This window comes from Apium graveolens, chromosome 5 (genome assembly GCF_009905375.1).
Source record: "Apium graveolens cultivar Ventura chromosome 5, ASM990537v1, whole genome shotgun sequence".
NCBI lineage: Eukaryota > Viridiplantae > Streptophyta > Magnoliopsida > Apiales > Apiaceae > Apium > Apium graveolens.
This window is the reverse complement of record NC_133651.1, coordinates 315,297,954-315,435,797: the sequence shown is the minus strand read 5'-3', so window position 1 is coordinate 315,435,797 and position 137,844 is coordinate 315,297,954. Positions and strand designations below refer to the sequence as shown.

The following is a 137,844-nucleotide window of genomic DNA, read 5'->3' as shown; positions in this document are numbered from 1 at the left end:
AGATTGATTTAGTTTAGTCGATATAATGGTCCCGCCCCCGGGTTAAAACAAAATTATACGATTACAACATGATAAAATAAAATTAAAAAAATTTAAAAAAAATTGAAATTAAAAAATTAGAACTTTAAAATTTGAAATTAAAAAATTAAAATTAAAATATAATAATTGTAAAACATGAATATAAAAATAAAAGAAACTTTTTAAAAATATCTAATAATACTATAAATGAATGTTACAATAAGGTAAACATACAAAATTGACGTGGATAGTAGAATGAAAATGGGAGTGAACCATCTTCCCAACTTTCACATTTTCAACAATTTTCAACTTATATGATGGTTTATTTTAGATTGCCAAACAGTAAGATGAAATTTCAATTTAGCTTTAAGCCGACTTAGACAAAAACTTGGAGCTCCTAAACATGCACTATATCAGATTATGTCACAAAATGAGTTTGTTTTAACTTCTAAGTTTTAAAATGAGTTTGCTTCGATAAAGGTAAAATTCGAATCAGACCTAAAATATATTCGGTTTGAAGATAAAATTTAAACCCAAAATTTGTAATCAAAAATTTCGGGTTTTGTTAAACCTGTTTTGATTATGTGTTATCAAATCGGTACAAAATGTCATCCTTACTCCCTTTGCGTTGTCCAATATGTAATATATGTCCCATCAACAAGATGTAATATATGTCCCATCAATATCATTTTATGTGTTCTATTTCGACCATTGTATGATTAAATTTTGAAGTTAATAAGTAAAGTTAATTGAAATATATATTTTGAAGTGGTTAGAAAAATCTAAAAAAAAAAATTTAGAAATATAAATTTGTAATATTTTAGAATTTAACAATATTTTATCTAGTTTTTTTTTTTAAAGTTATGTGCAGAATGCTACCTAATGTAGCGTTTTGGAGTCGAAACGCGACATGATGTAGTATTTTGGTGCCAAAACCCTACATTATGTAGCGTTATGTACATTGAAAAAAAAGGAAAGAGGGTTACACGCTACACGATATAACGTTTTAGTGTTTTTAACCTAAATGCTACACGATGTATAGTTTTAAAGTGACATTTTCGACCATTATTTTCAGAAGTGATATTTTGAACTATTTTTATCCCAAATTGACAGTTAGGCCACCATCCTAATATTGTTTAGTTGTACGACATGAACAGATAGTTTAATCTAATATATAATCATTAAGTAACCCTCCATTGAATTAGCTACAATAATAGAAAGTCCACGACAGTATGCCCGCAATGATTGGCTCAGTTGGTTAAACAGAGGCTAATTATCCTCTTGGTCACAGGTTTGAATCCCACGGGAGGAAAATTTATGATTATGCCTCCTGAACCAGACCATGCCGCTTAAGTGCGGTTTATCTTGGTTCACGTGGTTTGCGGGCTATTGCGTGAGTATGTGGGGTTTACGCGCACCCGAAGGGCGAAGAGTAGTTGTTGCGAGTTCCCTACGATAAAAAAACAATAAAATAACATAAAATCATCAAAACTTAAAGTTTATCAAAGAAGAACAAAAGTTATCCTCCCTCCTCTCTTCGCCCATGATTTGTCCATTTTCAAGTAAATCGAGGGGCTTTTACTGATTTTTTCAGGTGAAAAGTCCCAACCCCTTCGTTCTCTTTTGTTCTCATCAATTTCCTTTTAATAAAACCCAATTTTTTGGGTGTTTGTGTGTCTCTTCTCTTGAAGTGTGTGTTTTGTCTCTTCTTTTGGAGTGTTTTGTTATATTTTTGTTTAGTCATGGTTGGGTTTATTTAGTGTTAGATCTGTTGAGAACGAGTTTATTGATATTTTTGGTGAGCTGCAAAGCCTACATCGAATTTGGGGCTGTTATTCCTAGTGAACTAACAATGAGATTTACAGAAGGGGGGTTGAATGTAAATCTCAAAACTTTTTCAAGTTTTGAGCAGTTTCAAAGGCTGTGTGCTTAAGATAAACAAGTGTGTGAATTGCTTTAAGCTAATACAGACAGATATATATTCAAGCACAAAAGTACAGAACACAACAGACCTTAAAAACTTTTCTGGTGGATTTGTTGTTCCACCAGAGATGGTATTTCAGAAAAACTGTGATTCAAGAAGTTGATCACAGCTGCATCCTAGTACAAACTAGATAATTTTTCTCAAGATTTTTCTAAACAGCTCTGGAAAAATTTTCTTCTAATTACTAGCTGCTACTTGGTTTATATAACACCAAGTTTACAAGTGAAGACAAAGATAAAAAATACAATAATAAAATAAGTTCTCCACTTGTTTCTTCTCCATTTTACTCCAGTGTATTGTTGACTATTGCCTCTTTATACTAGAGTAGAACGGCTGCTTTTTCTGATGTTCCTGAAATAGGCTACCACATCTCAGTTGTCTCTGTCAACCCATGTGCCTCTGTTTGTAGGTACAACTACCACTTGTCAACTGCTATTTAACAGAACATCCGTTGAAGCCTTCATCCGTTGATGGCTTTATCCGTTGATGTGTTAGCAGTTGAAGCTCTATCCGTTGATGCACTCATTCGTTGAAGGATGTTATCCGTTGAAGCTTTAGAGACATCCGTTGAAGCTTTGTTTCTCATCCGTTGAAGGTCTTTAAGTTATCCGTTGACACCATTTCATTTATACAAAATTACAAGGCATGAAATATTTACAATTGGCCTTCCTATCTGCATATCCTTTAGTAGTCAACATGACTTATAATTTCCCTCAACATTTAAGAATTATATCTCAAATTCAGATACTGAAATGTGCTACAACACTAGACTTATTTCTAAGTAAAGCTACATCATCAACGGATAGCCAAAGTGGTCTTATCCGTTGAGGCTACAAACACTAGATTTCTACTTAAGTGTTTTGTTAAACATATCATCAAACTAATGCACATATATTCCTAACAATCTCCCCCTATTTATGTCTATAAGAATTGTAGACATAAATTCAAGGTTAACTTGATGATAACAAAACACTTAACAAATATATGAACTGAAACTAAGTAGAAATTTAAAAGTGCTGCAAAAGTGTATGTACTAGAAGGTAATTGAAGATTTACAGTGTTTCCAAGGGTGCTCCACTAGCCTGAGCAAATCATCTTTTTCTTCTTTGATCCCTGGTTTTCTTTCCTAGCCCTTTGTCATTTTCCTCAATTTGGAGTTGGAGTTGTCTGAAGAATTCAGCTTCATCTTCATCACTGATATCCAACTTAGATTGCATTTCTTTGAGAGTTTCATTGCTGGCAATCTTGAGTTGGTCTTCAAGTCTGAAAAATCTTCTGACTCCTTTATCATCTCTGAATTTCATCAACCAATGAGGTGATTTGTGAATTGTAGTTCCCCTTTCTTGAATGAGTAAGGTTCTGGGCAAAGCATTGGGCTCCCTCCAAGTTTTCCTTATGTTGGCAATCTTGTTGAGAATTTCAGTCTTGGCAGTCCTGGTAAAGCCAGAATCCTTTTGTATGGCTGAAAAGACTCTGATCAAGGTAGAGTAGCCTTCATTCAGAATCCTGTAGAGAGGCCATGTTCTTTCCCCAGCTCCTTTGTATCTGAACACCAATCTCTCTGGTAGCTGTCTGTAAGCAGCAATTCCCCTTACATCCTCCAGCTCATTCAGATAGAGTTCAATGTCTGAAATTTCTTTTATGTCACAGATGTGAACATAATCATCTTTAGAAATGGGTGGCTTAGGGTTAGGTTTATGTTTTTGAGTGAATTTCTTAGAGTTTAGGGGAGGTGTAGATTTGGATTTTCTTTTCTGTTTCTTTGGTAGTGGAAGAGTGGTTAAAAAGGTAGGCAAATTGATGGTGTCCCAATCAATAGGTTCCTCTTTTGGGATGATTGGTTCACCATGGATGTTTATAGTGGGATCAGCAACAAAGGGTTCAGGTATGGAAGGTAGAGATTTAGTTTCTTCAGTGTTGCCTTCACTCCTTCTATTTGCCTTGGCCTTTCTTCTGTTTCCCTTCTGCCATTCCTCTTTTTCCTCCATGCTTTCACCAAATATACTCCCAAAAACCTCATCTAAGTTTGCAATCTTGTCTTCACCCCTGAATTCAATTCCTTTCTCATTTTCAACTAGACTTGACTTTAGCTTTTGTTCAAGCTTTGCTTGTGCTCTTTTGTCAGCCTTGAGTTTTTCAGCTTCTTTCTTTAACCTTTTGGTTTCTTCCCTCTTGGCTATTGAGAATTTGGGATGTCCTTGCATCACACATATGCTATTTCCCTCTCTAAAGATAATAGCCATGTTTCTCCTTACTGCCTCATCCATGGTCTCCTTGTGTTTTATGATGCTAGTACCCAAAACTTTGTCTTCATCAGGCTTTGGAAGAGGAAAGTCCACTTCTTTCATCTGAGCAAAGTCTAGAGGGTTCTTTGTGGAGTCCTTGCTGGATCTGGTGTTGGGCTTGAGAACCATAGGTTTTAGATTCTTGAAAGAAGTCTCTCCAACCTTATTTCTCCTTTCTGGCTTGTGCTCCATATTGATTGGTTCAACCTTTGTGCTATGTTTCACAGATATTGATTTATCTTGTGTTGAGCCAAACAGTTGTTGCATCCTTTCATCAATTCTCCTCCTTTGCTCTTTCACTTGAATTTCAGCTGCTGCTAGCTGGATTAAATCAATTCCATCAGGCTTTCCTTTGATTTGAATGATTGGAGAAGTAGTGATGGCAGGAACTAGCACTTTAGATATTTGGATTTTTGTAGATGGCTCTCCTTCCCCTTCCCTTTTACTCTCCCCCTTTTTGTTATCATCAAGGAGAGGGGTCAAGCCCTGTGCTTTTGCCAGCTGCATAAGTAGATTTGTTTGAGATTGTTGGTTGTGAAGAATGGTGGCCACAGAATCTTCAATAACTTGAACTCTGTCTTCCAATTTGGCCAGCCTCTTTTCAGTATGTGATTCCTTTTTCAATCTCAACAAAATGTCCTGTATTGTACCAAAGGGCATGACTGAATCCAATTTTTCAGAATTGTAGGATTTCAAGTCAGCAATATCCTTTCTGAGTTCATCCACACTCAGATTCTGTCTTACTTGCTGCAACTTCATGAGATGCAGTGAGTCCAAGTGAGCTGTAAGGATAGCCTTTGTACCAGAATGAGAAGTTTTCTGAATGGCCTGTTTGATAGTACTGATTTGTTTGACTAAGGAGACATTGAATTGCCCTGTTGTAGACTCCTTTGTGAAGGCCCATTCAGGTAGATTTGGAATAGAACTAGGGCCTTCATCTCCCCCTAAGTTCATGCTTCCATCAGAAGAAACAAAGTCATCATCATCAGAATTTACTCCAAATTCTTCAAATGACTCACCAGCTGTTGAAGGCATCTTGTTAATAGCAGATTTGTCCCTTTGAAGAGATGCTGTTGTATGTACTAGATGTAGTGTCTTTTCTGCCTCCACATTGCCCTGTGCAGCCAATACTTGATAGGCTGAAACAGGATGAGTAAAAGTGTCAGCATCCAAGGAAATGTTATCAATTACAGCTTTGTGTCAGCCATTGCTAATGAGTCAATGATTGTGAATGATGCTGAGCATGACTGAATCCAATTTTTCAGAATTGTAGGATTTCAAGTCAGCAATATCCTTTCTGAGTTCATCCACACTCAGATTCTGTCTTACTTGCTGCAACTTCATGAGATGCAGTGAGTCCAAGTGAGCTGTAAGGATAGCCTTTGTACCAGAATGAGAAGTTTTCTGAATGGCCTGTTTGATAGTACTGATTTGTTTGACTAAGGAGACATTGAATTGCCCTGTTGTAGACTCCTTTGTGAAGGCCCATTCAGGTAGATTTGGAATAGAACTAGGGCCTTCATCTCCCCCTAAGTTCATGCTTCCATCAGAAGAAACAAAGTCATCATCATCAGAATTTACTCCAAATTCTTCAAATGACTCACCAGCTGTTGAAGGCATCTTGTTAATAGCAGATTTGTCCCTTTGAAGAGATGCTGTTGTATGTACTAGATGTAGTGTCTTTTCTGCCTCCACATTGCCCTGTGCAGCCAATACTTGATAGGCTGAAACAGGATGAGTAAAAGTGTCAGCATCCAAGGAAATGTTATCAATTACAGCTTTGTAATGTTGCTGAAATTGTCTTTCCTTTTCAGCATCATTCACAATCATTGACTCATTAGCAATGGCTGGATCCATCCTTATATCTGCTGTACCTGCCTTTCTCTCATTTTCTCTATGTTCTTGCATCAGGGGCTCCCCCTGGCTCACACAACTCACTCCCTCACCTTCACCTACTAAGGTGGTACTCCTCTCACTTACTTTTGTCATGCTGGAAGAAATAGCATGCATATTTGAGCTCTCAATCTCTCCTTTTGCCTGGGAGCAACCCAGCCTCTCACTCAAATTGTTACTCCCTTCCCTCAGTCCTAGAAGTGATTGTACAGTAATCAAGTCTTCTACACTTGGAATTGTTTCAGTTGTGTGTGTAGAGACTATCAACGGATGAGGAATAGCCGTTGAAGGTGAAACTGATGGTATCAACGGATAACTGCTGTTAAGCTTATCCGTTGAAGAACAACCACTTGTCAACGGATGAGTGATATCCGTTGAAGAAGGAAAAGAATTAGAAATTGAAAGTGATATAACTGTTGAATCTGTGTAGATTGATATGAGTTTTGGTGACACAGATCCTTCAATTACATCTGAAAGAATTTGCGGGTGATCCAACAAATCATCTAAAAGATGATGATCACCTGTATTTGAGTGGGGCTCCTCCCTGAGTTGTAAAGAGGGAGAATCAGGAATTGATGGGAATAACATATCCACATCTAGAGATGGTGAGGAAGTGTGTGGTGATTGATGTGTGTTAATTGTGAGAGAATGGGGTTGTGACTCCACATTTGTTGGAGCCACATCAAACTGAGTTTGAGAAGGCATAGATACAGATGGATGTATCTGTGCAGTGTGTGCACCCTGTGTAGAAGATTGGGTTCTAGCTCTCTTTATTCTAATAAAGGCTTTTGTTGGTGAGTGTTTGGCTTTAGTGTCCCTCCCTCGTTTGTGTGTTCCTGGTTGGGAACTATTTTCAATAGTTACATCCTTTTGGGAGGATGCAGCTTGGGATATGCTAGTAACCTTTTCAACCACCACAGCTTTTTGAGAAACTGTGGCTTGGCTAGCTTGGGAAGCACTTTTCTCTCCTTCCTTATCCTGGGGGTTTCTTTGATGTTCACCCCTCCCCTCACCACTCACACCCTGTTCACTCCCCTCAGGGTTAATGGTAGGTGTTACAACTGTTGTCTTTTGAGAAACAACATAGGTGGTTTTCTTTGTCTTTGATTTTGAAAGTTTAGTTTTGGTGACCTTGGTAGGAATCTGTTGGGGCATTGTCACAGATTCCATGGCCACATTAGAAGATAAAGAAATAGAGGGGTTGGAAGAAGTAGGAGTTGTAGAAGCAATTACCTCACCTACCTGTGGTGCATTCATGATTGGTAAATATACCAATGGCACACTGCTGTTGAGATCCATTCTCAATAAATCTGCAAGAACTCTTTTCTCTTGTGCCCAGCACTTGAGTTTATTATTCTCATTCGTAATGACCAAACCTTCAGCAACATGGTTAGCCAATAACATAAAGAATCTAGCATAATAGATGTTATTAGGTCTATTAGCTTTGTTACCTAATCTAGTACCCAATTCTAGCATAATATAGTTGCTAAAATTAAAATACCTATCAGAAACAAGCATATAGAGCATATTAACAAGAGATGAAGTTATGGCATCAAAATTGCTAATTTTCCCAGAGAAAACCTTGATAAAGGCATCCCCAAGAAAACTCCATTCTTTCCTAAGGCCTTTTCTTCTAATACTCCCTAAACTAGCAGAGTTAAGAGAATAACCTATGGAATCTAACATGCTGGATACATCATTATCAGTGTGTGGTGTCATGGCATTGTTCTCAGGTAATTTAAAACATGCTAGTAAGTCATCACAGTTAACACAGTGATTTTTACCTTTGAGAGTGAAGGAGATAGTCATATCTATGGAGTTGAACTCAGCAGATGTCCAAATCTCCTCAACTACTTCACAGTAAATCGTTGGGGCTTCCAGCATTGCATAGCTAAGTTTACAGTTTTTGATGAAGTCCATCATTTTGTGATAATCTGAGTGGGCTTCATTCTTTTCTACCAAAGCTATGAAATTGTTCTTCTCATAGATGAACCCAGATTGAGACATAATCTTTACTACTGGTGCCATTTTTTTGAGTAGAAATTGCAGAGAATAACTTGAAGGTTTTGCAGAGAGAAAATGGTAAAAGCTTTAAAATTTCAAGAAAGCGTAAAGTAAAAATGAAAAATCAGAAGGGCTTATATACTTTTTCAAATAAAAAAAACATAAATAAGAGATTAAACAATAAATATGTGTAAGTGAATTTCAGCCGTTTAAGAATAAACTGTAAGTATTCTGAAAACTACCTTTAAAACAAATACATACAGCTGTATGTATGAGTATCAACGGTTAAGACAATAGAATCAACGGCTGTGAAACACTTGAATCGACTGATGTGATATTTCAACGGATAAGGTAAACTGTCATCCGTTGAAGAGCACTTCAGTTTTATCCGTTGACGGATAAAAATTCCAGAAATGTATATGACTTTCAACGGATAATGAACATCCGTTGACAGAACAATTTTGACTTTCAATGGATATGGAATATCCGTTGATGGAATAATCTATGTTAAAAATCAAATTTGTTCTTGCAGCTAATACATTTCAGGCTTCAATTCAAATTACAATGAGGACATGAATTTTAAGAGTAATTAAGCATACCTAGCTCACTTACCAATCTTGTGAATGTTGATTCATCAAGTGGCTTGGTAAATATGTCTGCAATTTGTTGTTCACTTGGAACAAAATGAAGTTCCACTGTACCTTTCATCACATGTTCCCTAATGAAGTGGTACTTGATATCAATGTGCTTGGTCCTTGAGTGCTGCACAGGATTCTCTGTTATGGCTATGGCACTTGTGTTGTCACAAAAAATAGGAATTCTATCAACATGTAGTCCATAATCAAGGAGTTGATTCCTCATCCATAACACTTGAGAGAAGCAACTTCCAGCAGCAATGTATTCAGCCTCAGCTGTAGAAGTAGAGACTGAATTTTGCTTTTTGCTAAACCATGATACAAGCTTGTTTCCCAGGAATTGGCAGGAGCCTGTTGTACTTTTCCTGTCTATTTTGCAACCTGCATAGTCTGCATCTGAGTAGCCAATTAGATCAAAACCAGACTCTCTAGGGTACCAAATTCCTAGATTTGGAGTCCCCTTGAGATATTTGAAAATTCTTTTAATAGCTACTAAGTGAGATTCTTTAGGGTCAACTTGAAATCTAGCACAGAGACATGTAGAAAACATTATATCTGGTCTACTGGCAGTTAAATATAAAAGTGAACCAACCATGCCTCTATAACTTGTAATGTCCACAGACCTTTCAGTCTTATTTAATTTAAGTTTGGTGGCAGTGGCCATGGGAGTTTTTGCAGATGAACATTCTATTAAGTCAAACTTCTTTAAAAGATCATAAATATATTTAGTTTGACTAATGAAAATTCCATCACTAACTTGTTTAACTTGTAAACCAAGAAAATAGGTTAGTTCTCCCATCAGGCTCATTTCATAATTACTTTGCATTAGCTTAGCAAACTTTTTACAAAGCTTATCATCTGTAGATCCAAATATTATGTCATCTACATAAATTTGAACAAGTATACTAGAGCCATTAACATTCCTAAAGAAGAGAGTTTTATCAACAGTACCTCTAGTGAAATGATTCTCTAAAAGGAATTTTGATAAGGTTTCATACCAGGCTCTAGGTGCTTGCTTCAGTCCATAGAGTGCTTTCAACAAATAATACACATAGTCTGGAAAATTTGGATCTTCAAACCCTGGAGGTTGACTTACATAAACTTCTTCCTCCAATTTCCCATTTAGAAATGCACTCTTGACATCCATTTGATAGACTTTGAAATTGGCATGGGCTGCATAGGCTAGAAAAATTCTGATGGCTTCAAGTCTTGCAACAGGAGCATATGTCTCATCAAAATCTATTCCCTCTTGTTGAGAATAGCCTTTAGCAACCAATCTGGCTTTATTCCTTATGACAATGCCATTTTCATCCATCTTGTTTCTGAATACCCATTTTGTGTCAATAGGACTCTTGTTCTTTGGTTTGGGTACCAGCTTCCAAACTTTGTTTCTCTCAAATTGGTTCAGCTCTTCCTGCATAGCTAATATCCAATCTGGATCCAATAAAGCTTCTTCCACTTTCTTAGGTTCCTCCTGAGATAGAAAACTACTATACAGACATTCATCTTGAGTAGCTTTTCTTGTTTGCACTTTAGATGATGCATCACCAATGATCAGTTCAAAGGGATGATTCTTGGTCCATTTCCTTTGAGGTGGAAGATATACTCTAGATGAGGTGGCCTCAGTATTGTCATGATGTGAGACAGAGTGTTGATTAGTTGAAACTCCCCCTGAGTTGTTGGTCCTTTACAGGGAACTTGGAGTTCTATCAACTGATGATGTAAATCGATTATCCGTTGATGAACTATAATCAACGGATGCTTCATTTTGTACTTCAACGGATGATGCATTATGTCTTTCAACGGATACTGCATTGCCTCTATCAACGGATGCAGAATTTTGTGCATTATCCAAGGGCATGTTTTGAATCCCTTTTGAAGTGTCATCTCCATCAGTCTCCTCTTCACTATCATCACAATATATCTCAATGTTGTCAAATTTGAGTCTCTCATGGTTTCCCTCATCTGTTAGTCCATCAATCTTTTTATCATCAAACACAACATGCACAGATTCCATAACAATGTTGGTTCTTAGATTGTAGACCCTATAAGATTTTCCAGCTGAGTAACCAACAAATATCCCTTCATCAGCCTTTGCATCAAACTTCCCTTTATGGTCAGATTGATTTCTCAGTATAAAACATTTACATCCAAAGACATGAAGAAAGTTTAGAGTTGGTTTTCTTCTCTTGAACAACTGATAAGGAGTCATGCCTTTAGCTTGATTGATCAAAGAAATATTCTGAGTGTAGCAGGCACAATTAACAGCTTCAGCCCAGAAATATGTTGGTAACTTTGATTCTTCAAGCATTGTTCTAGCAGCCTCAATTAAAGATCTGTTCTTTCTTTCAACTACCCCATTTTGCTGAGGTGTTCTTGGAGCTGAGAACTCATGCATGATTCCATTTTCTTCACAGAACAGCCTCATTGTCAAATTCTTGAACTCAGTTCCATTGTCACTCCTGATATTCCTAACCTTCAAGTCAGGATGATTATTGACTTGCCTGATGTGATTGATAATGATTTCACTTGCTTCATCCTTTGATCCAAGAAAATAGACCCATGAAAACTTTGAGAAATCATCTACAATCACTAAGCAATATCTTTTTCTTGCAATTGACAATACATTGACTGGTCCAAATAAATCCATATGTAGCAGCTGTAATGGTTCATCAATTGTTGTTTCAAGCTTCTTTTTGAATGATGCTTTCCTTTGTTTACCTTTCTGACAAGCATCACACAAACCATCCCTTGAGAATTCAACAAGAGGAATTCCTCTAACTAAGTCCTTTTTGACTAGATCATTCATTGTCTTGAAATTCAAATGAGATAGCTTCTTGTGCCATAGCCAACTTTCAACTGGTCTTGCTTTGCTGAAGAGACAAGTAATAGATTCTGCATCAGTAGAGTTGAAGTCATCTATGTACACATTTCCTTTTCTAACTCCAGTTAGAACCACTTTGTTGTCTTTCTTACTGGTGACAACACAGGCTTCAGAATTGAAGGAAATTGTATTCCCTCTATCACATAGTTGACTGATGCTCAGTAAGTTGTGCTTGAGACCATCAACTAATGCAACTTCATCAATGATGACATTCCTTGTTGAAATCAAGCCATATCCCATAGTAAACCCTTTGTTGTCATCTCCAAAGGTTATGCTAGGGCCAGCTCTCTCCTTAAACTCTGTGAGCGGGGAGAAATCTCTTGTCATGTGTCTTGAACAGCCACTGTCCAAGTACCATAGATTTCTTCTGTTTCCCTGCACACCATAAAATCAATCAAGTTGATTTTGGTACCCAAGTTTCCTTGGGTCCATTCATGTTAGCCTTTCTCCTAGACTTCATTCCTCCTGCATCTTTAGACTTAGGTAACTTTGAGTCAACCTTGGTCTTAGATGTAGTTGGTTGAGGTGTAGGGTTAGTCACAGAATCATTTAGCACATTTGGAATTTGATAAGGCATGGATTGTGCAAACATGTTATTCCACATAGGCATATTGTATGGCATTTGAGGCATACTAAATGCAGCAAGATAAGGATTGTTAAAATATGGCATGTTTGCAAAATGTGCATAAGGATTCTGTTGTGACATAACAGGCATAGCATGCAGAGGTGATGCAGACATATTAGGCATAGAAGAGGGTACAGGTATGGGAGTTTTCTTAATAGATTTGCAATTAGCAGATAGATGATTAACACTATTACAATGCACACAGCTTTTTCTAGGAGCATACTTATCAGGTGTGTAATTGTTATGTTTGTTAACCCCTACCTTCCCATTTCTATTAGATTTCCTTTTAGTTTCTTTTTTATCCTCAACCACTTTGAGCCTATTCTTTAACTGTTCTAAGGTCATGTGTCCTATATTCACCTTACTGAAATCTTTGGATGTGCTTGCTTCTTCTTTGACAAAGTTCTTGGAAGTTGAACCAAACTTTTTGTTGAGTTTCTTTAGATTTTCACTTTTAGAAACATCTGCCTGTTTTAATTGAGGAACCTTCAACGGATGCTCCTTTTCTTCCTTCAATGGATAATTTTCATCATCCGTTGATTCCACATCCGTTGACAGCCCATCAATTAATTCCATTTTCTTTTTGTTTTTATCCCAGGCAGTTTCACAAAATGATTCAATTCCTTGGACCTTGACAATTTGAGCACTAACATCCCTAGATGTCTTCCAGGCTTTAATCACCTCTTGCTCTCTTTATAATTGATTAGAAAGTATTTCTACTTTCTTAACAGATTCAGCTAGTTCATTTTCAACAGATATACAATGTAGCTTAGTTTTCTCTAGGTCAATCAACTTATCTTCTAACACAGCATTTCTATTACTTAAAAACATATTGTTCTCTTTAATCCTACTATTTTCTTTAGCAAGAGATTTAAGAGACACACGCAAGTGATACAATTCAGTAGACATGTCATTAAAAGCATCATTGCACTCTTCTTTAGTAAGCTGTGTTAAATCAGTAGTGATTACCTGGTTGCTTGATGAACTAACTTCATTTTCCTCAGAATCAGCCATGAGAGCCAAGTTGACATATTCCACATCTTCATCCTCTTCTTCTCCATCAGCTGCCCAGTCTTTTTCTTGAGTAATGAAAGCCTTCTCCTTTTGCTTGAGCAGATCAAAATATTTCTTTTTGTAATCTACTTGGTCAAATTTCTTCTTTTCAGAAGTTGGCTTTCTGCACTCACTTGCAAAGTGTCCACTTATACCACAATTGAAACACTTGAACTTGGATTTGTCCACCATGTTCTTATGAGGTTTAGTGGCTCTAGTGTTTTTCTTAAATTTCATCTTTGCAAATCTTCTGGACAGAAATACAAGATGCTCATCAATACCATCAGAGTCATCTTGGTTGGAGTTGTCTTCATTCTCAGCAACTTACGCCTTACCCTTGCTTGATTCTGATTTTCTTGTGCCATCTTTGGAGTTTAATGTTGATCTCACAGTTTCTTGTCTGCATTCTTTCTCATTTTCAGCTACCAAGGCAACTGAACCTCCTTTCTTTCTTCCCTTCTCCAATACCTCATCCTGTTCCAGCTCTAGTTCATAAGTCTTCAAGATTCCATATAATCTTTCAAGAGTGAAGTCCTTATAATCTTGAGAGTTTCTCAAGGAGACAGTCATGGGTTTCCATTCCTTTGGCAAGGATCTTAAAAATTTAAGATTTGAATCCTTCACCTGGTACACTCTACCATACAGCTTCAGTCCATTCAACAACTTTTGGAATCTATTGAATGTGTCATTTAAAGATTCATTTTCTTCAAAATGAAAATACTCATACTGTTGAATGAGAAGCTGCATTTTGTTTTCTTTTACTTGTTCTGTACCTTCACACAGTAGCTGAACTGTGTCCCAAACCTCTTTGGCAGTTGTGCAATTTATCACATTATCAAACATATCCTTGTCAAGACCATTAAACAAAATGTTCATAGCCTTCTTATCCTTGTGGACTTCTTCTGTGTCTTCCATTGTCCATTCTGCTCTAGGTTTTGGAATGGATTGACCAACAACAATTGTGGCTGTAGCAACTGTGGCTACTTTGTGGGGAATGTGAGGACCATTCTCAATGCAGTTTACATAACCTTCATCTTGGGAGAGTAGATGAAGGTGCATTTTCACCTTCCAATGGTGATAACTGTCTTTGTCAAGAACTGAGATTTTTACTCCAATATCCTTCTTACCCATCTTTGTTAGTTTCCAAGAACTTTAAACTCTTTGTGTGTCAAGAGCCTGCTCTGATACCAATTGTTATTCCTAGTGAACTAACAATGAGATTTACAGAAGGGGGGTTGAATGTAAATCTCAAAACTTTTTCAAGTTTTGAGCAGTTTCAAAGGCTGTGTGTTTAAGATAAACAAGTGTGTGAATTGCTTTAAGCTAATACAGACAGATATATATTCAAGCACAAAAGTACAGAACACAACAGACCTTAAAAACTTTTCTGGTGGATTTGTTGTTCCACCAGAGATGGTATTTCAGAAAATCTGTGATTCAAGAAGTTGATCACAGCTGCATCCGAGTACAAACTAGATAATTTTTCTCAAGATTTTTCTAAACAGCTCTGGAAAAATTTTCTTCTAATTACTAGCTGCTACTTGGTTTATATAACACCAAGTTTACAAGTGAAGACAAAGATAAAAAATACAATAATAAAATAAGTTCTCCACTTGTTTCTTCTCCATTTTACTCCAGTGTATTGTTGACTATTGCCTCTTTATACTAGAGTAGAACGGATGCTTTTTCTGATGTTCCTGAAATAGGCTACCACATCTCAGTTGTCTCTGTCAACCCATGTGCCTCTGTTTGTAGGTACAACTACCACTTGTCAACTGCTATTTAACAGAACATCCGTTGAAGCCTTCATCCGTTGATGGCTTTATCCGTTGATGTGTTAGCAGTTGAAGCTCTATCCGTTGATGCACTCATCCGTTGAAGGATGTTATCCGTTGAAGCTTTAGAGACATCCGTTGAAGCTTTGTTTCTCATCCGTTGAAGGTCTTTAAGTTATCCGTTGACACCATTTCATTTATACAAAATTACAAGGCATGAAATATTTACAATTGGCCTTCCTATCTGCATATCCTTTAGTAGTCAACATGACTTATAATTTCCCTCAACATTTAAGAATTATATCTCAAATTCAGAGACTGAAATGTGCTACAACACTAGACTTATTTCTAAGTAAAGCTACACCATCAACGGATAGCCAAAGTGGTCTTATCCGTTGAGGCTACAAACACTAGATTTCTACTTAAGTGTTTTGTTAAACATATCATCAAACTAATGCACATATATTCCTAACAGGGGCGATGGTGATTATTGCAAGAGCTCATCTTTCACAACCAAAGATTGTTCATCCTTCACGGGTTTACACTTTCGGCATGTTTATAGTTGGTATCCGGCATGTAGATAGCTAGGTGCCTTCAGCATGTCTATAGCTGGTGTCCAGCATGTAGATAGTCGTGGTGCCGCTTCTCCAATCTCAGTTTATGCTATTGGTGTTTCTGACCATTGCGCTAACAATGGTTTTTATGTGATATGGTCAATTGCGATGTTGCTATTTTCAGAGATGTTGTTGCAATTTGGATCGCTTGGGATAACTTTGATTTTGTTTTTAGCTTCAAGAATTTTTAAATTTTATGTGTTTGACGATCAGGAAACAATCATCTAATTGCGTTTAGTATGTTATTTATTTTATCATTTAGTATGGGGGTTTGTCCCGGCTGTACTATATTCAAATTAATGAAAACTTTTTCCATTTGTTGTTATACGTCAAAATTGCAGACATGACAGGAGAGGTTCACGACAAGAACAAGACGACGCGTCAAGACAGGAATACGAGGAAGTTGTCCTGGGTAACGTTAGAAAAAGAAGCATACGCTTGAGAGTAGGACTCAGTCCAACTAACTCCGAATAACAGGGAGAAAGAATGGGTAAGCCTATCTCCATCATCAACAATCACGATTTGAATGGGAGAAAAGGAAGGAGAAGTTGGAGAAAAAGAAGGAAGACTAAGGAGATAAGAGGAGGCAAGGCAAAGAGCACAGCAAGGACTCGACAATCAAAAACACCTCAGTTCAAATTCTTCCAGGAAGAAATAGAAAACAAACACTCGAACCCAACGTTCAACCCTTGAAACACCAACAAAAACAACCGAAATGTTAACCTAAATTGTCCATGTAAATCATGTTCATGCATATTAAATTTTATCCCTTGTAACTTGTACTTTACATTCTAGTGGATCATATTTTGGTTGGGTATAAAAACCCACCCGTGGTTTTTTCCCGTTCTCGGGTTTTCCCGGCAACAATTCTTCGTGTTGTTTACATTTATTTCCTTAAGAGCACATTAACATTTTAGTAAAATACATTAATCAAACTTAGAATTTAACCCACTTAATTTGGTAAAAACAATTGGCGCCGTCTGTGGGAAACTTGCTATTAACGCATTACGACGGAAAACGGCAGAGAACAAGTCACGAACCAGGAAGGTGAAGCTGAGAATAGCAGAGAGATGGCTGCGACATTGAAACAGCTGCAAGATGAAATGGAGAAGATGCGTTCGGAAAACGAAGCATTGAAGAAGGAACTCACTATGGCTAAATCGAGAACCAAAACAACGACAAAGAAAACCATCCCAAGCGTTATCAGTCGTTTGGACATGGATGAAGCAGAAGATCACAACCAATACGGAGGGCCAACGAATGGAACAGACGATGTTATTGACGTAGAAGACATGGAGGATGTACCAAATAACGAAGATGACATGGAAATGAGACGTGATGAGCAACGATATGATGATCGTAATAATCGACAAGGAGAGACTGACAGGAGAAGATCGTGTCACAAGAGTACAAGATCCAAGAATCAAGTCGCAGAAGAATTTAGAAAAGAACTACAAGAAATGAGGGATTTGATCGAAAGGATACCTGGCGTCCCAAAACCGTTAGAAAAGGCAACCCCAACAAGCTACGCTGACTCCCCTTTTCATGACAACATCGCCTTGGTAGAAATACCAAAACGTTTCATGGTACCACAAATGAGACCGTATGATGGAACTAGTGATCCCTTGAAACATACTGCACAATATAAACAATGAATGTTCACAATACCAATTACACGTGATTTGAAAGAAGCCTGTATGTGTAAGGGTTTTGGTTCTACACTATCAGGACCAGCTTTGCAGTGGTTCGTGAACCTTCCACAAGGAAGCATCAGGACGTTCGTTGATCTGATAGATGCGTTCAACTTGCAATTTGCGAGCAATCGGGTGTTCGAAAAGACAACCAGCAATTTATATAAAATTGTCCAACGAAGTAGGGAGCCTTTACGTGATTACTTGACGAGATTCAACAGAGAGAAGGTGACCATCACCAATTGTGACGTCCCTTCGGCTATCGAAGCATTCAAGTGGGGATTAGAATGAGAATCTCCACTCTATGAAGAATTGACAAAGTACCCATGTCGAATAATGGATGATGTGCAAGCCAAAGTCATGGCGCAAGTAAGATTGGAAGAAGACAGAATGGAGGAGGACGAGAAGTACTACAAGCCGTCAAGAAAAATTACGACACCAAGGTCCAGAGATTACAAGCCCTATACTAGACCTAACAGAGATGAAGTACATGTTAACTTGATACGAGAGTCTAATGAATGGAAGAGAGAGGAACGCAGTGACTGGAGGAAAGATCTCAATCTACCACCAACTTATGACAACAGTGGTTTTATAATAAGGCCTTCAGCCATGATGAAGGAGTTTACCAAGTTGGGAGGTGTAGTAAAGTGGCCAGTGAAGAGCAATAAACCAAAAGCGAACTCGAATTCTAAACTATGGTGCGACTATCATGGAGATTACGGACACAAGGCTTATGACTGTGTGGCCTTGTGAAAAGAACTACAATTTCTGACCAGAAAAGGATATCTTACGGAATTCATGGCGTCAAAGAAGACATCTTATGTTGGGAAGGACGTGTCTCCGAAAAGAAACAATGTGACACCATTAAGACAGCCACCGCCTCCACCACATCACAAGGTGATCAATTTCATCTCAGGAGGGTCAGCGATATGTGGATCAAGGTATTCACAGGCTAAGAGAGCATCCAGAGAAACAGACATGCGAGTCACACTAGTGGCGGTTGGCAATGACAATCTGCCATCCTTAATGTTTGACGAATCAGACAAAAAGAACATACGAGAACCACAACAAGATGGACTAGTCATCTCACTACCCGTGGGAAATTGCATAATTAAAATATATTGGTGGACAATGAGAGTGCTGCCAACATCATGATGCTTAGCACGTTGACACAAATGGGATTGGCAGAAAGTGACATGATCAAGAAATCGACAACATTAGTGGGGTTTAGTGGTGAGACAAAACACACATTGAGAGAGATCATGTTGCCAACATATGCCCAAGGGGTCAATCTCCTGGAAAAATTCTGCATAATTGATGTGAATTCGAGTTACAACATAATCATGGGAAGACCATGGATACACAACTTAAAGGCGGTACCATTAATATATCATCAAGTATTAAAATTCCTAACACCATGGGGAGCTCAGGAAATAAGGGGGGAACAAAATATGGCTCGGGATTGTTACATGACATGTCTGAAACCAACCGTCCAACATCATAGAAATGAGACGCCTGTAGCTACAATAACAGGATCGGAACGATTAGCTGAAGTAGATTTGAAGATAGGAGACAAGAAGGTATTAATAGGTAAAGACCTCTCTCCAACAATTGAAGCCAATTTGGTAATTTTCTTAACCACAAGGATGAACGCTTTTGCATGGGAACATGTTGATATAACGAGAATCGATCCAAATTTCATTACATAAGTTAAACGTGGATCCTAGCTACACACCCGTCCAACAAAAACAAAGGAAGTTTGCAACCGAGAGAAACAAGATAATAAATGACGAGGTGGAAAGGCTCATCAAGGCTGACATGATTAAAGAAGTTGATTACCCCGAGTGGTTAGCAAATGTCGTCATCGTACAGAAAAAGAATGGGAAATGGAGAGTTTGTGTTGATTACACAAATTTGAACAAGACTTGTCCTAAATACCCCTATCCATCGCCTCACATAGAGACCATGGTGGACTCGACGGCTGGTCACGAGCTACTCACATTCCTGGACGTGTCTAGTGGCTTCAATCAAATCCAAATGGAGCCGTCTGACTGCGAAAAGACCGCGTTTATAACGGACAGGGGGATATATTGTTATTTGGCCATGTCATTCGGATTAAGAAATGTTGGGGCTACATTTCAAAGACTTGTCAACAAAATATTTAAAGATCAAATAGGACAGACGATGGAAGTGTACATTGATGACATGGTCGTCAAGTCTGTTAGCGTAGAAAATCATGTACGTGATCTTCAAGAAGTATTCGACATACTAAGGTCATACAACATGAAGCTGAACCCATCCAAATGTAACATTGCTGTGTCGTTAGAAAAGTTCCTTGGACATATGGTGATAAGAAGAGGAATTGAAGCAAGAATAAATTAAGGCGATCTTCGAATTGAAAAGTCCATTGAACGTCAAAGACGTACAGAAATTGACAAGACGAGTTGCAGCCTCGAACAGGTTCATTTCACGTTCGTCAGATAGGTGCAAGCTTTTTTATGACGTGTTGAGAAAGCATAAAGGATTCTTGTGGTCTAAAAAACAATAGATTGTTTTAAGTGACTTGAAGAGGTATCTGACTACACCACCCCAAACCCACTCAAGGAGAGGACTTGTACGTGTATTTGTCTGTAACTGATCATGCAGTAAGTGGCGTTCTTGTTAAAGAAAATGAAGGTGTCCAGTCGCCTGTGTATTACGTCAGCAAGAGCGTAGCAAACGCAGAAACAAGGTACACATCTCTTGAAAAATTAGTACTTGCATTAGCCATGACTTTCATTAAATTGAGACATTATTTTGAGTCACATAAGATACATGTCATGACGAACTTCCCTTTGAGGAACGTATTAAGTAAACCTGATTTGACGGGAAGAATGGTGAAATGGGCAATACGACTAAGTACTTACGACGTCACGTATGACACGAGAACTGTAATAAAATCACAAGTTTTAGCTGATTTTGTGGCTGATTTTAGTCCAAGCCAAATGACAGATGTTGAGCAGGAGTTTCAACAAGTTCTTTCAAGAGTAGACATGAAGCGTTGGACACTGTATACAGATGGGGCATCCAATGTCAATGGAACGGGATTGGGGCTTGTCCTCAAATCGCCACAGGGGGATATGATAGCCCAATCGATGTGATGTGACTTTAAAGCCACGAACAATGAAGCTGAATATGAGGTGTTAATCATGGGACTCACAACTGCTAAAGACATGAAGATCAAAAATATTGATGTCAACTGTGATTCATTACTTGTTGTCAATCATGTCAAGGGCTCTTATGAATCTAAAGATCCTAAAATGGTTGCCTACCTCAACATTACAAAAGGATTAACCAACCATTTCGACAACTTCAACATACAACATGTCCCAAGGGAGAATAATGTGCAAGCTGATGCATTGGATGAAATGAGAGCTGTGTTTAAAAACTTAGACCTAAGCAACATCCCAGTAGTCCACATCGTGAAGCCTGCTATGGAGAGACTGGTTCTTGGGACAGAAACAATGACTCTTGATCAACGGGATGACGACATCAGTGAAGATGTAGACAACTGGATAAAAATATTCAAGGATTACTTACAATTTAGAATAGTGCCAGCCAACAATAATGAATCAAAAGTTCTCAGGATGAAGGCATCAAGGTTCACGATTATATATGGGGAATTATTCAAAAAATCTTCCACAAGGCTGTTACAGAGATGTTTGAAAAGGCATGAAGCAGACATGGTGCTAAGGGATGCACACGAAGGTGAATGCGGGAATCATACTAATGAAAGAAATCTGTCTTTAAAAATTCTACGCTTGGGATACTATTGGACGACACTAAGACAAGATGCCCTAGACTATGCAAAAAAATGTGACGCCTGTCAACGACATGCACCTGTCATACATCAACCATTTGAGCAGCTTCATATATCCATTCCATCTTGGCCTTTCATGAAATGGGGAATGGACATTGTGGGAAAAATGCCACTAGCACCAGGACATAAGGTGTTTATGTTGGCCATGACTGATTATTTCTCAAAATGGATTGAGGCGGAGGCATTCAAGCAAGTGACGTCAAAGGAAGTAATTTCATTCATTAAAAGAAACATTCTTTGCAAGTTTGGTGTACCATCCGAAATCATTTGTGACAATGGATCGCAGTTCGTCAGCGATAAAACTGAAGCGTTTTGCAAATATTGGAACATCAACTTGGTTAAATCAACACCAAGATACCTTCAAGCTAATGGACAAGCCGAGTCAATAAACAAGATCATAATCAACAACTTAAAGAAACGGTTGACGACATGCAAAGGAAAGTGGGCTGAAGAATTGCCTTGGGTGACAACTCCAAAAACGTCTACAGGGCAGACACCATACAGTTTAGTCTATGGCACCGAAGCTGTGTTACCAACAGAAGTCATGATACCGATAGCAAGATATGGACTCCTGACAAGTGATGTGAATAACGCAGAGTTATCACACGACAAGGACACAGTGGATGAGCGGAGGGAAATGGCAAAAATTAGGGTAGCTTTTTATCAACAAAGAGTGGCCAATGTCTATAATAAACATGTTCACATAAGGATTTTCCGTGTTGGTGACATGGTATTGAGAAAAACATTCCATAACATGATGGACATGATGGCAGGGAAGTTTGCTGACACTTGGAAAGGCCCTTACTTCATAGATATTGTCGTAGGACGTGGAGCTTACCGACTGTCCAGTATGGATGGGACACTAATACTAAGAGCCTGGAACGCTTCGCACCTAAAACTTTATCATGTATAAAGTTTTATATCTCATCTTTTCAAATATCTGTTCTTAGAAGTCGTTGATCAATAAGTCGATTAGGACATAGTTAGTTTTTGTTAGTCGTTTGTGTATGGTATGATATTGTGTGCTACTAGTTATCGTTTGCTCTTGGTAAATCATTTATGAAAGATCAATTTTGTGATTCAATTCACTATGAGTTACTTTACTATACAATGTGATTAAGCTTTCGAGTTGCGAATTACTTGGATAAAATATATAAGATTATGCTTATAGACCCTATTTGCGTTTGCACTCTAATTCTATAAAATTTTACAACATCACTCCACACTTGTATAAATAAAAATTCTCGAAGGGTTGATCACCCAGCTATAATTTTTCTTAATTTGCAAGTGTCGTACGCACTTGACGATTTCAGTTGACAATAAAAGCGCTATGACATCTATTACGAAAACTACAATATTTACGTACCTATATGACATTCTACAAATTTGTGTAAAATGACTTGGTGTGTTTCAAGAGGGAATAAGGCCTTTCAACCACCCTACGAGTGCATGCACCAATGTATGTTGACGGAATAATGTGTCTTGACGACGGGTTGACAAATTTTAATAACAAAATTACACATTTTTACAATAGAAAATGACAACGTATGCTAACGAATACAAATACACTTGAGTTAAAATTCTACGCATAACAATGAGTTAAAAATTTTACTCGATAACAGTTTAAAGCAACTCTTCGTTCTGAGGAATTGTCTAAGCAAATCTAACAAATTAACGATCATATGTACAAATACCTATGAAGCATTAACAAGTATATATGTACGACGTCAATAACAACTACGATTAACATCAAGCAACATGATTGAAATGAAAAGACAGGAATAAGTACGATTCAAAGATGTTAAGATGCGACAAATATCCAACAAATTAAGATCCTCCGTCTTAAAGACGAAACAAGGATTCATTGTAGCAAAACAAAAACCAGGGTATAAAACAAGAAGTTCTTAATTGAAATAAAGCAATGATATTAAAACTACTTCTCATCAGGACTGTCGTCTTTTGGAGACTTCATCTCTACGTTTTCATCGGGGGTTTCGAATTCGTCTAATGGGAAGGCATCATCGGGGAAGTATTTGTTGTAAATCTTGACAGTCTCAAGCACATCCCAAGTCTTCCATTCTCCCCTGTGAAACTCCAACATAGTGTCAACTCTAGTTCTCATAATTTGCTGGTGCACAATCTTCTCAGTTTCAGAACGCATGTCACGCTCAAGAGATTGAACCTTGTTGGAAAATTCATCAAACTCCTTCTGAAGGTCATTCATACTAGTCAGCCTCTCTTTGGCAAGATTCTCTACAGCTTCTAACTTTTTAACACAAGAATTGTGCTCCTTCTCAAGTTTTTGGTCGTCTGCATCTTGTGATTATAGACCTCACGAGCAACCAGCACACTTTGAAGAGTCTACATAAAACAGAAAGAAACATAAGTCTATGGACAAGGAAAAGTTAAACACACATCTAGGAGGGAAAATTAAACTTACATGAAAGGACTAACCAGCCGCATTGTCGAGGATATCTTCAAGCTCTTTAGCAGAAAGATCCTCCATTGATTAAGGGAGCACCATGTCATCAAGTAAATGTGCAAAAGTGTGAGGGTCGCCATGAACTGAATATCTTTGAGTCAGGAGCGGCATGAAAATGTCAGAGCTGATGGTGGTCACAAACGGGTTGACGCGGACCTTCTTAGTCAAAGCGCTAATAGGAGGACTGAATAAGGGGCTAGACAACATAGGGGCTTTGGATGATTCAATTTCAGTTAACCTCTCCTCACGGGACCTTTTGTTAAATAAATCCTTACAAGAAATAAAAAAAGGCTTAATAGTTGGAGGCTTAAATTCTACAAATTAAAAAACAGGGTTCAATCAAGGCTAACAGAAGAATCTATACAGATAAAGTCAATGAGACATATGTCAGAAAAATAAGGAGACGATATGTACCTCTGGCGAATTTCCGTCTTGTGCTCATTCCAACATCCTGATCACTTTTGGGACTTTCTAGAGTCTCAGAAGACAAACTTTGAACCGACATAGACGGTTTGGCAGCAGCAGAGACTACTAGTTTACCCCTAATTTTGTGAGCGATGTTCTTGGACCCAGTTTTCTTCAAAATACTACTTTCACCTTTCTGCGACTTCATCAAATTAGCAACAAACTCCTCAACATTAACTTTATCAGCGTTACATATGGGGCGTCCGAGACAATTAGGCCATAACCTTTTAGAAACCGGCAAAGACCGAATTTTGTCGACAGTGGCCTTAGTAAGAACATCACTATCATCACACTTGAAATCACAATCTACGTGAATAAAGAATGGATAAGTACAAAGAGCACTATAACATATCGAATTTATGAGAAGTACATCTAATTACAAGAAGGTACGAATCGAATAAAGACAACAAGAACTAAATATACGTGAAAGATAAATGACATGAGGAGCATACACAAACATTACGACACGAAGATGCGATGAAAGAATTATATACAACAAGCTTGAAAAGTCTTACCCTCATTATTCCAGTGTTCCAGAAGATAAACAGCATCTTCATCCAGAGTTTTCTTTTCAGCAAATACATAGTCTTTTTTCCAATTCCTATCATTGACAGTTTCATTATTGAGAATCAAGGGGTCCTCGGTGTCCTTATTCATGAAACCAATTTTACAATTACTAAACTTCTTGAGACCATAGGAATGCTTCACGACACCAACATCAATATTCAGTCTATGTTTCTCCTCAATAACATCCAGACATGTCAAAACCCTCCATGCACATGGCATCAGTTGCCCAGGAGATATATTCAATGCAGTTAATACACCAGAAACAAACTTGGAGAAAGGGAAAACAAGCCCAATGTCAAATAAAAAGTAATAAAAATATACCCATCCCTTCTTGAATGAATCAGCACGAACAAACGAGTTTGGAACAATGATGTTGGCGTCAGTGTGGAAAAGTAACTTCATCTCCTCAAACCGTTCTGATTTGATCAAGCTGGGATGACTGTCACGGGCATCCAGGAGATTAGTCATAATCCAGTTAGGGTTTTCGGGTGAAGTCTTGGGGGATTCGTTATGACTCTCAGAGCTACGAGCAGATTTTTTGGCCATTGTTGTAGAAAGAAAAATAGATTGGTTTTGTGACAAAGGAAGCAATAGACTTGAACAGATGTGGTGAATAAAGATACAGGACAAGAAGTTATGAGTGTATATAGGGAAGAGGAAGAGCAAAGATAAACACGGGATAGGGTTTTTTGGAAAATGGAGAGTCAGTGCATGTGTATCCACGCGGCTAACGTGGCGATTACCAAGGGGTAAAGAGACATATGCCCACATGTATCTAATTATGACAATAGATTTTTGGTTTCCAAAGCTGATTTAAAGATTTTATAAATTTAGTTTCCTTATTTATAAAATCTGGGGCTATTGTTATACGTCAAAATTGCAGACATGACAGGAGAGGTTCACGGCAAGAACAAGACGACGCGTCAAGACGGGAACACAAGGAAGTTGTCCTAGGTAACGTTAGCAAAAGAAGCAGACGCTTGAGAGTAGGACTCAGTCCAGCTAACTCCGAATAACAGGGAGAAAGAATAGGTAAGCCTATCTCCATCATCAACAACCACGATTTGAATGGGAGAAAAGGAAGGAGAAGTTGGAGAAAAAGAAGGAAGACTAAGGAGATAAAAGGAGGCAAGGCAAAGAGCACAGCAAAGACTCGACTATCAAAAACACCCCAGTTCAAATTCTTCCGGGAAGAAATAGAAAACAAACACTCGAACCCAACGTTCAACCCTTGAAATACCAACAAGAACAGCCGAAATGTTAACCTAAATTGTCCATGTAAATCATGTTCATGCATATTAAATTCTATCCCTTGTAACTTGTACTTTACATTCTAGTGGATCATATTTTGAATGGGAGAAAAGGAAGGAGAAGTTGGAGAAAAAGAAGGAAGACTAAGTAAATAAGAGGAGGCAAGGCAAAGAGCACAATAAAGACTCGACTATCAAAACACCTCAGTTCAAATTCTTCCGGGAAGAAATAGAAAACAAACACTCGAACCCAACGTTCAACCCTTGAAATACCAACAAGAACAACCGAAATGTTAACCTAAATTGTTCATGTAAATCATGTTCATGCATATTAAGTTCTATCCCTTGTAACTTGTACTTTACATTCCAGTGGATCATATTTTGGTTGGGTACAAAAACCCACCCACGATTTTTTCCCGTTCCCGGATTTTCCGTGTCAACAATTTTTGGTGTTGTTTACATTTATTTCCTTAAGAGCACATTAACATTTTAGTAAAATACATTAATCAAACTTAGCATTTAACCCACTTAATTTGGTAAAAACATTTGTCAAGAAAAAAAATAACATAAAATTTTACAACAATACCTACAAAGTCGGTGCAACAATATATTTGACAAAATGTTAACTACAACTGGCAACATAAAATAGTATTCAGGTCAGAGATCATAAGAACAGTGTATCAAGAAATCACACAATGCTGCTACCAGAGATGTTCAATAATGGTTCAAAATGCATATTGAGGTGTGCCAATCAAAGTTCTAACAAGTAAAAGCAACATCTTCAAATACATTGATTAGCAAGCTTTGATTTGCTTTATTTATGAAGTTCCCAGATTGCTCTTAAAAGTCCTGCATTGCCACAGACAAAAAGAGAATACAATGTCATGTAAATTGAATTTCAGTCTCAGTGGCTCCTAAATTATTTTCCACATTCTGTTCAGCTGCAAGACTAGAAAAACATCAGTTCATGTGATAAGATTCCCTTTACAATTTTTCGAGATTCTTGTTGTAAGGCCCGGAGAATCTGAGAATCAGTGTTTCGTGCTTAGTAAAAACTTCAACAAGATATAATGTAGGAAGAAATGAAGGGAGTAGTCTGCAGACCTCGGTGATCAGGAGGCTTTCAGCAGATTTTGTACATCTTCCTGCGATCAGGGAACAATACGATAAAAAACCATCACCAGTGAGGAACGTTATTAGGAAATGTATACTACAGCTATCAAAAATAATGTATTACCTCAATTTTGAGAGGAGATGTTGAAGGGGCGTATCGCGCTATAACCTTTCCTTCTTTGTTTACCAAGAACTTTGTGAAGTTCCATTTTATGGCATCTACAAGCAAGCCCCCCTTCTCGGCCTTTAAGAACTTGTATAGAGGCGCTGCATTCTTTCCATTTACTTCAACCTACATCATTTTCCAAAAATGAGAAATTTGCAATCTGATGCATTTTATCGCATGTAATGTAAACAAATTGTGGCATACATACCAAAGAACTAATGTAAACATTTTGCATTTGCAATAATTTGCTCTTTTATATATAGAGCTCTTGTGTCGTCGTTTAAACACACCAAGAATCCAACAGTACATAAGTAGTTGAATTTTTTTCAATTATCCTCTACAGCTTTAGGTTCTCTTCTATTTCTAGGCTTTGCCCAGCTTTTAAAGATCCACAACTCTAATATATAAAACTGAGCTAATACGATATGTGCTAACCCAATATTCAAAGACTCATACTACAGTTAATTGATTGAAGGCTGAAATTTCCATATCGTTTAATTGAAATAAGAATGACTGCATAATCGCTCTCTCTACACATAAACGAATCATTCTCGATGAAATCTTACTGTTCACTATGTTGGCATCAAAACAAATTGTAATTAGCTCTAAGTAATGCTACTCCAATTTGTAAGTCTAATTTACACAACGGTCGCTCTTATGTACTGTTCATCCACAAGGTTTGCAGGTTTGGAATTTGCAAAAGAATTTTCAGTATTATTAAAATTTTGTCAGTCTTTAAGAACTTACCTTGTCAAATATCGGGAACTCAGCTTTGAAATTGGTGCAAACAGTGTCTTGAATCTCCTCATTAGTTCCAGGCTCTTGCCAGCCAAATTGGTTGCAAGGAAATGCCAAAATTTCTAAACCTGCCAATGCTTATACAGAAATCGATAAAAAAATTGCAGAAGATTGTGTAATGAAACTTCTTCGGTAGTAATATGAAAGCACGGCCATATAGACCAGATTACTGACCTTGATCTTTATACTTCTCATACAATATGTTTAACTCTTTGTAGTTAGATTGAGTAAAACCACTGTCGATGAGAAACATGTAGTAAAATATTAGTTGTTGAAACATCTAACAGCAACACTAATCGGCACTTAAACAAGTTACATAAGCATTGTCATTTCACAAATTAGTTAAGATTTCATGGTTAGGGTATTGGATTTAAACTTGCAACTCAACTCTCACGGTTAGAGTGAAGGCTTAAGACATATAGCAGTGGTTCAGTACTAATTACACGTTTCTGATGTTCGCTTGTTCCACAATGTGTATTAACGGTGAACACAATTTATGTAATCTTATCGGATAAACATTGTTAGTAACTCTGCACTCCACCTTGCGAGCCTACCTAAACTAAAAACTAAAAAGAACTGAAATGGAGACAAAAAACCGAAAAGCTATCATTATTTTGTTACACATAGAATGTGTGTACAAATGAAAAGATATCACTATTCTATTACACATGAAAAGATAATGAAGGTGAGCCCTAGGCCCTAGCACACCAGTACAGTAATGGCAGTACTGACATTTGAATATCTTCATAAAGAATACTAACATGTTAATATACAGAGAAACTGGAAGAGAGACTATAGTTCAGTCACCGGTAAAATAACACGATACGGGTATAAACTAATCAAGTCAGTTAATTACCATTTGGAAGCAACATTTACAACTAGAAGAACTTTCCCTTTGTAATTGCTAAGAGGTACATCATTTCCTTGTATATCCTGCAGCTCATTTCAGTTTATTCAGATGAAAAGAGCGAAAAAAACAGGGAATTTCCAGAAAAGTCAAATCGTGCTATACGAATCCCAACAGATATGAGGGTGTTGCTAATTTTATACAAAGACAGTAAGACTGACAGAAGACAACAACACATCTAGGGTTTATATAGTAATAAAATGCCTATTCACTTATTGAGTTTTACGATACATTAACGAAACAGTAACTGCTAAGTGTTTAAGATATGTAACAAAGGTCATAATATTTGAAGCTGTATAGATTATTAGAGTTTTTCTTTGCACCTACAACAATTGGATTCCTAGAATAACAGCCACTTATATGAATATGTGTGTTTAGATATCGTATTTAAAGCAAAAGTCAGGTAGACAGGAGTCACATCGTTTATGGGAGGGGCAGAATGCTCGTAAATAAGCAGTCAGATAACTCTATTAGTATAGGCCTTTTTGGGATATGTCCAAACTCGTGCGGACTCGATCCAAAACGGACAATATCATACTAACGTGTAGTTAAGTCTGCTCACGTAATTAGAAAAACAGCTTGCATCTAATTAACTGATAACTGAGTCTACACAGAAACTCAAAACACCAAACAGAAAGCAACACAAATGATCGACTAATAACATAAAAGAACAAATCAAGAAAGCTGTTGATCAAGTAAAAGCCAGAAATGGAACAAACAATTGCAAATATAGGACTAACATAAGTAACATATGATCGCGTTGGAACTTTTCCGTATCAGTTTAAGATTTTAGATGAGCTGGTTACGGAATACGGAAACATTCAAAATAGCTGAGCAAAAAAGCAAAAATGTGTAAAAAAGGACATTACCTTGACAGTGAAATTGTAGAATGATTTAGATGACTCCTCCTCATCCATGTTTTTAGCAGAAAAGGAGAAAGATGGAAATGTGGATGGTAGAATGTAGAAAAACAACAAAGCAAGAACAAGAACAAACAGAGATGACCAGTGACTCATATTTTTCAACAAATGCATACTGTTATTATTATAGTCCTTCACATAGCAAGCCATAGAAGACCCAACTCATTTCATGTTCAGTTTATTTTGCAGTTTTTTATGCTGTGATTAAACAAATCAATAGATAGTCAAAAAAAATCCTTAAATGACGATCAGCATTCAGCAACCACCCAAAAACGTTAAATCATAAAACAATTTTTTTGTTAAACCTTTTTTTTGCCATGAGCTCAATTTGGACATTTTTAAGAAATTGAGGGTGTTTCGATTCAAATCATGTTAAATTAATAATTTGCATAAAACGATTAAGTGTGAGTTGATTTTTTTTTTTTTTTGAAAAATATGATTTATAATCTTAAAAATTAGTTTTTTTCTAGAAAAAAATTCGAAATGAATAAGGATATAACCTTGAACATAGAACGACAGAGGATAATCTCATGATCTTGATTGAATCATACATCCTTAATTGACATCATTCAATGAAAATCTATTTAAATAAGCTTCTAAGATGATATGTTTGTCTTCACGATCACATTACAAAAATATGAAAAATGTTAGGCATCCCAAATTAATTTCTAATATTTTTTTTCAAATAACAAGTATCTTGTTTTAATTGGTTGAAAAAAAATAAATATAATGAATCATGTACTTACATCTATGACTTTAATTTGAATCTTAAGTTTTATATGAGAAATGGACTAAAATGTCATTTTGGATGTAAAATGAATCAAAACATCACTTGTGAAAATAATTGTCTAAATTGTCATTTCACCACTTTACATCGTGTAGCGTTTGGAAAAACACTCAAAACGCTACACGATGTAGCGTTTGATTATTTTATTTTTTTAGCGGGTAACATTGCTTCATGTAACATTTTATGTCTATTATTTTTTTTTCTCTTATTTTAAATTCCTTTTGGTGTATTGCTTAGGGTCCCAAAAATATCACTTAATGTTATATTTTCAATATTTCTTTCATTTAATATTTTTAAAAATTTAAGATTATATCATAATTTAGCAATTTTTAACATTTAAGGTTCTCCAAATCCTTTTACGATCTTAGAAATATTAAAAATTAATAATTATTATACTAATTCAGGGTTAAGGGTTTAAAGCTTAAACCCTAATTTTAGCTAGGAGTTAGGGCCTAAAGGCCCTTAACCCTGGAACAAAAAATGTGAATAAATAAAACCATTGTCAAATTTAAGGTTGTAGTCTAATTTAATAATTTTTAACATTTTATAATTCACCAATTCCCTTTTGGATTTTAAAAATAATTTAAATAATTTTTTAGTATTTTAGGAATTAACAATTTTTTATTTGAGGTTAAAAAAAAAAATATGTGTGAAACCCTAGATGAAATAGTGTTTTTACACAATGTAGAGTTTTGTGCCAAAACTCTACTTAGTGTAGTGTTTTATACATTAAAGAAAAAGAATAATACTACACTATATAGCAGGGGTGTGCATAGTTCGGTTCAGTTCGGTTTTTAGCGAAAACCCTTACCGAACCGTACATGTCGGTTCAGTTCGATTTTTATCTATTAACCGTAACCCAACCGTGTAGAAAGGTTTTTTCGGTTCGGTTAACCGTTACTCGGTTTCGTTTTTTTTTTGTTTTTTTACCTAATTAAAAGTATTGTACAAATTTAATATAATAAGTTTAGAAATATTAAAATATAAAAAATAATTTTAGAATTTACAACAACACGGATTTTACTATTATATATTTAAAATTAAAGATTACTACAATACTACTGCTGTTACTAGTAATTAATGTGCCAGAGAGCATGAATGGGAGCCTATATCTAGGGGTGAGCAACGGGTCAGAACCGAACTGAACCGGAACCGATAAAACCTAGAACCGAAATAGGAATATTTTAAGAATCAAACCGGACCCGTTTATATGTAAGAACCGAACCGGAACCGAACCGGAAATTTCGGTTCGGTTCGGTTCTTAACCGAAAGAACCGAATTTATATTCTATTTCATATATATATACTTTTCATATTATTTTATATTCTAATTTTTTAAATTTTGACTAGTTTTTATTATTTATTGAGGGTAACTTAGTAAAATAAGATTCTTATTAGTGGTGAATCATTTTGAATTTGATTACTTTCGAATATTTATGAAGAAAAATATTTATAAAAATATTCAAAACTCCATAACTATTTAAAGAAACGAGTAATACAATAAAAATCATAATTCTCTTAAAATTTATTAAAGTATTATAAATAAGAAAACATAATACGTAATATATATACATATGTTTATATATATTTTTGTATTTATTCATTTATATACGGTTCGGTTCGGTTCTTATGGTTCTAGTATGTTAAGAACCGAACCGAACCAAGAACTGAAATTTCTAGAAAAACAGGAACCGAACCGGACCCGTATTAGTTAAGAACCGAACCGGAACTGTAATTTTTGATCGGTTCGATTATCGGTTCCGAACCGGAAAATACTCACTCCTACTTATATCAATTCTGAGAGGACTTGGCCACATCTTCTCTTTAGTAATACTTACTGCAATTAAACTACACCAACTCTTTTTATAATGAAATGCACTAGCTTCCCGTATATTAAATAATTTGATAGATAATTAAATATATTATTATAATTATATATATAAATAAATAATATTATATGGACGGTTCGGTTTCTCGGTTCGGTTATAAGGATAAAATCGTAACCGTTATCAAACCGTTCCGTCGATTCGGTTCGGTTACGGTTTTTTTCGGTTTATTCGATTTCAGTTTTTTTCGGTGCGGTTTTTCGGTTTTTTGGTCCGGTTTTGGTTTTTCGGTTTTTGTTTGCTCAACCCTACTATATAGCGTTTTGGGCTTTTTACCTACACGCTACACGTTATAGTGTCTTGATGTGATATTTTGAATCATTTTTTTCAAAAATGACATTTAGACCATTTTTCAGCCCTGAGTGATATTTAGGACCAACACTCTTTTATTCTGTCAAAAAAATATTCCCTTTTCTACGTCACATAATTTAGAAAAAACTTAATTTGAATACTGAATGTATTATTTTTACTTGTGAAAATAAAGAGTTCAAGGCTAATAGGGCTATTAGTCTATTACCCGTTCTATATTGACAATGTTTAGCTGTAAATCGGTTAAATCATTGACGTTTGTTAGACCAGTCAATTGTGTACTCAAATGTTAAATAAAAAACGACACATTTAGAATTCGTATGTTTTCGTGTTCGTGAATCTCGTTTGGTGTCGTTCTCGTGTAAAATTAAATATCTATATTAATATAAATAAATAAATGTAAATATTAATTTTTGAAGAAAAATATATACAAAAGAGTATGAAATATTTACATTTAAATCATTTATACTTACAACATTATAAAACTTTGCATTATTTTTAAAGTATTCATTATATCTATACATATTTATATTTACATTTATTTAATTTAGATATTAATATTTATAATAAATATTAATATTTAATTAAAAATATATTTATTTCGTGTACTTCATGTCGTGTCGTGTTCCCAAAGGTTAAACATAAAAACCGACATAATATCTCAATCGTATATCTCATGTTGTGTACTCAAAATATAAACAAAAATACTAAATTTTCGTATCGTGTTAAGAATTGTTGAGTCCACCTGTCATACTATGTCAATCTGTAAAGCGGTTAGTAGCTGTATGAAAGTAGCTAACATTAATTTGACAAGAGAGGTTTTGTTTTGAAAGTATGAAACTACAGTAAAACCTCTGTAAATTAATACTCAATTAATTAATAATCTCTCTAAATTAATAATTTTGTTCGGTCCCGACTTGGGCCAGTTCAAAAAATGATCAATTTCGATAAGATAATAAGATAATAATTTTTTTGAAAACCCTGTATAAAAATATGGTCCCAATAAAACTATAAATTAATAATTCCCTTATATTCATAAAAATATAGCTATTACATCTTTGTAAAATATGATTCAATTGTAGTTTGTTTTTTCATATAATTTAAATCAACATGAACCTCATCCCTAATCTTCCTTATTGCATCCAAAAGCTCGGGTGTGGTGCTTTCATGTTGCATCAAAAAGTTATTAAGCATTTTTGATGCCTTGAGTGCTTCTTTACGTTTAACTGGCTCCAACGGTGTTGTATCGTCTTCAAGATCATCTTCAACACTATTTTCAAGGATAGTGTTTCCAATCTCTTCTATACTCACATAATGCTTTTCTTGCTTCATCCGTCATTGTTGATTTTGTGACACCTTTTAGATGAGAAGCCATTGTTTTGTTTGTATAATTTTTCCCCCAATCTAGTATATACAGTATATATAATATATTTTATGACTACACATACATTGAATACTTTCTATATAAAATACAATGAATTAAATTAATTCATGTACTTTGAATTTTCCTAATATACATTGAATATTTTCTATGTAAAATACAATGAATTTAACTTATACACTACATGGACTTTGAATCTAATATATTGTACATTACATTGACTTTCTAAATTCATATACATTGAATTAATTGAATTAAGTATAAAATATAAATTGTACAATTCATTTTATTTAAATTTATGTGAATAAAAATTTAATCAAAAGTTAATTTTGTTTGCTACCGAAAATTCTCTATAAATTAATAATTATTAATTTATCGATTAATTAATACCTCTCTAAATTAATAGAATTCTCCGATCCCAACTATATTAATTTATAGAGGTTTTACTATAGCTAGCATTAATTTGAAAACTATAATTTCTAGCAATTCAGGCATTAAATTTGATTTTGAAGCAAAGTAGTACATTAAGCAAAACGTCAGTAGGAGAAACGTGAGAAGAAATCAAGAAAGCAATGTACTCTACGCAAGCCATGTCCTTGTGCTCGTAAATCTTAACAACTTGTTGTCTATGCACCTAAAACAATTTAGGGGTCGTTTGGTTCGTTGAGTGGTATCGGGTTGAAATCAGGAATTGGGTTAAACTGGTATGGATTTGGAACTTGATACTTGATATCACCTGTTTGGTTCAAAATAGGATAAGAATATATCTCTTTGATAAATTAATTGAAATCAACAATCAAAAGACATTTAATTATTATTTTTTGTTAATTCATTATTTTATTATTAAAATCTAAAATTATACACGATCACTTGACAATCATAATTAGTAAGGCTAAAAATAATTTTTTTTTGAAAAATACCTAAGGCTAAAGATATTTTTACAAATATACTATAATTTTTTTAAAAAATTGCAAAAATACTTTTTTATTTTAAAAAAATGCTATTTTCCAAATTTTTTACGAAAATACTGTTTAATGCAACTTGATTCAATTAGATGCAATTTTCGACGAATTTATGTCACTCCATGTAACCTCAAATGCAACAAAAAAAACTTGATTCAACTAATTGTATGTCTGCTTGATTTTGGTTGATTCTATATTTTTGTCAAAAAAATTAGAGGATAGTAAAATTACAAAAAGAAATAAATAAAAAAAGCTAGTATTTTTGATAATTTTTCTTATTAAAATATGAGTTTATAAATATTTTTACATAGTATTTAAGAAAATTAAATATACATTCACATTTTTTATTCATCAATATTAAAACTAGAGCTAAAAAAAGAATTATACTTTAGTTAAAAAGAAAGACTAGAGAAAATAATAAAAATGATACCCAAAAGTTTGATTTAGCTCATACCCAACTATTCACATGGGTTTCTAAACCCAATATCTCATGGGTTTCAGGAATGGGTTTTAAAACAAAATTTTTTTAACCAAACACGTGGTATGAGTTTTCTCCATTCCAACCCCATACCTCATACCCAGATTTATTGAACCAAACACCCTCTTAGAGTTCTTGGGTTTAATATCTTAAATGTTGAACAAACTAAATATCATGTATCAGTTTAATAATCAATTTTAACGAAATATTATTTGAATTACTAAATTTATAATAAATATCAAACTGCTATTTTAAAATATCTTAAGTAAAGAAAGTTATGGGTATTTGTACTAGACTGCTGGGAAACACTTCACATGCATAAACGGAATTAAGAGGGGCTAATTTAAACTGAAGCTCGGCTGAAGGGGACTTACCATCCATGAAAGTAATGGATCGAGTTTGATTGGATCGGTCTAAATCTATATTTATATTTATTTATTTTTTTCGGATTCAAATTCGGATCAGATCGGCTCCGGATTTTTATATGTCGATTCATATCCGGATCCGTTCGGATCACGAATTTTGGATCGGATATCCGCTCTATTTATGTATATTTATTTTTTAACTTAACTTATTACAAAATCTATTTTAAATTGACAATTTCAAAAAATATTAAAATACAAGTAGAATACAATGAAGTTTTAAGATAAATTACAAACTAAAATTCGTTTTTTGAAAATAAACAAGTTGTATTTGGGTTGTACAATATTTTAATTATAACAATGATAAAATTGATGTTGCGAAATAGAATTGTTATATGAATCGAGACTTAGACTATGGTGTTCTAAAAGGCAAAAGAACTGAGATTATAAAAATGGATTGGACAACCGAACTAATTATAGATAATGAGACTTGACTAGAGGATAATACGTTTAAAATTAAAATTATTAACTTTTTTTTACAATATATATATAAATATATATAAACCTTATCAGGTTATTAACGGATCAGATCGATCTAAATTCATATTTACTCCATTTATAATCGGTTTTTTCTTACCAGATCAAATTTTTAATAGGTCGATACGTATTCACTAAAATGATCTCGGATCGGATTTTCGCTCTATTAACAGGCATACATGAGATGATAAAGTAGGAAATGTGTGAGAAATATGTGGTAGAATATATATAAATAACACAAGAGAAAAAAGAGATGAATGACGGATAATTTCAACAAATATACTCATATCTATACTATATTATAATAATCGGAATGAGGTATAATTTGATATGCCTTTTTTTTTGTTGATATGTCTTTTTTTGGTTAGTTTGGTTATCCTCATTTATGACCGTCAGATCTTTTATATTAAGTGATCAGGACCGTTAGATTCAAATATTAAAAGAGTATACACTACTCAAACTCCCAGGTTCGAACCCCGCCAACAACAAATATTTATATTATTATTTATACACTACTAAAATTTCCAGGTTGAAACCTCACCAAATCAAATATTTATATTATTATTTATATACTACCCAAGATTAAGGTTTGAATCCTGCCAACAACAAACATTTATATTATTATTTATAAATATTCTTATAATGTAATGATCCAAAAAGAAATTTATTATAAATATAAAGAAATTTATTATAAATTTAAATAATATAAAAATATAATGAACACCTGTGAATCGCACGGGTTGTAAAGTTAGTTATATATTAAGGAACTGATCCATATATATCGATTATGGGTAAATCATCTATCCATTGAAAACATTCATGAATAGAAAGAATTTTAAAACAAGAAATTTAATCGCGTATAAAATGATGTGACCCTTTTTACCTCAATTTCCTGTATTAATCATTTCCGCTGAAATTATCCGCAAACAAATTGTTACAGACATTATCGATGATCAGGGACTAGGACTCCCGTCATTTAGTTCTTGAAATAAGAACTCTACCATGTTAACTTGTGTACTTACTTTTCTTGCAACACCAAATAATTTGTCTACCTTTTATTTTATAAATAAAATAAAATTCATGAAGATATGAAACGCAAGTGGAAGTAGGTGTAAAGATATCAAGAAAGCAACGAAAAATGCATGGACCCGTTTGTAATGTGAAAATGTTACTCTACTCAAGACTAGATTGGTGCATTGTGTGCACACACACACCACAGCCAACCGCCATTTCCCTACTTGCTATTTGAGGTAGAGTCCTAGGAAACATTCGTCACCCACGCACCGACAAACGGGCTAATCTAGACTGAAACCCCGAATGATGATGATCAATTTTTTTAGCACAAATGGAGTTGAGGAAATGTTATAGAAAAGAAAGAGTTTGTCTAGTGTGTGTCCATCGACAAATGTTAAGTAATAAAATTAATAAAGGTTGGACTAAAACTTATAAAGGTTGAAGTATTTTGATTAGTGTTTTTGTTGTAAATGCAGGGGTCCATCATTATTAAGAAGTGTTAGATCAATCAAAATAAGCTAAAATTATAAAAGTTCGTGCTTAGTGTGTGTACATGGCACACCGCAGAAAAATTGAAAAAGGAAATGTTATAATATTAAGTATCCGGTTTATCTAAAATTTTAGGGTGGTTCTTGACAAAAAAAATAAAAAAATTTAGGTTGGTGGAATAAGATCCCAACATAATTTTATACTTTTTAAAACTTACCTCAGTTGTATGACACGTATCCTTCCTAAATCGATCGTTGATATCATACTCCCTCTGTTTTTTTAATATATGATGTTTGACTTTCTGGCACACATGTTTAGGAGGTTTAACTTCTTAAAAATAATAATCCTATCTATGTGGTCAACCCTCCTAAATATGTATGACAAAAAGTCAAATATCATATACTCCCTCCGTTTTAATATAACTGTCCACTTTTAAAAAAATTACGCATATTAATAAATTTTAACATTATTAAAAATGTTACAATAGTTATCATATTTATTGCATTGACACCATTATTTATGGTAGATGGTTAGCTTGGAAATAGAAATTAGTGATGTAATAATTGTGTGTGGTGTAGAATTCATCTTCAAAATATAAACTAAATTTTATAATTTGAATAGTGACATTGAAAGTGGACAACTATTTTGATACAATTTTTTCTTCAAAAGTGGACATTTATTTTGAAACGGAGGGAGTATTACAAAACAAAGGGAGTATTAAGTAACCGCCTTATCTAAATCTTAAAATAGTGAAGTATTACAAAACATGATCTTATATTTTTTAACATCACCGAAACCCGGGCCTGATAGGAAATTAACCATCCATGTGTTTTAGGAAAAATGGAGAATAGGAAATGTGTGGTAAAATATACGAAGATAAACAACACGAGGGGAAAAAAGTAATTCAGCATATGCATAACTTATTATTGTAGTCCTTCACAGCAAGCCATAAAAGACCCATTCTCCTTCATGTTCAGTTCATTTTGCAATTTTTTATTCTTTAATTTAAAAAAAAAACAGTAGATCGTCAACAACTTTCCTTAAATGAAGATCGTCAACAACCCAAAACATTAAAAAAATTGTTGATTATATAGATCTAGATGTATTTCATGAGTTAATTATTCATGTTTGAGTTTCATGATTGATCAAATTTTGACAAATATTTACCTATTATTTATAATTTTAAAAATGTGAAAAATATATTTCAAAGTAGATTAAATGTATTTCTTAAGTATGCAAATTTTATATTACAATTAAAATTTTGACTAATTTAATCACAAAAAGTCAAACAAGACAAAAAAATTATACCATAGGTGCAAAACTATTTGGAATGAATTTAGTGGATTGAGCCCCAAATTAGGGATTGAGCCAATTAGAAGTTTTAATAGGTATTTTTTTTTAATATTGGTGTTTGTTAGTATCAGATTGAAATAGTAGTTTGAACCCAATCCACTTACAAAAAATTGAGGCAAATCTAGCTCTCCGACGCGTTAGGACACGAGTCGAAACGATCAATGAGAAGTAATTTTTCAATCAGAAGATCGTGTTAAAATTCGAAACAACTAAATATATAAAGTTAGTCAAAATAAACTTAGGCTCCGTTTGAGAGTGCAATTTTAGTGCTGTTAAAAATTGCTGTGCGGTGAGAAAATGCTGTCAAAAAATAATATTTTTGAGAATATTTGATAGTGAAACTGATAGTTACTTTCTGTAAAAATTGAAAACATCTTTTTCCAGACAACAGGTTTTAAAATTTATCAAATACATTTCTGACAGCTTTTCAGCAAAAAACTATCGTAACTGTCTGTAACAACAATACCAAACGGGGTCTTAATCATTAATCAAAACAACTAACTGATCAGCTATGACTAACAGCTAAAAGATTTAAAAGATTTCGAAGTCCAAAGTGCAAAGATACTGAAGAAAGCAACAAAAAATGAATGGTCCCATTTGTAATGTGAAAATGTCACTCTACCAGAGATTAGATTTATGCATATTTCTGACCACACACACAGCAACATTGGTGTCCTGACACCAATGTTGGGGATATCTTATAAAAGGAAATTCATATGTTTTTTTAATTTATAAGCTACTTATAAGATCTCTCGAACCAGCTCATAGTATCTTCGACTTATAAGCTACTTATAAGCTAAGGCTTATGTTCAGAGACGTAAAACTTCAAGTGGCCAAGCACACAGAACTTGTCTCTGCACTTAATATGATTTTAAGGAGAGAAAGCTTAGTACTTTATGTACTAGTGCTAGGAAACATTTTTCAGACACACATACTGGCAATGGAGGAGGTATCTACAGATACCCCAATGGTTTCTGTCTGGAGTCCAAGCACAATGGAGAAGACTTCCAGGCCTTTGGAAATACGAGCTTTCGAGCCTGCGAAACACTGGACTGATGCTCTTCCTATTGGCAATGGCAGATTAGGTGGTATGATTTGGGGTGGTGTTGCTTCTGAAACTATCAACCTCAATGGTACTACACTTGTGCTTGTGTCGATAATTTTGTCAGTTTCTGATTCTTGTCAGAAATTAAGGTGTGCATCAGTTTCAGTATATTAAGGTGTCATCTATGTAGTTGCTTAGTGCCCTGCATTTGTAATGTACATTTCTCTCTGCATAACCTTATACTTTTTGTTTAGTGCGACATGTTACTTAACATGGTATCAGAGCTCGGTTTAGGGAGGAACTCGGGTTCGAGTCCTCCCAACCCCATTACTGGTACGAGTATTGGTAATCCTGCGGGGGCCTTCCTCTACCACCTTAAGGTTTAGTTCGACTGGTTACTTAACACTTTTATAATCATTTCATGATTCAGAGTACCTAGAATAGCTAAGAAATACATTGTGCAGTTATTAATCTTCTGTTTTTTAGTTGATTTTTCGGTTAATCTTTTGTGTAGACGACACACTTTGGACCGGGGATCCTGGGAACTACACGAATCCAGATGCTCCGAAGGTATTATCTGAGGTCAGAAAACTGGTTAGTGATGGAAAGTTTGCTGAGGCTACTAAGGCAGCAGTTAATTTGTCTGGAAATCCTTCTCAGGTATGCCACATTCTAGAAGCTAAAATTTACTAGTGTATCTAGCTAGTAGAGCATGTAATCAGACATAAGAAGAACATATATAAGGCAGCCAAGAAAAACATATATTGAATTATACTCTAATAATTTGTTGTATAATTGAAGGTTTACCAGCTTCTGGGTGATATTAAGCTAGACTTTGATGAGTCTCATGCTGCGTATGATAAAGAAAGCTACGAGAGAGAGCTGGACTTGAATACTGCCATGGTGAAAGTAAAGTATACTGCAGGTGGAATTAATTATACTAGGGAACATTTTTCCTCGAGTCCAGATCAAGTATTAGTGACTAAGATCTCCAGCAGCAAACCTGGATCTTTATCGTTTATGGTATATCCTGACAGCAAGTTACGTTATGAATCACGTGTAAGTGGACACAATCAGATTATAATGGAAGGAGGCATTCCAATGGGCATCAAGTTCTCTGCAATTCTTGATTTGAAAATTAGTGATGGTACTGGCAAGATGCTTGTTGTAGATAAAAATAAGATTAAGGTTGAGGGTGCTGACTGGGCTGTTATTCACCTGGCTGCATCTTCCTCATTTGAAGGGCCATTCACTAAGGCCTCAGAATCGAAAAAGAACCCTACTTCAGAATCTCTGAAAGATTTGAATTTAATAAAGAAGTTCTCATACGCTGATCTTTCTGCACGCCACTTGAATGATTACCAGAAGCTATTTCACCGTGTCTCCCTGCACCTGTCGAGAAGCTCAAAAAGTGTTGCAGAAGATGTGTCCTCTGCAACTGGTAAGCAACTGAAAGCTACTGAAGATGAGAAAGTTTCAACTGCTCAGAGGGTGAAATCCTTTAAAACCAATGAAGATCCTTCCTTTATAGAGCTTCTGTTCCAATTTGGTCGATATCTGCTTATATCTTGTTCAAGGCCTGGAACTCAGGCATCAAACTTGCAGGGAATCTGGAACAAGGATGTTACGCCACCATGGGAGTATGTCCATTCATCATTGCTATATTCCTTCCTTTCTCTATCCAATACATCATTTCGGTGTTTTTCATCTGTCACTTTATCACTAGTGTTACCTCAATACTTTGGCAATATACTGCAATCTATGCATAAGTTTAACTTGAAAATATAGGTCTCACATTCAGTTACATTTTAAAAAGCTTTACTACTACATCTAGACATTCTACAGGAAAATAGGGGAGACACATTTATAACTAAACTAGACTGATATAATTTTTTTTTCCTACGTCTAGAGGTTATAATTTGGAAGTGTATAAGTCTAACAAGTGTCTTCCCTTCTTCACGAATGTTACATCCCTCGTTTAATGCTTCACGGTCAGATAGATATGACCATACTTTCGTATCAAAATGAGCTAGTATGTTATGTCAATGCTCAGGCCTCAGAACGCAAAATTTTGATTGTCCTTTCGTGCCTGTCCTTGTACGGTGCTCCTATCAGCTTCACATTTCTTCCTGTCTTCCTTCTTCAGTGGTGCTCCACACACAAATATCAATCTCCAAATGAACTACTGGCCGTCACTCCCCTGCAACCTTAAAGAGTGCCAAGAGCCCTTATTCGACTACATCTCATCCCTGGCAATTAGTGGCAGTAAAACTGCTAAAGTAAGACAATCTTTCACACTGTTAGACATTACTTATTGTTGCACACTTCCAGAGAGATTTGTGACCCAAGACTCACTATGTTATTACTGTGTTCTTCGGAACAATGTACTTAATTTTACATTCTCCACTCCTTTGATATGAGGTATGTTGCAGGTCAACTATGAAGCAAGCGGTTGGGTTGTCCATCAGGTATCTGATATTTGGGCAAAAACATCTCCTGATCGAGGCGAAGCTGTTTGGGCCTTATGGCCAATGGGTGGAGCTTGGCTTTGTACCCATCTGTGGGAGCATTATACATACACAATGGACAAAGTAAGCCCCCCTGTTGTTTCAGCTTATCTTTTCCTCTTTTGCTTCATTGCTGTAGTAGAGAATGTTTTCGATGGTTTCTTGCAGGGGAAAAGTTAAGCAAACATGCTCGTATTATAATCGTAGTATAGCCAACAGTCATTCTAATACTAACAGGAATGCACATTATAGGAATTTCTGAAAAACAAAGCATATCCCTTAATGGAAGGAAGTGCTTCATTTCTTCTGGACTGGTTGATTGAAGGCCGCGGAGGATATCTAGAAACAAATCCATCAACTTCTCCAGAACACATGTTTGTTGCTCCTGATGGTCAGCCTGCTAGTGTGAGCAACTCATCAACCATGGACATGTCGATAATTAGAGAAGTGTTTTCTGCTTTAATATCTGCTTCTGAGGTAAATCTATGACTATAGATCTTCTAATTTCCATCTCTTTCTCCTCCCATCTTAATCTTTTTGGTAAATAACTATATTTCTAGAGCAGGTCTTGGGAAAAAGTGGGGATGATCTGGTGAAGAAAGTTGTCAAAGCTCAATCGCGTCTTTATCCTACAAAAATCGATAAGGATGGGTCAATCATGGAATGGGTATGTTAAATTCTATGTTTATACCCTTTGATTGTGCTTCTTAAGAAGTAGGATAGTTTATCAACCCACATATGCTTACTACTGTGACAGGCACGAGATTTTGAGGATCCAGAGGTGCATCATAGACATGTGTCACACCTATTTGGTCTCTTTCCAGGGCATACAATAACCCTGGAGAAAACTCCTGATCTTTGTAAAGCTGCTGATAACACTCTCATTAAACGAGGTCTGCACGTGAGCATTACTACGATAAGCTTTCTCATTTTCTACTAACAAATGTTAAGAATCAAGTGGGACAGAGGGAGTATGTGATAACTTCTAATCGCATATCATTATATATACTGTTTTGTAACACACTGGTTCTTCAACAGGGGAGGAGGGTCCAGGATGGTCGACTACATGGAAAGCTGCTCTATGGGCGCGTCTTCACAACAGTGAGCACGCGTATAGAATGGTTAAGCATTTGGTCGACTTGGTAGATCCTGAACGCGAAGCTGATTTTGAGGGAGGACTTTACAGTAACCTGTTCACTGCACACCCTCCTTTTCAGATTGATGGCAATTTTGGGTAAGAAGCAACATGTTTGCACTGTTATTTTAACACCATTTATGCTTGATTAGCTATCTTAGTACTTCTCATATAGCAAAATGATTCCATGTTATTCTTACATTGTTAATACATTGTTACCTGACTTTGCAACTCTGCCAGTTTTACAGCAGCAATAGCTGAAATGCTTGTCCAGAGCACTATGGAAGACTTGTACCTACTTCCTGCCCTCCCTCGAGACAAGTGGCAAAATGGTTGCGTTAAAGGCTTGAAGGCGCGAGGTGGTCTGACAGTCGGTATCACCTGGACTAAAGGAGATCTTCATGAAGTTGGTTTGTGGTCTGACAATTCTGGCTCAGTTTCTACCATAAGATTGCACTATAGAGAAAATGTAGTCACCACAGAAGTAACATCTGGAACGGTATACACATTCGACAAGACATTGAAGTGCATAAATGCGTACTCTTTATAAGACTTGACGCCCTTAGATGTCAAGTCGGCTCTAGTACTCGTAAATTTATGCACAAAAATGACTAACACTTCCTCAAAGTGTTTAAGTAATTCACTACGATGACTTTACTGTGAATACTGAAGAGATATCTTGGACTCTTTTTTAAATATTTACTTTTAATGCGTCTTTGGCGGGAAAAGACCGAAGGTGAAGCCCGTGATGCATCTTGTGAATGCTTGAAGAGGTTTCAAGTTTTTATACTTATTATTGTGTTACTTTAAATTCCAGAATGTTCTTTTATGATATAATTGGATTTGCTATTGTGCGACTTTAAATCCTAGAAATATAATTGGATTAGTTATTCTGTGACTTTAAATTCAGGACAGGTATTTAAAAATAAAAGTAATTGCATTTAAAGCACACAAAGCCACATGAGTTGTATTGATGATTTGGGAATATATTGAATCACATTACATCCAATATCTACCGTTAATGTTATGGACGATGCCCTTGATGTCTCTACCATTTTGCCATTTGAGTTGTATTGATGATTTGGAATATATTGAATCACATTACATCCGATATCTACCATTAATGTAGTCTGAACATGAACTCCAAGAGAATTTTATTGTCGATTCTATAAACAAAAAAATGGCTACTTGCAACACCTCTTTCAGGCTTCATGTAAATTTTAATAATCTATTTATAAACTTTTAAGTTATCAAAGAGATTCAACTAATTAACACCATAATTAAATTGTGAAATTTTTAACTAAGACTAACAATCCACTATTGTTTTTCCCTTGCTTCAAGTCTTTGGGAAAGTCGGTCAAAGTGATGCGGCAAGAGTTGAAACTTTTTCATAGGCAAAAGAATCTATAGACACAAGCAGCAAAATGTAACAGCTTTGCCAAGGCATTTTACCTGCAGCTGCTATTGGATGAGCCGGAACTTATTCCTTCATTCCAGCACTCTCCCATTCCACCATCCACTCCTCTAGGATTGCAAGAAGTATATCTGAAACTATCACGTCGTTTGGTAGTTCTTAGGCTTGGCAACTTCTCCAAACTTAATATTGCACAAGCGGCTGCAATGGAAGGAACTGTAAAAGAAGCACAACAGTATATTATGCATTCCAAAAAGGATGCAGAAAAAATTATTTACTTATACATTCCTATGTTTATTTATCCTTCCTTTAAACTTCCAGTAAAACAAATATGATGAGTACTAATGGTGTATATAAATCGAGATCAACAAGAACATCACAACCTTCAATAGAAACTACTAGCAGGTACACATTCAATTTATTAGCCATAATTTAGTACAGCACGATGTGTTGCTTTCGGCTAACAGCACAATGTATTGCTTTCGGCTAACACCCCCCCCCCCCAAAAAAAAAAAAATCATAATGTGAGAACTGAGAACACAACATGCTTGAAGTCTTAAAACAACAAACATGGCACATCAATATAACAATTCTCTTCCATGCAGAACACAGGTTCTCCTAGTTGTGCAATATTAGAAACCATCACATCAAATTAACAACATATTAATCATTTTCATCACACAAGAACTCAAATATCCTTTCTTTAAATCTTTCTTCAGAAAAACAGAGCATGAAATTTGAGCACCCAACAGCAGAAAGTCAAATACACTAGCTATCATCATTGATAAAAACCAGGCTGTGACTTAAATCATAAGGTTGAGAACTTTACATGGCTTCAGCTTATTGGGAAGATCAAGGAGAAATTGTGAAGGGGTAGGTAAGGTGGAGAGGAAAGTGGAAACAGGCCCTTCTAAAAAGAGCGTGATGCACTAACAGCAACTGAGCTCATCTTATATTTGATAGACCCAGAAATACCATATAAAGCTGCTCACAAACAACAATTCCTCGGAATTAATTACTTGGACAGATACTAAACCTTCCTCATATATAATTACTTGGACATATAGGAAACCCATTTTACAGCTATTGGAAAAAGATAGCTCAATGCACAACACAGAGAAAAGAACACCTAATTATACACCAAACAAAAATTACCAGAAGACCGAAAAATTTCATACCACAGTTACATAAGGAACAAGACCACTTAAGCAGAGACCATTAGCTCCGTGCCAGATTAAATAGTTCTCTTCCCTTGATCTGCAGCAACATTAAACCAATGCACTCTCCACATAAAACCTTCTCTATATTTTTGAATTCACGGAAACGTACTACGTAACCAGTTTTGAATTCTTGGAAGAATCCGACATTACTACTTAATCAACACCACACATAAAATAACTGATCCCAGGCAGACCTGTCTCCAGATAGACCATGTGCCCTATTTTTGATTTTCCTCAGAATGAGCTTAAGGATCCACCTTATAGATACAAGGTACTAATAAACTTACCGGCTCAGTCTCCCCGGGAATCCACCAAGAGACCTTTATTTCCAAATGTGTCCTACTGGATATTAGAACCACGGCGATGAACACCAGTAAGAAAAAAAGAGCTAACATCATTCAGATATTATTAAGCAAGCTATTATTCTTTCCTCTGCTTTGGCCTATGGTACAGAACACGTATTTAAGAATAATAGAATATAATGGGTCATCTCTACAAGCATAGGAAAGTGGAGTATATAAACTACTCCAATCAATGGAATGTAAGAGGTCCAGGAGATATAAAAGGTCTCCAGCTATATAAATCAGAAGACCAAGTCCATATGAATTTGTCTAGAATATCATCCTTCCAAAAATTGTCTAAAATTAACCCGGGGAAAAGGCACTTATGATAGACTAGATTCAAGATATTTCCAACTACATATTACTGAAGATTTATAGCATTCCAATCATCCTAGTGTATAATGGGATATTGGCTAGATCTCAGACGTTTGATAGTTGATAACATTTCATTGGTCTTTGTTTCTGCTCCTGTATCATATATTTAGGTTACTAAAAACTCCTCTTCTGTTATTATATCATCAGTTTGTACATAACTATTCTTCTTCATCTTTGCATGAATGTCCCCTAGTAACTTATAGATTAGCTTTGTGTCAGAGTGAGATTTATCACCCACAACAAAAACATGGAACCTGCTTCCGATTTCGATCCAACTGCAACCTGGCTGCTTCTTCAAGCCTTTGTCCTTCATTTTCATTCTTATCTTTGCAGCTTCTTTATAATTTCCACTGGAAGAATATATATTAGCCTGAAGGATATAAGTACCTGCATTCTCTGCCTCAGTTGCCAACATTTGCTTTGATACTAATTTTCCTAAACTAGCATTCCCATAAACATTACAGCCTGCAAGCAAAGCCCCCCATACACTTGATGAAGGCTTGACAGGGAGTTTTTTAATCAAATCAAAAGCCCCCTTCAGACTACCAGCTCGCCCGCAAAGATCGATAAGGCATGTATAGTGATCTTCGTTCACTTGTATGGACCCGTCCCTCGTAAGCTTATCAAAATAATGTAAACCCTCCTCTACTAAACCAGCATGGCTGCAGGCAGCAAGCAATGCTACATAGGTCACATCATTTGGTTTGAACCCGAAACTCTGCATTTCCTCAAATAAGTTTATCGCATCATTGCCCCGACCATGGTGGGCATATGCTGCGATCATTCCATTCCAAGAGACCAAATCTCTTTGACTTCTCAACCCATCATCAAAGATTTTCTTAGCAGTTGTCAGTTCCCCACATTTTGCATACATGTTTAGAAGTGCAGAGATAACAAGTTTATCATCGTGATATAATGTTTTGCTTATAATCTGGTGAATTTGCTTTCCCTCACTAAGACCTGCTAAGCTACTACAGGCACCCAAAAGACTTACAAAAGTTCCTTCATTTGGCTTAACCGAGCCTTCTGCCAGCATATTCATGAAAATTTTCAATGCTTCTTCACTCTGATCATCTAACACATAGCCATTGATCAAAGTACTCCAAGATACAACATTTTTTACCGGCATCTCATCAAATAACTTCCTACCCCTACTTAACTCACCATTCTGAATAAAACCCGTAATCATAGTATTCCAAGAAGGCACATCCTTCTCCGGCATCCTCTCAAACAAACAAAACGCTTCATCCAACTTTTTATTCTGCGTATACCCCGTAATCATCGCATTCCAAGAAACCACATTCCTCTCCGGCATCCTATCAAACAACCTCCTCGCCTCCTCAACTCTCCCAAACCTCGCCAACCCCCCAACCATCGCAGTCCACGAAATCACATCCTTCTCCGGCATCTCCCCAAAAAGCCTCTCCGCCTCCTCAATCCTCCCGCACTTAACCAACGCATTCACAACCGTATTCCACGTAACCACATTCCTCTCCTCCATCCTCTCAAACAACCCCACCGCCAACTCCACCCTCCCATTCCTCACATACCCATCAATCATCGTATTCCACGACACCACATTCCTCTCCGGCATCCTCCAAAACAACTCCTCAGCCTCCAAAACACACTTACTCCTCAAATACCCACCCACCATTGCAGTCCAAGTAACCACATTCTTCTTCGCATCGTTCCGATCAAACAACCTCCTAGCCTCCTTAATTCTCCCACACCTAACATACCCAGCAATTATAGCAGTCCAAGTGATAACATCTGGGTCAGACATTTCATCAAACAGTTTGCGTGCTTCATTTATTTTACCCTCTTTGCAAAACTTAGTAATAACATAATTTGATTGCATTACATTGTGATTAAGTGAGTGATCTAATCTGGGTAATTGTTGTGATTGAATGCTGAGGTGGCGTTTTATGAACGATGATGATTTTATGATAACTGATAGTCTAATATACAGTGTTCTCATTCCAATTGTTTTGGAATAAAAAGTTGAGGAGAAACTTTGTTATGCCCGCTTTCGGCCATGACCCTAAACAGGTCCACGTGGGTGTACTAAATAGCTAGACTCTCGTGTGTGGACTAGAACCATGGATTTATATGACTTGGGCCAGCACATACGGGCTGGGCTCGTAACATGCGAGCTGGGTTCACATGCGAGCTGGGCTCATGACATGAGAGCTGGGCTCAAACATGCGAGTTGGGCTCAAGTGAGGACATGCGAGCTGGGCTCACACATGTAAGGTGAGCTCACATTTGTCATTTGGGCTCTCATGTGCGAGCTGAGCTCGGTTGTGCCCACGCGAGGTGGGCTCAGGTGCCTTCATGCGAGGTGGGCTTAGCTGCCCACACGCGGGCTGAGCTCATGAGCCCACATCTTATAGAAACAGAGGTAACATTATATTTATTGTTTGAAGGCGGTGCGGGCCGAGGTGACCAGGCCGGGACGCATCGAAAGACTTTGTGTGCAACATGGAAAGTGACTCATAGATGACTGAGTTGCTCGTAGATTTCGGGGTCGACACGGGTTGTTCCTACAATCACGGGAAGGATTGCGGAGATGCCGCGAGATTGTAGGAAGCGTGTGGAGCCGATCGAGATTTACGTGACTAATTGGCTGAAGGCCTGACTTTATCGTGGGTTTGGGCTGCACGGGCTGAAGAGTCCTAACCCTAGCCTACGTGACTTGTTCCCCAAGAACTACGTGAGGCTTGATCCCTATAAATAGGGTACGTAGGCACTTGTATGAGACATGAGTCGACACTTGACAGAGAATAACAAACCCTATTCTTTCTTAAGGAGTCCACATACAAGCTCAGCCACCACCAAACAACCTTCCTCCGCCCTCAAACACCGTCCTTGATCTTTGTTCCGCCCAGTAACCTCCACAACATTGTTATACGAAATTCTCCCTATAACATTTGGCGCTAGAAGGAGGGGTAGTTCATCTTAGGGAGAAAGATGACCAAAGAAAGCAAGCAAGCGACGACACCAGGGAGCGGAGGCAAGAAGGACCCTACTTTCGAACACACGCCCCCAGAGAATCAGGCGCCACCTCCACCAATTGCAACCGTGGACGGGCAGGCTGTGATGACGTACCTCGAAGGGCTGGCCGATCAGATGAATCAGATCAACGCCCGAATGTCAAAGGTAGAAAGAAGCTCGGTCCGGAACGCCAAGCGTAAGGCGCGCCGCCTCAAGGTCTCACAGCGTAGCTGGAAGGGCAAAAGCCCTCAGAAGAAGCTGATCCACGACTTTGATGACGTGGCAACCGAGACCAAATAAAAGAAAGAAACATCACGCGAAAAGGAAGATATACCCCGAGGCCATGATGAGCGGGGCAGCCAGATCTCTACGAGATCGGGGCCGAAGCCAGCTTCATCTGAGGCAAGGTCAACTAGCGTGCTAGACCGAGTGGGTAGAAAACTAAGCGAGCATGACCTCAGGCTCAAATTGGAGAATTGTAAGAAGGAGAGAGAAGAGAAAGAGCCCGTGGATAAAAGAGGCTCGAAAAGGGAGCGGGCAACTACCCCTCCGGAAAGACGTCAACACACCTCACCCAGGAGGGAGGAGCGACATAGACGCAGAGACAATCGTGAAGAGGAGTCGCAGGACCAAGCTGGAAGAGGGGGACGCTGCGAACGACCTCAGGGCTCACACCATTCGAGTAATGCGGGTGGTGACAGAGAAGGAGAAGTTGTTAGAGTAAGGGACCCGAGAAGGATCTTAGATGAGATGGAGCAAGAGAAGAGAGGGCCCCCTGCCTCGGCTGCCCCCTCTCCGTTTACGGCTGCTATCCGATCATCCCCCCTACCTCGGGTGTTTAGGCCCAACCCCGACCTTCTATTCAACGGCGAAGCCGACCCGGCGGAGTACCTTATTCAATTTAACACTGAGATGGAAGTCTATCAGGTGCCGGAGATGACCCGTTGCAGACTCTTTGCGACATCACTCAGAGGTAGTGCCCAACAATGGTTCTCCAAGTTGGGACCGGCTAGCATAAGAACGTGGAGGCAATTGGAGGACTTGTTCGTCAGACAATTTCAGTCGACCCTCCACTATTCGCCTCCTGTGGCCACGTTAGCCAACATCAAGCAAAGGGAGGGGGAGCCCTTGGCAGAATACTTTCGTCGGTTCAACGCCGAGGTCCCCAAGGTGAGAGGAGCCAGTGAGGAGACCATCAAAAATTTCTTGATAGCAGGGCTGAAAGAAGGATCAAAATTTTGGAAAAGCCTCCAAGCGAGTGAGCCGAGGACCTTGGCCGAGTTCTATGAGCAAGCCGAACCCTTCAAGAGGGTAGAGAAATCGATGAGAGAGCTGAAAATCAGCGAAAGCTATCGAGACAGGAGGGACCAATCCTCAAGCCCTGACGAAAGGAGGAAGACGTATCGGCGTAGTTTGAGCCCGAAAAAGTCTGCCTGTGGCAAAGAGACCACTAAAGATTCGGGAAGGCCTTATACAAGCAAATGGCAGACACACACCCCTCTGGTAGCCTCTATCGACCACATATATGCTACATATGTGGGGAAGGGGGTATTCAGGAAAGCAACTCCTCTCACAGACTACAATAAAAGAGACACTTCGAAGTATTGTGCATACCATGAGGCCACCGGACACGATACAGCTGATTGTAGACAACTAAAGGATGAGATCGAGACTTAGATTAGACAAGGGAAGCTTACGGAGTGGGTTGTCAAGGAGGTTCGAAGACATAGGACGGATTATCATACCGTCCCTCCTCCACCCCCAGAAGATAAATAAAGGGTCCCTCGGGCTGGTAGTATTCATATTATTCTAGGCGGGTCTCACATTGGTGGAGACAGCCGGAAGACGATGGACAGATATGCCCGGGAAGCAAAGGACAAGCCGCTCACCAACGTCAATCATCTAAGCCAAAGGCCCCCGGAGCTCTTTGAAAGGGAGGTCGATGATATCGTGTTTAAAGAGAACGATGCAAAATGGGTGCATTACCCTCATACCGATGCCCTGGTCATAAAAATGAAGATTGGGACGGTGAATGTTCACCGAGCAATGGTGGACACCAGGAGCTCGGCTGATGTTTTGACTTATGATGCCTACAAAAAACTGGGATTATTGGATAGAGAATTAACCTCAACAGGTGGGCACCTGTACGGGTTCACGGGAGACTCGATCGAGAGTGAAAGGGACAATTCGGCTCCCGGTGACCATAGGAGAGGAGCCTCATGTGGCCACCCAGATTGCTATATTTACAGTTGTAGACCAGCCTTGTGCCTACAATGTTATAGTGGGCAGACCCCTTATGAGGGCGATGAGGATGGTGACCTCGATCCATCATATGACGATAAAATTCCCAACCCCCACGGGGGTAGGCATCTTGAAGAGCTGTCAATATGAATCCAGGGTCTGCTACAACCAGGCACTCAAAGTGGCCGAGTCAAGAAATACCTCAAGGGAGATAGCTGAAGCAGGTGAGGGCGACGTCCCCATGGAAGAGGCAGAGGGCAGGAAAAGAATACGTCCTGAGGGCCACGAGACTTGTAATTTGATTTCAATTGAGGAGTTGCCCGAGAACTACTTCGAGCACATGGGAATTCATGTGGAACCACGCCCAGGGGCCTTACTAATGGAAGCATCTCAGCCCATCATGTTGATACAAGAGGGGATTGTAGAGGAAGCAAGTGATGAAGAAAAGAGCCCAGAACAAATCACTACAAGACTTAGGAGAGGGAAGTGGGCACACAAAGAAACAACAATCACTATGGACCCACCCTACGGAATCACTCGAACTGTAACTGCAACCTCTGAACGCTTGATAAACCTGACCCAAGCTCACCAGACCGAGCTCAAGGAGGCGGAAGGTTTGGCAATCACGGAAATGGAAAAAACTAGCAAGGCTCGAGCAGATTTAGACCCGAGAATGCCCCCAATGGTCGAGAGGGCCGGGGCCGCAGAGGACACAATCCCGATCTTGGTAGACCCAAATGATCCCTCCAAGGTACTCAGAATAGGCTCTAACCTAAGTCCTGACTTGAGAGAGGATCTAGCCCGCTTCCTAAAGGAGAATTTGGATGTCTTTGCATGGTCACACTCCGATATGATAGGGATTGACCCAAATGTCATGTGCCACCGGCTCAACTTGGACCCGAAAAAGAAGGGGGTTAGGCAAAAGAGACGGCCGATTAGTGGAGAGAGGGCAGAGGCCCTCAGAGAAGAAGTGGATAGATTAATGGAGGCAGGACTTGTGAGAGAAGCCTTCTACCCCGTGTGGCTGGCCAACCCCGTGCTTGTCAAGAAGCCCAATGGCAAGTGGAGGACATGTGTAGACTTCACCGACCTGAACAAAGCTTGTCCGAAAGACAACTTTCCTCTACCCCGCATCGACCAGCTGGTTGATTCCACGGCTGGACACGCGCTGCTTAGTTTTATGGATGCTTATTCGGGATATAACCAAATCCCCATGTATGGGCCAGATCAGGAGCACACCTCCTTTATTACTGATCGGGGCCTTTACTGTTACATCGGGATGCCCTTCGGGCTCCTTAATGCGGGGGCAACCTATCAGAGGCTGGTGAATAAGATGTTCAAACATCAATTGGGGAAGACTATGGAGGCCTATGTAGACGACATGCTGGTGAAATCGAGAGAAGCGAGGGATCATGTCCGCCACCTGGCAGAAATGTTCCAGATCCTAAGGGAGTACAGAATGAAACTCAACCCCCAGAAATGCGTGTTTGGGGTTGAATCGGGGAAGTTTTTGGGATTTATTGTCAACCATAGAGGCATTGAGGCCAACCCAGCCAAGATACAAGCCCTACTCGAGATGAGATCCCCTCGACGGGTGAAGGATGTTCAAAGCTTAACGGGACGAGTGGCTGCCTTAAACCGCTTCGTCTCAAAATCCTCCGATAAATGCCAAGAGTTCTTCAAAGCAATCAAAGGAGTGGGGAGGAACTTTAAGTGGACCGAAGAATGTGAGGAAGCCTTTCAGAACATAAAGAAGCATCTCAGTAGCCCTCCCATGTTGTCCAACCCAAAAGCAGGAGAAACTTTGAACCTATACTTGGCCGTCTCCGACTTTGCAATAAGTGCAGTATTAGTCCGAGAGGAGGATGGTGTCCAGCTCCCGGTATATTATGTGAGTAAAAGGCTAGCCGATGCCGAGACTCGATACACAAGCCTCGAAAAGCTAGCGTATGCTCTGATTCTGGCCTCCCGAAAACTCAGGCCCTATTTTCAGGCACATAAGATAGAAGTGCGAACCTCCTACCCCCTCAGACAAGTGATGCATAGACCAGAATCTTCTGGTCGAATGTTGAAGTGGACGGTTGAGCTCGGCCAATTCGAGGTGGATTATAAGCCAAGGACTGCGATCAAAGGCCAAGCCCTGGCCGATTTTGTGCTAGAATTTCCCCCACATCAAGAAGTGGAGCTGGGAGCCCTTGTTGTTATACCTAGCACAGAAGAAGTTGGACTGGAGAGACAAAATAGTGCCCCATGGTGGAACCTATATGTGGATGGTGCCTCTAACGGTGATGGAGCAGGAGCTGGAATCGAGCTAATCAGCCCAGAGGCTCACAAAATCAGATATGCGACCCATCTGGCCTTTCATGCAACCAACAATGATGCTGAGTATGAGGCCCTGATCAACGGTCTCAAGCTAGCTTTGGAAATGAAGGTCGAGAATTTGAATGTGTTTAGTGACTCCATGATTGTGGTCTATCAGATAAATGGGGGGTATCAAGCTAAGGGGCCGAGAACAGAGCTTTACCTGAAGTGCGCACAGAGGATAATCGCAAGATTCAACGAGGTGAGGCTGGAACTAATCCCGCGTGGGCAGAATGAAGGCGCGGACGAGCTAGCTAAGCTCGGCTCACGCCGCGAGAGCACTTTGCTAGGGACCGTGCCCCTTGATATACAGAGGCAACCTAGTGTGCCCGAGCACGAGGTGGGCAGCCTCAATAATGAGCTCGGCCCCACGTGGATGACATCTATTCTAGCATACATAAGAGAAGGTTCACTTCCGGACGAAAAGAACGAGGCAAGGAGAATAAAATACAAAGCAGCCCGCTATGTGATATACGACGAGATTCTATACAGAAGAGGGTTCAGTGTTCCTCTTCTCAAATGCATACATGGGGATGAATGCAACTACATCCTAAGGGAAGTACACGAGGGTATTTGTGGCAATCACTCGGGGGGTAGCTCTCTAGCTCAGAAGATCCTCCGTCAAGGCTACTACTGGCCAACGCTGAAAAAAGACGCCTTTGAATTCTCCCGAGCTTGTGATAAGTGTCAGCGATATGCCAATTATTACAACAACCCCGTGGCCTCTCTCACATCCCTCATGAGCCCCTGGCCCTTCTCCATGTGGGGAATTGATCTGATTGGGGAACTCCCGAAGGCCAGGGGAGGCGTCAAGTATGCGGTAGTTGCGGTAGACTATTTCACTAAGTGGGCAGAGGCCGAGCCCCTAGCCACTATCACAGCGAGAAAGCTCAGGGAATTTGTATACAGGGCTATTGTATGTCGCTATGGCATCCCTTACAAGCTGATATCTGACAATGGGAAACAATTTGATAGCAAGGAGATGCGAGAGTTTTGTGAGCAGCTGGGGATTCAGAAGAGCTTTAGCGCAGTCTGCCACCCCCAGAGTAACGGGCAGACAGAGGCTGTTAATAAAATCATTAAGCATACCTTAAAGGCAAAGCTTGAAGAGAAGAAAGGAGTATGGCCAGAAGAACTCGCCCAGGTCCTATGGTCTTACAACACTACACCCCGAACCACAACTGGAGAGACCCCTTTCTCTCTGGTATATGGGTGTGAAGCTATGGTGCCCGTTGAAGTGGGAGCAGGATCTTTTCGAAGGGACAACTATGACTCAGAGGCAAACGAGGTCAATCATCGGCTCTATTTGGATATGATCGAAGAAACTCGAGAAGAGGCTCAGATCAGGATTGCGGCATATCAGCAGAGGACAGCTAGGCATTACAACAGTAAGGTTCGAGCCCGAACTTTCAAGGTGGGAGATTTAGTTCTGCGCCGGGTCATGCCAAATACCAAGGTGGTGAGTCACGGAGTCTTGGGAGCAAATTGGGAAGGCCCTTACAAGATAAAATCGGTGCTCTGGGAGGGAACCTACCACCTCAATGATATGCAAGACAAGTTGATCCCAAGAGCCTGGAACGCGGAACACCTTCGCAAGTATTATCAGTAATATTATTCTTTTCAGACTTAGTATTATCTTCAAATATTCCTAAGTCTCGGGGGGTAGTGCCATATAGGTGCCTCCCTGAGACCACAAGCATGTATTCCTTTCACTTCCCATTATCTATGAATAAACGATTGATCTCTATTTGTGCACTTGATATTTTAACTTCTGTTAATAGATTAAATACCCAGCAGGGGACCCCATCCTGGGGAACCCATACAAGGACAGAACAGTTGTTTTATTAACATGTTAAATCAAGCTGGGCCCCGACCCGCTTGATGCCAAGAACATGAAACGAGCCGGGCCACGGCCCGCTTAGACAAATACGAACACATAGTAGATAAAAGATGTGGATAGAGATATAGGCCCGTGATGCAAGCTCATACCCTGACCCTCAAAACCATAAATGTGACCCAGGGGGCCCAGCCCTCCATCAGTCATACTCAAAGTCGCATGATGCGAGGAGAAGACACATGCGAGCTCCCAGTGCGAGCACACCTACAACACCTGCGAGTCGATGCGGGCTTGTTCCACTTGGCATTCTCTTTCAATGGTTGTTTAATTGAACAAATGACACGAGCTGAATAAATTGGGCTCGCAGTGAAGGGGTAACGCTCGCCATAAGCGGCCAGAGTTATGATTACTTTTTGGTCAGTAGAAGCATGGTAAAAAAAAAAAATAGCTAGCACCGTAAAGACATACGCGGGCACAAAAAACTTAGACATTTTATACAAACAAAAGTTAAATAAGTTATGCCCCGAGGCAGAATATTTCAAATACAAACGCGAGGTGAGAGGGGTGCCCGCTTACCCAGTCAAAAGTCTAGTTCTAATCAAAATTACATTAAGGGTTATCAGCCTCTGCTCCCTCACGATTTTCACCAGCGACCTGGGCCTTCTCGGCCGCGAGCCGAGCCTCCTCAGCAATTTGGGCATCCCTCTCCATCTCCAGCTTCAACTTGTCAGCATGCCTCGCTGTGCTCGCACCCAGAGCCGCCCGATCGAAGTCAGGAACCTTCTTCATAAAGACTTTCATGAAATTCCTGGCCCCCAGGTTCCTAGCATCAGCGAGGGCGGCCTCACGGCCCTCGGTCAGGGCAGAGACTGATCCCTCCAGCTCGAGCACCCTCTCCTCGAGGGCATCCTTCTCCTTCTTACATGCCTCAGCAGCCAGGTCATGAGCCTCCTTCTGCTCCCTTAGGGCCTTGTCGTGAACAGCGTTCAGGTTAACTATCTTCTGATTATAGTTGTTCACCAGCGTAACTTTCTCTTGCCCGTGCTCAGCGACCTTACTCTGAAGGGACTTGACTTTAGCCTCGAGCTTTGTGTTGGTCTGGCTGAGGGCTCGCATCTCTCGAGCCTTAGATAACTGACGATAGTATACTTCGGTCGCGGCTCGGGAGAGTGCATCCTGGTTAACCTCGAGAGCAGAAGAAGACCAATCCTTTAAATCCTGCTCGCTGATGTGACCTTGGGCGAGCCGGCCGAATGTGGTCGCAACCATATTGGCAGAAGAAGAAGAGGGAAGAGGAGCATCAGAGGGAGCAGCTTTCTTTGGCTCAGGCTCGCCAGTTTTTCCTTCTTTACCTCTATGCCTCTTTAGTCGAGGAGAGGGCCCTGAATCCTTGAGATGCTCGGAGAGAGTAGTCATGCGGGCCGGAAGATTGGCCTGAGAGCGAGCCCTTGTGCTCGCAGCTGCGGGCTGAACTGGGCCCGAGGCCGCAGCCTGCTCAGCCTCTTCCATGAAGGGGATAGGGGAGATGGCCATTTCTGAAAAAGAAAACAACAAAGCAATAGATTAGTCACAGCAAGATGCAAAGGAAAGAAGTAATGCGAGCAGGTGAAAAATACGGAGAATTAAAGTGCGATGTGAAACGAGATGCATGTAGGAAAAGTGAGCACGCGAGCACACGAGCTCGCGCATACGAGCAGCCAGACCCGGACGTGCGGGCCTGATATTCTTACCCTTTCTGGATCTCTTCCTAGATTTCTTCTGAGGAGTCAGCCTCACTCCTTCCTTCAAAAACCCACATGCGACCAGATTGGAGGTCGTTATGAGTTTTCGGATGTCCCAGTCCGCCTTAGGAAGGTTTAAAAGACTGTCCGCGTTTATCTTTTCCTGTCCCACAAGGACAGTGCGAGGCGGGGTGGCTGGAGATAAAAGAAATTCTTGTTAAAAGGAAAGAGCTATGGTATAAGAGACGAGAGCGGGCAGGAGAAAACTTACATGGATTATAATAAAAATGAGTCTGGACTCGAGGCACCTCGTGGATATAGAAGTAAGGGTTCTTCCACTTCCCTGAGTTGCTCGGCCCGTTGTGGATGAGGTTCTTCTTGTTGAAGCACGGCCAGACAGAGAAGTAGAAATACCCAAAGTCGTTAGGAGAATGCTTCAAATGGAGGAAGTAACCCAGCTGCCTCGCGGTTAGAGAAGGGTACCCGCATTTGTGGTACATGATGTACAATGCGAGGGCGGCCCGGTATCCGTTTGGATTGATCTGAAGGGGTGCGAGCTGGAAGTACTCGCAAACATCTTTGATGAAGGGATGAAGAGGAGAGGAGATTCCCAGCCTTAATAGGAAGGTGGACAAGACCATGCGAGGCACCCTGCCTTCATTCTCCGAGTGATTGAATCTATAGCATCTCATATGAGGTAGGGGCAAGACAATATGGCCCTCGAGCTGAAACTGCTCAATGTGCTCGGCCAGATGTTTCTGAGTCAGCGAGGTAGGCAGGTCGCGGCAAGCGAGCACCTTAACCTCCTCGTTTGCAGTTGAGCTCTCCTCCCCATCAGGAATGATCTGCCTTCTGAAAACAATCTCACCCTCGAGCTCAGGCTGGGCAGGAGGCACATAAGGCTCAGGAGAGGCTGCGGGGGCATAATTATAGTTACAAATCTTGTACTGACTTGTAATATCTGCCGCCTCCTCGCTCTGAGGAGAGTTATAGGACCAATGCGAGTCGTCCTCTTCACCCTCGAGTCCCAGGATGGGATATTCAGCAGCTACAGGCTCTTTTCCTTTCTTCCTGGTGTCATAGTATGCACTCCCCAGGTCGCTGTCAGTTGATTCTGAGTCAAGGTGAATGGGGTCGAGGTGGTTAGCTGCTGCTTGCCTCAGACGGGCTGCCCTCTCTTCAGCCATTTCTCTTAAAATCTCCTCGGCTCGGTCTTTATCCAAGGGAGCAGGCTCGCGGTTTAGCAGCTCTTCTACCCCAAGGGAGGCTGGAATATGAGAGAGGTCCACGGGCCTATTTCTCCATTTATATATATTCTTCTCCCTGGTAAAATCCTCAGGGTTCGGGTCGAGGTGAATATCAAGCGAGCCGGATCCAGCTGCTCGCATCGAGTTCTCAACTCTGGCAATGTTCAGAGCCCCTTGAGGGGTGATAGCTGAGCCGGGAGAGATAGGTTGGCTAAGACGACCAGAAAGAGAGGTCAGCTCGCGTTGGAAGTCCTTGGAGCCTCGCTGCTCAGGAGGGTATTGGTTTAATGGAGATGGAGTAGCTGAAGAGCAAGCCGGGCTAGCAGAAGTGCGAGCCGGGCTCGAGGAAGAGCGAGATGATCCATAGGAGCGGGCTGAAGACGCACTCGACATCTGTAAAAGATGGTGAAAATTAGTGTGTGGCTCTAAAAAGAAAACAAAAAAAAAACAAACAAGTATGGGATCGCACCTAAGTGTCCTCACATCTCACACGGGATCGCACCTAAGTATCTAAACGAGCGAAAGAGCTCGCATCGCGCGTTGTGGTTGTGTGTGAACTCGCATCGAACAGGTGGTGTGTGCTCGCATGGTGTGCGTAAATAAAGCATGAATAAAAAACGGGCTCGAATCGAAGAGTACCTGTGGGAGAGGTGTATGAAGATCCTGATGAATCTGGTCCCGGAGAATATCGCCGCCGGTAGACGGTTCTTGTTGAAATGATAATCTTCGCTGTGGTAGATCCTTGAGCAAATTGAGCAGCAATTCCGGAAGTGTTTTTGGAAATGTGAGAAATGAATTGAAATCTCACATATTTATAGGAGATAGGAGAGAGAAAGGAGGAGGCGACACGTGTCGTCATCTCATAAGATGACACGAATCCCCACGCCAGCTGTCCAACGGCTGTCAAAATGAATGCAAAGATGAAAGGCATGCGAGCCGAGACACGCGAGGCGGCTTGGTGCGGCCTGGTGGGCTCACACTTGCGAGGCCATAAAAAGATTAGAAAATACCTAGCCTCAAGATGCGACCAGGAATTTTGGGGGGTAGTTGTTATGCCCGCTTTCAGCCATGGGCCCTAAACAGGTCCCTGTGGGTGTACTAAATAGCTAGACTCTCGTGTGTGGGCTAGAACCATGGATTTATATGACTTGGGCCAGCACATACGGGCTGGGCTCGTAACATGCGAGCTGGGTTCACATGCGGGCTGGGCTCGTAACATGCGAGCTGAGTTCACATGCGAGCTGGGCTCATGACATGAGAGCTGGGCTCAAACATGCGAGCTGGGCTCAAGTGAGGACATGCGAGCTGGGCTCACACATGTAAGGTGAGCTCACATTTGTCATTTGGGCTCTCATGTGCGAGCTGAGCTCGGTTGTGCCCACGCGAGGTGGGCTCAGGTGCCTTCATGCGAGGTGGGCTTAGCTGCCCACACGCGGGCTGAGCTCATGAGCCCACATCTTATAGAAACAGAGGTAACATTATATTTATTGTTTGAAGGCGGTGCGGGCCGAGGTGACCAGGCCGGGCCGCATCGAAAGACTTTGTGTGCAACATGGAAAGTGACTCATAGATGACTGAGTTGCTCGTAGATTTCGGGGTCGACACGGGTTGTTCCTACAATCACGGGAAGGATTGCGGAGATGCCGCGAGATTGTAGGAAGCGTGTGGAGCCGATCGAGATTTACGTGACTAATTGGCTGAAGGCCTGACTTTATCGTGGGCTTGGGCTGCACGGGCTGAAGAGTCCTAACCCTAGCCTACGTGACTTGTTCCCCAAGAACTACGTGAGGCTTGATCCCTATAAATAGGGTACGTAGGCACTTGTATGAGACATGAGTCGACACTTGACAGAGAATAACAAACCCTATTCTTTCTTAAGGAGTCCACATACAAGCTCAGCCACCACCAAACAACCTTCCTCCGCCCTCAAACACCGTCCTTGATCTTTGTTCCGCCCAGTAACCTCCACAACATTGTTATACGAAATTCTCCCTATAACATTTGGCGCTAGAAGGACCAAGAGGATAGTTATCCCCTATTTAACCAACTGAGCCAACCCTTGCGGTCAAATATTAACTATTTTTTGAATTTCAAATGAGATTCTGATTTCCGGTTAATAGTAGGTTAAATATTAATTATTATTTTGAATTTTATTTATTTTAAATAAATAAATAAATCCCACCTATTGACCGAACCGACCGATTTTTGACCCGAACTTACTGTTTTTGACCTAAACTGGCCGATTTTTGAAATAATAGGTTGATTTTTGATCGATTTTTTTTTTAAAAAACGCACCTTGACCCGATTTCTGATTAATCAAGGGATCCTTCCGAACTTCGATTAATCGATTAATCGGCCGACTTTTAGAACACTAATAAAAATATATAATAAATATTTTAATTCATAAAAAAATTAAAAATTGTATATATAATTACGTAGGTAAAGTATACTCGGCAAAGTATATTGAGACGTGTGCAAAAGTCAATGCGTCATATAAAAAAAACATTGAGAATATACTTGGTCCATATTTCACGTGGCTCAAAAATCCGGTCGATCTAATTAAATATTGACAAAAAATTAAAATATGATCGGGTCCGACTTTATTGAATATATAAATATATATTAATATTGACTATTCACATAAAAATATATTTAAACATAAAATAATAAAGACTCAATTTATTACGCGATTAAATATATATAAATATTTATATAAAAACATTTTTAAAATATATAAAAATTTAAAATCTAATGAGGCGATTGTACTTGAACCGATTAACTTGAAAGTCGATTTTGGCTTGATTGGAAATTTGGATAACTCAATTTCAACTCAATTATTATCGATCCTTACAAGTCAAATAAGTTGTGGCTTAATTTGAAAATTCGATAACTCGAGTTTAGCGCAATAATTACTCCCTCCGTCCCGACTATTTGTTTACATTTGGTTTGGGCACGGTGGTTAAGAAATATGTATAAAGTAGTGAAAAAGAGAAAGAAAAGTGAGTGAAGTAATTTGACCCATTAATTTTTAATATATAAAAAGGAGATAGTGGAGTAAAAGTAGTGTGAAAAAGAAAAAAAGTGAGAAAGTGATAGGATCCATTTACTATATTTGGTAAATTTTGAAATATAAAGAATTGGATAAAACATCCTAAAAAGAAAAGTGTAAAGAAATGCTTGTAACGCTTGTAACGGAGGTCAATCTTTACAAATGTGTAAAGAGTTGTACTAATATTCACTTCTTCTGTTGCATCTTGTTTCCTCCTAAAATCAAACAACAACAACAAGATCAATCACTTCATCATGTATTATCACTTCATTTTACTACTCCTTCTCTTTTGTTCAAAAGCTCACTCGGTACTGATGAAATTGTTTTATATCTTGTTTAATGCTAGAAATAAAGTTGTGTATTATTTTCTTGTTTAATACTAATAAGTTGTGTATATGCAGGTTTGTGATGTGGGGATTAATGGGTATGCAGCTGATTCTAGCTGTGGTTACTCTAACAAGATTTTGATCAAGGGTGGCACTGTAGTCAATGCTTATTCTCAAGAACTTGCTGATGTTTATGTTGAGGATGGCTTGATTCTTGCTGTCAAGCCTAATATTATGGTACTAAAATAGTACTGCTATTTTCGATATCATGTTACATGTACCCTCCATTAATTCGTTACTTGAAATTCTGTATTTTTTAATTCGTAATTGTGTTCATGTTTGTTTTATATAGGTTTGATGAAATTTTATAAAAATGAGTAGAACCAACTAAGCAATTAAATGTACGTAGTATATCCCGTTTATAGAAGGGTATAGGGAGGATATGATGTACGCAGATCTGACGTTTATTTAAAATGAAGTCACTCAGAAGGAACCATGGTTTTGACAAAGTATATTATAAAAATGACTCTGTATGAATATGTAACTTTAAAATTGAAGGAATAGATTTTAAATTCTAAGATATGGGATTTCTTGCTTAATGCTTATACTGTAGTTGACAGGGTATGTAGTCATTCGCCTATTTCCTGTTTCAGATCATGGAGTCTTTTTCCTTCGTCACTCGAATTCTGTGTTTATATTCATAATTGTGCTCATGTAATTTTTAAATAGCTCTAAAGTATTTTGATAAAAATGACCACGGATGAATAAATAACTTTAAAAGAATTAAATAATAAATTTCAATAACAAAGATTCTGCTGGAAATGTGAGTATCAGACCAGCGGCTTAAGAAAATGATCGCTTGCCTCTTTTTGTGTAGGCCATTTGAAATTTGATGAATTATTTTTTCAGTTGGATTCAGGGGGGGGGGGTTGCTAAGAATTGTATAAATCAGGAAAGTTTTTGGTGATACATTTCTTTGTTTTATGCGATTTAGTCTTTTGCCCAGAGCAAGCTTAGCTTAGTTGTTCACTGATTTGTTTTACCATCCCATTTTTTACACTTGTGACATAAGGCAGTTTTTTTTTTCTTTTTAAATGTTGCTATCTTCTTGTGTTATCCTGTTATGTGCAGATTTTCACCACTTGAAAATTGAAATATTTGGTGCCTATTCTTTTCCTTTCTCGAACCTATTGTATTAACCTGCTTTACTTTTTTTTTGCTAAGTTTACTTTTACTTCTTGTTCTTTGTTACTTCCATTTGAGTCTCCTGAGTGCCAATCTGCAGGTCGGTGATGATGTTACTGTTCTTGATGCCACTGGAAAGTTTGTTATGCCAGGTCTGCTTCTTGAGAGCATATTGCATTTATAACTATGATGTTTGATCTCTGCAATACTGGAATTTTGTTATTTTTCTTAGGCACTTAAAGTAAAATAATTATTCTACAACACAATTTATGATTAGTTGTATGTCCTTTACATATTTATGTTTAAAATTTTAATCATATATGTAACCAGTTGACAATCATAAAAAAACCAATCAAAAATGAAATTTTAATATATGGGGTACTCAATTTCACATCAACTATAGCTCAGTAGCATAAATGCTTAATTTTAAAAACATATGTAGTCCTTAATTTTTCATATGAATGCTGTGAGGGCAATACTATATATTAATGATCAGGACGGTTGATTGCCTAACAATCTGGAACTTTCCATCAGTGCTTCATCAAATGTATAAAATCCATCTATGTTATAATTACGATATTTTTATATTTTGTTAGGCTTACCAACCAATAAAGAAATGTTCACAGGGGTCGAGAAATTATGTTAACCACATGATATGATATTAATTGGGTCCATTCCGTCACATTCAGTTGCCTGTGTCCTTTATTCATCCTTGAATTCAATGCAATTTCTTATACTCAACACATTCTTAAATTTCAAACTATAAATAAGAAAGACCAACATTGTCCTTCTTTGAGTCGCAAAAAGAAATGTATGAAGGCACAAAACTTTGTACACTTATTATTGCCAATAGCATGAAGACAGCTTGTTTTTTTTAAAGATCCAATTTAAACTGGATGCAGGTGTTGACATCCCATCATATGTTCTTCCTGGTTTTGCATGAATCTCAATTTTGCTGATTCAGATGTTGGTTAAAAATATGGATTTATCTCACAGGATAAGCTTGGTACAAGAAAGGGGACACATTAGGTTCTCCCGAGTCCTGACCAATTTTCAGTTGTTTGCTATATGTTCCTCGTGTCTGAGATGTAGCTAGACTGTCAGACTATGTTTACAATGCCACTCGCCCTTTTATAAGCTCTTACAATAAATTTCTGTCCTTAAATCGGCATGATAATTATACAATGGCTCCCCCTTATATTCCATTTTATAATGTTGGGCTTCTCACTTCAACGAGTTGAACAATTTTCTTTCTTTCTGGGGAGACTGCACCTTTGTATGCCTTTTGACTCTTATAAAATAGGTTTTTACATTTCCAAGTTGTTGGAGTCTTTAGCTGCTATATCTTTTCTCCATTTTTTGAGTTTTAGCTAGTTGCGCAGATTCTAAATATGCAAGTCTTTAAATTTTCATGCTACTATTTTTTATTTAAACCATGTAATTTTTATGTATTTATCCTTACAAAAACCAGTTTAATTATGACAGGAGGAATTGATCCTCACACACACTTGGCTATGGAATTCATGGGTACTGAGACTATTGACGACTACTTTAGTGGTCAGGCTGCTGCATTAGCAGGTGGAACAACAATGCATATTGATTTTGTGATTCCTGTAAATGGGAGTTTGGCGGAAGGCTTTGAAGCCTATGTCAAGAAATCAAAGAGCTCTTGCATGGATTATGGATTCCATATGGCAATCACAAAATGGGATGATGTTGTTTCAAAGGATATGGAAATCATGGTAAAGGAGAAAGGTTCGAATATTCTGAATTGTATAACATGAATTTGAGTCATTTCTTTTTCTACATGAACCATCAGTGATGAATTTATAACTATCGAATGCCTCATGTCATTGCTAAACTTTCTTAGAATTTGTTTATTGACTGAAGGTATCAACTCGTTCAAGTTTTTCATGGCATACAAGGGTTCTCTTATGATCAATGATGAGCTTTTATTGGAGGGATTCAAAAAGTGCAAATCTCTTGGCGCTTTGGCCATGGTTCATGCTGAAAATGGAGACGCTGTTTTTGAAGGCCAAAAAAGAATGGTTGAACTTGGTATTATGGGTCCAGAAGGACATGCTCTTTCAAGGCCTCCAGTGGTAACACTCAACCGTGTTATAAGGCTTGCAAAATCACAATTATTTTTTATCATGCCATCTAACCTTTCTTAAAACAAATTTGAAACGAAACTGAATAATGTCTAGAAACATTACTCTATGATAGGGGCTTAGTTCCACGATTATTTTCTTAAAAAAATTCTTGAAATTATCACAGGAATTTGTCATTTGTGGTATGACTTATCCGGAATATAAGTATTTTTCTGAATGATTAATCATTTGAGAATATGTTATTATGATGCATGTATTATATTTATTAATTTATTTTTCGTTCTCTAACATAAAGCTAATGTTAAGGTTATTATGGCTTTCTTTTTTAATGCAAGTATCCAATTGCAAATAGTTCTTTTTTAATTCCTATGCAGTTAGAAGGCGAGGCAACTGCTCGCGCAATTCATTTGGCTCGTTTTGTTAACACTCCCTTGTATGTTGTTCATGTCATGAGCCGTGATGCGATGGAAGAAATAGCAAGAGCTCGAAAATCAGGTATTCATATTGTAGATATGTCATGTGAAACCTTTTATGTCATTACACATATACTTTCTTAACTCTAGTAGTTTAATCCAAAATGGGCGCTATACTTCGTTCTATTTGTCTTTGCACTTTATAAATTAATATTTAATTATGTCCTGTATTAACTACCTCTAATTAGTTTTGAAAAAACATTCTCGTAGCTGTGATTAGTCTATGTTATACTCTTTAAAGGTATTTTAAAAGAAAGTGTTTCAACATGTTCTCTTGGTGGGATCAAAATTTGTAGTTTCCATTTTTACTTTCATTTCTGATGGCAGGGCAACGAGTTATTGGGGAGCCAGTTGTTTCAGGTTTAATCCTTGATGATTCTAGCCTTTGGGATCCTGATTTCATCTCGGCTGCTAAGTAAGCCTGTCTATCGTTTTTCTGAACTCTTATAATTTATCTGTTTACAATATATAATGATTTTTCTTGTTCTAGGTTTGTCATGAGCCCCCCTATCCGTGAATCAGGACATGGCGAAGCGCTTCAACAAGCATTGTCAACAGGGGTTTTGCAGGTTATTTTACTTCTAATGTAATTCCAAGTTTGCATTAGTTTTTTACTATGCATCAATAAGGCAGTTAGTAGTAAAAAAATGTTACCGAATGCTATGTAGTCATTAAATTATCCTAGTGAATTATCATTAATCTGCAATGGACTTGGGAATTTGGATCTTATCTTATTTATATTTGATTTGATGTGGTTTGAGTATTCCCCTTTAGATTTCTTTGTGGGTGAGAGTGCTAAGTTTGAACTCTACAAATCATAAAGCAATTTCACATAATTTTAGTGCCTTAAATAAATGGAAGTCAAAGGATAAAGGTTATGTGCTATCAAGAGTTGTACGATCCAGTTACCATTATGTATAACAATATGTTAACCCTTTAATTAGATGCCGCATTAACACTTACAATTATGTCACTTTTGCAGCTAGTAGGAACTGATCACTGTACTTTTAATTCCACACAAAAAGCTCTTGGAATTGATGATTTTAGGAAGATACCAAATGGGGTCAATGGTACTTTCAGGCTGTAATATTTATCTGTATACTAATTCCTAAGATACTTGTAAGTTATTCCACCTTAATTCATGTTTCTCGTGGGAATAATAGGTATCGAGGAAAGGATGCATCTAGTTTGGGATGCCATGGTGGTAAGTGTGATCAATTTATTCTCAAGAATTGCAAGTTTATGATAGGATACCTTTATTGTACTGTACTTGTACTGCTCCGTTTATTTCCTCACTTGTCATATAGGAATCCGGCCAAATATCTATGACCGACTATGTTCGGATAACAAGCACCGAGTGGTATCCTCTATCTTATTAGCTTGATAATTTCAAATCTTTTTAAAGATCTATTTATACCTCTATACAATAAGCTGTGCTGATGCTTGGTATTTGGTATTCAATTCGATTACAAGTTCTAAGTATATATCCGATATCATTATTCCAGCGCGAGGATATTTAATATCTATCCAAAAAAAGGAGCAATACTGCCTGGATCTGATGCAGATATAATTATACTTAATCCTATGTCAAGTTTTGAAATCAGTGCCCGTTCCCACCATTCAAGATCTGATACAAATGTCTACGAGGGACGCAAAGGGAAGGTTGGTTTTATTTCTGTTCTATATCCACATCACTAGTAGTACATTCAAATTGTTTAAGGAGATCAGAATTATATAAATCAATATATTTTCAAGTGCGGAAATGCATTATTGGAGAAAGTGTTGCAAAATTTTTAATTTGGTTCTCTTGATTTCTATCTTATGAACAATATGCTCGCTTATTTTATAAAAGACAAACCGCAGACACTTTGCTTTGACTAGGCTTGAACCCTCAACCTACTAGTGATTTTTTTAATAAAAATTAGTGACCAGAGAAAGAAAGGGTAACTACTAGGCTATAAGCTAGTTCTTCCTCTTTCCACTGATTGAATTTTTTTTTACATCAAAAACACCTCCCGTTTATTTCTTTTTGTATTTAATATCGATTCATCAGATATACTGCAAAATGTAAATCTGATGCGAAATTAGTTGGATAAAGTTGTACATGTTGTGATTTAAATTGCGAGACACACAACCAATGAGAACAGAGAACACGTAATCTCGACATGACTACTGTAACACCAATTAAATGTCCGTAGGTCGAATTAGTGCATCATGTCACATGGACTAGTATACTTCGTATGTTCTCCATCTTTTCATGGCAATCCACGCATATTAATTAACTTTGTAGCAGGGACATAGGGATGGGGTGGCACGTAGCACGCTGATGTGACCGCCACCCTGAATTCCCAATCTTTTACAAACTTAAATTAAGAACATTAATATAATTAATATGAATTTAGTAATGTATTAGTAAAATTTTGTAAACATTTCAATTTCTCTTCCTAAACATATGTGAGAAATTAGTTTATATCTTATATTTTTTTATAGTTTACAATTATTTGTAATTTGTGAATTAAGCATGTCATTCATACAAGTATATTGTACAGGTTTAAAAAATTTCGCCCCCGCAAACTTACCATCTTTGTTTTCGAAAAATAGACATTTTTCAATAATGATGTAAAACAGAGATTGGGCATTCTAAAGCAGCATTTCACAATTCATTTACTGAGGTTATGAATCTTCAACACAATTCATAGATTTGGAAATGGGATAGATTTTCCAAAAAATTGAATAATAGATGTTGATTAAGGACAATTCACTTCGTTCGTACTCGAATATCCTATTCAATACAAAATAATCATTAGTTTCCACTTGTGAGTATCTAGTTTCTTTGAAGTATCTAGTTTCTTTGAGTACATCGTCATGCTACCTTATGTCTCGAGTAGTCTATTGTGTGTTTATTATATAATGTATATTATGTATGTTCTCTTTCACAGGGAAAGATTGAGGTAACAATTGCTGGTGGAAAGATTGTCTGGGAAAACGGTGTTCTTAACGTCGTTCCAGGATCGGGCAAGTACATAGAGATGCCATCTCACAGCTATCTTTTTACTGGAATTGATAAAGCAGATGAAAAATACATCTCGTCTCTGAAAGCCCCAGTTAAACGGTCCAAAGTTGCAACTTAAAACCTAGGTTCTTTTTCTAATTTCACATCTTATAAAATTAGAATACGTTATAAACTACAGGCATATAGTCCAGAATAAATCTAGAAAATTGTGGATTTAAGTTTTAGAAATAATCGAGTTATCCGTATATCAGTTTGTAATTATCAGCATAAAATTCATGTTTATACTTGATTGATTGATTATTGTATAATATCGTTAATTCGTTATATCGTGATCAACCCTTAAACTAAGTGAGGTAGGTCTGCATCTTCTTTCCTTTCTAGTTTCTGCACATTGCACAGAGTAATGGTAATTTAGAAAGCAAGTAGTATATAAGCTGCTGGCATGATACCGTTGGCAAAAGCCTAAGCATCGAACGCCACAATGTATGCTGGTCAAGCTACTAACTGGCGCGCAAGCAGAAAGACAGTGTGACAGATGCATTGTGTGATACTTTACGCGCAATTCGCTGCTCAGTACAGGTAAAAATGGCAGCTGATATGTGTTCTTTTTCGTCGTGGATGCTTAGTCGTTTTAAGTTCAATTTTGTATTGCCTCCAGTTATAATGAACTCCAGGAAACACCATCAATGTAGCACCCAATCCCACTTAGATGAGAGCTGAGACTTTAGCTTATATATAATTATGCCAACATGGATTTTTGGGTGTTGTGGACTATCCTAGTTATTGCATTTTGGAACGGTGGTATTATTTGACTTATTCGGAAACTTGACTTGACCCGATTTTTAGAAAGGTTCATCCTAGTTGTCGTAATCGAATAATCTGTCTATCAAACTGAGAAAAAAATAATATTTTTTTGTTAGGAGAGCAAATTATTTTTTTGTGAGGAAAACAAATTATTTGTTTGTGTTTATCTTTTAACAGGAACAAATTATTTTTAATCTTAAAAGATAAACAAAAATAAATTGTTCTTATGTGTTCAACTTAAGTACACGTGAATAGTTTATAAATGACTTCTACGCCCTCGCTTTTCAAATAGGAAATCATATTTTTTGTCATTATCATCGTAGATGCCGTCTTTATTACTTATCATATATCTTTCGCGGAAATAATATAAAACTTTCAAAAATAATTGGATTGTATTTCAAAATTTACCTTTAAATGAAAAAAGAGGAAGTAATTTTCCGTAGATTTCTTTCCAATTTTTTTACAATTTTTTAGCTATATGACAATTAAGTATCACTATGTTTTTTTTATTTTGATCCGAATTACAATAAATTTGCTATTAATCCGAATATAATCTGAACCGATACTGACATGATCAGGTTTAAATTATACAAAACCGAGACACGAATGATATTTAATTTTTAACTATTCTGTACAGTACAGTGTGTCAGTGTTAGTAAAATAAATATATTAATAAAAATATAAAAAAATTATATAACGAGCCGATACAAATGCAGAACAGCTAACGGAGATATAGGAGGTAGGTGATAATAAAGACCAAAAGTCAAAATTGAGCACCACACTCGCCAGATTGAACTTGGCTTTCATTTCACCCTTTTGCTTACTCGCGCGAGAGAGAGACTGGGAGAGAGAGAGAGATCGCGTGAGAGAGAGACTGGGAGAGAGAGAGGGAGAGAGATAGAAGGAGAGAGACTGGGAGAGTGTGAGGGAGAGAGATAGAGAGAGATTGAAGGGGAGAGAGAGAGAGAGACTGGGAGAGAGAGAGAGGGAGAGAGATACGGGGGAGAGAGAGAGTAATTATCAAGTAAGTAATTGCGTGTAATTTATTTTCTGTTTTTTTATATATGTATAGCTTGTTTATGTGTTTATTAGTGTTTTTTCAGCTGTATCTATGTATTCACAGACACACACATACACACAATTGATGTCTTGATGCACATATATGTATCTATGTATTTACACACACACGCACAATTGTTTATGTGCCTCTTTGAATCTCTACAAATCTCGCTGTAGTTCCACTGTGATTCTATACCTTATTTGTTTCCGAAACAACTAGAGTATGCGATTGTACTGTTTATAATGCGAGTCTGTATGTTATTTGTTAAATCTCTCGTATAATTGTTGATTTGGAAACAATTGGAGAGTTAGAGTGTGTGATTAGAATCCGAAAAGAGTTTTGGCGTACATTTATGATTTACCTTGTGGTGGAGTTGGTGTTGATTATTGTTGCTAGAAGTGCCTAATCAATGTGGTTGAAGATACTCGAAAGAGTATTGGAGTTATATGAGTACATTTAGGATTTACCTTATGAAGAAGCCGGTGTTGATTTTGGTTGCAAGTAATACCTAATTAACGATACTTAAGTTGGGAGCTTATATGGGTGAAGAAATTAATGATTTTAGGGGGAGTTCATTTTAGTTGATTTAAAAATAAGCAGAGATTATATGGCTGCTGGATTTATTAATATTGGCGGTAATGGAAAAAAATAGAAACTGAGATGAGCATCATAGCTGGCATTTGTGAAATAGGTTTTTTGCCAAAATTCAAGAAATAAAAAACAATTAGAGTATGTGATTGTACTGTTAAACAATTATTTGTATGTTATTGGAGTAAATTTACGTTACCATGGACTCCGTGTTGATTTTTGTTGCTTACCTAATTAAGGATACTTAACAGTGGAGCTTATATGGTGGGAGAAACTAAAGATTGTAGGTGGAGTTCTTTTTAGTTGATCTGAAAATGAGCAGAAATTAAATGTCTGTTGGACTTATTTATATTGGCGGTATAGAAATAAACACAAAAGTTAAAGTAGCAATTAAGTTAGGAACTGAGATTGTGTAATAATTACGTAGTAATTATTTGGCCGAAGTAATAAAGTTTACGTAGCTGGCATTTGTCATAGAGGTTATTTTGCTCAAATTCAAGAAATAGGCATGTCTTTGTTTAATTCAGACTTGAATCTCTGGAGTTTAAAGGAATGCCTATTGCTGTAATTTCTTTTATTTTACAGCTCTTGCAGAGTCACTTACTGATCCCCTGTGGTATGGATAACTTTGCAGTTATATTGGGAGTTGATTTGAACCATCGTAAAGGAGTGAATTACGATAAGTCTCGAGCGGCATTTTCTAGGGATTCCATGATGGCAGATGCAAGTCCTAGAAGTGATTCTTCCACAGATGGAGACACTGATGATAAGGCATTGGAGGTAATGGTCCCTGCACTTAACCTAATGTATTACACTTGATGTTATGGATAATATTGATGATGTTATCTGTAAATTTCTTTCTAAAAACCAAAGTATTGTGCTTATGTGTAACTGTTCTGTTTTAGTTTTTGGACGTTTCGGTTTTGATATTTGTTTACAAATAGACAAATTTTATCCTATTAATGTTGAATTTTTATGTGCAGTTACATAACAGTCAGGGAATTGTAGTTTCTGATGCCAGTGACAGGTCGAGGGATCAAAAGGTTTTTACTGTTCGATTGTTGGTTATCATAATATTGTATATTTGTACATTCTTTTAAAATGTATTGATAGGCATGTACACAGGTGTATATAGCTATATATGCTAATTCAAATGACTTACTGAGATCTACTATATTTGGCAGACACTTCGTAGGCTTGCTCAAAATCGTGAAGCTGCAAGAAAAAGCAGGTTACGAAAAAAGGTAAGTTTCTTTAGTTTCCTTGTCATCCAATATCTTCATGTTTTTTGAAGTATTTATGCCATTGTGTTTTTCTATATAGGGATTAACTTGTTTGCCTTTAATTTAAATTATATGAGAAATCACTTCTACAAAATGAACTAATGCCGAAATATCTACCATAACCTGTCACCTCTGTATGTTAAAATCATAATTTAATTCATCTAATTATAAATTTGTCAGTGTCATGTTTCATGTGTGATGTAATACTATTTAGTCATTTAGTGTCTAGCATCCTTGTTAACTGAGACTACATGGAGAAAAATTTAGGGACAGAAACAAAAAAGAGAATTGATTAGGAAGATGACATGATTCCTGTATATTAAATATAAAGAATGTTGCGAGCCTCCTAGATTGCATAACGAAACACATCCATTAATAAATATTATTGGAAAATGTAGTTTTGTAAGCATTTGACTGTGGAGATTTGCTTTGTTATTTTAGCTACGTACGTTTCGATTTTTGTAAGATCTTATGTAAATTATGTTAGTTAATGATCTGGCATCTAGGGTAGAGGAAGAAAAAAACGTTAAAAGTATCATGTAATGGCTAGTTGATTTTTTGAAAGTAATTACTATATAGTATTAGGACGTTTATCAAATATGCCTTCTTTGTTAAGCTTTTTGCGTTTCTTTATTAAGTTTTTTTTTTGTATAAATAAAGCTTATCCAAACATGATCTTTATGATTCTTGGAATTAGTAGATGTGTAATTAATTAATTGTACTTGACTATCAAATCGATCTTATTCTGGTTCAACACCTACATAAATGATTTATCCAAAATTTTATACATCTATTGATCCCTGTGAAGGATTCATGAGACAGAACTCTGAGAATATGTTTTATTGTCTCTAGTTCTTTCTTTCTATATCTTTTCATAACTCTGCCTGCTTGACCAGAGTGTCACCAAATACTGGCAAGATTTTTCCAAAACTATAATAGAGGCATTTCCAGATCTCACATGTTACCCATTTTTTAACCATGACCCTGTTAAGAACCAATTATAATAATGATGAAGATGATGATGATATCACTATTTTTATTCAGCCATTAAGAGAGAGCATTAAAACGGTTTATTTTTGTTTCTGAAGCATGATGTTGAATTTGTTACCTGTGTTTGGTATTTGTGCCTATACAAGTCTAAGTGTCTAACGACATCTATTAACCAAATGGAGAGAGATTCAGGAAGTGAATTGTAACTCGTGTTTAAAGGATGAAAAGAACTCCATAGTATGTCACCTATCTGTGTCATGTGTGAACTGTGAAGTTTTATGGAGCATATTGATACTTAGAAAAGAGGAGATGATCACTTCTTATCGTAAAGATTGTCTTGTTAAACCTTCGTAATTATGGAATTCCAGTCATGCCCCCTAGAACTCTGCAGGAGTTACAATTAAATATTCGCTGATGGTTATTACAAATAAATCAAGATGCTGCAGTATTCCTGTAAAAAGTCACTGTCACTTTCCCTCTCCCTGTTTGGATCAGAACTTAGAAGATGCTATGCTTATTTAGGGCTTCAAGCGGAAGAACGAGTGAATTAAAAAAATTGGGGTGTGGCTGCTTAAGCATTAAAGAAATGTTCATCTTTAGTATTTATGTTTTATGCAGCTTTAGGTGATATTTTAAGAATTTGGTATTTGACCGTACTAGAGTTTTACGATTTAAACATTCCATTCTCAAATAGAGTGATAGTTTTTTCTTTCAAGTTAGCGTGCTCTCTCTATATTACTCAATTTGCTGTCTTTTGAAGGCCATATAGAATTTCACCCATTTGATCAGTACAGGTGGTGGTGTACAGGTCACCATGTCTTCTATTAGTCTATCAGCACTCAGAAGTGTCTCCCATAACCATGAGAAACTGGTCTGAAATATGCTTCTAAATTGCAGCTGCAATTTTCTTGCCAATTCTCCAAGTGGCAAGATTTCTTTCAATAATTGGGACGTATCAAGTAGACCTATTTCCCTTTTTACCTTCAGCTTGATTTGCACTTGTGCAAGCTTGTCCTTGTATAGCCTCCCTCTTTTTAACGACAAGCTCCTTCTAGGTTCACCTTTTGGACTTTTTAAGATTCTGAGTAATGCCTCAAATTTGTATCATATCAGAAGAAAGCATTCATATAGTTGAGTAGCTCTCTTCCTGAATTTGTGTCTAAGCATCGTATGCTTATATTCAGTGTAATTATTCCTTAAGTTTTTAATGTTGGATTTGGGTTACCCCTACAATCCTCCCTTCACCTCGTGCAATAATTCATGTAAATGTCCATTCATCTTGTACCGTCCTATTCACCTGCAAAGGGACACATCTCTTTTATCCCTTTTCTAGACCTGTCTCACATCACTGATATTGTTCGCTCTGAGCCACGGATTTGGTTTTGGCTCCTTCAAAAAAGGCTTCATACTGGTGGATTAACTTTTGTACACTTATATTTAAGTTAATTCTTCCTTGATTTTTCCAATGTGGGATATGGACTGAAGCTTTGACATAGCCATTATATATAGCCTGGATTCTCTCTCTGTTTTCCTTCCTTTTAGTGATTTTTAGAGTAATTTTGTGCAGTAATCTCATTTGTTAAAGGAATCCCAGTTAAGAAAGGTTCTAAAGTATTTAGAAATTAGCTTCTTCTTGCTTATTCTCTCCCTCAATATGATTTTTGAAAATCAAGTGTTAATTTTTATAAAAAAAAGAGACATGCATACTTATATGAGCCTTTATTTGTGGAAGAAATGACTCACTTTGTACCAATGTTTACTGAAGTAAGTAACAAATAAAAGTTAAACTATTTGGCACACTGTTGACTGGACAAGATGTTTTGAACAATTTTAATACATATATTGAGACATGCATAGAAAATACTATCACGTGTTACTTCGTAGAAGCATGTTCTCCAGGGTTACCGAAATGTCTCGGTGTTCTGCAACAAATGGATCGAATATTTACACCACTTCTTTTAAAGAAATTCCCCAGTACTCATTAAACCGCACAAATCTAATGTAAACCACAATTTTATCTGTATATTGGATTCACCTCAGGACTTCAGAAAATTGTACATTACGTTAAACAATCTGTCTTATTCACGAGTTGTCTATTAGTGAAGGTCACAAGCATGCTTTCTGTGTTCAGTTATTACATTTAGAAGGCCCTTTAAGTAATATTTTGATTGGTTGCATAATAAGTGCAGTACAGTTACCCTCTAATAAATGACATTAACCACATTATAGAGAGAATTAATACACCAAAGGAAGTTAGTGCCTCAAGATATTGAGAATTTGGATTGCTTAAGTTACAGCACCAAGGCATTATTTGATTAAAATATTCTGGTCTAGAGTAGTTAAACTTGACACTTGAGCATTTCTGTGAAGTATAAAGGGGGGGGGGGTGCTGCAACTATAGTTGTGCAAAAACTTACTAACATAGAGTTGCAAAAAAGTTCAAGAACATAACAGTTTGAAGAGTTCAGGATAACCTAATATTATTTTTAACCTGAAGAAGGAGAATAGGTACTGAATAATTGTTAGAAACTACTCTTAAAATGTTAGTTATCCGAGGATTGTAAGTATGGATAGACAACAATGTCATTACTTGTATGTATGAAAAGAACCATTGCGCGATTGAGAATGTATATTAGTATTTTCAGTAGGTTATCCAGATGCTCTTTTTCTGTATGATCTCAACAAGTCTTTATCAGGAGTAAAGTGTTACAAGCTTTTATCCAGATGCTATTTTTCTATATGATCTGGTTGGCTTTGTCACCAAACTATTTATTTTCAAGTTCGCTGGTTTCTATGAGTCTTTAGCAAGACATAAGTGTTTGTCAGCTAGTTGTAGAAATTATACAGTGAACGAAGACCATTGGTGTAGTTTGAATTCTGATGGAAAACATGGTAAAAATTGATGCAGTCGAACTGTGCAGTGAGCCATTCTATAAGCCTTCTAGCTCCATGAATGTCTAATCTTAATTTAAAAAGCCTATTCAGTAATGATACTATAAAAAAATTTGTATTCTCAAAGGGGAAAAAAATAATATTCAGTGAACCCTATATAGGGAGATTATTATGAAATACTGATCCCTTGAATTGGTGTAGCTTCAAGAAGTTTGCTCCTGCCCAATTAAAGTGTTGTTGGGTGACTTCATGTGTTGCTTTAGGTAAATGAATGTGCATCTGATATATATATATATATTTGTTATTACAGGCTTACGTCCAACAGCTTGAGAGCAGTAGGATGAAGCTGACCCAACTTGAACAGGAACTTCAACGTGCTAGGCAACAGGTTTGATTAGTAACATTCTCGTTTCATCCTCACTGGCAGTATTTATTAGTTTAACAAAAATCTATTCCTTTCCTGAAGGGCATATTCATTTCAAGTTCAGGAGATCAATCCCAATCGATGAGTGGGAATGGTATGATCATCATCTTGTCTTTCTCTAAATTTGATGATCAAAGATCTTATTCCTTTAAATTATAGAAACTCACATATACATATTAAGATTTTTCAGATGAATGCGATTTGTATTTGTATGCATACCCATCCTCCTCACTTTTGTCCACCAAAAAATAATTTTGGAAATGCATAAGAAAGGATGGCGTTAAAAAGAACCAATAATGATACGAGCGTTTCTAAAGAGCTGATTAGATCTGTCCAATCATTGGTATGAGGTTTTTTAAGTGTATTGATTTGGTGGTACCCTCATAGTTTCGAAGGAAATAAGACCATTTTTAACATCTTTCTCTTTGGACGGTGTATTGGTGGGTGTCATATGACTCCTTAGGGCGTAGTCAAATAGTAGTAAGTTAGTGAGTTCCATTGAACAACCTTCCTGCCGAACTGACAATTTAAGAACAGTGGTTTATTTGTTTGTTTCTCTCTTATTTACGATTTTCAGTATGTGATCTTTAATTAAGACCATGGGAAAAGGTTTCGGAGATAAAAATCTGTTGATTCCATATATTTTCCTGATATTATGATTTGTTGGTCATATCACTTTGTAGGAGCCTTGGCGTTTGATGTAGAATATGCTCGATGGTTGGAAGAGCACAACAGGCGAGTCAATGAACTGAGAGGAGCTGTGAACTCCCATGCTGGTGATGCTGAACTTCGCATCATCGTGGATGGAGTTTTGGCGCAATATAATGAAATTTTTAGAATAAAAGGTGATGCTGCTAAAGCGGATGTATTCCACATTTTGTCGGGAATGTGGAAAACCCCTGCTGAGAGGTGTTTCTTGTGGCTTGGTGGATTTCGTACATCTGAAATCCTTAAGGTGAGTTCTTAGTAGACTAAGTTCTACTTTCTAGAGGTAGGTGCTCGCTGAAGCTATGTGTTTATGTGTCTGTATCAATTGATTCGTTCCTTTCTGAAAATTTACAGACCTTATTTTTAAGTGTTGGTCTATTCACACATGAGCTTGAGCTCTTTGTTCACAGTTCGTGTGTGTTATTCTTTATTTAAAAAAAAATTGCAATCCAGATTAGGGAGTTCACTTTGACTTGGTCCAAGTAGGGAGTTTTCTTTGACTTGGGAATTATTATTTTTCTGGATCGCTTGTTATGAATTTTTTGTTCTGGTGATTCTCTTTGCACTAGAAGAGCAACAGATTGTCTAAAACTTGATTTTAAATATTTATAATTGCAGTCAGGACTAACATTTGAATGTGAACATTGTTTTATTTAAGGTCGTATGAATGAAGTTTAAGGCTGATATCTTACTACGTAGATGCTCTAGGTCAGACCTATTAAGATCCTACTGGCTGCCCCTGTACCCTTCTAGTTCTACTGCTAACATTTAACCTATATTTATAATCTACTTCTATTTTTGCATCTTTGCTTATATATATAACTTACTGTTATTTCTACTCTTGTGGTGTATGTTGGGATTTTTTTTTCTTTTTCAAGTAATTGCTAAAATGCTTACTTTTTTTTTAAACTTTTTTCTATCATTTTTCTAAAATTTGAACTATCATGGCTGTAGCTGCTTATAAGTCAGTTAGAGCCTTTGACTGAGCAGCAGTTATTGTCCATCAGCAACTTGCAGCAGACATCCCAACAGGCTGAAGACGCTCTAACCCAGGGGATGGACTCATTGCAGCAGTCATTGGCTGATACACTGGCTGGATCACTCGGACCATCAAATTCATCAGAAAATGTTGCAAATTACATGGGACAAATGGCCATGGCTATGGGAAAGCTAGGAACTCTTGAAAGCTTCATCGGCCAGGTAACATTTCCTATCAAGCGCGCACATATTTACGTATATTGTGTTTAACAATGTAGGCCAAAAAATAAGTGACACTATTGTTTTATGTTATACCAGGCAGATAATCTAAGACAACAAACTCTCCAACAATTGCACGGTATATTAACAACTCGGCAATCAGCCCGTGCCGTCCTAGCCATTAGTGATTATTTCTCTAGACTCCGAGCTCTTAGCTCTCTCTGGTTGGCCCGACCACGGGAATAAAATAAACATGATCCGTTTGTTTTATGAAAGACGATGAACCTTCTCTATTGTGTGTACAATATAGGATTGAAGATTCTGCCTGTGCAGTTATTGGACTTTTTAGCAGTTACTCTAAAAACTTAGGAAATCAACCGGAATTGTAGTTTTAACATCGTAGTGTTCAACATATCTTGCCTGTGTATTGATTTACATAACTGTAATCTGTCATATGGGTTGTAGGGTCCAGGCTTTCTCCAGTTTGTACTCTACTTAATAGTCACATTAGTCTGTTCTGTCATGGAGTTTGTTGTAATCAAGAGTTGTATTGTCATGGTTCTGGGAATTCATTTTAATAATAAAGCCACAATGATTGGCACTACCCCGGCCCATTGCAGTAATTATCCTTTTCAATTCTGTACTTGTAAGTGCTTGAATGATACATTTGGAGTTTGAATGCCAAGTCAAAGTATGTAAATATATGGGGCCGTTTGGATAATGAGATTACAACCAGGTAATGGAAATGAATATATATACTTGTATTGTATTAAAATTTCATTCTCGTTCCCGTTAGTTAACATGGTTGGAATCTCACGACCCTTTTATGATTTTCGAAACTGGTAATTTCTTGAGGAAGTGATATAGGATCTGGTAATTGCTGGAGTGTTAGTTGCAAGCTGGTAACAGAACTTGTGAAAGTCTACCTCCGTTGATTAAAATTAATACTGACTAACTTTCCCTTGGGACACTAAGGTTGTTTAGATTACGAGATTTTAATGGTGTTGACACTAAGGTTATTTAAATTAAGAGATTTTCACCGGGTTAATGAAATTTGGACGTAATTATAAAATTGTATCTTTTTCGAAAATAAATTAATGATGTTTTTAATATTGACATAGTGAGGAGAATAATTCTCAGGCGTGCCAACATAACATTCCGAGACAAATCGTTTTAAAAATAAGAGATCGATGTGAAATATCTAAAAAAATCTTATATTTTTTTTAAATGCTCAGTAAAAGGTTATATAAAAATTGATAATAAAAAAGGGATAGTTATTTCGCAATACAAATGATATAAGAGATATTGTATCATTTTTAAAAAAAAGTTAATGATGTGACATAATAAAAAGGGATTATTTTGCAATACAAATGATATAGAGAAACTTTCTCATTTTTTTAAAAATGTTAATGAAGTTTTGACGTAAAAATTTTACGCATTTTTACCTAAAAAATAAATCATATTTTTTTTAAGAAAACCTTTGCAAAAATAATTATTAAGTAATAATCAGAGAAAGAAGAGCCCTACCTAAAACTGAAACACACACTTGTACACACACAAGCACTCTCTCTCTCCCTGCCCTACCTAAAACTGAAACACACACTTGTACACACACAAGCACTCTCTCTCTCCCTCTCCCTCTCCCTCTCCCTCTCCCTCTCCCTCTCTCTCTCCCTCCCTCCCTCTCTCACGCGCTCTCTCTCTCTCTCTCTCTCACTCGCACTCTACTCTGGTTCGTTTTCTCCCCCAACCTATACACACACTTATGCACACACAAGCATTCTCTCTCGCTGTTTGCAATTCCTATTTCGTTAATTCTAGGTTTTTAAGTTTTGTGTAAAATTATTAAATTATTTACATGATTTATAATGATTTACATACACTTTTGGTTATATATGTATGTCTTTTTTGTTTAATTAGTTTGCTGTTTGACATGATAATTGTGCTGATTGTATGGCGACTTTCGATTTCGTTTACGATATTTAAAATAAGTGATTTAAGTGATGGAATAGGAGTTCGTGGCCTGGCATTGCTTTCGATTTTTAAAATAAGTCATTCTATAAAAAATGTAATTAAAAAGACGGAAACAATGGTACGTTAGGTAATACAGTGTGATTTATTCGTTTTCTGATGATAGAAGTAAACTTGTTGATAATGTTAGGTTTCTAATGAAGTATTGATAAAAGTTAGTTTGTTGATACTCGTGAGTAATTATGAGAAAGTAAATCAAAATTTGCTGCATTAGGTTATGTCGAACTATCACTCTGCAGTTTATTCGTTTTTTAAGTAAATTTTGGTGTTGCTCGTAGGTTTTTTTAATAAGTAGGTGTCTGATGATAGAAGTTAATTTGCTGATACTCGTAAGTATTTTAAAAGACGTAAGCAATGCTACAAAAGGATATATCGAACTATTACTCTGGAATTTATTCGTTTACTGATGGTAGAAGTAGATTTTGTTGTGCTTGTAGATTTGTTTATAAAGTACTATCAATGATAGAATTGTTGCTCGTAGGTTTGTTTACCAAGTACGTATCCAATGATAAAAGTTAATCTGTTGATACTCGTAACTCATATGATAGAAGTGATTTAAAAAGCGGAAGCAATGACAGAATAGGTTATGTTTAATACTACTGTGCAATTTATTCATGTTTTGATGATGATAGATGTAAATTTGTCGAGGCTCGTACGTTTTTTTTACTAAGTTGGTATCTAATGATAAAAGTTCATTTGTTGATACTTGCAAGTAATTATAAAAGAGTAATTTAAAAGACAGAAACAATGCTACATTAGTTTTTTTTTTTGATGATAAAAGTAAATTCGTTGTTACTCGTAGGTTTCTTCATGAAGTAGGTATCTAATGATAGAAGTTAATTTGTAGATACTTTTAAGTAATTTAAAAGAGTAAATTAGATGTCGAAGCAATGCTACACTAGGTTTTGTCGTATTACGACTTGGCAATTTATTTTTTTTGATGATGGGAGGAATTTTGTTGATGATTGTAGGTTACGTCTGGATTAAAGATGGCGACTGACATGGAGGTTGAGAAGGATGTGACAACTCAGTTGGAGGGTGGACAAGAAGGTATGCTGCCTGAGGCTGTCGTAATTGAAAACAAGGAGTTGTTGAAATCGGAGGAATCAAGTCATTTGAAGGATACTGTGGAACCAGCTAATGATGTCTCGAATGTGAATGATGTTGAAATGACTGCTGTTGAAGATATTGTCACGAAGGATGGATGTGGAGATGTACCTGCTGTGGTTGCTGAAGATTCTGTTGTTAAGGATGGATGTGGAGATTTACCTGCTGCAGTTGCAGAAGATAGCGTCATTAGGGATGGATGTGGAGATGTTCCTGCTGCAGTTGCGGGAACTGTTGTTAAGAGTGGAAGTGAAGATGTAGCTGCTACTGCTGAAGATACTATCATTCGGGATAGATGTGAAGATGTACCTGCTCAAGATACTGTCGTTAGGGATGGTATTGGAGAGGTACCTGCTTCTGCTGAAGATACGGTTGTTAAGGATGGTTGCGTTGATGTACCTGCTGCAAATGGTACCACTGTATCTGCGGTTGTTTTTAATACTGAAGCTAGTGGCGGTGGCGACGTGGGTGGAAAAACTGGAGAAAATGATAAGAAAAGTCATGACCGTGAGCATCGGGGTGTGGCTGTAGTAGCAAGTAGTGATAGTATTCCGGAGTTAAAAGAAAAGGATGAGGAGTTAACAAATGCAATAAATGGAATGGATACGACCAACGAGGCTTTAGTACCAGGATTTGGTGTAGATAATGGAAGCAAAGAAAAAGAATTAAAAAATGTGGAGACACAAACGAATCCTGCTATGGATAATGGAAAAAAGATTGATACATCGACTGATACGTTGAGTGAGTTAGATCTGCTCGAGGAGAATGGAACAAAAGAGGAGTTGAGTAAGAAGGTCACAGGGATGCACATGGTGTGCAATGAATTGAAGGGAGAGGTGCAAAACCCGGAGGTAGACACAAGGCAGGGGGTTTTCTCGAAGACATCGAACAATTCATTTCTGGGACCAGATCCACTTTTGGGTGATGAGACAGGAACAGAAGAAGAGCGAGCTGAGTTCATGAAGGAGCTAGAGACTTTCCACAAAGAGAGATTGTGGGAGTTTAAGCCTCTAAAATTTTATCAAGAGCCATTGAATTGCCTCAAGTTTGTTTTCAGTTCAACCTTCCATTTTTTAGGTATTTATGCCACAGTTTTTGTAAATTTAAAGCTGATATACCTCTTATGATTAGGTTGTGGAGATCTGTAATCAAGCTTGGTGGCTATGAGCAGGTTAATCAGCACCTTACTCTTTTTATAGTCTTCTATACTTAATGTTTTTTTCTTGTGTATTATCTTTCATTGTATTTGTCATTATGCCGATTTAAGTTTACACCCTTGTATTTTGGCAGTTGACATATGTTTATGTGTTGGGCTACTTCTATTAGATAACCAGTCATATTATCTCAATTCTACCCTCAAGTACGGGTTAACCCCTGCAATCTATGTAAACATATTGCAAAATCACGAACATTTGTTCATTACCAGAAGCACAAAATCAGTTTTGTAGTTATAGTCCTCATTAGAGAGCGCTTAAGGAGATATTTATCTTCTTTTGATATATAAAATATGAGAAGGAGATTAATGATTCATCTGACAAGTTAAGCCAAGGACCTGAAAGGGTCAGTGATGTAGGACAGCGGGTAAAAAAGCCCAACGAAAGTATTTGGGAGCAGTATAATAGGCTTTGGAAGCCCATTTATTAGAATATTCTATTTTAGGGTTAATTATAATTAGTTTTATTTAAATAAGGAAAGTAGATTATTATATATATCATTCTAATCTTTGTAAATCGGCAGAGATGATTTTTATTGAGAATTATATTGTGTGTTTTTGAATATCTCTTGCGAGAGAATTCTACCCTAACCCTAAATCAGCCCCCATCCCCTATCAGTCAGTAAGGAAATGCTACACATTTAGAAGCTCGTGGACTCTGAAATTAGGAATGTGGAATCATGATTTTGAGATCATAGTATTAGTAGGTAAAAGAACCCAAGTGCTAAAAGGATCGCCATAAGCTCTGGAGGATAGGTTGTTTCGAGCCATACTTAGCATTTAGCTACCTACTTGAGACAAAACTTGTCTAAAACTATAGGTTGTAGGGATTGAGGATATATGTTGTAGGGAATAGGGATTGAGGTTCTAATAACAATCAAGAAATGTTTTGTGTGTATGTTTCCCAGAAAACGTTAAATTAAGGTAGGCATTATTGACGAGGGAAAACATGGATGTAGGGGTATCATATCAAAATTTTTGCTAGTATCAGGTTTTTGAACTCCTCTTCAGTGAGTCTGACCATATGAGGCTTCTGAATTCCAACTTTTGTTGGTCGTATATTACGCTAAATTGATGTATTCCTTGAGTTACCGGATCCTCAAATATCTCTGATTTATGGTTGTAGTTGTGAATGTAGCATTAAGCACTTAGTTTCTGTACTTAGTCATAGTTCTAATCCCATTAAGAACTCTTTTAAAGTAGATGGCACACCGAATATATGTTAAAATGTTCTACTCTGAAGAAAATCTAAATTTTTGTGGGTCTTTTGTACACGATAATGAAATTGGTCTTAAGAAATGTGAACTTGTTATAATTTTCTGGCATATACCAATTATGAGTTGGTGAAGAAAAAGAGTTTAGCCGCCAGAGGAGATATGAGAATATTCAAAGTCAAATTGGGATCTTGTATTTGACAATCAGATACTTGTTCCTTTTTAAATGGTAGATATTGGTGGCTAATGCAATGGACAACATTTAGATGCAAAGATTATGGAATAAACCAATTAAAAGATTAACTTGTGTGGATTAACATAAATCCTTTAGCTAATGATTCCTTAAGTAACACATATAACCCATAAAAAGAGAGATAATCTCAAATATAAGAAGCTCTATAAATTTATTAAAAATTGCATCTCCTGATAGAGAACCCTGAAACTACCCTTGGTAGTAAAAAACTAATTTTTGAAATTATGTCTGTTAATAATGGCTTAATACCAATTGACTACCACAATTAAACAAAAGAAACAGCTCCTTCTACTAGTTTATTACTATGGCCTAGAGCATTCCCGATTGTAGCTTATCCAATACTAAACTTAGAATCCTTAACATATTAATATTAACTGTTTAATTTATCCTTGCTAGTCATCATGAAGTGGAAAGGATGATGCTAGGGGGTTGGGAAGAGACAAAAGATGGTGGAGGGAGGTTTTTGGGTGGGGATATGGGGAAAGTATGTGGGATGGGTTGTTTGGGGCAGTGTTCTAAAAAGCGCAAATCGGTCCTAAGTAAGCGGTGGGAAGACCTTCTAGCGCTTAAGCGGCTAAGCGGGCGCTTAAGCGGAATTTTAAGCGGGTCTATAAGCGGATAAATATTATTTATTTAAAATTTTAAATATAATAAGAATACGTGTAATACTAAAATAATGAAAATAAATATAGTATCAAGAATATAAACATAAATTTTTCTTAAAAAAATATATATTTAATTTTTTAATCAAGATCATTGTTTTATTTAAATAAATATTAATATTTAAAATTAAAAATTTGACAAGTCAAAATCGGTTTGACCGTTTAATCCGTTTAATAACCGCTTAATCCGTTTACAAGGCCGCTTAATCTTTGAAAACGCTTAATTATCCGATTAGTATTAAATCAAAGTGCTTTATGGTCCGTTTCCGCTTAAACGGCCGCTTAGGCGGCCGCTTAATGCACTTTTTAGAACACGGGTTTGGGGTGGGGGCATATTTAGGGAGGAATTAGTAGTGGGTCTAAATGTCTAGATCTGAGAGGAAAGGGGTAATAATTATTTACATCGTTCTTCACGGTTCTGTGTTCATTTTAAATTTTAGGTCTTGAAATTAATATTTAATTACCTAGCGATTTAAATAATGTTGTACTGTTATACTTCATGTATTTTATTTTTCAATAATCATCCTTATAGGGGTTATCCTAAGACCTACAGGAAACTGTCCCCTCAACAATGCATCTTCTAGTCAGATGGCCATAATTTAGGAAATATTCGTTGAAAAGACTTGATATCTATTAAATTGACCCATAGAGGCTCAATATTTCTAGTGACAAGGAAGAGATGGAGGCGACTTAAAGTGGCTAAATGTAGGTTTTTTCTTATTTGGTTTTGGCCAGGAAAACAAGGGCATGTAACAAATATGGCTCTAGCTTGTTAAAGCTTTAGAAGCTATTACTATTATTAACTCAATTGTTTGCCATTTGGTTAACTGGTTTATCACTAGTTTTTCTTCTTGATTAATATTGCTCTACTTCTACCCTTGAAATTGATTCTTTTTCCTATGTATTGGATCTACTCATTCATCTGTCTTCAGCTGTCATATCATTGGTATGCAGTTGTTTTTTAGCATAATTTTAATAAGCAAAAATATGTTTAGGATTGAATTAGCAGTGAATGCCTACTGCTCTAAGCCTTTTTTGTTTGTAGGTGACTTCGTGCAAGCTTTGGCGGCAAGTGGGAGAGTCATTTAATCCCCCAAAGTAAGTAGTCATTTGTACTTGAACTGATCAGGTCTGTTTTCTTTTGGAGGGTAGAATACTGGATATTCATGTCCTGACAAAAATGTGCACCGGATTGTTTCCATTTACTAGTTAATTTTGCATCGAGTCATCTTCTTATCCTAGTAACATTTAATTGTTTACAACCTTGAGCTAGGAACCAGAAAAGAGTTTTTATAATACAGTCTCAGTACCCTTTTCCTCTATTTTTATTTGATAATACATTAATATTATTAGTTGAACTAATTCAAATATTTTCATAATCAATTAAGTTACTCATCGTATCGTATTTAACTTTGCAGGACCTGCACTACTGTTTCATGGACATTTAGATGCTTCTATGAGAAGGTAAAGCCCGACTGCACGATCAATTCTAATGTTGTATGTTGTGCAATTGTGTCTTCTGTCAGACCATATCACTTTAAATTTCTTTGTCCCCGGTGGTCTATCATAGTTAAAAGCTCTGTATATTTACAGTCTCCTTGCTTCCCACCAGGCGATTAGTCATTTGACTTTGTGTGATGAATTTGTACAATTGTTCGCACACCTCCAGTAAAAAGTTCTTCTGTTTTAATAGCTCTTATGTTGCTTGCTTACATGCAATGTGGATTCACTAACCTCTATCTTTTGTAGTCATTACTTGAATATGAAAAGCATAAGATGCAAAGCGGTGAGCTCCCATTTACTGATGCTTCATTTCCAGTGCCTGGCAGTGCAGGAGATCGGGTAACTTGCCTTGCACATGATTTTGGACTGTGTTTTGCAAACTTAGTCTTGTATGAAAAGAGACGGATGGTTTTTCTATTTTTAAAAATATATAGTTGCCCCTAAGACTGTGGGTTACCACTCCTTGTGGAAACTTGGCTGTTTCTGGTGCATCTGTGCAATGAAGCATGTAATCTTTGCCCTTTTTTGGTTGGACTGGGCATATATCTTACTTGCGCTAATGTGTATATCTGAACCTATTGCCATATTAAATTATAGTATGCTACTGTTTCTCCCCATTGTGCGTAAATTTCAACTTATATTAGTCAACTTTCTTGTATTATAATTGGCTGGACATATATATGTTTTTTTTTATAATTCAGTATGTTGTCTTTTCCATGCTTCTCTTACCTTCTGATATTCTGTATTTTGTGCATAATGCTGATACTCCAACACATTACAATAGTTTGAGAGAGCTGCACAAGAAATTGCACAAATGGGTAGAAATGGGATAAGACTATGTTATACCTCTTATGGCGCTTTTCTGTACCCCCTCAAATTGGAGAAAGGGCGGAGATAAGATACATTATAGTTTCTATTGTAGTTGATCTGGGTAACGGAGCATGGTATTGGTCCTGGTTTAGTTGGGAAACAATATTGCTTATTAAATAGAGTCAAAACTGGGTTTTAATGAAGATAAATTTGTCCAAATGTAACAAACACTGGATGGTATGTAGTTGCTCATTATAGCCTCATACATATGCTCATCCCAAAACAGTATGATAGTTACTTCCGCTCTTGTGCTTGTTGCAAGTTTTCAACAGTCTGACCACTTTCCAGATCTTGCATAAAACTAGCTTGACTATTATACCGTCTCTGGCTCAGTTATCTTATGCAACATCTATGATCTCTATGAAATTATAACTTTCCAAAAAATATGCTTTGGGCGCATGTATAAGACTTTGGCATGAAGCGCCATTTTCCATGCAATGGTTTTTTAGAAGTGGTTGTGCATATTGATATTCAGAAACTTGAAGAATTGTTGCTTATATTCACCTTTAATGCAGGCTGGTCATAATCAAGTCGCAGGTCCAGGAAGGGCAAGAAGAGATTCCGCAACCCGTGCTATGCAGGGCTGGCACTCTCAACGCGTTCCTAGTAATGGAGATGTTGGAGATCAAATCATTAAGGTTTTTTGAAACAAACCTAGTTGTATGAATAAAAATATCATGTTCTTCAGTTAACACCAATGATTATGTAGGATAAAGATTTATCCCCAGTATCAAAACGTGAAAAACAACTGAGAAGCATCGGTATGATTTCCCAATGTCATAATCTTTGGATGATCTATTGAATTATGATTTCTGAAACAGTTTTTTTTATGATTTTTTTCTCTTGTGCTTAGGTTTGCTGAAACGTAAAACGCCACCCCCTATGGATGATGCTGCTAAAGTTGCAGGCATTAATACATCAAAGCAACAGTTAAGTTTTGTAACTTCTAAAATGAAGGGATGTACCTATTAAACACACTCACACACCTATGTTGAAAAGGTTTTCCCCCATAGAAGGTGGAGGCAAGTAATGATGAATTTAGAGAAAGACACAAGGAAATCTTTTATAGGGATTAATATATAAAGTTAAAAGTGTTAACTGGGCATGACTTGAAAGTAAGGCCATTTGAATACAAGTTCTAGATTAAAAAAGGGTTACAGATATTAACCGTGTAAACAAGAGTGATAATCAAATTTTCTGAGAATAAGAGGACTGTTTGATTAAATCTCTTTTCATCAGTGCAAACAGTTTATTATAAATAACATTCTTATTTACTAAAACTTTTGGTTTTATCATGTTTGGTGTGGCAGGTTGGACACTATGGTCGTTGACATTGGCACTCCTGCTGATTGGGTGAAGATCAATGTGCAGAAAACTGTAAGTTTCTATAACTTGACTTATTTGGATCATTACATAATTTTATCATTATGTGTATATTGACTAATCAACTATGTATATTTTGTGTGCGTGTTGTGGACTGTACAGAAAGACTGCTTTGAGATATATGCTTTAGTTCCAGGGCTTTTGAGAGAGGAGGTAATAAATATTTGTTTATTGTTCAAACAATTCATAAATTTTAGCTACAGTGAACTGCAACTTTTAGCTGCTATATCTTCAGACTGCATACTGTCAAGAAACCTCATAATTCGATTTGATTAGGTACGGGTACAATCTGATCCAGCAGGGCACTTAATTATATCAGGCGAGCCGGAGAATATAGATAATCCTTGGGGTGTTGTTCCATTTAAGAAGGTTTGTTTCATTTAACCACATTGTTTAGTGCATTTTTCTTTTTTCATGTGTGAACCTTCAAATAAAAACTCATATTTGGTGAGCTGTTCACATCATGCCAAGTGTTAGTAATATATATTGCTCTGTTTGAATTGTACTATTGGCTTCAAGGAAAATAAGTCATGTACGAGGTTTTCATAAGTTCTTTAAATTGTCATTAGTTCAAATTTTCAGACTGGTTTTCTTGGTTATTCATACTGTAACCGGAGAAACTGATCTAACAAAACTGGAGTATCTGTTTCTCTTTGCAGGTTGTCAGCTTGCCTTCTAGGATAGATCCACAACAGACATCTGCTCTGGTTACTCTGCATGGCCAGCTCTTTCTGCGTGTACCATTCGAGCAGTCCAATGAGTAGAATACTAGAACAGCCTTACTAGAACAGCCTTATGTTTAGTTGCAGGATCTGGATGGTAGAAAACATAGGTTGCTTGTTTGTCTTAGCACGAGAGTAGACATGGTTATCGATTAAACTAGCAATATAAGTGGGGATTTAGATGTATATTATATATTCTCCGTGGCAGCTGTTTACCATTTGGTTATGGTAAGAAAAAATTATTTTTTACCAAACAGATTCTTTTTCGATGTTAATTTATCTGAATGAGAAATATGTTAAGATATTCACATTGTTGAACGTAAATTACATATCAATAATAAATTACGTTCTGGGTGGGTGTTCTGCAGTTATAAAGTACTAAGTGATATAGTGCAGTTTTCACTGTGTATGTATCTACAAAAAATGCAATGGGTCTAAGTAACTCTTTATAGTGGATTGGAAGTGTTATTTTTAGAGTTAGATTGGCCGGAAGAATTGATTTGGTTGCAGAAAATGAGAATTATAAGTAAAAGTAATAAGAAAATGTAGTTCGGAAAGAAGAATTGAAAAAAAAAATAATGTGATTTTTAGGTTCATGTTACAAGTTATAACCCGGATGTTGGTTAGCCATTTCATTAAACACGAAAATCTAAATTATGAAAGAGTTATCTCGATAAATAGTGAGCCATTCTACTCGCTGACCATTTAACAAATCTAAATTTCACGTTTTTGGTAGTCAAACTCACAAGTAATTGGCGACACTCATTGATCGCTCTTCCAAGGTACGAAAAGCTAACGAAGGAACTGCGGATCGCCTGTATAACTTGTAAGCAATCAGATTCAAGGATAACATTACCGTAGTTATTCTCTTTCAACCAACTCAATGCTTCTCTAATGTTAATGGCTTCTCTAAGTCCGAACTTGGGCTTCATCATCTACATCTAGACCGTGCTTTAATGAGATTCCCAGCTTGATCACGAACGACAAACGCCTGGTTATAGTTGTCTGAGTCTTCAAAAATGGCTGCATCAGTATTGACCTTAACGAAGTGCTCATCCCCGTCTTCTTGGGTCATGTATCCCATAAAACGGTCAAATATTTTGTCTTATCTAGGCCGCGTTATTTGGGAATATTTTTTGATATTTATGGATGTTGTCTTTTCCATCTGAATGCATATATTACTATTGCTCGGACAATAATCATAATTGATTATACACATACATGTCAGGAGTCGACCTCTTGATCTCACGTAAGGGGAAATAATAGCTCAGCTCAATCACTGACCTAACTCTTTATTGACATTTGTTATTGACACTCTCTGATATAAGTGTTTCATCTAGCTGCTCCAGATGGATTGCATTCATAATTGATTTCTCTATTTTTAAAAATTTTAGCTACAAGTTACATGAATTAAGCTTTATATTTACATCAAGAGTCTTTTTCATCAAAAATGTTCGAAATCGAGCTAAATATACTTGATTTAACTTTTAGTTATCTAATTTTTTAACATATGCTAAATTCATATTTTATTTCCTATTTTTTGTTTAGAATTTCGATTCTAATATCAACATTATATGAATTATTTAAATTTTTCTATAAAAAAAGTATCAATTAAAATTAAGAATCAACGCACTCGCTAAATTCTATGATCCGATCAATGCCTCCACGTCTTTCAAAAAAATTAATACCCTTTACATTTTAACCTTTATCCTAAATCTTCGGAAATCTTTTATTATTTTTATTTTAACTCCACTGTTAATTATGAACATAAATTTATGAACATAAATTTTCACCCCAAGGTGAGTATTAATATGTAAATGAGTATTAATTATAAATGTTATCCAATAATTTGTACTTATATAATGAAAGATGAATACAAGAAGATATAACTGATATCAAATTTTAGTTTAATCCAACATATCATTTCTTTAAAATTTCGATAAATAAAATCTATCAACAACATAATTATGATCTCGGTGAATAAACAAAAAACTCAAGGCAAATAGCCAATTAATAGTTGTATTTCATTTCAAATTAAGGTATTAAACTTCATTTAAAATGGATGTTCACATACAAAATGATAATCAAATCATGTGTTCCGAAACTATCATTCTTCACAATTTTGGTGATAAAACTTGAAAAGTAACGTATAAAAATTATAATGGTTATAATTTTTGATATAAAATTAATACTGCCCCCGTCTCTCCCATTTGTTTACATTTGAATTGGATACGGAGATTAAAAAAAATGATAAATTAGTGGATTAAATTAGTGGATAAATTCTCCCACTAATTTTTGATAAATTAGTGGATAAAAGTTAAAAAAATGAGTAAAATAGTGAGAGCGATTAATATATTATATATATAAAGCAGTATAGTGGAGAGTGGTAGTGAATGTAATTACTTTTTATATTATAAAAACTTTACTATTTTTGAATTTTTTTAAAAATATAAACAATTGGAAAAGACAATATATATCTACTCTGGTTACTGGGGCAGTGTACCATTCGAGCAGTCTCCAGCTTAACTCAATAAAGTGCATTGGAAGTATTATTTTTATAGTTAGATTGTCCCACAAAACTAATTTGCTTGGAAAAAAAATGAGAATTCTACTTCTCAATTACGAATTTGAAAATTTTAAGTAGAAGTAAATGAGAGAAAATTTGAGTCAGAAAAAATAAATTGAAAAAGGAGTGATTTTTAGGTTATTGATATTTTTAGGTTCTCGGAATTAGCGAGGCTCGAACCAGGACCTGAGATAATAAACGATAAACTTTTAAACACTTAATTTTCGATATTTCTACTAGTCTAATAGAATGTCAATTTTTTATTTTTTATGGACCGAAGTACTCGGAATCAAGAGCTTTTTGGGTCAAAATGGGCCTGATCCAAACATTGAATTCCAGCTTAGTTGGTTTTATAAGCAGTCAAGGGCTCCACACTTTTCATGTGGAGCTAATTGTAGAGTAAGAAAGGCCCAGTTAATTATGGCTCTCTTTGGATTGCTGTTAAAAATTGCTGTACTGTTAGAAAAAAGTGCTAATGTAAAAATCAGATGTCTGTTTGGTTATTTTTTTGATACGTATATGTGTTGATGCAAAAAATTAAAAATAATGATGTTTTAGGTAAGGTTTGATGGTGAAATTAACATCTGCTTCCCGCAACAATTGAAAAACAGTTTTTTCTAAAAGTATGGGGGACTTGTTTTCTCTAACCGCAGCTTTTAGGCCAAAAACACTTTTCCGAAAAACAGCTTTTAAATTTAACAAACAGTTTTTAACTGCTTTTCAGCGAAAAGCTGTTGTTGCTGTTGCAACAAAACACTATATGACATTTGGGATTTTTTTTGATTACCTATTATGTTTTTAATAAAAATATTATAATAGGTGATTATATTACTTAAAATAGTGAATAGATGTTAACCATTTTTTAAGAATTTAATAACTTTTGTCATACACTTGAAATGGTTCGAAATGATACGTGTCACTTACTATTGACTATTTATTATAAATAACAGTGAACCCTGCATTTACATAAATGTCATCAATAAAATCATCTCAATCAAGTCACAATTGTCAAGGAACAAATTTTGGTACCCAATTTGATATTTCTAGCACTATCATTTATTTAATTGTCATATTCTTTAATAATTATTTTTCAACTGAACGAGAAAGATATCGCTAGAACAAGAGATTTTACGTGCCCTCTAACTTTCCGAGAGTATCGAATGAAGTAACGATCAAGCAATTCCTTTCTTCATTGTTATTGTAATAAAAGCTATCTGAATCAAATGCAAGAGCACCGATACATTTATTTGCATGCAAGAAAGGCACCACATTCTTTAGCTTGTCCTCTTTAAAACCTCAACACTCTTTGATTGCAAAATTATAATTTCTAAAATGGAGGGAGAGAATAAAAAAAAGATGGTTGATCACGAGACCCGAGACATGATTTCCGCAATCAATCGTCGACTGCAACACCTGCACAAGCTGCACATACGAGGCGATACGAGCCACGATGATGATAATGATGATGAGACAGACGATGATCATGGCGTTCGAGTCATAACACTGGCTGGTAGCAATGTTGGAGCAACAATGCGAAGCGAGTTAGATGATCATGATGTTGATGCAGACGATGAGGATGATTCAGAGGATGAGCCTTTTTCGGCTTTGGTCAATAGTAATTTCCAGGCTATAAACAACTCTTTAATGATTGATGGGAGTTATAATACTAATGATCCTGGTGTGCATTTGGAAATCTTCGATAAACGAGAAGCTAAAACGGAGCAGCAAGTGAAGCTAAAGAGGGGAAAGAAGAAAGAAGGTGGTGCTAAGAGTAAAAGCAGCAAATCTGCGAAAAGTGAGCAGCATTCAGAAGGGAATTCTGGTGATTAGAAGAAGCTGGTGCATTCAACAAAAAACGCTTGATCTTGCTGAGATTTTCTGATTTTATGTACGTGCCTTGTCACGAGTGTCGTTTAATTACTGGAGTTTGATCATTTGTATTGTATCTGAGCTTGTAATTTCAATCAATCTGTCAAAATAAAGTTCTTGCTCGAAAGAGCATATACAAAATACATCTTCTGCTCGTATAATGGCATTTTAAGCAGACTAGCACCCTGATAAGGTTTGATTCAGGCTATGAAATTGCTCTTGTTTAGTTTTTTTTGACAAATGCAAAAGGTTTTCATTAAATTGAATATTGTACAGTCGGGACAAACCCCAACTGTTGATACAACCAGGTGATAAAATAAATAACATACTAAAAATAATTAGATGATTTGTTTTCTGATCGCTTAACACATAAAATTTAAAAATTCTTGAAACTAAAAACGAAATCAAAGACATCTGAAGCGATCCAACTTGCACCAGCATATCTGAAAATAACAACATCGCAATTGACCATATCACATAAAAATTATGGTTAGCCCAGAAACACCAATCGCATAAAATCAGATCGGAGAAGCGGCACCACAGCTATCTACATACCGGACACCAATTATAGACATGTCGAAGGCACCCCAACTATCTACATGCCGGATACCGGCTATAAACATGCCGAAAGTGTAAACCCATGAAAGATGAACAATCGTTGGTTGTGAAATGTGAGCTCTTGCAATAAGCACCACCGTCCCAGATTCGATACAGACTTTGCAGATTACCAAAAATATCAATAAATTCGTCCTCAACAGATCCAACACCAGATAAACCCAAGCATGACAAAACAAAAACATAACAAACACTCAAAAGAAGAGAGGAACACTCGATTAATGTAAGATTAAGTAGAGAGGCATAATAATATTTTCTCTCCATAATATGCGAGAGCCTCTTTTTTCTCTCCGTTCAATTTCTTTTGAAATCGAAGCGTGTGAGTTTTTTGGTGTAATCATGTCTCGTTATAATGATTTGAATGAACAATTCGCAGGCCTGGATATAGATGAGGAAGAAAATGCAGTGTTTGCTTTTGAGGGAGATGTGGAAGAAGAAGATAATAAATATGATCTATGTGTGGTGGGACGTTTCTTGACTGAGAGGAATGTTAATATTCGTGCTATGAAGACTAAGATGGCGGATATTTGGCGTCCTGCAATGGGTATAAACATAAAAGAGATTGAACAAGGTATTTTCTTGTTTCAATTCAATCACAAAGAGGACATGAATTGGGTGTTAAGGGGTGGTCCATGGTCGTTTGATGGGGCGATGCTTGTCTTGGCGGAAATTACCAAAGGAGAGGAGCCAATAGAGGTTCCATTGTGGCATCTAAACATATGGATTCAGATTTTTGATCTACCAACAAGGCTTATGACAGAGGAGGTTGGAAAACAACTTGGGAATTTTTTCGGTGTATTTCTCGAGTATGATCATAAAAATAATACTAGCATTTGGCGCGAGTGCATGAGAATTAAGGTGAAGCTTGATGTTCGTAAACCATTGAAGCGTAAAAAGAAGATATTAAAGAGGAATGGTACAGAGGTAATTGTCATATGTAAGTATGAACGTTTGGGAGACTTTTGTTTTACATGTGGTATCATGTCACATACAGAGAGGTACTGCAGTAAATTCTTGAACAGGGAGAATGATAGTGAGATCAACGAATGGGGGAGTTGGCTGAGGGCACCGTCGAGAAGGGCTCCAGGTCCGGCAAAGAGCAAATGGTTACGGGAGGATGGAGATACAGATTGGGAGCTACGACAGGGGAGAGTCAACGATAGCAAAAAATCAGGGGAAAACAGATTCGAAAATCCCGAAAATCAGCTTATCCGAGGGAGTAAATCTCGCTCAATGATACAGTCTGGTGTAACAGAAAAATCTCTCCTTGATGTGGGAAATAAAAGCGCGGTTTTACAAAGGGATAATGTAAATTCAAATTTTGAGTATGGGCCGGATGAGGATGAGTTAAATGGGCTACAGTTAGGGGAAAGAAAAAGGATGAGGGGAGGCCCAAGTAACTATGAGGTAATGGACACTGAGGGTGGATTTAAACTTATAACAGGGGTGAATGGAAACAACATAAATTCTGAGGTCGAAATTTCTGAAATGGATTTTTCTACTTCTTCAAAAACTGATTTGGCTAAGCTTGCGATGCAAGCTAGCCAGCAGCCATGAATTGCTTAAGCTGGAACTGCCAAGGTATGGGGCCACCTTGGAAATTTCAGTTCCTTCAAGACGTAGTTGGTCAAGAAAGGCCCACGATAGTTTTTTTGTGTGAAACTCTGAGTAATAAGGAGAAGATGGAATGGGTTCGTACTAGGCTTGGTTTTCAGGGTATGATTGTAGTAGAGGCAATTGGTCGAAGTGGAGGCTTAACTTTACTTTGGAAGGAAACTAGCCAGGTAACTCTTCGTAGTCTTTCAAAATACCACATTGACGTAGAGGTGACTATAGCAGGTTTGCAGCCTTGGCGGTTGACAGGTTTTTATGGCGAGCCGAACAGAAGTCAAAGAAGGAGAACGTGGGAGTTGTTAAGAAATCTAGCAAGAGATTCTAACTTGCCTTGGTGCGTTATTGGGGATTGTAACAATATTATGGCTCAGTTAGAAAAGAAAGGGGGGGCACTGTATCCTCAATGGCTGCTTGATGGATTTAATGAAGTTTTGGCAGAAACGGGCTTGAATGACTTGGAGTTATATGGCCATCAGTACACCTGGGAAAAAGGGAGGGGTACTACATCTTGGTTGGAGATCAGGCTTGATAGAGCAATGGTCACAGAGTCCTGGTTCGACTTGTTTCCAACGGCGAGATTATACAATCTGGAAGGTACTCCATCTGATCATAGTCCATTACTACTGATGCCTACTAGTAACAGTACAAGGATGGGGAAAAAACGGTTTCGATTCAAAAACGCGTGGCTTACAGAACCGTTATGTAAGTACATTGTTAGCGATGCATGGGAAGCAGAGGTGGATGCTACTATACTACAGAAGGTGAGAAATTGTAGTGACAATCTGAGTTTGTGGGGGAAAGAAGTCACTGGCTGTTTTGGTAAAAGAATTAAAGAGTGCAAGCTTAAACTCAAACAGCTACGAACCAAAAGAGATGAGGTGTCTGTGGTTGAGTATGAAGGGTTAAAAAAGCAATTATTTTTAATTCTCGATCAGAAAGAGATTTTTTGGCGCCAGAGATCTAAACAGTTATGGTTGCAAGCAGGAGATAAGAATACAAGATACTTCCACGGGGTTTATAATACTAGACGTCTAAGCAATACGATTCACAGATTGAAGAATGAAGCTGGAGAATGGGTTGATTGGCAGAATGGCTTGCAGAACCTTATCACTCAGTTTTATACTGAGTTGTTTACAGCAGCGAATACGAATCATGTGGAGGTAATTGAAGTTGTTTCTCAGTCTATTACACAAGTTGATAATATAGAATTGTTACAGGAAGTTACTAAGGAGGAGGTTAAATTGGCTTTATTTCAAATGCACCCTGACAAGGCGCCTGGCCCCGATGGCATGACTCCGGCGTTCTTTCAAAAACACTGGGAGATAGTAGGAGATGACATGTTGAGAATGACCAGGCATTTCTTCAGTACAGGGGAAGTGTTGCAAGACCTAAATACTACTAATATTGTTCTAATTTCGAAAAAAAAGAATCCTACGATGGTGAGTGAACTAAGGCCTATCGCATTGTGTAATGTTCTCATGAAGGTGATTACAAAAATATTGGCTAACAGGATGAAGAATATGTTGGAAAAGGTGGTTTCTGAGTCACAAAGTGCGTTTATTCCTGGGTGTTTAATCTCTGACAATATCATGGTCTCTTATGAAATAATGCACTACTTAAAGAAGAAGAAAATTAGCAAGGATGGGTACATGGATTTAAAACTCGACATGAGTAAGGCATATGATAGGGTTGAGTGGGATTTTTTGAAGGCGATCATGAGGAAAATGGGTTTCTCTGAATGGTGGGTTCATTTAGTTCTGCAGTGTGTAACTACAGTTTCTTATTCAATTGTCCATGGAGAGCATGAGATGGGGCCTATTTATCCAAGTCGAGGGATTCGACAAGGTGACCCTTTGTCACCTTACTTATTCATTATTTGTGCTGAAGGCCTTTCCTCTTTGATTCGAAAATATGAAGTTAAACAGTGGATTCGAGGGATAAAAATCTGTCGGAAAGCACCAATTATATCACACATGTTTTTTGCTGACGATATTTATTTTTATTGCAAGGCTGGTACAGATGAGGCTAAAAAAGTATTAGAGTTACTAGACATCTATGAGCGAGCTTCGGGACAAAAAGTGAATAAAAGTAAATCTTCGATTTTCTTCAGTGCAAATGTGATCCAGTACAACAAGGATGGAGTTTGTCATTTAATGCAAATGGCTGAGGCTAACGAGCATAGCACGTACCTGGGGTTGCCCAATATCCTGGGTCAAAATAAATCTGCCATTCTGGGTTATTTAAAGGAGAGAGTCAGTGCAAGAATAAAAACATGAAATGGTAAATGTATCTCATGTGGGGGAAAGGAGATTCTAGTAAAGTCAGTTGCTCAGGCATTACCTTCTTATGTCATGAGTGTCTTTTTATTGCCGATAGAGATTACCAGAGATATTGAAAAAAGCATCTCTAAGTTCTGGTGGAACTCTTCTCAAGCTAGTACATCGAAGATTAGTTGGATATCGTGGGAGCGTATGGCTAAGCATAAATCTGCAGGAGGTATGGGCTTCAGGAATTTCCGAGATTTTAATATTGCTATGCTAGGTAAGCAAGGCTGGCGTTTTATTATAAATCCTGGCAGTCTGGTATCGAGGTTGTACAAAGTAAAATATTTTGCAGATGGTGATTTCTTTCAGGCGAAGATTGGAAACAACCCAAGTTTCATTTGGAGGAGCATAGTTGAGGCTAAGCAACTGCTGCTTGAAGGTGTCAGGTGGAGAATAGGTAGGGGAGATAGTATTCAGGTGCTGAATCAACCATGGCTAATGGAAGATACTAATCCGTTCATCACTTCCAGTTCTTAGTCTTTGGAAGGAAAAACATTTGATTCTTTTTTGGTGGCAGGGCAAAGACAATGGGATGTTAACTTGGTTCATGAAAATTTTAATGTGAGGGATCAAGATTGTATCTTAAATATCAGTTTGAACAACTCTAATAATGCGGACATGATTTATTGGTGGTTTGAAGAGTCAGGGATGTATTCTGTCAAGAGTGCATACAAACATTTACAGTTTCAGAAATGACAATGGACCATGGAGGATAATAGCAGTGTTTGGAAAAAAATGTGGCGCATCAAAGCTCCACCAAAGTCTATCAACTTAATGCGGCGTGCTTTATCGCAGTGTCTTCCAACGTTGTCATAACTTCAAACTAAGCATGTTCCTGTACAGTGTAATTATCCGGTTTGTAAGACTGCAGCTGAAACTATTATGCATTGTTTGGTCAACTGCCCAGTTGCGAGACAATGCTGGTTTGTGGTGTTACCAGGCAAACAATGGGATGACCAAATGGAGTTCATGAATTGGGTTCAGATGATCTTTGATTCAGAAAACAAGTCGAAGTGTGCTGAAGTGGTAATGGTTTGTTGGACTATCTGGAGAGCAAGAAATGATTTAGTGTGGAACCAGAAGTATACAAGAATTAACAAAATAGTTGCTGAAGCGATGCAACACCTTACACAATGGAATATTGCCCAAAGTAGAGTAACATTGCCTAGTCTCCAACCGATTGGTGAAGGAGATGGTGTTGTCGTTTGGGTTCGACCTTCAACAAATGTAGTTAAGGTGTCAGTAGATGCAGCTATATTTGAAGATCAGAATGCGTTTGGTTTTGGATTGATAGCTCGAGGATCAGATGGTGCTCTCATTACAGCAAAGTCCGTACTCCACACACACTTGGTGTCTCCAGATCTTGCGGATGCATTGACTATAAAGGAAGCTCTAAGTTGGATTGATAGGATGCAGTGGCCTCAAACTATCCTGGAGTCAGATTGCTTGGTGGCGGTTCAAGCCATTCGAAGTAATACTCCAATGAGGTCATATTTCGGTGGAATTATTGAGGAGTGTCGCAGCATGTTAAAACGACTTCACAAAGTTTCTTTGTTTTTTGTTAAACGATCTGCGAATATGGTTGCTCATCAACTAGCTAGAGAATCATATAACTACCCTGATCGTAGTTTTGACGGGAGGACTGTTCCTGCTATTATTCAAAATTGTATTGAGATGGATTTGAATTAATAAAATCTCCAGCTTTTGTCAAAAAAAAAACAAGGGTGAGATAGATTATTTTTTTAATGCTTAAAATATTATTATAATTTTTCAAATTTCTTTAAAAATTTATTATTATTTTCTTGCGGCCTCAACATATATACAACATACCAATAATAATAAGATTTTTTAAATTTTAAAGGAAACAACTATCATTAATTTGATAATAATAATTAAAATAAGATTTTAAAGAAAATTTCACAATATGAATTCTAAATTACAATTTTTTTGGTGTTTCTCCTTAATTGGCAGATGAATATTGCACATAACTGCTATCAAAGTTTAGCTTACTCCAACATATCAACTTTTATTATTTAGAAAAATTAAATTTTTGTTTGTGAAAATTTTGCAGAGAGACATATATGACTAATCAAAAACACTGAATTACTAGTTGTATTTCATTCTAAATTAAAATATTTATTTGCATGTAACTTATATGTTTTTACTAAAAACAGTCAAATCATGTCATTGCCGTTCCCACCATAATATATGGGGCTAAAATGATGTATTCCAAATTTTTCAAAATTAGCCGGGATTTAAAGTAAATTTCTACAAATTTTTAATTAAAGAAAGTTATTTATAAAAAGATTTCTAACTAAAATTTAGGGCTTCAGAGGTTTAGGTTAGAAAATGAAAAGTTTGACATATATTTTAGATATGTTATTGATGTAATTTTCGGAGATTAACAAGTGGAGATTTTTTTTTATAAGCAAGTAAAATTATATGTTTAAATTTAAGATATTTTCTTAGTATAATTCATGAATAAATGAGAGCAAAATTGCTTATTTGTATAAATATTGTTTTGGTTTTGGTGGACGAGTAGAGTGTGAGTTCTCTTGACATACTCATGTGATTTAAATGGAAGCTCATGGCTTGTGAGACTTATTGACTTATCTGGGACCTAACATAAATTGAGACTATATTTAGTGCTCATGCCTTAACTCATGTCTTGAACTATATTACACTGTATCAAGCTCGGGGACCAACTCAATATTAAAATTAAATTTATGAATATTTATAAAATAAGTTTATTGTGTATTATATTTAATATTAATATCAAAATGAGGATTATTATTATTCATATACAATATACATAAATTTTCTTGGTAAATTTAAGTGAGGGTCGTTATGGAGCTCTACCATATTTGTGAACATATCGTCTCTAAGTTGTTCTATCCTGAAAGTGATATTGTGGCAACTAGGGGTGTACGCGGTTCGAATCGGATCGATTTTGAGGTAAAAATCGAACCAAACCGCGAAGAGCGATTTTAGAAAATTGTCATCTGCAACCGCATCTGCGGTTGCGGTTAACCGCGTCATTTGCGGTTGCGAATTTGCGGTTGCGAATTTGCGGTTATTGCGGATCGGTTTGCGGTTCAACCACTTATTTTAAAATAATTAACAATTTACAAAAAATAAATTCAGAATATTAATAAATTCAAGTTTAAGTTACGTGATAAATTTACATTCAAAAATAAAATACAAACTAATGTTCCGTGTGGAGTAAGGATATTAAAATCGTACAAAAATATGGAGGCGAGAGAAAAGAAAAAAGAAAAGGATAAAAAAGATTATATGTTGATTACATTTTCCATTTGTTTGGTTATATCTTATAATGATTATGAATCTTATGAACGAAGTCTTAACATTAACCTAAGATTAGTTAATAATTGTGTATACTTATTAATTTATATGATATCAACTATATTTTTGAAAATATATTTTATTATAAATATATGTTGTGAGTTGCGGTTGCGATTTTGCGATTTTCAAGAATTTAAAACCGCATCCAAACCACGAATGAGCGGTTTTTAAAATTTACATTCACAACCAACCCGCGTTTCGCGATTATCCGCAAAATGCGGTTCGGTTGCGAGCGATTGAGTGGTTGGATGCGGTTGAGCGGTTCGTCTGTACACCCCTAGTGGCAACCCATCATAGCGTAACTGTGACAAAAATCTCTTCAAAAACAGTGAAGTCTTGTTAATATAGTTGATGATTATAGCTTATTTCGACCTTCATGATTGTTTCATTATTTGATTTTATTTGTCTGGTCTTGTTAATTTGTGATATATAACTATCTCATTATTGCGCATTTAGTTAATATTCCAACAATCTTGAAGAGATTATTTGTAAATATTATTTAATTAACAATATGGTTAACAAAACTGAGAATCCTAAGATTGTTGATGTTGGTTTGGTTCTGGTGGTACCGTTTCCACCATTTATTGGACCACGTACCGTTTTTCTCAACCAACTGATTTATCAGGTGTGTCTGATAAATTTAGTGCAGAGCTTTTTTTTCTTGCTTGCAGAAAAAAATGAAGCTTTGATTAACAGTAAAGGGTCCATGTGGTGGTACAATATGATGCTCCTATTGTGGATCAGGAGAAGGCTGATTATGGTAAGGTTTATGCTTTCTGGGCTGAAAAGGATGGGGTGGTTATGACAACCATTTTGATCGCTTTAGCGAACATCTTATTCAATATCTATTCATCAGATACCTACATTGTTAAAGTCTTATGGGAAAAGTTGGACCAAACCTATAATACAGATTCTCAAGGTTTTAAGAAGTATGCTGTGACGAGGTTTCTTGATTTTAAACTTGTGGATGGAAAATTTATGACCGAGCAGGTGCATGAGTTTGAGATGGTGGTTCATGCTTTGAGTGAGTTCAGAAAGGTTTTACTTGAAAAGTTTCGAGTTATATTAGTGATTGAAAACCTCCCTAAGTCTTGGGAAGAGTTTGCACTCTCCCTGAAAAGATAGAAAGGAGAGATCACATTTAACATGAATGGGTAGAACATCAGGAACCTAAAATTCCTGCAGCAAATGAGATAAACCAGGCTAATTCAGCTGCAATACGGCGAAGATACCTATATTCAGTCTGTGTTGAAGAGATCCACCAAGGAAAATAACATAAGTACTAAGTGATTTTTAGTGTGTGAACAAGATGCTAGTTAGCATCACAGAAAGCCTCCAAGGCAAAAGATGGAGAGCTATTCAAATGAGTACATTGTGAAGGAGCATATTTCAAGTACCCAAAAAAATGTACTGCTTCTTTCTAGTGAGGTATTCGAGGAGTAGCCATGAATTGGCTAAGATGCTAAACAACAAATGCTAAGTCTGGTTAAGTATGTGTCAAAAATTAAGCTTACCAACTAGTTTTATGTAATTAGAAGGATCAGAGTAAAGATCTCCATTTTTTGGAAGAAGTTTAGAGGAGAACTCCAATGGACTTATTGGAAATATTTTCCCTGCTTCTCTATTCCTTTTCCACTGGAATATATATACTCATCTTACAAGTTGTAGTTACCTAGAATAGGTCTAACAAACTACTAGTAGATTACTATTCTCCAGCTATACATATGAAGATACAAATGCTAATTTACATAATAATAGGAGAGAATCATGCTGATACATATTTACATATTCTAATACACCCCCTCAGTTGAAGCGGGAGGAGAACGAATGCTGAGACTGGAACGGAAGTCGTCAAATAAAGGTTTCGGCAGGCCTTTAGTAAAGATATCTGCATATTGATACCGTGAAGGCACGTGAAGAACTCGAACCTGACCGAGAGCAACCTTTTCACGAACAAAGTATATATCCATCTCAATGTGCTTGGTTCATTGGTGATGGACAGGATTTCCCGAGAGGTATATAGCACTCACGTTGTCACAATATACAACTGTGGCTTTCTTGATGGGACAGTGGAGCTCAAGTAGTAAGTTCCGAAGCCAACAAGACTCGGCCACGACGTTTGCTACACCACGGTACTCGGCCTCCGCGCTTGAGCGTGATAAAGTAGCTTGTCGTTTAGCAGACCATGATATAAGATTGTCACCTAAATAGACACAGTATCCAGAAGTAGATCGGCTTGTGTCGGGGCAACCACCCCAATCAACGTCACTATAAGCAATAAGGCTGGTGACAGACGACGAAGAGAGATGAAGGCCAAGATCTTTCGTACCTTGAATGTAACGGATGATCCTTTTCAGAGCAGCATAGTGGGAGGTGCGAGGGTCATGCATATAGAGACACACTTGCTGAACTGCGTAAGATATGTCTGGCCGAGTAAATGTGAGGTATTGTAATGCACCGGCTAGAGAACGATACAGAGTGGGATTGTCAAATTGTTCACCGGAGTTAGCACTTAATTTAGATTTAGTATCAACTGGGGTTTGAGCCTGTTTGCAATTAGTCATTTTGGCTCGAACAATGATGTCAGAGGCATACTTGGATTGATGGAGGAACAACCCATTTGAATGATGAATTGCAGAAACACCGAGGAAGTAGTTCAGGGGCCCGAGATCTGTCATGGGGAATTCAGACCGAAGAGAAGCTATGATGGTGTCCCGTAGAGCTGGAGATGATGCAGTGAGAATAATTTCATCGACGTAGAGTAAAATATAAGCAGTGTCGGCACCATTTGTGTATATGAAGAGAGAATTGTCGCATGTACTGTGGATAAACCCGATGGTGGAGATGAACTGATCAAACCTATTATACCAATCTCACGGGGATTGTCTTAATCCATAAATAGATTTTCTGAGAAGACAGACATAGTCAGGGTGCTGTCGATCTCGGAACCCCGGAGGCTGCTGCATATATACAGTTTCAGAGAGGTTCCCATGAAGAAAAGCATTTTTAACATCAAGTTGGTGAATGACCCAGTTCTTGGATACAAAATGCTCAACACCGTACGAATTGTAGCTGGTTTGACTACAGGACTGAAGGTTTCACCACAGTCGATGCCCACCAGTTGAGACCTGCCATCGACAACAAGACGAGCTTTGTGTTGCTCTAAATCACCATTAGATTTAAACTTATGTTTGAACAGCCAAATACAACGTGTTATATTAGTATTGGGGGGGGGGGCGAGGAACCAGGACCCATGTCTTATTGTTAATAAGAGCATCAAATTCATCTGTCATGGCGTGTTTCCAGTTTTGATCTTGGAGAGCAGCGATTGGGTTTTTAGGTAGAGGAGAAATATGAGTGGTGACTGAGAGGTCGAAAATAGGTTTTGGTTTAAATATACCGTGTCTTGCACGAGTGGTCATTTGTGGTCAGGGGGGAGCAGGTGGTGTGGTTACGGTGGATGAAAGGGATGGTGGTGTATGGATTGGTGTTGTCGTGGTGGCTGGTGGTTGGGAGGGAGGAGTGTTTTGTGTTGGAGATGCCGAGGGGACAGTGGAAGGAGAGTGGGGAGGTGGTGGTGGGATGTCAGTGGTGGTGGTTTGATTACGTATGACGTGGGTCATATAGGGGGATGGATCACTGTCGAGAAATGAGTATGAGGACACCGGTGACGGAGTGTTACTGGCAAAAGGAAAAATGGTTTCATTAAAAGTAACATGACGCGCCGTGATGATTTTACGCGAGGACATGTCGAGACATAGAAACCCCCGATGATTGGCTGGATAGCCCAGAAACACACAAGGAGTGGAGCGGGCGTCTAATTTGTGAATGGTGGAAGGGGCGAGATGAGGATAGCATAAGCATCCGAAAGTTTTGAGAGAAGTGTAGTCAGGATAACGGAGATAAAGTGAAGATGTAGGGGAGACAAATTGATTTGATTTGCTCGGAAGGATGTTGTGTAAGTATGTGGCCATAGATAGAGCATAATGCCACATGGAGGGGGGTTGGCGTGCATGAAGGAGCAAGGTGCGGACCATGTTGTTTATAGTCCGTATTTTACGCTCGGCTTTTCCGTTTTGGGGAGATGTGTGAGGACATGAGAAGCGAAAACTCATGCCGTTGTGTTTGAAGTAATTGTGGAATTGGGAGTTATCATATTCACGACCATTATCACATTGAAGATTTTTAATGGGTTTGTGAAATTGTGTTTGAATAAAGGTGTGAAAAGTAGTGAATATATTAAAAACATCAGATTTGTGTTTAATTGGAAATGTCCACAAAAAATTTGAAAAATCATCTAGAAATAACATAAAATCGTGGCCCATAGAACTGACAACTAGTGATGTCCACAAATCGTTGTGCATGATATCAAAAGGATAAAGGGTATTATTATTTGATAATGAGAAGGGCAACTTATTGTGTTTACCTAATTGACATGAATGATAGAATTGTTTAGAAACATAATTACAAGAAATAAAATTATTATTGCGGAGAAGACTAATCACAGCCGGTCCAGGATGACCCAAGCGATTATGCCAGGTTAAAGCAGAAATAGTGCTGAGAGCTTTTGTCGTGGAAGAGTTGGTGTTGGTTGAGTGGAGTAAGGGGTAGAGGTCTCCCGAACTAGTACGTCTCAGAAGTGGCATTCCCGTCTGCATATCCTTCACAGTAAAACCAAAACGGTCAAATTCAACAGAGACATTGTTATCAGTGGTGAGTTGACGAACATATACAAGATTTTTAATTAAATGTGGGGCATGAAGGACGTTTTTAAGAAGAAGTAATGGTAAGGGTGGGGTTAGACGCTTTGTTCCAAGACCAATAATGGGAATTTCAGAACCATTACCAACAAGAACTTTTCCATGATTACTCAAATTAGAATAAGAGTATAGGTTACCTGAATTTGATGTCATATGAGAAGATGCTCCAGTATCCAAATACCAGTTCTCATCAGGTTGTTGCAGCGTCATTGTTTGCATTGCAGTAGCTATATCAGTGGGAGTTTGAGCCAGGAAGGCTTGAGGGCGAGGACCTAATATGCCTGGACCACGACCAGGGGTTGAGATGCCCAACCAGTTTTCGGGTAGGGACAGGGGGGAGGCTGCCATGGTGGTTGCTGCTGCCAAGGAGATGTTGCAACCCACGGCCAAGACATGGGGGAAGAGACCTGTTTGTGCTGCGAAACAGAGGGAGATTTCGTGACATCAAAGGGACGATTATGATATGAATTTCTGTTGCCATTACCTTTACCACGAAAATTCTTGCCTTTATTGTTATTACCACTGTTACCTCTGCCATTGGAGCGGTATGAAACATGCTTGTGGGGTCTAATCTGAGATGGCTCATGAACATCGGTCGTCGCAGTAAACAGTGTAGATTCAGTTGTTGAAGATTTGTTGCGACGAGTTTCTTCAAGAGTGATCATAGATCTGGCCTTGTAGAATGATGGGAGAGGGTCGAGTTGCTGAATAATTATGGCAAGGCTGTCATAGCCACTGGAGAGGCCTGTTATGAGGCGAAGAACAAGACGGTCCTCGGAGACAGGTGCTCCGACGTTGTCTAATTGGTCGGCCAACATCTTTAAAGATTGGCAATAAGACGACGCGTTGGGGAAGTTATCCATGTGAATCTGAGAAAATTGTTGCTCAAGGTAGACGACTCTAGAGCTTTTGTTGTCGTTAAAGATGTCTTTGAGTCGTTCCCATGTCCGTTGAGCGGTGGCACCGGGTTTGAGAATTGTGTGAAGGAGATCGAGAGAGATGGTTCTATAGATCCATTGTTTAACAATCGCATGAAGACGCGCCCAATTAGCATCTTTGGTGATAACGCTGTCTTTGGGGGGGATAATATGGTCTGCAACTTCAAAGGAGGTGGCGGCATTAAGGAACAACTCGGCCCAAGATGCGTAGTGTACATTTTCCATTTCAAGAGTGATTGGTATGTGGTTTTTGATGTTGGAAACGGAGAAGGCTGGGTGGAATGTGGATGTGTCAGAAGTTTTGTCGCCGGTCATGGTGCAGAGGGAGATAGAACACGAGAGGAGGAAGAAGAAGAGGAGAGGTAGATGAACACCTTAAGGTTTTAGATGAACTGGTTCCTTTACAGGATCTTATATTATTCTAACAGGACTGACTACGGGGGACAAATCTTGAAATTTGAGCTAATCAAGAAGTTCAAGAGTAAATTTGTTCCGAGAAACAACTAAATCATCGGAAGCTAAATGAATTTTAATCCCAAAAAGTAATGCAAAGTTCCCAAATCTTTAATTTTTGAATGAAGAATTCAGAAATTTTTTGATGAATAAAATTTCCACATCATCATTGCCAACAGCCAAAATATCATCAACATAAATGGCCAAAAAACTATAGTAAAACCAGTTTTCTAGTAAAGTAATGAATAATCATTTTTAGAGGCAAGATAGACCATGGACAGAAGTGTAGTGGTGAGTTTGTCGAACCAATTCGGCAGGTTTATACCTGGTATCCGACAAATAGATAGCCGGGTTGTGTTTGGAACGGTGGTGAAAATCGCATATGCTCACCTCTCACAAAAAATATTTGTTCATAGGCCTCTAAACTCAGTTTTTGCAATTGAATCCTCTGAAAATTGCACTATCCATGTAATTAATGTGATGGTCCATTATGAAGCTTCTATTTTGAGGAGAAATACAGGCTGGATTGCTCGGCAAAACCATAATCTTAATTTTTTTATTTTCAGAATATTTGTATTCGGTTAGTTAAGCGATTCAAAAATAAAGCGGCTAATGATTTAGCTCATTTATTTATTTTTCAGTTTGGTTGCATGATCAGTTTGGGTTTGTCCCGATCGAATTTCTTTCAAATTATTAATGAAATATATTCTAAACTTGACAAAAAAAAATCTCTAAATGAGTTTTAATTATAACTGTTATCCAATAGCTTGCACTTATATCATGAAAATCAATCCAAGAAGATGATATCAAATTTTAGTTTACTCTAACATATCATTTTTTTTTGTAAATTCCGATAAATAAAATCTAACAGCAACATAATTATGATCACAGTGAATATATAAAAATCTTAAGGAAAATAATCAATTAATGCTTGCATTTCATTTAAAATTAAGGTATTAAACTTCATGTAAAATGGATGTTTATATGTAAAATTAATAGTTGTTAGCTTTCCTTTTAGGATAGAAACAGATTCGAGTGTTTTTTTGTAGTGAGATTGGCCAAAAAAATTGATTTGCTGAGGAAAAAAATGAGAATCTCTTCTATATATAATAACAAAATATGGGGATAAAAATAGTGAGACTTTTTATTCTCAGTTAAATGACGAATTTGCCCCCGTATCTACTATAATTAAAAACTATTGTCGAAAGGAATCAAACCACATTCTACCCATTAGTTCTTACACTACAACACCATTATACTACTATATCTTTTATGTTTTTAACCCAACACTTAATATATGTGTCGCTAAAAATTAAATTTCAGTTTTCTAATTGTAATTCATATAATAACACTTTTTGTCATGTTTTTTCTTATATATATATATATATATATTTATATATATATAGTATATATAAACAACCGTGCGATGCACGGTTGTTTTTATTATTATATATTATAAATTATAATATTAATATATTGTTGGTATTCGAAACGTATTCTACGATAATAATAATTTTTAAAATCATATCTAATTGTTCTAATTAATTTAATCTGACGGCTTGAATGGAGTGACAGAAGACCAACAACGACCGACAACCAAACTTTTAATGTTTCGTCTTTAATATAATAGTATAGATATATATAGTTATCTACATATTTTTAAATAAATAAGTTTGCAATTAAGATACTAATTTTGACCAATATTTAACATATAAGGAAAGTCAATATATGAAAAATATAAATAAATTAAGATATAAAATGTATTCAATAAATAATATAATATGTTTTTTAGTAACCGTCTTTTTTAAATCTACGATATTAGATATAAAAAATAATAAACTATGTCATATAATCGTGTTCACACTAATACGAAAAATAAATAAATAAAATTTATAATGCGTATTTATTCAATAAAAATTAAATTGTTAAAAGTATGTGTAATATAATTTTAAGAAATATAGAATGCTAAGTTTTAGTTATTTGGTCCAATTGACCGCAAATAATTAAATAAGTGTACAAATATAGGATAAATGGAGTAGTGTTAGATGTACACATAATTCATAAATTTATTCAATTTTTGATTTAGAATAATATATTTAGTTTTATTTCGAACTTAGCATTAGAATCTACTCGATTTTTAAAAAAGCATATAAAAATTCACAAATGTATTAGAGCTCGATTGATTTGAAGTGTATTTTTCAATTAGCAGATTTAAAAAGTTTGTTTATTGGATCGACAAGAACGTTATATCAATAAAATAAGGTGTTTATAACAACCTACATCCACACATATTAATATGTTTGAGACTTTTATAAGACCGAGTCAATAAATAATATACGTAAACATTGCAAGATTAATTTATTGTGATTTGTCATGAATTTTTCCCGATTTTTGAAAATTACTCAGTATTTTGTCTACATTATTGCACGGTCGGGTAAAGTTACTAAGTTGTACTCAATCAATTTTTCCTCATATTCCACTTTGTTAAAATAAAATACATAATAATACTAAAATTCAAACTATGTGTATGTAACTTTTTAATATAAACGAATTCTTAAAAATCAAATTTGTTAATCTAATTTTTATTTCATACAGAATAAAAAAAAGATGTTAATTTTTTTTACAATAAAAAGAATTTAGCAATTAAGTAATTTGAAAAATGAATTAACTTAAACAATTTTTGAAAGTGCCATAATTGAAAAAATAAAATTTTTATAAAATTAAAATTATATATGAATTTAAAAGTTTTTGAATAAAATACTAAACTTATTGCGATTGTTTAATTTGATATGAAACAATTCATGTTATTATAAAATTATTTCATATTTGAAATTATAGTATATGAGTAACTTATATGTACAGTAAAATATATGATTTGATTCGAGTTATTTTATGTTAAAAATGAAAAATAAATATATTAATCACATAAATTATCGTATTATTTCTTTCGTAATAGCGTTAAAACATTAGAAACTTAAGTACTCATATTTATGAATATTTTATCGAATTTAGGAAAGTTTGGCACATGAAGCCAATATATATGATTAAAGAATTTATATATAAAAAAGGTTAAAATCATTCACACAAAAAAATGACAATGATTATAATAACGCTACATTAATCCTTATACATATATTATTAACTAAACACTGGTACAAATAATTTAACAATTTTATATTGATACTTTAACACGAAAAATTTGTAAATGGGCCGAGACATCTTCTACATCATATGCAACAAGTTTTCATCACCTTAAACTCATATATATGAAATACGCAAATTATAATAAAAAAATTGCATATTTGACTGAGAGATTACAATAAAATATCTGTTATTACCAGAATCATCAAGTCTAAAAAAAGAATAATAAGAATTGTAACACAATAAATCATCACTCCATAATCTAAATAGTCATTGAACATAAACTACTTACGGTGCTACTTTTTGTATATTTTAATTATTATTTGTTAATCGTAAAAAATTGAAATTTAAAAAACTTTATATGTCAAATTTCGACATATTACTTGAAAACAGCCCGTACTTACATGAGCTATTATGCAAAATCTACTACTCCTTTGCAAATGGGAGAATTTTGAGTACGAAGCGATTGAGAGAAAATTTGAGTCAAGAATGAATTGAAAAAAAGATTCGGCTTTTAGGTTCTTAATATACGTTTTGTTAGGTTCGTGGTATACGTTTTGTTGTGATTTCTAAAATCCGGCATTCATTTCAGCTCTAATGTCCAACAACATCTTAGAATGGAGCTCTCTACTATTCTAGGGGTGACTAACAACCTGTATGATAGCAAATACCTTGGACTGCCCTCTTTAGTGGGGAGATCAAAAAAGAAAGTTTTTGGTTTTGTCAAGGATAAAGTGTGGAAAAGAGTCCAAGGTTGGCGCACAAAATCTATCTCGCAGGCAGGGAAAACTGTTTTGATAAAAAAATGGAGCTCAATCTATTCCATCATACTGCATGTTGTGTTTCCTGTTACCTAAAACTCTTTGCCAGGAGATTGAGATAATTATGAATAAGTACTGGTGGAACTCAAACCCAAGACAAAATAAAGGCATCAATTGGCTTTGTTTGGGTGACATGAGCATTTCAAAGTATAGAGGTGGTTTGGATTTTAGAAGTTTGTACGGGTTCAACATTGCATTGATTGGTAAACAGTGTTGGAAGTTTATCAAAGACCCTCACTTGCTTGTGGCTCGTATCTATAAGGCTCGGTATTTCCCTAATTGTCATTTGTTACAGGAAACCCAACATGCAGGAGCAAGTTTCATTTGGTCGGGTTTAATGACTGCGAAGGATTCATTGTTTAATGGATTTAGATGGGTTCTGGGTGATGGTTTGGACATTAACGCTGCCAAAGATCCTTGGCTAAGAAAGAAGGAAGGTTTCTGTGTTGATCAAATGATTAACTATGGAGTTGCTAATATCCCTGTTTCAGATTTCATCATGACTCATGGTAGAGAATGGGATGAATCGAAGGTAATGGACTTCTTTTCAGAAAATGATGCGAGACTAATCTTGAAAACTCGGATTTCATGTGGGTATGCTAAAGATCGTATTGCGTGGACACATTCAACATATGGTAATTATACTGTAAAAGCGGGATACCAGTACTGGTGTGATGTCAATATGAGTAACACGAGAGTTGTGCAATGCAGTGGCTGGGGTGTTCTTTGGAGGCTAAATGTCCCTCATAAAGTTACGAACTTTTTTGTGGAGATTCTGTCGCAACAATGTTCCTGTCAGGAACAATCTGCAAGCCCGAGGTGTGGCTCTTCCAATCACTTGTCCTATGTGTAACTCAGACACAGAACATTTGTTGCATGTGTTCTTTATTTGCCCTTTTGTAACTAGTTGTTGGCAGCATGTTGGAGTTTTGTTCGATATGAGCACAGTAGAATATGCTCATGAGTGGCTGCTCCAAATGCTAAGCACGGCATGTCAAGATGAATTAATTCAGATAGCTAGGGTATTATGGGTGAAAGGAATATGTCCTAAGTCCAATCATGTATTAGGATTTAGGAATAACTTTTTATGTAATTTGTTTTGATTTCATTGATATTAATAAAAAGACTTGTTTTGTTTTTATTACGGGCTCTATCTATTTAAGTGTTTAAATAAGATATACCATAGTTTAGAGTAAAGCTTTTTATGGATTATGATGAGATCATAATAGTGAGACCTAAAAAGATGATAACTTTAAACTTAAATAGTTCCTGGTCATAGGATTACTAACTGGTAATTAATAATCCGCAAAGATCAGTACATACTATGCTTGCTTCATTATGAAGGATGTCTGTTCTCATAGATATTTCTATGGTGACACTATAGCTAGTATGTAGGTGCTTATTATAGAATAAGTTCACTGAACATGACTCGCGCAGCTGAACAACTGACGGAGTTCACTCACGTGTCAGCAGTTGTTCACATAGTGATAGTTGTACAAGTATCCTTAGACTTGAGGTCATCATAGTCATCTTGTGTACACTGAACTATGCTTTGGTTTAGTTCTTAGTCTCCAGGGACAATTATTAGGGCTCTACTGGGTATAGGAATTTGTACACGAAGATAGTGTATGATCAATAAAGGATCTACCCCTTCCAGTGAAGGAAGCGAATGTTCAAGGCTGATCCACTTATGCTAGTTCAGGAATCTCTGGCCAGAGTAAATGAAATTAGAAAGGAGTTTCTAATTTGCATAGAACTACACATAGTAAATGGTAAGCAAGTGATTAAATTAGATAGGCTTGACACGAGATCCATGCCTTGTATTTAATCGGGACATTGTAGGGTAGAAGGAGTTTATTGTACGGTAACTATTCACTGAATAGGTTCTTGGTATTCTAAGCAGTGAATTCATATTATCCGGATAGTCGCGATATGCTGAGAAGTATCCCTCACGATGTAGAATAAATGTGATTAATTAATTAATCATATTTAATAAATTATAGAATTTATATAAATAATGATAAAATAGTTTTATTATTATTTATTTTTACTACCGACTTAATATTGAACCTACAGGGTCACACCATAAAAAGAGAATGATTTAATGGTGGAGGAATTAATTAATAATGGCTAATAATTATTTATTTATGAAATAAATAATTAATTGGCAAATTTAATAATTGATTAAATGAGATTTAATTGATTATAAATTAATTAAGAAAAGTTCTTAATATTATTAATTGAATGATTTAATTTTTGGAAATTAAATCAAGAGAGAGAATTATTTCTAAAGTGTTTAGAAAAAGGATTAATAATTAAAAGGTGTTTTAATTATTAATGAGAATAATAAATGGGATAATAATAATAATAATATTTATGGGAAAATTTCAGCTGAAAATTTTGCCTATAAATACACTATTATAGACCCTATTTTCATTCTTACATGAGAACCCCAAAAACCCAAAAAGTTTGGAAAACCCAATTCTCTCCACCTCCTTCCTCCTCCTTAACATCGTTTTCTTGGTGGATACCGGTGGAGTGCTTCACACTTGAGGAGCAACTGCTAAGGATCTCTGATCGTTGTCTCCGAATTATTTTAAAGGTTAGATTCGATCCCTACATTTTTACCACGATTTATATGCTTTTATTTGGATTTAGTATGTGTACAAGTATTTTGCCATGCCCCCGCTGCGTTTAAAATCCATCAATGGTATCAGAGCATAGGTTGTATGCATATAGATCTGTGGTAAAAATTTCAGAATTTTATGTGCTTTTATGAATTAATTATGATTTTTACAAGTTATATCATGAATTAATTTTGTATGATGAGAAATCGTTTCTCAAAATAATTTTAAATGTTGATCTGGGTTCTACAAGTGTTGTAGATCGTCTGGGTATTTTTTTCATAATTTTATGATGTATAGATTTTTTATTATGAATTTTTGAAGATCTTGCAATTAAATTCGTAATTAAATAATCATATATATATAAATTGTAAGTATATATATATATTACATCTGTATTGTTGCTGTAGAATTCTGTGTTGCACGGAAAACAAACAAGACAGACATGTCAGGCGGCTGTCAGGCTCGTTTTCCGAGGAAGAAAAGGCGGCTGCTGCAAAATAAAAAAAAAGGGGGTGTCGCGCATTCCGGGAATGCGTTACACACCTGTGGCGCATTCACGGAATGCGTTACACCCTTTAATGGCTTAAAAGAGCTGTAACGCATCACCGGAATGCGTTACAGGGCTTGTAACGCGTTCCTGTAATGCGTTACAACCCGACTGTTTACATTAAAATTGATTTTCTGGGAGTTTCGTAACTCCGTTTTGGGCGTGCAATATACCGTTGGATTTGTTTTTCCGAGACGAATCTAATGGAGTGATCAATTTTAGTTTATATAAAATTTTTGAACTGTTTATATTTCCGGAAGTGTTTTAAGGCTTTTTTTAACTGTTTTAACTGCTTTTAAATGCTTCATGTGATACATAGAGATGTATAATGCTTAGACTAATGTGCTAGATGATATAACATGCCTACCTTGATGTTTATTCATGTTTATATATGTGATATATGCTTAATTTATCATGCGATGATAGATTTAGGTGAACTTAAATGAACATAAGGCGTTTGTTAGACAACCTAGTATAGTAAAATTGTTTCATAACCTTAATAATAATATTATGAATACAATCATGAGATTCTTGTGTTTATGAAACACGTAATTGAATATGAATTTTCGATATGAGAGAAAGGATGATTCTGTCAACAACAGATTTCTATCTGTAAGAAAGGGTTATTAAGTGACGCCTCTTGACAATGCTCCACCCGATCTGGGAATCATCTGATTATTGATTATTGATTTGAAATATTTAATTTAAAAGGAAGAATTTCTTTATAATATGATTATGATTGTAACGTAATATAATCCCTCTAAAATTAAATAATATCAAGTAGTAATTGGCCAATGATACAACGGGTTTGTGTCGGTCATAGCCTTTCAACATGATAGAAAGTAGTTCTTATTTTTGAATCATTGTCGGTTCGTGCTACAGCCGAGGGCTTTGATTTCAAAATAAGAAATACTTGTCTATTATATAGAGATGTGTACATTGAATAAGAATCTAAAGGTTGGTACGTGCTACAGCCGTGGGCCTTTGGGGACTGATTCAACTGTACGGAATGTTGGGTTAGACTTGACTTAAAATATTGAGCTTGTCGTGCTACAGCCGAGACTCAATTATTCAAGAGGCTAAAGTTTGATTAAGGAATAACATAAGATGTAATTGACAAGAGTTGTCTGCCTATTGAACATTACATGGCGGTTCGTGCTAAAGCCGGGGTCGTGTAATGGAATGTAGGATCCCTATTCCCACTAGCATTATGAATGCTTAATTTTTCACGTAGGGGGTTGAATAAATTAGATAAACTGGTGGGAGCCACTTATGAATAAAGACCCGATTCATATAGTGTTTTTAAAATGAAATCGAATATTTGCTAAGTGTTGTTATGTGTTTATCATTTACAGATTTACAATATACATTATGTCTTCTGCACTATCACTAAGGAGCATACTGGATGCTCACAAGTTGACTGGTCCAAATTATGCTGACTGGCTTCAAAACTTGAGAATTGTTCTCAGGATTGAGAAGCTGGAATACGTGATTGACTCACCTAAGCCTACTGAACCTGCTAGTGATGCACATAATGATGAACATGTTGTGTATCGTAAGTGGATAGATGATGCAAATGTTGCTCAATGCATCATGCCAGCTTCCATGAACATTGAGCTACAGAAGCAACATGAGCATATGGATGCTCACACTATCCTCATACATCTACAAGAGTTGTATGATGTGGCGGGGAGGACAGCTCGATATGAGATATCGAAGGAGCTGTTCGGTTGTAGGATGTCTGAGGGATCATCTGCGAATGACCATGTACTTAAGATGATCAATTTGATTGAACGTCTTGGGCAACTTGGTTTTGCCATGGATGGGGAGCTGATCCAAGACTTGGTCTTGCAATCGCTTCCGAGTTCGTTCTCGCAGTTTGTTGTGAACTTTCACATGAATAAGTTGGATGTCAGCCTGCCTGAACTCCACAACATGTTGAAGACTGCGGAATCAAATTTCCCCCTAAGACGAGTTCTGTTCTTCTAATTGGTGAAGGTTCCAATCCTAAGGAAAAGGAAGAGGAACCCTTCCAAGAAGAAGAAAGTAGGTGAAGAAAAGCCAGTTCCACCAAAAGCTGAAGACCCCAAGAGCAAAGTTGTTTGCTTTCACTGTAACAAGGTGGGACACTGGAAGAGGAACTGCAAGGTTTACCTTGCAGAATTGAAGAAGAAGAAGGGTAGTGAGACTACCGCTTCTGATTCAGGTATGTTCATGATAGAAGTGAATATGTCATTAAATCAAATTTCTACTTGGGTATTAGATACCGCCTATGGTTCTCACATCTGCAATTCGTTGCAGGGACTAAGGAGAAGTAGGACTCTTGAGGAAGAGGAGGTGATTCTACTGATGGGAAATGGAGCAAGAGTTGCTGCTGAAAATGTAGAATCGTTTCATTTACATATGCCTACGGGCAAGACTATTATTTGAAATAATTGTTATTTTGATCCCTCAATTGTGAGGAATATTATTCCCATGTTAGACTTGGCTGGATTTTCATTTATTATTGAGAATAATGAATGTTCTATTCTTAGAGATAATATTCTTTATGGACGTGGTACTTTAAATAATGGTCTGTATATATGTGACATAATTTACTTCAGATTGAACAAACTAATAAAAGAAAAGGGATGATGAAAATCTCACTTTATAGTGGCACTGCAGTCTCCATTTAGTAGACATGGAGAGAGGACTGCAAATTTGCTAGGAATGGTACACACAGATGTATGTGGACCAATGTCCACGCAAGCCATGGGTGGATTTTCATACTTCATTACTTTCATAGATGATAGATCTAGATTCAGATATATGTTTGATGAAACACAAGTCTGAACCATTTGAAAAGTTCAAAGAGTATAAGTATGAAGTGGAGAAACAAACCAAACATAGTATTATAATTCTTCGATTAGATCGAGGTGGTGAATACTTTAATGGAGTGTTTCTAGATTATCTCAAAGTGAATGGTATAGTCTCCCAGTGTACTCCTCCAGATTGGTATCTGAAAGGAGAAATCGAACTCTGTTAGACATGGTTCGGTCCATGATGAGCTATGCAAATCTTCCAGTATTCCTATGGGGTTATGCATTGGAAACCTCAGCATATTTACTGAATAAGGTGCTTTCCAAATCTGTTCCTCAAACTTCGTATGAGATATGGAAAGAAAGGAAACCGAGTCTTAAACACGTTAAGATTTGGGGATGTCCAGCTTATGTCAAGTAAGTTGACCCAGATAAGCTGGAATATCGATCTGTAAAATGTAGTTTTGTGGGATATTCTAAAGAGACTTTAGGGTATTACTTTTACACCGATTATCAGGTGTTTGTCTCCAGACATGCTACCTTCTTGGAAAAGGAGTTTATCCTTGAAGGAAACAGTGGGAGCAAAATTGAACTTGATGAAGTTCAAGAAGCACAAACTACTACGGATCAAGTGGAAACACCTGTTCTGACTGAACAACCTTTTGTAGAACATCCCATTCATAGATCAGGGAGAGTGTCTCGCCAACCTGAGAGGTAATATGGCCTTGTCATTGAGAATGACAATGAGTTATCGATCATTGATGATGACGACCCTGTGACCTATAATGAGGCTATGAGTAGTGTTGACTCAGAGAAATGGCATAGTGTCATGAAATCCAGAATGGAATCTATGTATACGGTAAACAAAAGATAGATTATAGCAGATGACCAGGTGGAGACCTATAAGGCCAGGCTTGTGGCAAAAGGATTCAAACAAAGGCAATGAATTGACTTTGATGAAACCTTTTACCTGTAGCCCTGTTAAAATCAGTTCGGATTTTGCTTTCGATTGCTGCTTACTACGACTATGAGATATGGCATATAGCCAGATGGTTTTCTTTCCAAGGGAAATGAAAGCCTAGTGTGTAAGCTACTACGAACCATATGTGGTTTAAAGCAAGCTTCTCGTAGATGGAACATTCGTTTTGATGAGACAATCAAAGAGTTTGATTTTATCAAAAACGTAGATGAACCATGCGTCTACATAAGGGTTAGTGGGAGCGCGGTAATATTTCTTGTATTGTATTGAAATTGAGTTGACACACATAACAACATAGTAGACCCACTCACAAAGCTACTTTCTGAAAGTCACTTTGATCGTCATAAAGACTAGATGGGTATTAGATACCAGAGTGATTGGCTTTAGTACAAGTGGGAGATTGAAAGGAATATGTCCTAAGTCCAATCATGTATTAGGATTTAGGAATAACTTTTTATGTAATTTGTTTTGATTTCATTGATATTAATAAAAGACTTGTTTTGTTTTTATTACGGGCTCTATCTATTTAAGTGTTTAAATAAGATATACCATAGTTTAAAGTAAAGCTTTTTATGGATTATGATGAGATCATAATAGTGAGACCTAAAAAGATGATAACTCTAAACTTAAATAGTTCCTGGTCATAGGATTACTAACTGGTAATTAATAATCCGCAAAGATCGGTACATACTATGCTTGCTTCATTATGAAGGATGTCTGTTCTCATAGACATTTGTGTGGTGACACTATAGCTAGTATGTAGGTGCTTATTATAGAATAAGTTCACTGAACATGACTCGCACAGCTGAACAACTGATGGAGTTCACTCACGTGTCAGCAGTTGTTCACATAGTGATAGTTGTACAAGTATCCTTAGACTTGAGGTCATCATAGTCATCTTGTGTACACTGAACTATGCTTTGGTTTAGTTCTTAGTCTCCAGGGACAATTATTAGGGCTCTACTGGGTATAGGAATTTGTACACGAAGATAGTGTATGATCAATAAAGGATCTACCCCTTCCAGTGAAGGAAGCGAATGTTCAAGGCTGATCCACTTATGCTAGTTCAGGAATCTCTGACCAGAGTAAATGAAATTAGAAAGGAGTTTCTAATTTGCATAGAACTACGCATAGTAAATGGTAAGCAAGTGATTAAATTAGATAGGCTTGACACGAGATCCATGCCTTGTATTTAATCGGGACATTGTAGGGTAGAAGGAGTTTATTGTACGGTAACTATTCACTGAATAGGTTCTTGGTATTCTAAGCAGTGAATTCATATTATCCGGATAGTCACGATATGCTGAGAAGTATCCGTCACGATATAGAATAAATGTGATTAATTAATTAATCATATTTAATAAATTAGAGAATTTATATAAATAATGATAAAATAGTTTTATTATTATTTATTTTTACTACCGACTTAATATTGAACCTACAGGGTCACACCATAAAAAGAGAATGATTTAATGGTGGAGGAATTAATTAATAATGGCTAATAATTATTTATTTATGAAATAAATAATTAATTGGCAAATTTAATAATTGATTAAATGAGATTTAATTGATTATAAATTAATTAAGAAAAGTTCTTAATATTATTAATTAAAGGATTTAATTTTTGGAAATTAAATCAAGAGAGAGAATTATTTCTAAAGTGTTTAGAAAAAGGATTAATAATTAAAAGGTGTTTTAATTATTAATGAGAATAATAAATGGGATAATAATAATAATAATATTTATGGGAAAATTTCAGCTGAAAATTTGGCTATAAATACACTATTATAGACCCTATTTTCATTCTAACATGAGAACCCCAAAAACCCAAAAAGTTTGGAAAACCCAATTCTCTCCACCTCCTTCCTCCTCCTTAACATCGTTTTCTTGGTGGATACCGGTGGAGTGCTTCACACTTGAGGAGCAACTGCTAAGGATCTCTGATCGTTGTCTCCGAATTATTTTACAGGTTAGATTCGATCCCTACGTTTTTACCACGATTTATATGCTTTTATTTGGATTTAGTATGTGTACAAGTGTTTTGTCATGCTCCCGCTGCGTTTAAAATCCATAAATGGGGGATATGGTTCTTTCGTAATAAGAAAGTATGGGACGACAAGCTGGTTACTGGAAGGTTTGCTATGGAATGAAGTACGAAATATTTTACTGACTAGAATGCAGCAAAGGCGGGTAGAGTAACCACGCCAACTACCAGCACGAAAATAAGTAGAGTTTCTGCTCATAAATGGAAGCCTCCAGTGATGGGTTCCTTAAAGTTGAATGTAAATGCAGCAGTCAAGCTAGGAGAGGCTACTTTTACTGTTGGCCTTGTCCTTCGTGATCATGAGGGCAAATTTATTTTGGGAAAAGTCAAGAAGCTGTTGATGGTGAGTTCGGTGTTCGAGGCTGAAGTTGCTGCAATTAGTGAAGGCCTTCGTTGGACTACTTCTCTACCGTATTAGCAAGTCGAGGTAGAGTCAGATTCCCTCCTTTCGGTCCATGCCTGCAACTGTCCTCATAATATTGCTTTAGAAGTTGGATTTAACCTAGATGATTGCCATAATATTATTCGGTCTAGGCCGGATCTGTCGGTTATTTTTGCTAAAAGACAAGCAAACAAAGCAGCCCATTTGTTGGCTAAATTACCTTGTTTGTTGGATTGCCAAAGCATTTTTACGTCTTCTCCAAGTATATTGTTGGAGACTTTACTGTATGATACTTCCTTTTAATGAAATTCATTTTACATCAAAAAAAAAGGAGGGGGTTAGATTTTTTGAATGCTATTATAGTTATAATTTTCAAATTTCTGTTTAAATTTATTATCATTTTCCCGCGGCCTTAGCAAACCAATAATATTAAGATTTTTAATTTTTAAAGGAAAAAAGTATCAATAATTTACTAATAATAATTTAAATAAAATTTGAAGAAAATTTTACAATATGCACTTCAATTCATAAATATTTTGGTGCTCTTTTGCAGATTAGACATGTGTCAAAATCATGAAGTCTTTGATCCACTGCATGGCATAACTTTTATCAAATTTTAGCTTACTCTAACATATCAATTTTTATAATTTTGAAAAATTAAATCTTTATTTGTCAATTTTACGGAGACATATAAATTGCTAATTGTATTGTGACTAACCCAAGAGACTTAAATAGTTGTATTTCATTTCAAATTAAAATAGTAATCTGCATGTAAAATGTATGTTCATACTAAAAATAGTCAAATTATATGTTATCACAAAAAAATGTATGTTCATCCTAATAACAGTCAAATCACGTGTTATATATTTAATGGGGTATTATTTGAATTACTAAACTCATAATAAATATGAAACAAAAAATTAATTTTTATGGAATTTTATACATTTTTCTTGAATCTTATGACAACCAAATGAAAAATTATGGATTCTAGTATTTTAAATAAGACAATGAGATTTTTAAAAATTATCTGCTATTTATTTTTAATTTTGTAGTTAATCTTTTTGATTTAAATAAAAATAATTAGTGAATAAAAGTTTTACAAATTTCACTATATTATCTAAAATACTAAAATTCGTAACTTTTTCATTCTGTTGTAGTAGAATTCAAGAAAAATGTCTAGAACTCCATTTTTAAAAAAACAATATCACACATATTTTTGAGGTATTTGTTTATTTTTTATTATTAATTTAGTGATTTAAATAATATCCCGCTAAATTTGATCAATAATTTAATACGATCTATTCACTTTAGCAAGCACTTTAAAATTTAACTCAAAAAAATTATCTTTTTTTTGTTAACTTAAAATAATACTCCCTACGTCCCTCCCAAGTGTTATCGTTTCTAAAAGAGTGCTCCCAAGTGTTATCGTTTCTAAAAGAGTGTGCGACACGCATTTTAAGATGAATAAAAAATATAGTTCTATAATTATTTTTAAAAAAATTCTTTTTTCGAGTAAAAGTTTAAACATTTTATTTTTATTTAGAAAAATAATTTTTTTTAAAAAAATTACAGAACTATAATATATATTTATCTTAAAATGCGTGTCGGACACTCTCTCACAAACGATAACAATTGACCGGAACTGAGGCAATACATGTACATGTTATATTTATTATATGGTGCGTGGAGAGGACGAGCAAGTAAACATATCTTAACGATTTGGCAGGCAAGTTTTACTTACAAATGATTCATAATACAGAGAATAGATACAATATGTTATCTGAACCCATTTATGTGTAAAATCTCCTGAATCTATTACTCCCTCTATTTATTTTTTAAAAGTAACTTAATTTTTGTACTCTTTTCTAAGTGATCTTAGCTTATAGTTAAAAATAATTTTTAGAATTTTCTTTTCCTAAATAAATATATATAATTTAAATTTTTATTTTAAAGAAAAATTAAGAATGATAATTTTTAGTATACAGATAATGCATTTTAAGATGTCTGCAAAAAGCAAAAAGGTAAACCAAAATGAAATAGAGGGAGTATAATATAAACATAATTATTGCACTAGTTTGTTAATTACTATATTTTTATATTTTGTTTCTTCTTGATAAAATATTGTCCTTATTGATGTTTTCTTAAGAAGCTCGTATGCAATTTTAGTAATATACTATCGATTGAATGATTGAAGAATTCAATTAAACTTTTATTTATTTCAAAGGTTATATAATTTATTTTACTTTTTAATAAGTACAACAAGACTATTTAATTTATATTACTATAATATGTTATTCATTAATCTATTATAATCCATTTTTAAATAAAAATAATTTTAAGAAGTAAAAAATATTTACCATCCTATACTATATATATATATATATCATGAAAACATTATATTATATGACTTATACTTTATAATCTCAAAATATAAATTATTTTATATTATATGTGACACATTTATAAAACTGAAAAAATAATTTATACTTACTTTCCACTATTTTTAAAATTCGGGAATAATGACTAAATATATAAAAGAAAAAGTGATAGGTTACTGGGAACATCTTTATTTTTATTCTCTTCTAGTTGTCTATATAAACATGTGTGTGGCACTGTGGGTAATGTTGTATGATTGTAATAGTAAGGGTTTAAAGATGTTAAATGTGATGTTTCTTTTTTCTTTCTTGTTCATTTTAAATTAATTATTTTCATTAAATAAAGGAATATGTTGAATTTCCATTTTAAGTGTATTAACATATAATTAAAAAAATAAAAATTTCATTAGTCAATAAATATTTAATAATCATATATGATTTTAAATATAAATTTAAAATTTATACAAATATAGACGTGATATTTTTTATAAAATTAAACTGATAAAGATTTAAGAGTATTAAAATATTTATATTTAGAAATTTACAACAGTTTTAAAATTTATTAACACATTTCAATAATTTTAATTCTAAATTTTTTGAATGTTTTTATTTAAAAATAGTTCAAAATTAAATATTAAATTACTCTTTTCAAGTAAAAGAATACAAGAACACAAAGTTGGAAAAGAGAAAATCAAAAGAAAGTTGAAATTGGCTATAAGTTTAAAATTTTGCTAATTGAAATTTATTTCAATTTCAATTTAATAAAATTTAATCGAGAAATCACATGAGGTTCACTGAATGATGTGTCAAGTGCGTCTATTTAACGGCTCCGTTAAAATTCAAACGAATTTAATGGCTGAGAAGAAAAAAAAAATCTTAATTTAATTATGAAATTATATGTTTTATTTGCTTTAGTTATCTAACTGCAGGTTTTTTCAATTTGATCACTCACTTGCAAGTTGGCATGCACTTCAATGATGTAATAACCATTTAACCCCTCAGATAAATGCAGGTACGAATGTGGACTAGATCAGGAGAAGGCTGGGTGAATATAAACATTAATGATGTGATTTTCTTGGACAGTCAAATTGGTGTTGGTAGTGTGATTGGCGAGGTTTTATCGACGTTAAAAGATCGCGTTGTCTTGGGTGAGAGCTTAAATATGACCGTTGTGTGCTTGAAACGGATTCAAGATGTCTTGTTGTGACTTGCATTGGAACTCCGGGAAAAGTTTTCTTTGGTACTATAGTAGTTGATTGTATGCAATTATTAAAGCACATAAGGCCAGTACTAGTTGTATTTGCTTATCGATCTGCGAATAGCGTGGCGCATGGCGCATGTGTTAGCAAAAACTGCCTATTTTGAGCCACGTCTTCACGATATTGTAAATCTACCTGATTTTCTTGTTCATTTTCTTGTTCATATACTAGATTCTGATTTTGTTATATGAAAGCAAGTACGTTTAGTTCAAAAAAATATATTAAATAAGCTCTATTAGTTTCAAATGTCACAAGTCTCACCAATCAAGTAAAAAAAAAGATATCTCATGTGACATTTCACCGAACATTTTTTGGTACTTGTGGCCGGGTGTGCCATTTTTTGTCATAGTTACTAGAGCCTTTTAATAAAAAAATTTGGACCCCTCTGCACAAAAATCCCCACCAATTTTTTTTTTTACAACTCATCAATAACACTTTTTTAGGATGTACCCATGGACACACATTATGCAAACCATTAACATAATAATCTAGGTTTCTTCATTTCTTGCTACCATGCGTTAGAAAAGAAATTTGTTAACATCGGTTTAAAACCAACCAATGTCAAACACACTTTTTACATGGGTTCTTTTTGTAATCGCCGTAAAAAGGGTGATGTCTGATGATGGGTGTTCGTGTTGATTTTGAATCAATTACCAGTGTATTTCAGTTAGTTCGTTGTTTTCAGTTTAAAAAAATGATATGTTTCGCATATAATCTTTATCGAAACTGTATTCAAGTCTTTTACTGTGGTTCTCTACAATCTTTACCGACCGATCATAATAGTCTTTTAACTCTGAAGCGGGCCTTGGTGCAGATTTTGGCACTTAAGTGTATCTGAGTGTTTTATATGAGTGTCGGGTGTACGTAGCTTCCGCATCAGTATTTGGAACAATAGATCAAAATGTGATTTTTTAGTATTAAATGGTCCAAAATGTCACTTTTGAAAATAATTGCCCAAAATGTCACTTTTGAAAATAATTGCCCAAAATGTCATTTCATAACGGTACTTCGCCTTCCGTTTTGTATTTTTAATGCAAAACGGTACTTAGTGTTCCGTTTTGGTACTTTATTATTTTTTTAATTTTTTTTATAATGTGCAAAACGGAGGTTGAAGTAGCGTTTTGGCTCAAAACGATACATCATATAGCGTTTTGTACCAAAACGGTACTTTATCAACCGTTTTGCGCATAAAAAAAAATTTAAAATGCCAAAACGTAACACGAAGTTCCGTTTTAGGTGTTTTGCATAAACGGTACACGATGTACCGTTTTGAAGTGACATTTAGGGCCATTTTTAACCCCCATGTGACATTTAGGGCCACCACCCCAGTATTTGGAAACGGTGTTCGCAAAATCAAGTATTTCTTTTTATATTTATCAAGAGTTCTTTTTTTCATTATGTTCGAAATGAGCTACATTTACTTTTTAATTTTTTTTATCGAACTTCTTATACATGCTATATTGATAAAAATAAAAAGCTTAAATCTCAAAGTAGTCACTAAACTCAGAGTCATATATGAAAAAACAATTCTAGTTATTGGAGACTCGATTGCACCACTCTAGTTGAGAGGAATGACAACCCCGTTAACTTTTAACTGTTGACCTAACGGATGTATATTTGATTTAATTAAATAAGGAGTATGTGGCACTGTAGCAATTGACTTGAAAGAAAACCCGACGCGGCGCGACATCCGAGGTAGAAATGCTACAGCCTTCAGATACCGTAAGATGCTACAGCCTGGAGATGTACGGTGGTGAGAGCGTGCATGAACTGACAAACTTGATTGACGGCATAGCAAATGTCAGGTCTGGTGAGAGGGAGTACCCGCCCTATTAAGTACGTCTAAGAAAGGAGATAGATAGTAGGTATGTCCTGGAAGCAAAATAGCTTCTTTTTAAGTATGTCATCGTAGCAAGATTGGAAGGCTAGACAATTATAGGTACCCATCACTAGGAAGATAGAGAATCTTTCTTTCACTACAGTCCGAGGGGATTATAACCCTAAAGGCTTTCTAAAAAGGGTAGCGAACGAGCTGGATGGTGCTGTTAGCCCTGGGCTGGTGTGTCTATGCAAAAGAAGAAGAAGCTACCTATGGGCGGTTGCTGCTCTCGGGATAGGGAGTTTGAGTCAGCGAAGTCAGTCGGTTAACAGAAGTATATAGTTCCGAGCTAGGCGATCATGTGCTATCGGTGTCCGGCACTGTCCTGGGAGAATAGAGAATCTGAGCTCTCGTTCCAAGCTGTGACCAGTGTGGATGGTGGCATAAAAGAATCCCCTAAAATCATACTCTCAGAAGCAAGTATCATCAAAGTTCCAGTTAGAGGTTTTCCAGGTGATCCTAATTTATTCTGCAGGCCTATAAGCAATCATTATATCTCCCATCCGTGTGTATGCATGTGTTTTCTTTAATGAATGTACCTGGACATGGTGTGATTCACCTTTCTGCTTGGTTCAAAGTATTATCATAGAATCTTAATAAATTTTATCCCCTGGAAAGGATTTGATACAGTTGAGTTCACGACTACTGCTGCTACCAATACATTGTCTGAAAATAGTGCGTAGTGGTATAGGTTGGGGTCTTCTAGTTTTTCCTAATTTGGGAAGTGCCTTTCAGAATTATTCAATGTGAAGTACTCCGTTGTAAGGCGCAGTGGGAGACAGTGAAGACTTTTGGGAAGTGTTTTTGCAGTTAGGTGTGTCAAAAACAAGGCCGGCTTCTTGTGGACTCGGAGCTGCTTTGAGTGAATAATAGCACGAAACTTGTTTACAACAGCAAAATAAATGTTAGCAGAACGGCTAACATGAAAATGACATTCACTTATTTGCACTACAGATATATACACACATGTCTGTATAATGTGTATATATATCATAACTTAGCTGGATGTTTATTTTCAAAATAATATATTTTTTAATCATTTCAGGACAGTCAACTATGCTACATGACCTTCTGTTAGGTCAACAGTTAATATTTAACGGGACTTTCATTACTCACAACTAGAGTGGTGCAATCGAGTCCCCGATAACTAGAGCGGTATATTTGATATATGACTCTGAGTTTAGTGACAACTTTGAGATTTAAGCCAAAATAAAAATGTTTGTTTTCTCGCAGCTCTTGCTCATCAATTGTAATTATGATTTTTCTATTTCTTTAAAGAAAAATTATCAATATAATTTACCAAAAACAATTTTATTTAATATTTAGAAGAGAAAGTTGCTCTCTCTGATTTCTGGAGCTCTATGTTGACAATTTTATCCGACTGTACATTATGTAAATTTTTGCCAATTGTCCGCAACATGCAATCCTAGCTAAATGAGCATTATAAAAAAATTTCTCATAATCGCTAATGATATTATGCTTTTGGTACAAGACTGCCTAAACAATTTCTCATGTTCACTATTGATAACATGATTTTTGTAAACACTACTGTGCGCAAGTATCAAAATTTTAGTTTACTCTAACATTTTAATTTTCAAAAGTTTGACAAATAAAATTTAACATATTTATGGTCACAATCAATAAATAACATATTTCATATAGAACAACAAAACCCACCCTATAAAAGAAATTTGTTAACATCGGTTTAAAACCAACCAATGTCAAACACACTTTTTACATGGGTTCTTTTTGTAATCGCCGTAAAAAGGTGATGTCTGATGATGGGTGTTCGTGTTGATTTTGAATCAATTACCAGTGTATTTCAGTTAGTTCGTTATTTTCAGTTTAAAAAAATGATATGTTTCGCATATAATCTTTATCGAAACTGTATTCAAGTCCATAGCTCTACTGTGGTTCTCTACAATCTTTACTGACAGATCATAATAGTCTTTTAACTCTGAAGCGGGCCTTGGTGCAGGTTTTGGCACTTGAGTGTATCTGAGTGTTTGATATGAGTGCGAGTGTACGTAGCTTCTGTATCAGTATTTGGAACAATGGACCAAAATGTCATTTTTTAGTATTAAATGGTCAAAAATATCATTTTTGAAAATAATTGCCTAAAATGTTATTTTATAACGGTACTTCGCCTTCCGTTTTGCATTAAAATAGTGGACCAAAATGTCATTTTTTAGTATTAAATGGTCAAAAATATCATTTTTGAAAATAATTGCCCAAAATGTTATTTTATAATGGTACTTCGCCTTCCGTTTTGTATTTTTAATGCAAAACGGTACTTAGTGTTCCGTTTTGATACTTTTTTTATTTTTTTAAAATTTTTTTATAATGTGCAAAACGGAGGTTGAAGTAGCATTTTGGCTCAAAACGGTACATCATATAGCGTTTTGTACCAAAACAGTACTTTATCAACCGTTTTGCGCATAAAAAAAAATTTAAAATGCCAAAACGTAACACGAAGTTCCGTTTTAGGTGTTTTGCATAAACGGTACACGATGTACCATTTTGAAATGACATTTAGGGTCATTTTGAACCTCCATGTGACATTTAGGGCCACCACCCCAATATTTGGAAACGGTGTTCGCAAAGTCAACTATTTTTTTTTATATTTATCAAAGTTCTTTTTTTCATTATGTTCGAAATGAGCTACATTTACTTTTAATTTTTTTTATCGAACTTCTTATACATGCTATATTGATAAAACAAAAATGTATGTTTTCTCGCGGCTCTTGCTCATCAATTATAATTATGATTTTTCTATTTCTTTAAAGAAAAATTATCAATATAATTTATCAATTACAATTTATTTAATATTTTAAAAGAGAAAGATCACTCTCTCTGACTTCTGGAGCTCTTGGTTGACACTTTTATCCAACACTGTATTATTTAATTTTTTTCGCTTGTCAACAATATACAATTTTAGCTAAATTAGCATTATAAAAAAAAATTCTTATAAATAAATAACATATTTCATGTTGAACAACCAAAGTCACCCAATAAATAGTTGTATTTCATTCAAAATTACACTTGCATGTAAAGTGGATGTTTACATAGAAAAACAAAATACGTATTCCACAACTATCATTGTTACGTGACAAAGGGTGGTAGTTTGAAGTTTGGCTCCTCTAAATAAATTAAAAGTTCGAAAAGAATCAACGGATTCCATTTTATGATGAATTTTAATAATAAAAACGAGGGAGACGAATAAAATGTATTTATAATGATATCAAACCAAATTTCTTAACTTACAAGTTATTCATATTAAATATGATCCAAATTTTAGGTTCATTAGTCTAATCAAATTTTAAATTATAATCCTTATCTAATTTTAATCCTTTTAATTCTATTATTCTATTATTATTATAATTCCAAAAATTACGGGATATTACATACTACTCTCCTTAAAAATAATTTGAACACCAAATTCACAACAATTATATACATCTACGCCCCTCATCTACTATAGGTCTAACTTAATCTATGGTCCACAAGATCGAATCCTAGGGAATATACTAGTCTCATACCTAATACACTCTAAAAGACAACATGACTCTGGTACCAACTACCAACTATATATCCGTGTGGGAAATCTTAAATTAAGTAACTTATAACTTAAAATGAATAAGTAACTTATAAGTGATAAGTAGATAAATACTTATAATTTATATAAGGGTTTGGATATTTTCACTTATAAGTCAGAATTTTTTTTATTTAAATAAATTAAAATAAATATTTTTTACATATAATCATATTATTTCATGAATTTTAGATTAGATTAACATTTTTAAAAATATTTTTTAAAATTGAAGTTAATAAAAATGTAAAAAAATCAAAATAAGTTGGGAAAAAGTACGTCGTTACTAATATTCAACTTATCAGCTTATAAGTTGAAAATCCGACTTATAAGTTAGGTACACAAACACTCCTCAATAAGTACTTACGTGTTTATAAGTCAATAAACGACTTATGAGCTGTGGCCAAACAGGCCCTAACAGCCCGCACTTCCGCACTATTAATTTTAAATCAAAACTAAAACAAAATACAGTTACTCATCCAAAATTCAATTACAAAGGTGCTATTACAAACACGCAACTAAAATTGGAAGTTCGAAGGTCAATTTACATCAATCCTAAGATCTCGAACACCAATGTTATCCAACTCGAATCTTATAAGAAAGCTGAAATTGTAAGTAATAAGATATACATCCCAGCAAGAAACCAATCGATCGAATTAGTAGGACAAGTAACATATACACTTATAACAAAATACAATAATCTATACGATAAGATATACGAAACAAATATCTTCGATATATGTTTTTATTCTTATTCTTAATTAGATAAATACAATACACATAATTACATAACAACAATAATTTGAAACCCCTAATTCATGCCAAGACCACCGGTGATAACGGTCCTAAATTTTTAGAAAACTGTTACTACAATCTGGTGACTCGGTCCTAAATTCTTATTCGACATTTTCACAAATCATGGCATAAATCAAAGATCCAAAGTTATCGTTGTCTTACCACACATATATACGATAATATATATCACTTAACCTAAATTTTGATAATTGAATATACACACGTAACACATAATCTAGAAAACACTAGCAAAATCAATCAAAAACTTACCTCGAAACTTGACCAGATCTATTTTTATCCCTTTTGACCCTCTAAACGACGTTATCTTGGAAAAAATGAAACATGAAAGTAATAGAGAACGAAAAAACCTTTTCGAAAAGTCCAGATCAACGGATTCCGATTTATGATAAATTTTCTATACTGTTGAGTTTTGTGTAAAAGAGCCATACGAATTTTAATAATAAAAATGAGGGAGACAAATAAGATGTATTTATAATGATACAAAACCCTATTTATTAACCTACAAGTTATCATTGTAGGCCCATTAGTCTAATCAAATTTAAAATCATAATCCTTATCTAATTTTAATATTTTTAATCCTTTTAATTTTATTAGTCTGTTATTATTATTATTTCAAAAATTACGGGATATTACAAGAGACTGCATTCTTATTTCTTGATGCTTAGTAGAGCTTTTAATATATGCATAAAATATCAGTATATTTTGATTGGTATGCTTTGCTGGAGTTTATGGAATAGGTGTAACAATTCAGTTTGGAAGAAAGCTAATGGGTCTGTTTTTGGTGTAAGGGTTGCGGCCTGTAATTTACTTAAAAGATTGGAAGGAGGCTCAGGTGCGTGTGCTGGACAGAAGCTCTCAGGTAAATGCAGGTACGCGAATGTGGACTAGATCATGACATGGCATAGTGAAGATTAACATTGATGTTGTAGTCTTTCGGGATGGTCAAATTGGTGTTGGTAGTGTGATTCGTGATGCACGAGGGAGGTTTTATCGCTGCAAGATGTAGGAAAAGAGGCAAAGGCGTTAAAAGAGGCGTTGTCTTGGGTGATAGAGCTTAAATATGACCATTGTGTGTTTGAAACGGATTCAAGATGTCTTGTTGTGGCTTGCAATGAAACTCAGATAAAAGTTTTCTTTGATACTATAGTAGTTGATTGTATGCAATTATTAAAGCCCATAAGTCCGTTGCTAGTTGTATTTGTTTATCGATCTGCGAATAACGTGACGCATGATAGGGTATAAGAGACCCGGATATGCGTCAACCTGGACTAAAGGAATACAGGCTCAACTAACCTACTAAGACCCCCCCTCCCAGGCCAATCAAGCATAGGGGCCCAGGCCCGGGTCTATCCTATTACCCGGATCCGAATCCACCTGCATACCCGGGTTCGGATCAGGGCTAAGACCACCATGAGGGAGGTCCCGGCAAATACATGCACATACCACAACCCGCCAAGGAAGGGTGCGTGGGCATGTGACTATGACAGCTACCAAAAACCAACACACCAGACAAGCACGGCGCGTGTCAGAAGGCCGTTAGGACACTCTGGAGGTGGTCCTCCCCTGGACACGTGTAAGCAATCCACCCAAGCCAGGCGTCCTCCGCTCCAGATCCAACGGCCCAGATTTAGAGGTAACTACCCCTAAACCCTACCTTGGGGCTATATATACCCCCAAGGCTGAAGGGTTTAGGGGTTGGAAAATATTCACTCTTGCACACTCACACTCTCTCATACACTCAAAAACACACAGCAGCCACCACACATACACATCCACACACAAACACACAGTAGCCTTTACATTACTTACATAAACCTTCTTCTTCTCCAAAGCCTGCTCTTATTCTCACACCGGAGGCACCGTGGGAGCCAAACCCCCCTTCCGGTGTTGTTTTGCAGGCGCCCAACCAGCAGCTACACCTCACCCCCGCACAGAAGGTCCAGGAACGCCGTCGGACGGAGCCGCCCGCTCACCGGAGTTATCAACGCATGTGTTAGCAAAAACTGCCTATTCTGAGTCAGGTCTTCAGTATATTGTAAATCTAACTGCCTTTTAATATTAACATAATAATCTAAGTTTCTTCACTTCTTGCTAGAATGCCTTTCACTAATGGCTCTGGGTGAAATCATGTAGTTTCTGCAGACCATACCAGCATAAATGTTAGAAAAGAAATCCGTTAAAATGTACTCAATACACATCACGATGCGTGTCCGTGTTGATTTTGAATCAATTACCAGTGTATTTCAGTTGTTCGTTGTTTTCAGTACAGGAAAAAAATGATATATTTCGCATATAATCTTTGTCGAAACTGTATTCAAGTCTTTTACTGTGGTTCTCTACAATCTTTATTGACAGATCATAGTAGTCTTTTAACTCTTAAGCTGGCCTTGGTGCAGGCTTTGGCACTTGAGTTAATCTGAGTGTTTCATCTGAGTGTTAGGTGTATGTAGCTTCTGCATCAGTATTTGGGAACAGTTTTCGCAAAATCAAGTATTTCCTTTTACTTATATCATGAGTTCTTTGTTTCACTATGTTCGAAATGAGCTACAAAAATGTATGTTTTCTTGCCGCTCTTGCTCATCAATTGTAATTATGATTTTTCTATTTCTTTAAAGAAAAATTATCAATATAATTTACCAAAAACAATTTTATTTAATATTTAGAAGAGAAAGTTGCTCTCTCTGGTTTCTGGAGCTCTATGTTGACAATTTTATCCGACAATATATTATGTAATTTTTTGCCAATTGTCCACAACATACAATCCAAGCTAAATGAGCATTATAAAAAAATTTATCATAATCACTACTGATATTATGCTTTTGGTACAAGACTGCCTAAACAATTTCTCATGTTCATTATTGATAACATGATTTTTGTAAACAATATGGTGCGCAAGTATCAAAATTTTAGTTTACTCCAACATTTTAATTTTCAAAAGTTTGACAAATAAAATTTAACATATTTATGGTCACAATCAATAAATAACATATTTCATGTAGAACAACCAAACCCACCCTATAAATAGTTGTATTTCATTCAAAATTAGAGTGACATGTAAAGTGGATGTTTACATAGAAAAACGAAATATGTGTTTCACAGTTATCATTTTTACCCGACAAAGGACCGGTGCAGTGGTTTTAAATTTGGCTTCCGTAAATAAATTAAGAGTTCGAAAAAATATATCTCGAATTAGTTTCAAATATCACGTGTTATGTTTGGACCGGTTACATCTCAATTAAAATTAGAGATTTTTGCATGTATTATGTATACCCAACACTACAAGAAATCTGGCTATTTACGACGGTTTTTTTGAACTGAAATCGTCGTAATTGAGCCATTTATGACAGAAAAAAATCGTCGTTTTTGGTCGAGTAATAAGTTCATTTTTTCGTCACAAGATAAAATTGCGTCGCAAGTTAGGAAGTCGGGACCCACATACTCAATAAAATAATAAATCTACTAACGACGGAATTTATCGTCGTAAGATACAATAATACGACGGAAAAAAACGTCGTAAGTTATGTACATACGACGGAAAAAAACGTCGGATGTTACTTTACGGGACCCACTTTTAGTGAGATAAATCATAAATTTACAACGGAAGAATTCGTCGTAAGGGATATTACGACAGGAAAAACGTCGTATATTAGAAGGTGGGGCCCACAAACTGGGAAATGATAATTCAAAAAAAATATTTCTAAATATGAAAATATGGATACCTTACGACGGAATATATGAAGAACAACCGTTGTAAATGGCCAGTTTTGTTGTAGTGCAAGTTGCAGAAAAATATTTGCAAAAATACGGATTAACCTAATATACAACCACATATGCAACCGTTTCAACTTCATATGCAACTCACATATGTATTTTTGCAATTTTTTTCATAAAAAGTGGTGTTTTTGGTAAATTCCCTATGAATAATACCTTGCATCCACACAAGTCCAGCTCCAGCTCCAGGATTGCCAGACAGCTGCTGCAGCCCTTACAATTGCTCAGACTATATTCATTGTTATGACTAATTGCTTTTTTGCAGAAGAGAAATCTGTTAAAATGTATTTAGTACACATCACAATGGGTTTCTGTGTTGATTTTCATTTAGTTACCAGATCGCAGTAGTATTTACTTTACACCTGTTGTGATTTATGTGAGCAACTGGGCTTTAATAAGGATAAGCGTACCTCCTATACTATCGGCTGACTATTTGATTAGATTACAGATAGGAATTGGATATCTATATTTATAGTTGATATTGATTAAAGGATAAACTAGATATATCCTTATCATTCTGTTAGTTAGAGAAGTCAGGCTTATCATTCTGTTGTATATAAACAAGTGTATATTGATTCAGGAAATAGAATGAGAACAATACAATTCAAGCATTGTTAATCTTTACGATTTATTATGGTATCAGAGCCATTGAAGCTCTAACAAGCATTTAACGATTATGTTCCATTCTCTCATTATTCATCCTACAATTTCAAATTGACCCAACTAGTTGCATCATGACAACCTCGTCACATCTAGATAACACCATCACCATGACTGCTCCCAACAATTCACTAGTTCAATTTAATCCTACATCTCAGCTACCTATTAAGCTAACCGGAAGCACGAACTTCACAACATGAAAAGCTCAGTTTGAATTGCTTCTTTTCGGGCATGCTCTTTTAGGCCACCTTGATGGCTCATCAATAGTACCATCCGTTACTACAAAAGCAAACGACAAAGAGATCTCTAACCCAGACTACATATTGTGGCTCCGACAGGACAAGCTGATCCAAACTGCATTCCTTGCATCTGTTGATCCAACCTTAGCTTCTATTGTCGCCACTGCTCCATCTGCTCAAGCTGCATGGCAGTCTCTTCACACTGCGTTCGCCAACAAATCACAAACCAGAATTTTCAGTCTCCGTGATCAACTTGGACGCATGACTAAGGACTCCAAAACTGTCACACAATATCTTGGTGATATTCGAGGAATTGCCGATGAGTTAGCTATTGCTGGTTCTCCTCTGTCTAATGTTGAACTAGTGGTCAA

The 137,844-nt window shown here is 36.3% G+C and overlaps 9 protein-coding genes across 11 annotated transcripts; 7 read left to right on the top strand and 2 right to left on the bottom strand.

Annotated features, from left to right (window-relative positions):
* The first annotated feature begins 18,912 nt into the window (after positions 1 to 18,912).
* LOC141661310 (uncharacterized) lies at positions 18,913 to 20,601 on the top strand. The gene is made up of 3 exons (XM_074468293.1): positions 18,913 to 19,086; positions 19,172 to 19,766; positions 20,108 to 20,601. The coding sequence occupies exons 1-3, from the start codon at positions 18,913 to 18,915 to the stop codon at positions 20,599 to 20,601; spliced, it is 1,263 nt and encodes a 420-aa protein (XP_074324394.1).
* A 6,068-nt stretch (positions 20,602 to 26,669) lies between these two features.
* On the bottom strand, positions 26,670 to 30,244 carry LOC141659499 (putative glutathione peroxidase 2). 2 transcript variants are annotated; one of them, XM_074466392.1, is made up of 7 exons: positions 29,938 to 30,235; positions 29,018 to 29,094; positions 28,336 to 28,397; positions 28,111 to 28,229; positions 27,322 to 27,489; positions 27,189 to 27,229; positions 26,670 to 26,933 (listed from the first exon to the last, which is right to left on the bottom strand). In XM_074466392.1, exons 1-6 carry the CDS (start codon positions 30,136 to 30,138, stop codon positions 27,197 to 27,199), a joined length of 660 nt encoding a protein of 219 aa, XP_074322493.1. In that variant the 5' UTR covers positions 30,139 to 30,235; the 3' UTR covers positions 26,670 to 26,933; positions 27,189 to 27,196. The 2 variants fall into 2 exon arrangements, with proteins under 2 accessions (XP_074322493.1, XP_074322494.1); XM_074466393.1 differs by lacking the exon at positions 26,670 to 26,933 and adding an exon at positions 26,940 to 27,108 and having other exon boundaries at positions 29,938 to 30,244.
* Positions 30,245 to 40,240: 9,996 nt separating this feature from the next.
* LOC141659496 (alpha-L-fucosidase 2-like) lies at positions 40,241 to 45,137 on the top strand. The gene is made up of 10 exons (XM_074466390.1): positions 40,241 to 40,678; positions 41,105 to 41,250; positions 41,392 to 42,230; positions 42,737 to 42,869; positions 43,023 to 43,181; positions 43,350 to 43,574; positions 43,663 to 43,764; positions 43,855 to 43,990; positions 44,136 to 44,331; positions 44,473 to 45,137. Exons 1-10 carry the CDS (start codon positions 40,351 to 40,353, stop codon positions 44,780 to 44,782), a joined length of 2,574 nt encoding a protein of 857 aa, XP_074322491.1. The 5' UTR covers positions 40,241 to 40,350; the 3' UTR covers positions 44,783 to 45,137.
* Positions 45,138 to 45,440: 303 nt separating this feature from the next.
* Positions 45,441 to 49,601, bottom strand: LOC141659498 (uncharacterized). Its single transcript, XM_074466391.1, has 2 exons — positions 46,825 to 49,601; positions 45,441 to 45,862 (listed from the first exon to the last, which is right to left on the bottom strand). The coding sequence occupies exon 1, from the start codon at positions 49,558 to 49,560 to the stop codon at positions 47,689 to 47,691; it is 1,872 nt and encodes a 623-aa protein (XP_074322492.1). The 5' UTR covers positions 49,561 to 49,601; the 3' UTR covers positions 45,441 to 45,862; positions 46,825 to 47,688.
* Positions 49,602 to 53,058: 3,457 nt separating this feature from the next.
* LOC141661309 (uncharacterized) lies at positions 53,059 to 57,347 on the top strand. Its single transcript, XM_074468291.1, has 4 exons — positions 53,059 to 53,568; positions 54,136 to 54,699; positions 54,919 to 55,747; positions 57,199 to 57,347. Exons 1-4 carry the CDS (start codon positions 53,059 to 53,061, stop codon positions 57,345 to 57,347), a joined length of 2,052 nt encoding a protein of 683 aa, XP_074324392.1.
* A 5,836-nt stretch (positions 57,348 to 63,183) lies between these two features.
* Positions 63,184 to 70,464, top strand: LOC141659495 (dihydropyrimidinase). The gene is made up of 13 exons (XM_074466389.1): positions 63,184 to 63,340; positions 63,434 to 63,595; positions 64,644 to 64,695; positions 66,029 to 66,298; positions 66,434 to 66,645; positions 67,029 to 67,149; positions 67,455 to 67,542; positions 67,618 to 67,696; positions 68,110 to 68,197; positions 68,291 to 68,331; positions 68,435 to 68,487; positions 68,633 to 68,789; positions 70,067 to 70,464. The coding sequence occupies exons 1-13, from the start codon at positions 63,287 to 63,289 to the stop codon at positions 70,256 to 70,258; spliced, it is 1,569 nt and encodes a 522-aa protein (XP_074322490.1). The 5' UTR covers positions 63,184 to 63,286; the 3' UTR covers positions 70,259 to 70,464.
* A 1,196-nt stretch (positions 70,465 to 71,660) lies between these two features.
* Positions 71,661 to 80,690, top strand: LOC141659494 (transcription factor TGA2.2-like). 2 transcript variants are annotated; one of them, XM_074466388.1, is made up of 9 exons: positions 71,661 to 71,968; positions 73,227 to 73,372; positions 73,576 to 73,635; positions 73,777 to 73,836; positions 78,068 to 78,145; positions 78,224 to 78,275; positions 78,865 to 79,136; positions 79,844 to 80,089; positions 80,186 to 80,690. In XM_074466388.1, exons 2-9 carry the CDS (start codon positions 73,304 to 73,306, stop codon positions 80,330 to 80,332), a joined length of 984 nt encoding a protein of 327 aa, XP_074322489.1. In that variant the 5' UTR covers positions 71,661 to 71,968; positions 73,227 to 73,303; the 3' UTR covers positions 80,333 to 80,690. The 2 variants fall into 2 exon arrangements, with proteins under 2 accessions (XP_074322489.1, XP_074322488.1); XM_074466387.1 differs by having other exon boundaries at positions 73,178 to 73,372.
* A 928-nt stretch (positions 80,691 to 81,618) lies between these two features.
* LOC141659493 (AT-rich interactive domain-containing protein 5-like) lies at positions 81,619 to 91,352 on the top strand. Its single transcript, XM_074466386.1, has 13 exons — positions 81,619 to 81,818; positions 83,089 to 84,269; positions 84,356 to 84,395; positions 87,612 to 87,664; positions 87,985 to 88,030; positions 88,316 to 88,408; positions 89,455 to 89,577; positions 89,649 to 89,700; positions 89,793 to 89,868; positions 90,250 to 90,316; positions 90,425 to 90,475; positions 90,599 to 90,691; positions 90,982 to 91,352. Exons 2-13 carry the CDS (start codon positions 83,107 to 83,109, stop codon positions 91,084 to 91,086), a joined length of 1,962 nt encoding a protein of 653 aa, XP_074322487.1. The 5' UTR covers positions 81,619 to 81,818; positions 83,089 to 83,106; the 3' UTR covers positions 91,087 to 91,352.
* Positions 91,353 to 100,059: 8,707 nt separating this feature from the next.
* Positions 100,060 to 101,721, top strand: LOC141661307 (uncharacterized). Its single transcript, XM_074468290.1, has 3 exons — positions 100,060 to 100,204; positions 100,325 to 100,449; positions 100,876 to 101,721. Exons 1-3 carry the CDS (start codon positions 100,060 to 100,062, stop codon positions 101,719 to 101,721), a joined length of 1,116 nt encoding a protein of 371 aa, XP_074324391.1.
* The last annotated feature ends 36,123 nt before the right edge of the window (positions 101,722 to 137,844 follow it).

Bases quoted from the DNA above. Each gene is read 5' to 3' on its own strand.
- LOC141661310 (XM_074468293.1), top strand. From the start codon at position 18,913: ATGGCTCGGGATTGTTACATGACATGTCTGAAACCAACCGTCCAACAT. The intron at 19,087-19,171 runs GTAATTTTCTTA...TCATTACATAAG, and splicing joins CAACAATTGAAGCCAATTTG to TTAAACGTGGATCCTAGCTA. The intron at 19,767-20,107 runs GTAACATTGCTG...CTGATCATGCAG, and splicing joins GAAGCTGAACCCATCCAAAT to TAAGTGGCGTTCTTGTTAAA.
- LOC141659499 (XM_074466393.1), bottom strand. From the start codon at position 30,138: ATGGCTTGCTATGTGAAGGACTATAATAATAACAGTATGCATTTGTTG. The intron at 28,230-28,335 runs GTCAGTAATCTG...AAGCATTGGCAG, and splicing joins TGAGAAGTATAAAGATCAAG to GTTTAGAAATTTTGGCATTT. The intron at 27,230-27,321 runs GTAATACATTAT...CCCTGATCGCAG, and splicing joins CATCTCCTCTCAAAATTGAG to GAAGATGTACAAAATCTGCT.
- LOC141659496 (XM_074466390.1), top strand. From the start codon at position 40,351: ATGTTCAGAGACGTAAAACTTCAAGTGGCCAAGCACACAGAACTTGTC. The intron at 41,251-41,391 runs GTATGCCACATT...GTATAATTGAAG, and splicing joins TGTCTGGAAATCCTTCTCAG to GTTTACCAGCTTCTGGGTGA. The intron at 43,991-44,135 runs GTCTGCACGTGA...GTTCTTCAACAG, and splicing joins TAACACTCTCATTAAACGAG to GGGAGGAGGGTCCAGGATGG.
- LOC141659498 (XM_074466391.1), bottom strand. From the start codon at position 49,560: ATGAGAACACTGTATATTAGACTATCAGTTATCATAAAATCATCATCG.
- LOC141661309 (XM_074468291.1), top strand. From the start codon at position 53,059: ATGGAAGAGGCAGAGGGCAGGAAAAGAATACGTCCTGAGGGCCACGAG. The intron at 53,569-54,135 runs GTACTCAGAATA...GCAACCTATCAG, and splicing joins ACCCAAATGATCCCTCCAAG to AGGCTGGTGAATAAGATGTT. The intron at 55,748-57,198 runs GTATTTGTGGCA...AATGTGACCCAG, and splicing joins CCTAAGGGAAGTACACGAGG to GGGGCCCAGCCCTCCATCAG.
- LOC141659495 (XM_074466389.1), top strand. From the start codon at position 63,287: ATGTATTATCACTTCATTTTACTACTCCTTCTCTTTTGTTCAAAAGCT. The intron at 63,596-64,643 runs GTACTAAAATAG...GCCAATCTGCAG, and splicing joins CTGTCAAGCCTAATATTATG to GTCGGTGATGATGTTACTGT. The intron at 67,543-67,617 runs GTAAGCCTGTCT...TTCTTGTTCTAG, and splicing joins GATTTCATCTCGGCTGCTAA to GTTTGTCATGAGCCCCCCTA.
- LOC141659494 (XM_074466387.1), top strand. From the start codon at position 73,211: ATGGATAACTTTGCAGTTATATTGGGAGTTGATTTGAACCATCGTAAA. The intron at 78,146-78,223 runs GTTTGATTAGTA...CCTTTCCTGAAG, and splicing joins TTCAACGTGCTAGGCAACAG to GGCATATTCATTTCAAGTTC. The intron at 78,276-78,864 runs GTATGATCATCA...ATCACTTTGTAG, and splicing joins CCAATCGATGAGTGGGAATG to GAGCCTTGGCGTTTGATGTA.
- LOC141659493 (XM_074466386.1), top strand. From the start codon at position 83,107: ATGGCGACTGACATGGAGGTTGAGAAGGATGTGACAACTCAGTTGGAG. The intron at 88,409-89,454 runs GTAACTTGCCTT...CCTTTAATGCAG, and splicing joins CTGGCAGTGCAGGAGATCGG to GCTGGTCATAATCAAGTCGC. The intron at 90,317-90,424 runs GTAAGTTTCTAT...TGGACTGTACAG, and splicing joins AGATCAATGTGCAGAAAACT to AAAGACTGCTTTGAGATATA.
- LOC141661307 (XM_074468290.1), top strand. From the start codon at position 100,060: ATGAGTGTCTTTTTATTGCCGATAGAGATTACCAGAGATATTGAAAAA. The intron at 100,205-100,324 runs GTATGGGCTTCA...AATATTTTGCAG, and splicing joins TAAGCATAAATCTGCAGGAG to ATGGTGATTTCTTTCAGGCG. The intron at 100,450-100,875 runs GTGCTGAATCAA...GTTCCTGTACAG, and splicing joins GTAGGGGAGATAGTATTCAG to TGTAATTATCCGGTTTGTAA.